Source organism: Urocitellus parryii, chromosome 7 (genome assembly GCF_045843805.1).
Source record: "Urocitellus parryii isolate mUroPar1 chromosome 7, mUroPar1.hap1, whole genome shotgun sequence".
Classification (NCBI taxonomy): domain Eukaryota; kingdom Metazoa; phylum Chordata; class Mammalia; order Rodentia; family Sciuridae; genus Urocitellus; species Urocitellus parryii.
This window is the reverse complement of record NC_135537.1, coordinates 179,162,636-179,301,395: the sequence shown is the minus strand read 5'-3', so window position 1 is coordinate 179,301,395 and position 138,760 is coordinate 179,162,636. Positions and strand designations below refer to the sequence as shown.

Sequence of the window (138,760 nt, the reverse complement as noted above, 5' to 3'; positions counted from 1 at the left end):
AAGTGTCCTCCCTGGACATGGCAACCCAAAGGGAAGCTGATTGGGCATCTGTCACTGTGTCATCCCAGCACTGACAACTGTCCCAGTTTGACCAGCCTACCTTAGTACAGCAAGGTAATAAAAGTCCAAATCATGCCGTCATCCTGTGAGCATATATGGATATGCATGGATCTGTAACAACAGATCACATCATTTTGCACGTCTATAAGGCACCAATAAAAAATGTGGAAAGAAAAAAAGAAAGGAAAAGAAAGTGCCTTCTTTACATTGGATCGTAAGTTTTATGAGACAGGTATTAAGAATCCCATTTAATGCATAAGGAAATGGAGGCTCAAGGGTTTGGTGACTTGCCCCCAGCACCTGGCCAGGCAGGATGTATCACGATTTTGTGTTGGAACCTTCAAACAGCTCTCTTTGAGCCCTTTACAATATATATGTCATTGCCAACCAGTGGTCCCATGCTGTGGACACTGGAACTCACTCCTCACTCCTCCTCCTCACTCCTCCCATCTAGTGGCATTTTGGTGTCCATCTCTGGCCATGCTTCCTCCCACTACTGAGCACTACTCTGCTCTCTATGAAATCAGCTTCTGAAGCTTCCCGTGGTGAGAACACGTGTATCTTCCGTGCCTGGCTGATTTCACTTACCTGACACCCAGTGGACGTGGAGCGCAGGTCTCTGATGGCACAGATCTCAGTTCCTTGGGCTGGATTCTATGGTGCGGTATTTGTAGTTGGCTGAGGAGCCTTCAGACGGTTCTCTGTAAAGGGGAATCCGTCCACGCTGCAGGCGGTGATCTTTTGCCTTTTTTATTATAGCCATCCAAACTGGGCTGAGATCACCTCTGTTTTGTTTGCATTCCTCATCATCAATGACATTCAGCAATTTTTCACCTATTTGGCCGTTTGTGTACCTTCTTTTGAGAAATGTCTGTTCAGATCATTTGCTATTTTCAAGTGATGATTCTCATTCTTGCTGCCGTTTGAGTACCTTGTCTTCTTCTGTGGATGTTAATCCCTTGTCAGATGGATAGTTTCCAGTATTTCCTCCCATTCTGTATGTCATCTCTGCGCTCCATTGATGGTTTCCTTTGTGTGCAGAGCATATTTTAATTTTTTTCAGATGTTGACGAACCTTTTATTTTATTCATTTATTTATATGTGGTGCTGAGAGTCGAACACAGTGCCTCATCATGCTAGGAAGCGCTCTGCCACTGAGCCTCAGCCCCAGCCCCCTATATTAAGTTTGATATAATGCCACTTGTCTGTTTGTGTCTTTGTCATCTGTACCTTTGGGGTCTTATCCAAAAAATTAATCGCCCAGAACAATGTCTTAAAACATGTCCCATATGTTTTCTTCCAGCAGCTTCAGGTTTTAGGTCTTTGATCCTTTCCCCTTTTCCCCAGTGCTGGGGGTGGCTCCCAGGGCCCGAGGCACGTTAGGCAGGATTTGTGCCACCGGCTACTTCCATCGATTGGCTGTCAGTTGGCTTGTGTACCTGGTAAGGGAGGAGGGTGGCGTTTCGTTCTTCCCTGTGTGGATATCCAGCTTTCCCAGCACCATGTACTGAAGACCCTGTGTCTGACTCTTGCCCCGTCTCTGCCATTGTTGCTTAAAACTCCTCCTCCCTGGATGGCTTGGTCCCGCCCACCACCACCCCTACTCTGCCTCTTCTCCTAAACTCTCACAATATTCAGGCCTGGGAGTCAGGGGCGAGCCCTGCAGGAGGACAGGAGGTATGTTTTACAGACAGAGGACACCCAACTTCCAAACCAACTCACTGTCATTCTGGCCCCGTGAGTCCAGGGAGGAGACGGGCATCCCAGAGAGCGCCTGGGGAGCCCTAGGCTGGGTGTGCTTCGGGAATGGCTTCCTCATTTTCTCCTCTGAATTTTTTTCTTTTCTTCCTCTTCTGTCCCCATTAGTATCTCCCCTTCTGTAATTGAAGGGTTCATAGCAAACAAAAGTTCCCTCTGGGGTCTGGGGTTGTGGCTCAGCTGTAGAGCGCTCGCCTAGCATGTGCGAGGCACTGGGCTAGAGATCCTCAGCACCACGTAAAAATAAAAGGTATTGTGTCCACTACAACTGAAACAATTTTTATTTTTAAAAAGGTTTCCTCTGAACGTTTCCTCTTCCCCTGGTACATCATCCCCTTAGTAACTCTCCAAATGAACGAGCTCTGACCTGAAAAAGAACACTCAGAATAACAAGACACGGATTTCCAGCAAAGTTTCAACCCACAAAGGTAATGTAGGCAGTTGTACAGCTTTTAGCCATGGAGGCGGCCCACTGAAAAATCATTCAAAACCTCTAAATCATCTAAAACTTTTCAGGATTTCCAGGGAAAATACACTTGCCACTTGGAAAAGCAGAACTGTTTTCATTTCAGATAGGAAAGGAGACCCCAGAGAGCCACCAAACTCCAGGGGGGACTGGGACAGCTACATGGACACAGGGGAGTCTTGGAACCCACAGGTCTGGCTAAGAGAGGGGGCGGGAGCAGCCCCTGGAATAGGGCTGGACAGCAGGAGTCAGGTGACCCAGGAGCAGCCAAGGCGGGTCTGCCTCCCTTCCTGGAGAAACAGCTGGAACTGGAATCACAGGGAGGGACAGAGAGGCAGAGCTGATGACCAGGACTGCCTAGAGAGCCCAGGACTCAAGGATGTGAGGGGACGCCCATTTGTGTGACTGGCCACTCATGACCACAGGCATGGCACCCAGCTGACTGGGACCCCTCCCAGGAGCCCAGGTACAGAACTACTGTGGAAATCACAAGTCTTTTGACCACTTTCCTATGCTCCAGAAGTAATCCACTCCTGCCACCATCAGAGGTGACCACTGACCAGGGTAGTATTCTCAAACTTCAGTTCAGACAGCCTCTGGCACAGCCTCGGATCCCATCCTGCATTGTCTGTAGGCTGTAATCTTGGAAAACCTTGCTGGGTTGCCAAGTTGCTTTATGACTTCAGGCATAAATGAACTTTGAACCTGTTGCCATTTCTTTGCCTCCAAGCTCCCCGTGGTGATGTTTTTACCAATAGAGAGGAGACTGCAGTGAAACATTCTTCTATGTGCTACTTTTATCAAATAGAGCTGCATGAGCCTCATGATGATTAAAGGCAATATTTTTTCTTACCTCCCCAGTAGATTAGAATTATGAAATTATTATTATGATTATTTTTTTTTTGCTTAAGTGTGGTCCATAATTATTTCCCCTGTCCTTCTGGACTAGATGCCCTTAATAGAAAAGTGCTCTCCTGCCCCAGCCCTGCCCATGGCTCAGGATCTGAGCAAATGAAAACAGGATACTCAGCTTCTGTACACCACTTTAGCATTCAGTAAATCCATGTCTAACAATAAGGAAATGATTGTATAAATACCTGTGAACCTAACAATCATAGGTGTGTTTAATTATTGATAATTGAAACTTAAATCACATAATTATGTCACTCCCTGGATTACTGCTGTGACTTCCTGCACAATGTCAACGAGTTTTCAAGCAACCGGAGCATTTGCAGACAGAACTGTCTTCTCTGGGCGTCCCTGGGCCACTCCTGCCTCCAGACCGATTCTAGAGAGGGACGCTGTGTCTCTTCAGGGGCCGTGTGACCGCTACGCAGAGGGCCAGCTGTCCGTGCTGCAGTCTGCGGTGCGGAAGACCACCCGCCTCATCCTCTCCCCAGCCGCTGCCTGTTAGGTACCCTTGGCCAGACAGCAACATCCAGGAAAATGTTCAGGCTGGGAAAACGTTATTCACCAGAGTTCCTCAAGAAGGGTGCTAAGACCTCTAGGGGAGGAGAAAGCCGCAGGGTTAGGGTGAGTCCACCAAGGGCCTCACTGGTTGCCAGAGCCGCCTGATGAACCAAGCCAACAGCTGGGGCTGGAGCTTGTGCTGAACTGTCAGAGCCCAGACAGTGGGTGAGTGTCAGCTCCATCCTGCAGCTCTCGACCCTCCCACTCCATCAACCAAGTGAGTCACCAAGGAAACAGCCTGACCAGCTGGGTCTTCCGGGGTGTCCTGAGTGGTATTCTCTCATAATGGATACTTCGGGGGTGTCTGCCCAGCCTATACCCCCTCTTCCTCTTGAAATGGTCATCCTCTTGTGCAGAGGGTGGACCCTAGGATGTCACATACTGTGTGACCCAGACCAGTGGGTAGGAAATGGAACCCAAGTCCTTCTACCAAGATTAAAAATCTGGGAGCAAAGAGTCAAGCCCCTAGGACGGGGGTTACCAGGTGGCTACATTCATCCATCCTGCGGGCTGAAGAGGGGAGACTCAGCGCTGACTCGATGGACAGAGAGAGAAACCAACGCAGAGGGGGCAGGAGTGAGAACAGAGCCAGAGGGAGACTCGGGTTCCAGTCTCCTGGGGGAGCAACCAGTCTTGCTTTTTTTTTTTAAAAAAAAAAAAAACCCTTTGTTTATTTTCGTGTGGTGATGAGGACAGAACCCAGGGCTTCGAATGTGCTAGGCGGGTGCTCTACCACTGCTCTACCACTGCGCCACAACCCCCGCCCCCACTTCTTGCTCTTGATTCCTTGAGACACTGACCTTGGAATAAGTTTCCCTTTTGCTTTTCTTTCTTTTTTTTTTTTAATATATTTTTTAGTTGTAAATGCAGCTTTTATTTATTTTTATGTGGTGCTGAGGATTGAACCCAGGACCTCACGTGCCAGGCAAGTGCTCTACCACGAGCCACAACTCCAGCCCCATTTTTGCTTTTCTTTTCCTTTTTTTTTTTTTTTTTGTGCTGGGGATTGAACCCAGGGCCAGAAAATGAGAAATGAAAAAGAATCGGGACTGAAGCCTATTAGCCTTTCCATCAACCCTGCCCCAGGGCCTCTCCCTCCTGGGCTGAACTACCCAACGTTTGAAAGAATCCTCTGGGCCACACCACAAAGGAAGAGGCACCTTCTACAAGGGCATATTCAAAGTGCAGGGGTGCCAAGGAGGCAGGACCCCTGGAGTGAGGAGGCCAGGCCAGCCTTTGATGGTGCCCTGAAGGGATTTAGGCCTCAGTTGAGTTTCAAAGTCAGGACCCAGAGTGTCCCTCCAGGAAGACCAGACAAATGCAGAGGTGAGTCTTCCTGGCTGAGAAAGGCAGGCGGGGAACCCAGGAGGGCTGGCTGGCCTGGAGGGAGGCCTTGGGAGGAAAGGTTAGCTCAGGTCATCTGCTTGCCTCACCTGTTGTCTCGAACCAGGCCCTGTATTTCTCCAAGAATAAGGATGCCTTTGTCTTCTGCCTCTGATAACAATTACTGGACATTTCATGGGTCCAAGGTCCACCATGCCTTATTTGGTCTGTGCTCCTGGTAACTACACAGCACTTTGCACAGAACAGACATTCGGTAAACGCTTGCTGAGTGAGAGTTCTCTCGTGTCCTGTGTACATATTTCATATTCTATTATGCTTTTGTTTAAATCCACTTCCTTTTGGATTCAGAAGGCCTTTCATAAGCCCTGATGTGGCATGATGTGGCACTATGACAGCATGATGTGAGGGCTGCCAGGGTGACTTCTGCCGCCTCAGTGTTTGTAACAGAATAAAAAAGATGGCATTGAGAGATGGCATTTCCCTGAACACACAAGCACCTCAAAATGTGACAGAATCAACACCTGTTCGGCTTCAGTATCAACATTATTGCAGGAAGTAGAGCTGGAGTCCAGCGATGTCCAGGGCACCCCCCAAGTTCCTGGCTCTCCTAGCACAGCTCCTAATTACAATTTGATCCTTATTTGTGTGACTATCTGTCATTTCCCCTTTATATCTCAGGCTCCATGGGGAAGGTTGGGTTTGGCTGAGCACATCGCTGAGGCCCCAGTAGCTTGTGCAGTGCTCAATAAATATCTGCTGAATCAAACAATGAATGCATGACTGTTGGACTGGGTGGGGGAGTTGAGGAACCAGAAACCAGGCAAGCAAACTCCTAGCTGTGCTTGCTGAACTGGGACCCACTACAAACCTGACCTTGAATCTCCTGAGGGGAAGAAGGGAGGGAACTTGTATCTGTTGGGCTGCATCCTCTGCCAGGTGCCTTTCCATGCTGTCAGTTCATGCTCCCCAAAGCCTTTTCCCAGCAGTGCATTTTACAGATAGGAAAACCAGGAGTCCAGGAAGTTCGGGAGAGTTCTCCAGTCTTGTGAGCTAATAGACCCAGTGTTCACACCCTTGCTCAGGCCTGCAGGGCTGCAGGCTTCATGCTCCTCCTTTTTTCCTCCAGGTAGCCTTGGTAAGTCTGTTAACAAAACGTAGCTCAGAAGAACACTTCCAGAAGGAGGAGGGAGCCTGGGAAAGGACTAGTGGGGAGGCCTGAAAGTCAGCCACAGAGCACAGCAGCAGGAACTGAGGACCTGGAAATCCTCCTGGGCCATGGCTCTTCCCAAGGCTCCCAGGAACCCTTGCACACATCTGGGTCGTGCAGGGGCCCCTCAAGTCAGAGACCCAGGTTTCTCCCAGGACACCTGAACCAAGTTACCTGTACGTGGCTGACACCTCTCACAGTCTCACGTAGAAGTCAAAAACAGAAAGGAAACATGATTCCTGGAGCTAAACCCTTGCATGCCAGAAGTCAGACCAGGCATCCTGAATATGTTTCCTTTTTTATTTTTTAAAATTATTTAATACATGTTTTAGTTGTTGATGGACCTTTATTTTATTATTTTTGGGGATAAGGGTACCAGGGCTTGAACTCAGGGGCACACAACCACTGAGCCCCAGCCCCAGCCCCATTTTGTACTTTATTTAGGGAGAGGGTCTCACTTGCTTAGGGCCTTGCTAAGTTGCTGAGGCTGGCTTTGAACTCTTTAAAAAAAAAGAGAGAGAGAGACAGAGAGAGAGAGAGAAATTTTTTTAATATTTATTTTTCAGTTTTCGGTGAATACAACATCTTTATTTTATTTTTATGTGGTGCTGAGGATCGAACCCAGTGCCCCATGCATGCCAGGTGAGTGTGTTACCGCTTGAGCCACATCCCCAGCCCTGGCTTTGAACTTTTGATCCTCCTTCCTCAGTCTCCTGAGCAGCTGGGATTATAGGCATGTGCTACTGCACCCAGCTTATTCATTTATTTATAAGCGGTGCTGAGGATTGAACCCAGTGCTTCACACGTACTAGGCAAGCGCTTTACCACTGAGCCACAACGCTAGCCCCCACCACCAGAAACGGCCTTTGGAATGGAACTTGGATTGCGCCGTCCTCCTTCAGCACCCTCTCTACCTCCCATCTGGAAGTCTTCGATAGCTCCTCCTGCACGAGTGGACAAATGGCAAATTCCAAATCCAGGATCCCACACACCACGCCAGTGGCTCTCCATCCCTGCCCCCACTCTGCCCTGTAGCAGCCAACCAGCGGTCCCATGCTCCCCGGGGCAGCCTTCCCAAGGGCTCCATCAGCCCCCACACCCAGGCAGGAGTCTCCTACCTGGCTCTTACTAGGCTTTCTCTTGCTCACAGCTGGGACAGGCCTTCCACCTGCAATCGCCAACATCTAATGTGAGATGTGGCATGAAGAGTGGGCTTTTGACAAATACGCATTGAGAATATATTTTTTTCCCTAATGATGCCAACAAGCAAAAGTTTGTTTTTAAGGGTTTGGCTCTCAGTAATATTTGAAGTTAGTCTGTAAGGCAAACCTTTCAAAGTTGGGCTGGGGTTCAGGTTGGGGATGGAGCAGAGCGCTTCCCTGGCATGCATAAGACCCTGGGTTCCACCCCAGCATCTCAAAAGAAAGAAAGAAGACGTGAAGGCTGGCAGCTCTGGTCTGTGTGTGATGTGCCTCTCCCACTTCCTTGTGAGTGATGTTATGTAACTTATTTACCTATGCTTCATTTTTTAAAAAGGAAGTTAATCAAATGACACAAATATTAGGTGACAGAACCATTCCATTCTTGCAACTCACAGCCAGAATGGCAGTCTTCTCTGGGGCCCAGGTGTAGGTGCAGGAAGGGCGGTCCAGCCTGGGAGCCAGCACCCCAAATGCTTGCTGTTGCCAAGGTCTCTCTCCTGACCACAGGTCAATCTCCAGGTGCACTGCCAAAGCGCGCAGTGTGATCTCTGCGGATGGCCACACCGTCCCCTTCATCTCCTGTGGAGACTAGTTTGAAGTCGGCCTGAGGCACGATCGTAATCACTAGTCATGCTTCTGAACTGTTTCTACTCTTTGCTGAAAGTTCTCTCTTCCACAGGTATCAGTATATACAGAGCACTCAACAAAGGTTTCGGGATTTGATACAAAAGACCATCATGGGATGGGGGACGAGCACCCCTGCAAAGTCAGCGAAGGAGACCCGTGCCCCAGACACACACCCCCGGCCCACAGCCCGCAGCGCCACAGAAAGCAGGAGGACAGAGGCCCACCGGGCACCTGGCACCGCCTCACCTACAAGCCAGGAAGAAGAGACAGCCAAGGTGGACACACTGCCACCAAGAGGTCAGGACAAGGACAGGGCCTCGACCAGGACAGAGGCACTAGCCCTGCAAAGTGAGGACAAGAAGACAGCTGGAGGAAGAGAGGCCCAGAAGGGGAAGCTGACCTTGGCAAGGACAGGGACGCCCCAGAGCAAAGTGGCAACTAGAGCCCAGAGGCTCAGTCCAGGAATCGGGGAGAAAAAGTTGACCACCGCAGGAGCAGCACCACCGAGGACGAGACCCAGAGCCACCACGAGACCCAGAGCCACCACGAGACCCAGACCAAGGCCGACGGTGAGACCGAGAGCCACCACGAGACGGAGGGTGACGACGACACCCAGGGCCATGAGGAGACCGAGCGTGACCACAGGATCAAGGGCGAGGACGACAGCAGCTGTCCAGGCCAAGAAGAAGCCCACCCTGGCCGCCCCGCCTGCCCCTTCCCCAAGCCCCACCGCGCCAAGAAGCCAGAGACTCAAGGCCGCCAACTTCAAGTCGGAGCCTCGGTGGGATTTTGAGGAAAAATACAGCCTGGACACGGGGAGCCTGCAGACGGTGAGTCCCAGCCCCCGGCTCCCGCTCTGGAGCCCCTGCCGGGCAGCACCCACCCACTTCGCCTTGCCCACCTCCTGCTCCCTCCTATGACAGCCAACATGGGGGAGGAGGGACGGCAGGCCCCAGAGTCCTGCTCCCCCGGCACCAGGAGTGTGAGTGACGAAGGGCCCTCCCTGCAGGTCCCGAAGGCGGCTGGAGGGTGGTCAGGCAGGAGGGGAGACAGCACCAAGTCTCACCTCTGCCTGGTCTTCCCAGCCAAGCTGCCTCTTCGGCCACCCCCACCTCTATCCTCCCTCGCCCGGGCACCAGGGGCAGCATTCAGATGTGTCCGCTCACACACAGAGTTGAACCCTGCACCACGGCACACCGGACACAGGCCACACGATTCCTTTCCCACTCACCAAGGTGCCTCTGCCTTGAGGGCAGAGGATGCCCATTCCCTAGGTCCCCTCAGGGCCCCAGTGGGCCCAGACCAGGGACAGGAAGGTCAGCAGAGCCTGGGACTGGAAGAGGGGACAGAGGCAGCGCCTTCCCCACCGAGGCCCTCCCCAGCCTCTGCTTCCTGACCTCTGTGTCCTGCTGCACACAGACCTGCCCTGACTCTCTGAAGACCAGAGCCGCCAATTCATCGTGGCTCCAGAACCTCTTTCTGCCCAACCTCACTCTCTTCCTGGACTCCAGGCACTTCAACCAGAGCGAGTGGAACCGCCTGGAGCACTTTGCACCGCCCTTTGGCTTCATGGAGCTCAATCACTCCTGTGAGTCCTCACCCCCAGGGAGGCTGGGGCCAGCAGACCTGGGAGGACCGGGCTCTGAAGGCACCCCTCCTCGTTCCAGTGGTGCAGAAGGTGGTGTCAAGGTTCCCTCCCGTGCCCCAGCAGCAGCTGCTCCTGGCCGGCCTCCCCACCGGGAGCACGCGGTGCGTCACTTGTGCCGTGGTGGGCAACGGGGGCATCCTGAACAACTCCCACGTGGGCCAGGAGATAGACAGCCATGACTATGTGTTCCGGTAAGGCGTCCCACCCCGGCTCAGACATGGGCTGCTCCGAGGGACCTGACAGGGTGTCCCATGCCTCTGTCTGGACAAGGTGGAACCCGGGGCTCTCCAGTATATAGCCACTGCCTCCCCCATTCTCCCTTTCCTGGGCCCCCGTCCCCCCACACCAACTGCCTGCACCTCCCTTCTCTGCTCACAGTGCTTTCTCATTTTGTCTTTCTGTACAGATTGAGTGGAGCTGTCATCAAAGGCTATGAACAGGACGTGGGGACCCGCACGTCCTTCTACGGCTTCACCGCCTTCTCCCTGACCCAGTCCCTTCTCATACTGGGCAGTCGGGGTTTCCGGCACGTGCCTGTAGGGGAGGTGAGCAGAGAGCAAGGAACTGGCCTGGCCACAGACTCTGGATAGGGGACTCGTGGGTGAGAGGGGAGATGAGCGTCTCGGGTCTGGACAGAGCCTGCGGTTGGTTCTGTTCACATGAAGGACAAGGGCAGAGAGGACATCCACACCAGGTCAGCAGAGAGCAAGAGGGCACTCTGGTGTGAAAGCCAGGCTGCCCAGCCCACGGTCCTCAAGCAGTACCCCAGGGTCACTCGCTGTCCTTGCTCTCTAGGACATCCGCTATCTGCACTTCCTAGAGGGCACCCGGGACTACGAGTGGCTGGAAGCCCTGCTCCTGAACCAGACTCTGCAGAGACAGAGCCTCTTCTGGTTCAGGTACCCACTTCCCTCCTCCTGTCCCTCACCACCCCCCCCAGGCTGAACCATGAGGTGAATGGCTACAAAGGGGTGGGCAGGTGGGGACAGCCTTGGCTGCCACCTGGAGATGGGCACCAGCCATGCCCGTGACCCTGACTCGGCCCCCACTGAGCCAGTAACTGAGCCTGATGGATCATCCCTGACCACAGGCACAGGCCCCAGGAAGCTTTCCGGGAAGCCTTGCAATTGGACAGATACCTACTGCTGCATCCAGACTTTCTCCGGTACATGAAGAACAGGTGAGAGCAGAGAGTAAGCAAAGGGGCTTCTCGTCCGTGCAGCCTCCTGACAGTTGGGGATCTGGGGTATTTTACAGGTTTCTGAGGTCGAAGACCCTGGACGGTTCCCACTGGAGAATATACCGCCCCACCACCGGTGCCCTCCTGCTGCTCACTGCCCTGCACCTCTGTGACAAGGTAAGGCTCCACTTCAGGAACAGGAGTAACTGGAGTATAGCTCTGGGCTAGTTCTAGGCCTGCTCAGCACAGGACAGGGGCCGGTCCGGGTGCACATCTCTGTCCAGGACGGGCAGCGAGCACGACTGTATGTGTGCATCCAAAGCACCTGCACCCAGGCCCCCGGGCAGAGAATCAGGATAATCCCCCCCACAGAGTCGGCCCACGTGAAGGAGCCTGGGTGACAGCCACCACAGATCCTATTTCTCCTCCGACCTTTACCTAGGTGAGTGCCTATGGCTTCATCACTGAGGGCCACGAGCGTTTCTCTGATCACTACTATGACAAAACATGGAAACGAGTGGTCTTCTACATAAACCATGACTTCAAGTTAGAGAGAGCTGTCTGGAAGCGCCTACATGACGAAGGTATCATCTGGCTGTACCAGCGTCCCCAAACAGCAAAGAACTGACCAGAGCCTGGGCCCCAGCAGTCTCTTCACCCACTCCAGAACCCAGGGCGGGCGGGGGTCTTGTGACTCTCCTGCCACTTCCCCAGGGCTGGGACCAGGCTCCAAGCCCTAAGACTTCCAAGAACACCAGCACAGAGGAGAAAACTCCCTCAACACCACAAATGATGGGTGGAAGTTTTGGAATCTTTCACCAGGTTGCTGCAGGGTCCAAAGGAAATGCCCGAGGCCAAGGACTTTTTTAATTAAATGGAAGAGTAAGTGGTCAATACCACCCATTGCTGAAAAACACTCGTCACTGTCCAGGAGTGCTGGGCACAGAAAAAGGGGCTGGAACTCACAGAGATGCATAGATCTGGTGTGAATTGCAGATCTTCTACTTAGCAACTGTAAAATGTTTAATTTAACCAGAGGTTGTCTGGAGGCCCTTTCCAGGGGTTATCTGATTATTGAAGGGTCTGTACATGTCCTGTCTCTGAGCCACTTGACAACTCTGTGTTGTAGGAAACTGACAGTGACATAAATGATTCATCTCCATGGAGATGCAAGTAAACTTTGCACAGTGAGGGTGCACTTGTTACCTCGTGGATACTCACCAGATTGGTACCTACTGACAACTTCGTTTTCACATTTCTGAGTGCCCAAATTTGTATCCGATCCTTGGATTCACCTTTGAACCAGTTTTTACATCTTACTGGCTCCTTCGTTAATCAATGAGTAAATGAAATCTTTGACATGTTTATTTTCCAATTGTGTGAGAATTATGATCTCAACCTTTAAAAATTCACCCTTTAACTTTTCCATCTAAAGTTCATTAGATTAAAACTTCATTCTAAAGAATTCGTTTTCCTTTCCCTTTATCCTCTGTCCTCCCACCACCTGCTTTCTCACTCAGCCCCCAGGCTGAGAGCTGAACGCAGCCAGAGACATTTCAGTTCCCCAGATCTCTGGAGCCCGGTCTCGAGGATCTGGAGCCCAGAGGAATTCTAAAGATCCCTCAAAGACTAAGGTGCTGGTTAAAGGCAGAGGACTCGGTACCGGTACCGACGGGGCGGGATCTGCGGTGCTCTAACGGTGCAGTGCCAGTCCCGCGCGGCAGGCGGCGGCAGCGGGCGCCCTGGTGCCCGCGTTCCCTGCGGCGCCGGCCTCTGCTTCCCGGCTCCCACGCAGGTGGTAGGAGGTGACACGCCTGGGGCACACCGCCGCTGAGGTTTAGGGTGGACACAGCCGATCTGGGCAGGGCCGGGCCTGGGCAGGCGTTTGGGGAAATGGGGGAGAAGAACCCGTCGCGCTGCCGCAGCAGTGACTCCACGTTGACCCCTCCAGGGACAACCTGTGCAGGTGGCAGGACCTGCGGCCCAAGCACGGGGCCGGCGGGGCCGCGAGGGTGCACATGGCGAAGGCGCCCAGCGCAGCGCGGTCCTCGGACCTCCCCGGCCCGCTGGGCGCAGGCCTGCACGGGGATCACGCACCCGGGCACCGGTCCGAAGGGGACCCCGAGAGAGGTGGCCTGGGGGAAGCTCCGCCCAGGTCGCCCTGCCTGGTGGGGGCGCCTGCAGCTCCCTGCAGCACCCCTGGCCTGGAGAGCAATAGGTGCTTTCCCCTCACACCGCTTGGGGCCACCAAAGCTTGGGGCCAGGACGCAGCTAGTCAACGCGGGAGTGCAATGAGTAGCCCAGAGCACCCCATCTCTTCCCCAAATTAATGTTTCATGTACAACCTATACACATAACATGAAGGCCATTTTATAGAAAGGAAGGGCGGAGCCTCACCTGGCTGGCCCTGTGACTCTGGGCCCAGCCTACGTGACAGGAGCATCCTGGACTCTCCAGAGCTCGGGGTAGAGCTCTGGTCCAGCGCCCAAGGCCCCCAAAAGGAGAGAAATCAATTCAAATAGAACAGCAACACTGTTTTTATGTGAGATGTTAGAGTAGAATGTGACAGAATATACTCTGTATTACACATGTGGTAATGTAACAGGACATAAGATTGACCTACAGAAACCAACAGCCTTCAATGACGTAACAACCAGGTAGGGGATATAAGGTGCAACAAGCCCATTTCCAATAGCAACAAAGAAGATAATAATACTTAGTCATAAATTTGGTAGGAAATGTTCAAAATCTGTATGAAGAAAACGTCAAAATACTCCTGAAAGACACAAAAGCAGATTTGAACAGTCATCTTTGGTTCTTGGAAAAGATGACTCAATATGATAAATCTGTCAGTTGTCTCCATGTTAATTTATGAATTGAATGCAATTTCAATAAAAATGTCAAAATATTTTTTTTTTCCTAGAGCCTAAACTGGCACTAAAATTCACACAGAATAAATACACGTAAGAATAGTTAGGAATACCTGAAAAAGAGAAGCTAACCAGGAGGTCTGACTCTACCAACTATTACCCTAAAACCTTTACTGTTAAAACAGTGTGAGACCTAGATGGGGAAAGTAGGTCACCAGAAGTGGACCCTGGGAGGGTTCATCTCACCCCCTGGCCCCTTCCTCACTCTCTACTTTGTGGCTGCCTTGGGCTGAGCAGCTGTCCTCTACCATGCCCTTCTGCCATGATATTCTGTCTTGGAGCCAGATGACCATAGACTGAAACTTCTGAAACTATGAGCTTATTTATTTTTCATTTATTTATTAGTACAAGAGATTGAGCCCAGGGGCGCTTAACCATTGAGCCACATCCCCAACCCTTTTAAAAAATATTTTATTTAGAGATAGGGCATCTTGCTAAATTGCTGAGGCTGCCTATGAACTCTCCATCCTCCTGTCTCAGCCTCCTGAGCCACTGGGATTACAGGCATGTGCCACCATGCCTAGCTGAAACTGTGAGACTAAATGAATCTTTCCTCCCAGGCATGGTGGTGCATGCCTGTAATCCAGCATCTGGGAAACTGGGGCAAGAGGATCAAGAGTTCAAAGCCAGCCTCAGCAACTAAGTGAAGACCTAAACAATTCAGCAAGACCCTGTCTCCCCAAAAAAGACTGGAGATGCTCAGTAGTTAAGAGCCCTTGGGTTCAATCCCCAGTACAAATAAATAAATGAATAAATAAATCCTTTCTCTCTTAAGTTGTTTTTCTCAGGTATATGTCACAGCTACAAAAAGCTGACTAACACAATGCACAAGATTATTCACTGTAATAATGCTTTGGAATTGCAAAATATTGGAAACTACCAAAATGCCTATAAAATAGGAGATGTAAACATGAAGAATGTCACATGGGTACAATGGAGTACTGTACAGCTGGGAAAAAGATGGGCAGTTCGTGTAACTGACCAGCACAATGGCTAGATATATCATTAAGGGGAAGTTCGTGTAACTGACCAGCACAATGGCTAGATAAATCATTAAATTTTTTAAAAAAGCAAAGATAACAAAAATTTTTACAGCACAGGAAGAGTATCCCTTTTCCAAAATGTTTGGAATCAGAAATGTTTCAGATTTTGGATTTATTTGGACATTGGAATATTGGGAAAGAAACCCTAGTCTAAACATGAAATTGATCTGTTTCCTGTATACCCTATACACATAACCTGAAGGTCATTTTATAGAATTTTTTAGCATACCTGTTTTGACTGTGACCCTTCATGATGTCAGGTGTGGCATTTTCTCCTTGTGACGTAGTGTTGGCTCAAAAAGTTACACATTTTGCAGCACTGGAGCATTTGGGATTTTACACCTTGTACTTGAAAAAAGAAATAAGAATAATATACAGGTGTCTGGTTATCTTAGCAAAAAGAAATACAAAGAAAAGATACACCAAAACCTAGTGAGACTGGTTACCCAAGGAAGAGAAATAGGAATAAAAAGGGATTGGAAAGGTTGGAGGAGGACCACACTACCCTGAGTGGCCTTTTCTCCCAGTTTTGCCTTTGTTCTGTAAATGACCCCAAAATAACAATGAAATCTACATTATCAGACTTGAAAACACAATACGAAGAGAAAAAATGAACCTAGCAAAATTCAAAATATTGTTCACAATCCCATAGAAACGGCAAAACTATATTTCAACTACATAGCCTCCAAATAAAGACAAAAAGAATGGCAAATATGGACCTCTAGTTAGTAGGTAGGTTTGTTTTTTACAAAAATGAAAACACTCTCAATGTGTTATAACAAAAATAAATATGGACTGTCGGAAAAGAAAGTCACAAATATGGAAAAAGGCAATAAACCCTACAGTGTTGGATGAGAACTAGAGATCAGTAGGAACTTGAGATTTTTTTAATAGAATTATATGTATGGGGCAGTTTATATGTGTGAATATATGCAAGTATATAATTCCCTAGGTTTATCATCTGGTAGAGTCTGAGGTCAATGACATGCCAATGACAATGAGCACACTGATCACCAGCTGTTGAGCTCCTAAACACCATTCTCTACTACAAAAAAAGCAGCACGTTTTGGAGAAATGGCTGATTCTAGTGCTGGAGTAGGGAAGGTCCAAGCTTCCTTACTGGAAGGTTTATTGTTCCGGAAACCTCCGAAGTGCTGAAAGACTAGGATATGTCCAAAGAACACAGGAGGCAACCTGAAGGAATTCCCACCGATTGAGAATGAAAGTAAACGACGACAGTGGTGCAGGGTTCCTTATGTTTGTGATATAAAGGAGGAAAGCTTCTTCTTATAGAAGGCCAACAAATCATTAAGGATAAAGCCGCTGGAAAATCAGTATGTGACAAACACCAAACTTGGAGTCCAGCTGTCATTAACCGGTGCTAACGCTAGTAGATGTCAGCTTAATGGAGAGTAAAATGCCTACCTAATCCCGGCCTCCCACAGCACACTTCCTAATGACTGTGACTTGAAGAAAAGCCCAACCTCCCAGAAAGGTCCCTAGAGGGTAACTGGGCCCAATCTCAGAAGGGAGGCTGAGCGTGGGGACAGCGGGGGTTCACGTGCGTATTCCGTCCTCCTGGGAGAACCACAACTCAACTCTGCTGCCCTTGCCTGGGAATATGCCTGTTTCAACTGCCAAGATAATCAGCCTCTAGAAAGTACCATTTTGCCACTGGACCTGACCAATCGCGGTGACCCACGATCTACTGACCAAAACTGAGCCCTGTCAGAGCTGACTACTGGACTATGACTTAAAATCAGCCAATCAGGACTGAGCACTTCCAGGCCTGGTCAATCAATGAGCTGTGACCTGCAATCGACCAATGAGGACTGAGCACTTCCCACAAGCATGCCAAGCGCCCCTGGGTGGGAAAGTGGGTCAGAACTTTATATAAGCCAGCGCCTGTCTGGTTTGTAGCTGGTTATTGAAATAGAGTTCATCTTTTTATCTTAAATTTCTTTCTAACGGATTTTATTGACGTTACAAAAAGCAAACTAATAACTTTACAATGGAGAAACCTGATAATCACCGCCTTAACCAAGTGATCAAAGTTAATATCACTAGCAAAGAAACAAACCAGAAGAAGGAGATATCACTTCGTGGTGTTCTTACTGAATAGGCATAATAACTTCAATCTAATCATAAGGAAACACAAAACAAGTCCAAACTGCAGAATAGTCTACAAAATAATTGTCCTATCTATTTATTCTCTTTTAAAAGTCCAGAAGTCATTAAAAAAAAAAAAAAAAAAAAAAGCCCAGACCAATAAAATACAAAATAGAGCTGGGGATGGTTGTGTGTCCCTGAATTCAGTCCCAAGTGGGGAAAAAAAAAATCACATGGATTCAGCTAAGAAACCACATAATCTATCTGATTGTTTAGGGAGAAATTCAATGAATGTTAAGAGTCAATTATATAGTTAGGAAAAGAGAAAAATCAGTAAACAGAGATCTGAAAAAATTCCCAGTATAGATAAAAGATATAAGGATTTTAAAATTAAAAATGTATAAAATATAGAGGGTGGAGTGAAAAGATCTTAGAGGATCCAAAGCAGAGTTCCCAAGAGACAATAAAAAAGCAAGGAGTCAAAATAATATCAGAACTAATAAAGGTCACAATTCTCCACATGTGATGAATTCCACAGTCCAGAGAGCACAACATATACTTAGCAGGATAAATAAAATAGAAAGACACTGTGCTGAACTGCACAACACCAAAGGCAAAGAGAAGATCTTAAAAGCAGTCTCAAAGAAAAATAATCCAGATCGCAAGGTCAGCCAAAGACATTGCAAGCTAAACAGAAACCTTTAGATAAATAACCTTCAAGAACATAAGCTCCAAATTTTTAAAATATTAGCAAGTCAAACCCAGCAATGTGAAAATAACACAGGAAACTTACCATAGGAATCTTGAGTTTGCCTAACATTTGAAAAATGTGGCTTAGTGGTGGAGCATTTGCCTGGCATGTGCAAAGCTCCAGTTTCAATTCCCAGCACTGCAAAAAAAAAAAAAAAAAAAAACAGAAAAAGAATCCAACATGCTAACAGAATAACAGAATGCAAAAGAAAAAAATATGTACTTATTTCATGTTGGAAAATTTAAACAAATGTCAGTGAGATGGGAAAAACCAAAAGCCAAAAGAATGCAACTCCCTAGAAGTTAAACACAGGAAATCTTTTGAGAAGCGGAGAGTAGTCAATGGAGTCCGATGAAGCTGAGGGGTTAAGCAAGACGAAGATTGAGAATTGACCCCTGGATTTGGCTAGATGAGAGGCACTGGTGAAGTCTTCAAAGTGATTTCAGTGAAACTTAAAACCTCAAGGCTACAGGGAGATAAGGAAGTAGAGATACGGTGAACAAAGAAGTCTTGGGTTCTTAAAAAGCAAGATTTTCAGCATAAAAGAAAAAATATAAAATAAGTTAGGGTAAAATTCTATAATCTTTCATTTGAATTGGAAGTAACGATATATTTTTCTCTTCATAAAAATTCGTGCTGAAGAGGGTCCAAAAAGTGTGGCCCATCCAGTAACAAAGAGCACCATGGCCCCCAAATTATGGTTTCTAAGAATCATTTACCATAAAATGGAATCAAAGGCTAGTTTCAGATCTTTTTTACTTTTTCTGTAAAAAATTGGTCTGGAACTTCCTATTACATTAGAAACCAAGGGCATCATAAAAAAAAAAAAAAAAGCAACCAAGGCCGTGTCAAAAGGAGAGAGGTCAACTTCAAGGGCTAACTCTTAATGCCAAATACAGGAAAGAGAATTTGAGCATCAAGAATAATAATGACCACGGTATGTTGGAACACATCAGTTAAAATTCCAAAAACTCAAGATGAAACTAAGAAAACAAAGTTCAAGAACAAAAACCACAATAACAACAAGAACCCATTTTGCTAGTAGGAAAATGGATCTATATAATGAGCATTAAAAGATGCTAAAAACTGGGGCTGGGATTGTGGCTCAGCAGACAGCGCTCGCCTCACACGTGCAAGGTCCTGGGTTCAATCCTCAACAGCACATTAAAAATAAGTAAATAAGTAAACAAATAAAGTTAAAAAAAAAGGAAAAAAAATTTAAATAAAGCTGCTAAAACTACCTAGAATAGAGAAATACAGAGAGACAGGAAGTAATACAGAATTACCAGGGTGGGAGTAGGCGGGACCATGAGCTTATGGGAATGGGCACAGGGTTTCTGGTTGGGCCGATGAGAAAGCTCTTGACATGGTTCCATAGCCTTGTGAATGCACTTAATGCAGCTGAATTGCCTAATTAAAATGGTTAAGTATAATTTTAATGATAGGCACCTTTTATCACAACAAAAAGCTTTAAAAAAATGCTTAAAAAAAATTAAGTGAAAGGAATCTAACAAAGGATGAGTCAGGCTGACAAAACCTGAACCTAAGGATTAAGTTTAATACCAAAGTGAAAGACAACCAGATATTAGGGATCTATGGACAGATGCTGTGAGTACCATATGGCTGTACCTCTTGTTAACACAAGATCAAAACTGGATCTGATCAAGCTGCTTAGTCAGCATTCAGTCAGGAGAGGGTAGAACAAACACCAGTTCAAAACATAAAAGATTCTCCAAGACATGATTCAGCTTGTTTTACTTCTACAAATAAGGGAATCATCCTACAGATAAAAAGAGAAAGGTAAAATTGGCTTATATTAAAAGAGACTCAAATGCAATGTGTTGATCTTGATCAGACCCTAATTTGAACAGAATGGCTATAAAAAGACATTGATGTGCCAGATGCAGAGGCTGGTGCCTGTAATCCCAGTGATCCAGGAGGCTGAGGTAGCAAGGTGAACTCATTCACTATAGCTACCCTGGGAAGGCAGGGACCAGGCATCTCAGCCCTGTCTTTGGGGGCACTGACATGAGCGTTAGGTTTAAGTAGAGGAAGGATTGGGGCGGGGGCAGGGGGGGGGAGATGTCTGCATAATTAAGCAGTCTTGGTCAGACTTTCAGTCTTGGTCAGACTTTGGTCTGGTGGATCCTTAAAGCAGCTCTGGTCTGTGAGGTGGCTCTGGAAAAGTCATTATTGTTTGAGGGGGCCCTCTGGTTCCCATAGATGACTGCCCTGCTCAGGTGGACAACCTCGGCTCCGGTCAGGGAGTAACTGCTCTCATGTAAGGGTGTGGTCTCACCCTGAGGGATCAGTCTGTGAGGCTCTGCGGAAGCTAAGGGGGTTACAGGTTTAAGGAAATGACTGGGGACTTCTAGGTGCTGCTCCAGGGGCCTGGAATGGACAGTTGAGGGTCTCTGCAAACCTTGAAAATACCCTGGTTACCCCAGGCTTGAAGGTCATTTAGGTAAAGGTAGGGCTAATCATCTTGTATTACCAGTTTTTCTTTTTAAGACAGACACTCTTTTTTTTTTTTGGTGGACAATAATATCTTTTTATTTCAAGTTCTTTTAATTTTCTTTCCTCTTCTTTTAATTTGAAAGTTTATTTATTTTTTATTATTAGTTGTTCAAAACATTACAAAGCTCTTGACATATCGTATTTCATACATTTGATTCAAGTGGGTTATGAACTCCCATTTTTTCCCGAGTATACAGATTGCAGAATCACATCGGTTACACATCCACGTTTTTACATACTGCCATACTAGTGACTGTTGTATTCTGCTGCCCTTCCTATCCTCTACTATCCCCTGTCCCCACCCCTCCCCTCCCATCTTCTCTCTCTACCCCATCTACTGTAATTCATTTCTCTCTCTTTTTTTCCCTTTCCCCTCAAAAATTACACTCTTATATGTAATTTTGTATAACAATGAGGGTCTCCTTCCATTTCCATGCAATTTCCCTTCTCTCCCACTTTCCCTCCCACCTCTTGTCCCTGTTTAATGGTAATCTTCTTCTCATGCTCTTCCTCCCTGCTCTGTTCTTAGTTGCCCTCCTTATATCAAAGAAGACATTTGGCATTTGTTTTTTAGGGATTGGCTAGCTTCACTTAGCATAATCTGCTCTAATGCCATCCATTTCCCTGCAAATGCCATGATTTTGTCATTTTTTAGTGCTGAGTAATACTCCATTGTGTATAAATGCCACATTTTTTTAATCCCTTCATCTATTGAAGGGCATCTAAAGACAGACACTCCTTAAGAGATTAGCATTCCTTTGTGCAGGGCTGAGCAGGAATCTGACCCAAAGTGTAAGGTAAAAAAGGAGACAAATGCAAAATGAAGGCAGAAATTCCTAGTCCTTACCCTACTTTCAGAGACTCACTGGACATCCAAAGGCCCAGTGAAGAGTCAGTGGTTCTAGCCAAAGCAGCCTGGAATCCCCTGCTGTACTAGAGCATGGGCTACGACAGTGGCAAAGGCACTTAGAAGCTGATGCACCCCAAGAAATATGGTATGGGAGCCAGAATGTGCCACCCCACACAGAAGGACTGCGGAACTGAAGGCAGTTCAGAGTCCACCCTCCCTCTGTTGGCCTAAAGGCAGGACACAAATATGCAAAGACAGAAGAAGCTCTGCCCTCCACCAGGGAGCACCAAGGCTGGCCACCAAGATGCTCAGACCCTCCCCTCGAGCTGCACCAGGGGAAGGCTGGGCCGGCTGCACTGAAGCCAGGCTCACCAGCCTCTGTCCCCCAGGAATCTGCCTTCCCCGAGTCGTCCCCTGAGGGACTCAAAGTCCTTGTCCTCAGTCTCATCATTCCTCTGAAAACCCAGTGCTCTTTGTGGACAATGCTACAGAAGCCGGAATCCAAAGCCACTTCTGGACTGTGTTTCCTGGTGTCTCCCACGTTCACAAGAAACATACAGGTGGATGAACTTCTGTTGGTTGTTCTTTTAGTCTATGTTTTGTTACGGGGCTGTCTCCTAAGAACGCATGGGCACGGAGGGGAAAATGATTCTTCTTCCTTTACAGGAGATAGGTTGAAATCCATCATAGTAGACAGAAACCACTTTCTGGGGAGGGAAATGTAACATTCGGAAGGTCATACAAAACCACAGCCAGTGCCAGTTCAAAGCCAGCCTCAGCAACTTAGTGAGGCCCTAAGCAACTCAATGAGATCCTGTCTCTAAATAAAACAAAAGGTGTGTGTGGGGGGGGGAGGCTGGGGATGGGCTCAGTGGTTAAGCACCTCTGGATTCAGTCCCCTGTGCCAGGCACACTCTCAGCCCAAACAAAAGAACAACAACGGAAGAAAGGAAGGGAGGAAGGAAGGAAGGAAGGAAGGAAGGAAGGAAGGAAGGAAGGAAGGAAGGAAGGAAAACACCTAAGCATGACAGGTCTCTTCTGGGTTTTTCCATTCATATTCTTGTACCACTTGGTTCATCGATTGTGTCCTGGAAGCCATCGAGGTGGCTTTTGTGTAAGAGGAAATACATAAGAGTAAGAAGATTAAATCAACAAAATTCCCCCTCTACCCCGGCAAAGTCTTCATCACCATCTACGGGGACCATGATGTGACTGGCAGCCACCAACTTGCCAGATCCTATCTGGGGCAGGCCCGGAGCTGGGGCAGGCGCTGGACGTCTCTCGACCCTGCGAGATGCGCAAGCCCACGTCCCTGCCAGTCCCTGCCAGTCAGTCCCTGCCAGCTGTCCACTGGTGTGAACAGGGCTGAGTGAGGAGAGCGCCCGGCGCCGGGACACCCCAGACACGGGTCGGGTAGCCCCCTCCCCAACACCGGGCACACCCAGCTGCCCAGAACGGGAAATCAAGACCCAGACCCGGGGTCCAGCCCCGTCCGGGTATAAAATCTCCCACGGTGGCCGGAAAAGCCCAAGTCCTCTCCCTCGACCACCGGGGATCAGGAAGCCCAGCGCGAGCTCCGGGGACCTCCGCACGCCCCCCTGTGATTGACAGGTGAAGGGGGCGGGCCTGTCCAATGAGAAGCGTGCGCTGCAGCCCGGGCGCTCCCTCCTGGCCTCGGACGTCTATTGCGGGAACTGTCCCCTGGCCACACTTCTCCAGTGCCACTGTCTGCCCAGAAGTCCGTTCTTTTTTTTTTTTTTTTTTTTTTTGGAGGCCCAGTCCCTGGGTGTGTGTGGGGTGTGTCCCCATTTCCCTCTTGCTATAAGGACTCCACATATTAGATTAGCACCCCAACAAATCTATTATGACCTGATTTTAATTTGATTCTATCTGCAAAGACCCTGTTTCCAAATAAGGCCACAGTCACAGGTTCTGAGCAGACATCAGCTTGCGGCAGCACCTGATTCAACCTGGCACCGCCGCGGAGACCTGCCTGCCCTGCCCTTCTTTACTCATTCACTCATCAGACTTTTTTATTCAGTGCCGCGGGGCAAAGTGCTGGGAAACGTAAAGAGGGTGAGCACACACCCCCTCCCCCGTCCCAGAAGCTTACAATCCCAGGGAAGAAGGAGAAACTGGAGTGTGGTTCTAGTTTCAAAACTTTGGGAGTATGTGGAATAATCCACTGAAGTACACATCTTAAGATTGTACCAAAATGCTTTTATCCTCCTGGAGAATTAAGGCTCTTTACTTCATAAGATCCATCCTAATAAAGATGCAAAGAATGGAACCACACCTGTCACACATCACTACACACCTCCTCAAGTCTAGCTTACATTTTAGGGGGGCGGATTTTTTTAAAATTTTCATTTAGTATTGACAAGTGACAGGCATCTTTGTTACTTGGGCTTCAGAGGCTTACCAAAGCCATTGCCAGAGAAGAGCTGGTGGCAGAAGTGGGAGAGAACATGGAGCAAAGGCAGCTGCCCCCAGGACACCGTCCAAAGAGCCCTGGGTGAGAAGGGGAGGCCTGAATGAAGCACGTGCTTCCAAGGCAGATAAATGCCTTGAGCCAGAGAGATGCAGTCTCTTCAGCCCTTCCGAGGTGACAGAGGAGTACCTTCCCATACACTGTCAGAAGCAGGGCTCAGGTGTGATGGGAATACCAACTATTGCAGGAAATTCACTCACACCCCTTCGTCAGCCAGTGCCACCCTGTCTAGGTGACTGGTTGACACCTGTGACCTCTGGAGGAGTCCTCCTACCTGATGGAGCCCTTTGCCAGACACTCTTGGGACATGCCACCCTGCCTGCCCCTTCTCCTGGGATGCTGATGTGTCACCAAAGGGGTACAAAAGCCTGCCCACCTCTGAAGTCAGGGCGGTATCTCTTCTCAGTATCCCTTCCCTCTACCTGAGGGCTGTCTCCCGAGATCCCCCTCCATATACCACACGCCTCCAAATCCCTGGCTCAGGCTCTAATTCTGGGGAAGGCAACCTCTGAAGGAGTCCTTAAGAGGGGTTTTTAATTCAGGCAGCCGACTCCAGTTCTGAGGATAAACCTGACACCTAACGAGTCACTCATTTCTTATACTTGGTCTCATGATATTATCCTGTCATTCTTTTCTGCCATTAAAAGTCTCCACCAGAAATAAATTTTGAACTGGCTTTCTTGGAAGTCCAGTCCAAGATTAAATTTAAAATAAAATAAAATTTTATTTTAAATTTGTAAATTTAAAATAAAATTTTGATAAGAACACACAATCAGTTCAATGGGAGAAGCTGTGTTGGTCAGCTTTCCATTACTGTAATGAATACCTTAGATAATAAAGAAAAAAGATTTATTTTGGTTCCCAGTTTTAGATGTTTCTCTTCATGATCCATTGGTCCTTTTGCTTTCAGCCCAAGATGGCACATCTTGACAGGAGCGTATGGGAGAGAAAAACTACTCACTCCCTGGCTAGAAAGCAAAAGAGACAAAGAGGAAGAGACTGGGGTCCCACAAACTCCATTGAGGCATGCCCCCATTGACCTAATGACCTTCCAATAGGCTCCACCTCTTAAAGTTTCCACCACCTCCCAATAGTGCCAAGCTGAGGAACAAAGCTTTGTCACATGGACCCTGGGGGACACTTAAGATCCCAGCCACAGCAGAAATGGTCATAATAAACAGCTTAGATGAAGAACCATAACTGCAAGCTCAAGTTTCCAAACCGTAAGGCCCCCACGCTGTTCTCTTCCCACCAGGAGTGAACTCTAGGGATTCAAATCGCGTCTGCGCAAGGCTGGGCCACCCTGTCTGTTAACTGCCTCCATCTCTCCCCCCCTCCCTCCCTTCAGGAGTCACCGATGCGGGTCCTGGCTCAGTTACTCACTCTCCCTCCTCCCTCACGCTCCTGGGGCTTGCCTAACTAACCCAACTGCTTTGGTGGACCTCAAAGGTCACAGTCCAGCTCCCAACTCTAGGTTCTGTCTCCCTCTGCTCCACTCTGTTGCTTCTGGGTCAGCAGTTTCTGTTCTTGCTGTTTTTCATTCCTCATTTAGAGGAACTGTTCAGAGATTTTTTTTTTTAAGTTTATGAAAATGAGAGTAAAAGGGAACAAACGTTGTCTCTGGGTCCAGAGTGCATGAGAGGAGCTGGGGTGAGGTGGTGCATGCCTGTAGTCCCAGAGGTTTGGGAGACTGAGGCAGGAGGATTGCAAATTTGAGGCCAGCCTCAGCAATTTAGCAAGGCCCAAGCAATTTAGTAAGACCCTATCTCAAAATAAAAAATAGGAAAGGCCGGGGATGTGGCTCAGTGGCTAAGCACCCCTGGATTCAATCCCTAGTGCCAAAAAGAAAAGAGAGAGAGAGATTAAGAGAGAGGGAAGAGAGAGAGAGTGCACCGTATGAAGAAGTGTAGATGTTTGCATTAGGGACGGAAGGTCCGGCTTGGGCTTGGAGGGATGGTGGTGTGTCCCCCCTTCTCACTGCATCCTGTTGCCTAGGATACAAAGGAGACGTCAAACTCAAATGCTTGTGTTCACTGAGGAAGAAAAGTTCACCTTACCAAGCTTGAGGATTTATACTTGTCCTTAAACAAAAGTGTTTGCAAATCAGATTAAACAAAAACACGTCGTTCTCTGGATTATCACTTCCTGGGTGAGCACAAAGACCAAGCGCGCTGCCTTGGCCCCTGGGAACTCACCCCTGAGTTCAGTCCTTTTCTCTCCTGCTCCTTCCAGCTCCCTCTGTATTGCAACACCGGGAGCACACCCAGTCGACGCCCAAGAGATCCCCACCCTGCAGAGCTTGCAGGCTGCGGGCCTGTTCCTGCAGGCCCTCCCCCCACACTTCTGCAGTGCGCAGATGAAGTCTGGGCATAGCAGACCCGGGTCCGGGAGGGGGTTACTCCCCAGCTGCCCCGGTCTCCAGCCAGGCCAGAAGAACCGGGCCAAGTGGTACAACTTGGGTCCAAAAGAAATGTCTGGCCTAAGAGTCGGTGCGTTCCTGACTTAGACGTGGTTGGACAACCCCCCCCTCCTGGACCGCAGTTGGGGGGGGGGGCAGACACACTCCCCCCTGGGGGAGACTCTGAATTTACAAGTGCACGTGTGAATACTTACAAACCGCAGGGTTTTCTTGAAGCGTTCATCAGTTCTTAATTGGAAATTGTGATAGGTTTTGCTTAAACAAGATTTTTGTTGCCTCAGTTTTATTTCCTAAGGGAACTATTTAAAAGTTTGAAATCTTTGATACGCCTGACCAACTCAAAGTCAAATTCTAAAACTAAATCTTGCAGATTTTCAGAGAGCCCCTGGAAGATCTAAAAACACGTGTTAGACATAATTATATAAAGTCACTTTTAATATATGTTCCAAAATTATACGGGATTCCTAGAAATCTGGTATCTCCTAATAACTGTTATCAGACAGTTACCAGAGGCTTGGGAGTCTGATGCCAAACTCTCATACACTTCAGAAATAAACACATTTCTTTGTCATCATGAGTGGTCATCTTTACCCAGGCTACTTTTTAAAAAACTTTTAATTTGTTCTTTTTAGTTATATATGACAGTAGAATGTATTTTGACATATCATCCATATGGGCTACTTTAAGTCTTGTCTTTATTCTTGTGGGTTTCTGAAAGGTTTTGCAAGCAACTGTAATTCCAAAGTGCTATGTCTTCAAGAAAATTCATGGAAGGGATGATGAGGACTCTGACACGTACAGATTTCCAGCAAGTTGGAGAGGGTGAAAACGTTCAAAAACTCTAATGAAAAGGCCGATGGGCTGGGTATGGTGGCCCCAGCCTACTATCCCAGAGGCTCAGGAGGCTGAGATAGGAGGATCATAAGTTTGAGGCCAGCCTCAGCAACTTAGCAAGGAAGTAAGCCACTTAGTAAGACTCTGTTTTCCAATAAAAAGGGCTGAGGATGTGGCTCAGTGGTTAAGCACCCCTGGGTTCAGTCCTGGGGAAAGAAATAAAGAAGGAAAGAAAAGAAATAACTTCATGTGTTCCTAAAACTGCAAAACCAGACAGAACAGAAATTAACTTGAGACTGAATTCACTGATGAGAAAGAGTTATGGGTTTCCATGACCTTCTGTTTCAGCCTAAACCCACTGCCTCAAACTCCCAAAGCTGACCGGACTTTCAACTCAGGAAACAAAGAGGCTGCCCCGGCCCTGCCCCGTTCCTGAGGTGCCTTGAGAGGGATCTGATTGCTAGGGACCTGATTTCCCAGTAGGCTTCTGACATGGGGCTGACTTAACCCTCCACCATGCCTCTCTTACCAATTACGCCACCGACTCCTGTGGTCAGGGTTTCAGATTCTTTCCTTGGTTATCATTGCCATTCTGTTTTGCTTTGTTTAAATTGCTTGTCTTTTGTGGATCTTAGTGTCTTGGAACTGTGACTAAAACCAAAACTGTAGTTAGCCCCATACCTAGAAAATATTCCCCAAGCTGGGCGCGGTGGTGCATGCCTGGAGACAGGAGACAGGAGGATCGAAAGTTCCAAACCAACCTCGGCAAAAGCAAGGCACTAAGCAACTCAGTGAGACCCTGTCTCTAAAGAAAATACAAAGTAGGGCTGGGGATGTGGCTCAGTGGTAAGTGTCCCTGAGTTCAATCCCTTGTATCAAATAAATAAATAATAAAAAGGGCTGGGTATTGTGGCTCAGGGTTAAGCAACCCTGAGTTCAGTGCCCAGTCCAAATAATAATAATAATAATAATAATAATAATAATAATAATAATAATTTTTTAAAAAAAAAGAGGCCAGATGTAGTGGCACACGCCTGTAATCCAGCGGCTCTGGAGGCCGAGACAGGGAGATCGGGGAATTCAAAGCCAGCCTCAGCAACAGTGAGGCGATGTCTCTAATAAAAATGCAAAATTGGGCTGGGATTGTGGCTCAGTGGTTGAGTGCCCCTGAGTTAAATCCCAGGAACCCCCCCACTTCGCAAAAAAAAAAAAAAAAATATATATATATATATATATATATATATATATATATATATATTCCCCAAGCCTTGGCCCCTGCCAGCCTCTACAGAAACGTTCACCTTTTTTTAAGGGTTTTTTAATTGACATATATGATAGCAGAATGGATTTCAATTCCTACTACACATATAGAGCACAATTTTTCATATCTCTGGTTGTACACAAAGTAGAGTCGCACTGTTGGTGTCTTTGTGCATGTACTTAGGGTGATGATGTTGAAACATTCATCTTGGACCTGCCTGAGATTAATTTCCAGTTGCGTTCTTGTTGCCGGAATTTGTTCTCATAAGCTCCCAAACTTGCTTCCTGACCACAGCTGCCAAATACACTTTGTGATGAGGGATGTGACTTCCTGGGACAGCTCCTGCTCAGAGACTTGAAACCTCTTATTCTTAGGTGGCCTTCCAGGGGACAGATTTTGATCCAAGGGGAGAAATGCCAAGGGAGAATCAAAACGGAGTAGCATTGGTTCACGGGACTAATAGAGTCAGGAGGCCTCTGTTAATCAGATCTGAGACACCACCACAGCTGAACCGTTAGATCCGGCTGCAGACATGCCCACCCAGAGCTGACCGTTAACCTCTGCCAATCTTCCGTACCACTGACCCCTTCCTCCAGACGACCCAGAGACTGAGAATGCACCAGCCCTTCTCCCAAGACTGCCTCACTTTCCCCAGCACCACTGGTAATTCCTAACAGGGGATGTGATTTCCAGTACCTTGTGGTTTAAGTCTATAACTGTAGCTGACATTTGGTAAAACCTCTGAGCACATTTTTGAGACTGCTTGAATCTCAGGTTGCAATTCTAAATAGCCCCAAGTAAATTTTCTTTGTTCTCAACGAGGCTAATTTGATTCTTGGTCAACAACAGGAACCTCTTTTCCCTGCCTGTTGTCTTCCGGCCTCTCTGTTAGGTGAATTCTCTGTCCCTTCAAAGCAACCTGCTTTTGCTATTGAAAGTTTGGGTGTCCTCTTTCTCCTTGGAATTCAGAAGTCTTGGCAGGATTGGCCCTTATCTCTTCAGAGGTTATCCTACCTGGGTTTCCCCCAGTCTTTAGAAAAGTCTTCATCATCGTTCTGTTAAAGCACCTGTTTTCTCCACCTTCCTGTGTTCCCTTTCACCTTGGACTCGGTCCTCCAGGTCCATTCTCTGGTTTAGGATTTACATTTTTTCAGCTCTGCCCCCCACATACACACCCCCGTATTCCAATTATGAGATTTCAATAGAGATCACTCTCTTTTTCCAAGCTGTCTGATGAGTTTTCAAATTTGAAAAACCATGGGCCTTGGTTGGGGACCCAGAGTACCAATTTTTAAACATCTGAATAGAATCTCTTTGAAAGGACTCTTGCTATTGTTTCCTAAACGTCCCCATCTGGTCCCTCCCTCACTCTTGTGAGTGACAGCCCTGGTTTCCCTTCCTGGGCCTGTGCTCTTTGCCCTCTTACAGCTTCCCCTGTCCTCAGGAGCCAGGTCAGGTGTCTCCAGTCTCTCAAGAAGTTACATAAGAAATAAGTTTCCATTGGGTTGGGGTTATGGCTCAGTGGTAGAGCGCTCTCCTCACACGTGCAAGGCCCTGATCCTCAGCACCACACAAAAATAAATAAATGGGATAAAAATTATAAAAAAAAAGAGTATAAAAAAAAAAAGAAAGAAGTTTCTGCCAGGTGCAGTAATTAATGCATGCCTGTAATTCCAGCAGTTCAGGAGGCTGAGGCAGGAGGATCGCAAGTTCAAGGCCAGCCTCAGTAGTTTAGTAAGGCCCTAAGCAACTTAGTGAAACCCTGTCTCAAAATAAAAAACAAAAGGGCTGAGGATGCAGCTCAGTAGTGCCCTTGAACCCACTCCCCAGGACCACACAGAAAACAGAAACAATTTCTACATCTGTGGTTAAGGGATGAGCACTCAGCACATCATGACGTGTCTGTGGAAGCTCAGGAAGGACGCGTCACTTTCTCTAGCGCTACCTACATACAGGCAGCAATTATAGCCTAGAGTCAGGGCTCGAGAACACCTGAGTTACCTGTGAAGCTGCCCTCCAGGTCCTCCAAAATCTAAGGGCTTAAAAAAAACAGCCATGCATTTTCTCATAATTTTATGGATCAGCCATTTGGACAAGATCAGCTTCCTCCTGCTCTGGCTTGAGACTTGCAAGGCAGCTGCAGGGACCTAGTGGCTGGACAGGAGCTGGATTGACCAGATGGCCTACTCTTCTGAGAGTTCCTGCCAGCTCTCAGCTGGGTACCTGGATCTCCTCCACATAATCCCTCCTCCTGTAGGTGAGGCGGACTCCTTGACAGGCTGCCAGAGGGTCCTAAGAACCCAAGAGCAGAAACAGCGAGGCCACTCGAGGCCAAGCCTTGAAAGGCACACAACATAAGCTCTGTCGTGTTCTGTTGGCCAGAGAAAGTCATAAAACCAGTCCAAACTCAAGGGTGGGTCAACAGGAGCGACCTCTTGCTGCCAGGAGGACAAAACCGCCTTGCAAAGGGTTAGGCCTTCGGGGACGGGAGGAGTTTCTGAAGTCAGCTTTGTCAGCAGGCCAACTCTGGTGACCCTGGGCTGGCCTGCCGTCCAGTGCCTGGCAGTGCGGCAGATACAGGCCTTCACCAAAAACGAGCCCTGTCTTTCTCCAGATCTGGGGTCTGACCCCAAACCATCACTTTTCAGTCTGCCCAGAGCCCCCAGGGCAACATTCATACAGTGCTTCCTGTGTTTCCACAATCGTCACCGGCCTGTGTAACGGGCATGGCAATCCTTTCAAAGTCGGGACTGTTATCATTCCCCGGTCCAAAGAGGAAACTGAGGCAGAAAGTCACTTGGCTCGGCTCACCCAGAAAGTCGGGGGATTGAGCCCGGGCTTTGGGATCCACCCGCGTGGGCAGTCTGCTGGCTCCACGGGTCTCCTGGGAGGGCTGTGGTGTCCCCTTCTTTGCCATCCTGCCTTCCTTTTCTCATGCAAGGAGGCCAAGCTAAGGGACTCCAGGGGCGTGGTGACTGGAGCAGACACCAGATCTCTCTCCACCAATGTCTCTCAGGGAGCGAGTGGGCAGAGCCTGGCAAGACATCTGAGATCCCGGGCTCCCTGGGGAAAAGAGCAGGTGAGGACTGTCTGGGTGCCTAGGCAGGGCATTGTCACTAGGAGCAAGCAGCCAAGAGGAGAGCGTGTCTGGTCTTGCTTCCTGGGAGAAAGGGTAGCATGTGGGCCTTGTCTAGGAGAGATGGTGGAGGAGAAGGAGTGGAGGAGATGGAGTGGAGGAGATGGAGTGGAGGAGAAGGAGTGGAGGAGATGGAGTGGGGCTCAACTCCCAAAGCTACACTCCATGTCTCCCCACAGTTACAGTTTCCATATGTTCTCTTTCTGTGAGTCCAGCTCTCAGACAGCTCTCCTATAAGGTAAAAAGTTAGATCCAGATAAGTGCCACGTGACCAGGCAGCCCACACTACATCCAAGGTGTTGGGACTGGAGCTGTCCATTTGAGATGACACCCTTATGTCACTGCCTTTAAATAAGACTTTTTTTCACTCTGTGTTAATCCAATAGATTTGTTTTTGTGTTAAGAAAATTGGGGGGCTGGGGATGTGGCTCAAGCGGTAGCGCGCTCGCCTGGCATGCGTGCAGCCCAGGTTCAATCCTCGGCACCACATACAAACAAAGATGTTGTGTCCACCAATAACTAAAAATAAATAATATTAAAAAAAAGAAAAGAAAATTGGTTTCAGATTTGTTAATTTGAAATGTAACGGACACTTTTAATAATAACCTAATTTTCTAAAAATGGGTGGGTTTGTGGACTTGTGAAGGCCACTTTCAGCCAATGGACCTAGATTTATGTCACTATCACGTTCAACTAAGTGCAAATATAGAAAACCATAAAGAAGAAGGGACAAGATCCCCCACCCCTGCTCTTATGGGATGGTTTGCATTATATCTTCCATTCAGACAGATAAACATGAAATTCTCACCTGCAACCCAAGTGAGAATTCTCTAGTGCATTACTCCATATTGAACAACAAGCAGCACATGACAAATCTGAATTCAGCCAGATTTACAGAATGCTGGAGCCCGTAGGACACAGACTGAACTCTGCAGAGTCTGCTGTTGACCAGAAGCCTTACCAGTAACATAAACAGGCTAAAATACATAGTCTGTTTGTTGTATGTGTTATATGCAGTGGGAAGTGTGCAAGAAGTTACTCTTCAGTGCAGTCTGCCAGTTATTGGAGCAATAACTGCTGGTGTGGAGAGGATGAGCCTCACATACATTTTTTGGTATCAGAGATTGAACCCAGGGTGTTTAACCACTGAGACACATCCTCAGCCCTATCTATCTGTCTGTCTGTCTTTCTATCTATTTTGAGACAGGATCTTGCTAAGTTGCTTAGGGCCTCACTAAATTGCGGAAGCTGGCTTTGAACTTGTGATCCTCCTGCCCCAGCCTCCAGAGCTGCTGGGATTACCAGCATGCGCCACTGTTATGTTTTAAGCAGATATTTGCAACACTTGAGCTTACAACATAGCAACAGGAAGAGGCTGTGAAATCACTGTGCTAGCACAGTCTGTACTGACTTCCTGCAGTTAGGATTTAGTATTGTTTGTTTGCATCTCTCTCAGCTGCAAAGGGCACCGTGAGCATCTGTGTTTGAGTGCATACATTTTGCTAAATTTTAACTCTTTATAATAGATTTGTACACATTCATGGTAGTGAATAATAGATTATTAGCAGTAAATAGACTTTTGGTAGCCAATAGTAGACTATCCTCTTCATATATTTTTTGTATCTATGACATACATTTTAAATTTTTTTTAGGCTATGTGGCTCACCTGCAGGTTTTTTCAAATTGCCATTAATAGCTCAACAACAAAAATTCACAAGTAAATGGACCCATGTCATTCAAGGGACAACTGTATATCTAATAACAACTTCAAACGACACTGTGGTGGTTTGGCCCTGGAGTGTCCCCTGTAAGCTGAAGTGTGAGAATCCGCAGGAATACTCAGAAGGGAACAGATTAGATCACATGAGCTTAATCGGCGGATTGATCCATCTGGTGGACGGATAATCTGAAAGGACTGCGGACAGGGAGGGTGTGGCTGAAGGGGGACTGCTTGAGCCCAGGAGTCCAGGCTCAGCCTGGGTTCACAGCAGGGCCACTCAGGGGCGCCTTTGGGTCTGTAGTCCACTGGCCCTCTCCTCCCTGGCTGCCCTGGCAGGCATTTTTCTTCTGTCAAGTGCATGTTCTGCTTCATCTCAGGCCCAGAGCAATGGAGTCCGCCGCCCTTGGACTGAGACCTCAGAAACGCTGAGCCTAAAGTAGTGACAAAAAGCTGAGTAACAGACACATGAAGCAAGAACCAGCAAAACGAAAGGAAGAAGTCGACAAATCCAAACTTGTCTTGGAATCAGTTAGGTATTTTCTTCTCAAGTGAAACACAGCACCTTCCTTACACCACGCAGAGTGTCCACCAAGAGAAACAAACCCCTGCACGTGAGAAAGTCTGCATCACAGTGTTCAGAAGAGACTCATTCATCCCGAGAGCCAGGAACTGGAAACCATGCAAATATCCCAAAATGAGAGAAGAGATGAAGATTTAGGTCGTATTCATCCAATGGAATAATAAACAGATCAAAAAGGAACACACCACTGACACACGCGTTCACAAATACCCACAGTGAGATCACATTTTTATGAAGTTTGAGAATAGTCAAAACCAACTTACACTGAAAGACATCAGAACAGTGTTTATCAACTGGGACAGTCACAGGGAATGGAAACATCTACATTTTGATGGGGTTTGTTTTGGGGCATATGCAATTATCAGACTACATGAACTGCATGCTAACGTGTATGTTTCAGTGCATGTGAATTTTTCCTCAATTTAAAAATATGGGATGGCAAAAAGGAATCAATATAATCCACATTAATACAAGAGAAAGAAAAATTAATATGCTTATCTCAATTAATTCCAGAAAATACATGTGACAAGTTCAATACACATTCATGATTTTTTTTTTTCATTATGGAGGATTGAACCCTCCATAATGTAGTAGAGGGGCACTCTACTACTGAGCAGTATATCCAGCTCTTTTGACTTTTAATTTGGAGACTAAGTCTCACCAAGTTGCCCAGGCTGGCCTTGAATTTGTGATCCTCCTGCCTCAGCCTCTTCAGGAGCTAGAATTAAAGACACACACCACTACATCCAGCACTATTCACGATTTTAAAAGTTTTAGCAAAGTAGAAATAGAAGTGAGCCTCTTTAATCCAATAATACATCTATAAAAAAATAAAGGCAGCACAAATATCACTCAGAATAATAGAATATTAAAAACATTCTCCAGAGAGGGGGGAAAAAGACAAAGATAACAGCTATTACTGCTACTATTCAACATTCAATTGGACACTCTAGCCACTGCAATAAGGCAGGAAAAAAGACATAAAATGAGTAATGATTGGAAAGTCATTATTGTCTTAATGCACGATTGTACTCATGGAAAATCCAAAATAATCTATAAACTATTATAATACTTTAGCAGGATATGGTGGCACACACCTTAGCCCCAGCTACTTGGGAAGCTGAAGCAGGAGGATTGCTTGAGCCCAGGAGTTCAGGTCAGCGTGGGTATCATAGCAAGACCCTGTGTGTTTCCAGGGATCCAACCCAGGCTCTTGTGTATGGTAAACTGATAGTTAATTGTGGGAGACCACCTTACACATGACTGGGTTACACTCCCCGGCTGGGTGCTGAGGCGCTCAGTCGCAGAAATGTGGCAGAGCTTTCCCCACCCTTTTTGGGTTCGAGGGGCAGTGTCTCCTCATGGTTGTGTCTTGCTACAGCCCCATGGGTGGAGCTACGCTCACCTGTTCCTTTGTAATATAGCCCCTTGCTCTGTTTAGGATAGAATCTTCCATGGAAGTGCCCTGTGTGTGTCCCCTTCTCTTACTGTGCCCTTGGGTGTGGCCTACCCAGGTGTCAGTCAACCTGCTGGCAGTGGACATCATGAAGACAGACTCAGCCCCCTGAAACCTGACCCCTTGCCTCATTTGAATAGCTTCTCCTCCATAAAAGGGGTCAGCGTGTGCTCTAGCTCTCTCTTTTTGCAGACCCTTAAGGTCAGAGGAGAATATTAAAAACAATCACAGCGACCCCAAAGAAAAAGGTATTTGTGTCTCTTGTGTGGCTATTTTGCGCAGCCCAGTCAGCCCAGTTCAACTAGAGTGACCCCTGAGCCTTTAAGTCTCGAGAACAGAAACCCAGCAGTTAATAAGTGAATTTAGCGAGATCTCTAAATATCAGGTCAAATAAACAAACCATTATGTTTCTATGTCAGCAACTAACGGGTAAGAAGTGGTTTTTCAATATGAGATCTTACTATGTTGCCCAGTCTGGTCTTGAGAGTAGAAGATTGAAACGTGTCAGGTAGACAGAGTTAAGGACACCCCCTCCCCATGTTGACAAATGGGGCAGACAGCTTGCGACCTGAGAGTCCACTGGAGGCTGAAGCTATGCACTTGGAACCCTGAACCAGTCCCCGAGGTGAAGTGAGGCGTGACCAACAACCTGACTGGACAGGGGCACATGAACAGCAGGTGCCCTGGTGTGGCCAGACTCAAAGACCCACTTCTTTAAAATCTCTAGCCTGTGGCCTGCAGGGTTACCAACTCTCTCTACACCTACCACATAAACCTCTAGATAACAGCGGCACGTCGGCAACCCTCATAGGGACCCTTCCCCCCACAAGAGCTCTGTTTTTCTGTTAATAAATCCTGTTGCCTTTGCTCTCACCTTCATGACCATGAATCTCATGCTGCAAATCTGTGAGACAAAGAACCTACCGATCCATCCTGCCTTCTCAGTCTCAGACTCATAAACTCAAGTGATTTTTCCTTTCTTCAGCCTCCCCAGGAGCTGGGACTACAGGCATGTCCTGCCATACCTGGTTTAAGATATGGAATTTTTAAAAATATTTATTTCTTTCAGTTACACACAATGCCTTTATTTTTATTTATTTATTTTTATGTGGTGCTGAGGATCGAACCCAGGGCCTCGCTCATGCCAGGCAAATGCTTTACTGCTGAGCCACAACCCCAGCCCTAAGATATGGAATTTTAAAACAACATTGTTTACAATAACATCAAAAAGGCTCAGATGGGCTGGGGCTGTCGCTCAGTGGCAGGCACTGGATTTGATCCTTAGCACCACATAAAAATAAACAAAGCATGCTGGCCATCTACAATCATCCTCCCCCTCCACCCGCCCCCCAAAAAGGCCCAGACATCCAGGAATAAATCTAAGAAAAAATGTGCATGACTCTACACTGAAAACTATAAAACATCTTTGAGAAATTTAAAAAAACAAAGTACATGGAATTATATACAATGGTCATGAGCTGGATGATTCCTTACAATGAAAATATCACATCTACCCAAATTCAACCATAGACTTAATGGGATCTTAATAGAAGCCCAACAAGTGTCTTGTAGAAATCAACAAGCTGGAGTGTGAGCAAAGGCAGCCCTGACGGAGCCACCCGGTGGTGGGCCGCCTCGAAGGTGCCCCAGGATCAAGCAGGAGGCGGTCAACCCCTAGAGGCCCACCTGGGCGCTGGACCCCCGCTCAGCAATAGGCACCGACCTAGCGCGCACAACTTCTCCCTGGGGCTGCAGCTCCCCAGCAGGACTACCCGACCCTGGGTCCCCAGGGACTGTCACCCTGCCTTGCCGCTTCCCCCAGGATTCCATCCCCATGGGGACCCGCCTGCCAGAGGGACCCAAGCCCAAGAGGGGAAAGGTCTGGGCCCGGAAAGGGACCGCCACTCCCACTTGCGATCATGCCAGTTCTCACCTAAGGCCCCCCTGCGAGCCCCCACAAGTGAGAAACCTTACCACGTGACTGGGATGGCTGCGAGTGTCCGCTCGGATGAGCTGACCAGCACTACCGCCAACACACGGGCACCGCCCGTTCCAGGGCCCTTTCCCAGGTCGGGCCACCTGGCCTTACACATGGAGAGGCACATCCAATAGTGGATACATCCCAAATAGTGGATACGACCCACACTGCCAGGGAGAATTCCGGGTTTTTTTTGTTGTTGTTGTTGTTTTAACCTTTCACACCGTCTTCCCACGGGGCAGGAGCCCAGCTGGCCAGCCCTAGAATCATGGTCAAGTTCCCAAGGGGTCAGCTTGTGAAGGGCCGGTGATCAGTAGAAAGGAGAAGTGAAAAAGACAAAGAACAGACGGCGTCTGTGACTGGATCTTCTGTCATTCCAATTCTCAGTCCAACCTGAACACGCCTGCTCTTACAAAATGCCAAGGGTGACTGGAAGTTTGGGTATCAGGGTATAGACTAGATCCGAGAGTTGGGGGTGGGGGGAGGGAAGACCAGAATTCCCTTGAACTGTGTTTCCATGCAATATTAAGCATAAAGATCACCTTGTATTCTCTTTGCCTTCTAAAAGCCATTATTATGAGGTTAGAAGAAGAGGAAGAAATTTAGGTACAGAAAATGTGTTTTTTAATAGCCTACTCGATGGTGCTTGGTGGGTCTTGGTTCTAAAGGTAACAAATGAGAAAGCCAAAAGTTCTTAAACTACTGCATACTTTGACAGGGAAAATCTATTTTTGTCTTCTGATCTACATGTATGACCTAAGTCAGGTGAATACGCCTGGTTTACTTCTTTTACATTTTTTATGCAGACAGTCTGTTATGCACTGTGGTTTCAGATGTGCAATAATTTGTACAACGGTTTATTCCCAAGTATGCCTTAAGCAGAAAAAATGTGTTTTTTTTCTATATAGTTCCTTGCCTTATTAAATATGTAATATAAATTTTAAAAAAAGAAATCAACAAGCTGATTCTAATTGCATGTGAAAATACTAAAGGCCAAGAATACGGAGGCAGTGCTGGAGAAACACGGAAAGCTGGGGCCTCCACTACCAGATGTTTCCATAGCTACAAGTTAAGGCACCAGGCTAGACTGGACAAAGGCACAGAGACCAGACAAGATGAATAAAATGGAATGTCCTTAACAGAACCATCTAAAAGAATCACTGAAGAAAGTTTTCCAAACAAAAAGGACGTGGTAAAAGAAGGGAATGTGGGGCATCAGGAATGAAGAAAGAACAATGGAGAGAGTCAAAATCTAGGTGAATGTAATAGACTGTCATTCTCGGCTTAAGTTTTGTAACTTACATTGATGACTAAAGGGAAAATTGTAACATTGTTTGAAGTGGTTTTAAATAGACTTAAAGAAAACATTTAAGACAATTGTATTATGGAGGAAGGTCAAGAAACCTAAATAGAGCTAAAGTTTATAGACATTCACTCAGACTGGTAAAATGTGAGAAGCAGAGTGCTTTAACGGGTTCCAAATGTACAACGCAATATCTCGAGGAAAATAATATCTAGAGCAACCTCCTAAAAAGCTGTACAAGAGACCTTCTCAAGAAGACTATAGATAAACCAAAATGGAATGCTAAAAAAGAAAGCAACTTGCAGGAAGCCAAAGGTAAAGGGTAGTGAGAAAAAACAGCAAGCCAGGCAAAAAGTGGGGTGGAAAAAGGGCATCAGTGTGAAATCAACCTGCGCATGTGGGACCTCCCAGGAGGTAGGTGATGCTGTCAGAGAAAATATTACATGAGCAGTAGGCAAGGTCCAAATCACAGGTGGCCTTGAAGGAGAGACAGCAGAACTTGGACCTGTTCTCTAGGCCCTGGGCCCGAGGACAAAGTTCAGATTGCGAGTGCCCTCTAAGAATTTTACTTTTCAAAATTAGTAGTTACCAACCATTTTCCTCCTACTCTTCCCTTTTCCCCAAAGTCAACAACTTTCAGATCTTCCAACTGAGCCTTTTGGTATTTAGTGAATCTTCTAAATCACATTACATACCATGCTTGCACTGGCTCTTTTTATGTTTAAGATTTAAGGCCTAAATACTGATGTTTCGCATAGAAGATGCAGATTTAGCTCCCTACCCTGCCTCTCACCCCACACACCCATGCACATTTCCTACCTCTGAACTTTCATATAATTTTGGTTGGTCTAGAATTCAGTGTTCGAATTATTATACTTATGTAAATGCCATCCACAACGGGACCCTGTAGTTAACTAAAATTGCTTTCCTTTTCTTATGCCACTTTGCCCCTGCTGACATTGGAACTTGCTGTGTTTGGGGATTTGCTTTGTTTTCTATACAGTCATCAGTCATTTCATCCCAGATTTTCTTTCGGTTGTCTAAATATCCACTCAAACAGCTCATTCACACCAAGGACTTTATGAATTTCATTATTTTTAGGAAGAAATTTGTCCCTGAGCTTCTGACCTTCTGCAGGCTTGTCCTCGTTGCCTGGCCCATGTTTTCACTGTCACCCTGGGTTGAATCTCCTTTCTGTACCCATGTCCTGTCCTCTTCCTACTTTACATTCTCACTTTGTTTAAGCAAGTCCTCTGGCAACTTCCTTTTGAAAAGGAGTAGAGTGCAGAAAAGTTTTGCAGACGTTAATTCTGGAAACGCCTGCTCCGCTATTGCCTTGACAGTTTGGCTAGCTGTAGAATTCTAGGTTGGAACGTTTTTTTCATGGTTTTCAAGCCTTTGTTCCGTTGTTTTCTAACCTCTACGTTGAAAACCCCAAAGTCGTTCTTGAACCTTTATCATGAATCCTAATAATTTCTCTCTGGGTAGCGGGGACCCATTCACTCTAGACACTCATATCTTTCAATTCTACAAAAAAAAAATTATTAAAGAATTAATCTTAGGGCCAAACATGATGGCGCCCACCTGTAATCCCAATGACTCAGGAGACTGAGGCAGGAGGATCACAGGTTTAAGGCTAAAGCAGGCATGATTTTGCACACCTCTGGAGGCAGACGCAAGAGGATCACAAGTTTGAGAGCAGCCTCAGTAACATAACAAGGCCCAACTTGGTGAGACCTTGTTTCAAAATAAAAACAAAAGAGTTGGGGTTATAGCTCAATGATAAAATATGCCTGGGTTCAAGCACAAGTATCATAAAAAATATTTTTTTTTCCTGGAACTTCTATTATTTGGGCATCAGGCCTCCTCTGTGTATCCTTGTGCACCATCCAAATAGCTTATTCTTTTCTACTTTTCTCCATCCATTCATCATATTTGTCTTCCTTTCTGAAAACTTCGAGTATCCATATAATCCTGTAATATGTTCCACTCCATTAACATTCCACATCTTCCACTGGGCCGACTGTCCTCCAGATCAAGATCTAACTTTGCAGAGGAAAACACCTTTGGTCTTTTGCCAGATGCTACCGTTTGGATATGGTTTGTCCTCCTAAAGTTCATGGACTGGCGGCTTGGTCCCCGATTTAATGGTATTGAGATGAGTGAATCTTTTAAGAGTCATGGCCTAGTGGTTGGTGACTCGATCTTGGGGGCACCGCCCTTGGGAAGGGATTAATGTAGGTCTTGCTTCTGAGACAGTGGGTTATTATCCCAGCAGCCTGGCACCTCCCCTCGGGTCCTTGCTTCCTGAATCACCATGTAATCTCTTCCTCTCATGCTCCCACCATTGTGATGCCATCTGCCATGAGGCCCTCACCGGAGCCAAAGCGGGCTCAGCAGCTTGCTCTTAAATCTCCAGAACCATGAGCTAACCCTCTTTACTTTGAGTTATCAAGCCTCAGGTATTTTTATAGCAACACAAAACAGACTAAGACACAGGGTTGGGAAGGGCAATCTAGTGGGCAAATAGGGTACAAAATGGAATCTTGTTAAATAGATTTCTCCCAATCTTCACCCCTTCATCCTGTTTCCAGAGGTGCAGGGTGTCAACTCCTGTTTGGAAGCTTCTAGAGCATAACTTGGTGTGGTTTTGCTCTTCACTAATAGTTTAGTACTCAGCTAACTAGAGATGTAAAATTAGTTACCATTTACCCTTCTGTTTCAATTTCCAGAACTTGTTGTTGTGCTCCACAATCTTGCTTCTTCAAGCTTCCCAGCTTGTGCCTCCCGCACCCCTGTACTGGGGATTGAACCCCAGGGTGTTTACCACATCCCTAGCTCTTATTATTTTTGAAACAGGGTCTTTCTAAGTTGTTGAGGCTGGCCTCAAACTTGCAATTCTCCTATCTCAGCCCCCTGACTAGCTCTTTACACCATCCAAAGAGCTTGGCTTGTGTTTTTAAAACTCTGTTCATTATCATTTTAGTGGTATTTCAGGAGGGAACATAATTAAATACATGAATTTAACCTGTCCTTGTTACATAAAGATCTAAGAAGAATGTTTAGTCAGGTGTTTTATTTTCATATTCTTTTAAATGTTCAATATACGCCTTTTTTTGTAGTAGTGCATGTTAATTGTATGTTGGGTTTCATTCTGGTGTATTCATGTATATATAAAAACATAATTTGAGCCAGGCATGGTGGCACACTCCTGTAATCCCAGCAGTTTGGGAGGCTGAGGCAGAAGGATCACAAGTTTGAGGCCAGCCTCAGCAATTATGAGGTGCTAAGCAACTCAGTGAGACCCTGTCTCTAAAGAAAATACAAAACAGGACAGGGAATGTGGCTCAGTAACGGCTGAGTACCCCTGAGTTTAATCCCCAGTATCAAAAAAAAAGAGAGAGATAAAAATATTTTTTTTTTGCCTTATGCCTTTGTGTTCAGTGTGGCTGGTTTTTTAAATTTATTTTTAATTGCTTTTATGTTTTAAATACATGACAGCAGAATGCATCGCAATTCTTATTACAATAGAACACAATTTTTCATATCTATTTGTATATAAAGTGTGTACACACCAATTCATGTCTTCATACATGTACTTTGGATAATGATGTCCATCACATTCCACCATCATTGCTAACCCCCTGCCCCCTCCCTTCCTGTCCCACCCCTCTGCCCTATCTAGAGCTCATCTATTCCTCCCATGCTCCCTCTCCCTACCCCACTATAAGTCAGCCTCCTTATATCAGAGAAAACATTTGCCATTTGTTTTTTTGGGATTGGCTAACTTGACTTAGCATTATCTTCTCCAATGCCAGCCATTTACCTGCAAAGGCCATGATTTTCGAGACAAATTCTTTAAATGGGCCCACTGTGCTGACTCCCACATGCCTCCTCTTTTAAAAAGCAGTTAACTTGCAGCCCTGCCTAGCTTCAGTCGACAGACTATGTTACTACCTGTTACCTGCACGAGAAACGCAGGCCCCCAAATGCCAATAAGAAGAGGGGGTCTATTGTGACCGACCTTACACAGATCAGATACCAGAACTCAGGGAGATGGGGATAATCTGTAAGAACAGGTTCCAATTAGAACCAGTCATCGTGGGCCCAAGTGACCTAGAGTTGACATGCACAATGGGGACTTGAAAGTCTGATGTCATCCTGCTGTCAAAAGTCGAGAGGTGGGCCTGGGCCGGGCTCTCTGGAAACTTCCCTAGAACCCCCCCCAATAAAACCGGAGGACAGGAGAGCATGCTCTCTTTCTCCTCTCTGAGAGGGCCTACTGTGTCCTTGGAGAGGGTCCCCTTTTCGCCTTCCCCATCTCTTTTAATGAACTCATGAACTGAGCGACACATCTGAGGTATTCCTGACTTGATGGCAAGGATCAGGGTTTGAAGGAGGGTCTTGGCATTGTCCCCAGCACCGTAACAGTTTCATATGTAGTTATGGTTGCTAGCAGTCTTCCTCCACACAGGAAAGCTCGTCACTGCTAACTCACCTGAGAGTGTCTCAAACTCTCGGATGGGGCTTCTCCAGGTATCTGTGCTCAAGACTGAGAAACTGCCGTCAGTGGTTTGGCACACTGAACACTAAGCCAAAGAGAGATGGTCAGTTCTGCGTTTTGCATGAACCACACAGGTGGCCGGCGGAGTAGAAGGTGAATTTGGAAGGACAAGCTGGAAGTCAGGGAGGTGAGTTAGAAGACAGCTGCTGCCCAAGTGGGCTCTGGGAGTTGGGTGGAGAGATTGAGGTGACGTAGGTATTCAACTTGGATTTCAAACTAATGAAAAAAATCACCGTGAGTAATTTTAATAGAACTTCATAGATAGAAAAAGAGTAAGTCAAAAAAGGATAAATTACTGATTTATTTGGAAACAGTGAATGAGTTATGATATAGGCAATGTTATAGCATCACAATTGAGATGAAAGACAGAATAGTTTTGTTTCATACTTTCAACACTTTTGTTTCCTTTTGTTATCAAGACCAATTATAATTATGCAAATTTTGACTATTTCTCTGTGCAAATACAAACAGGCAAATCAATTATCTACTGTCAAAGTAAATTTCCATTTACAGCAAAATAAATGGAAATTAAGTCGCCATTTTTAAGAAGTGTAGGGGGGAAATCTTCCCATTAATAGGTCTATAGAAAAAAACATATAAAAGGAACTTTTTAAATCCTGAAAGACATTAGGCTGTAATTGTATGACTCACAAGTGCTAATCCACTTTCTGATGGATTCCGAACATCCTGGCTCCTAGTCAAAAGGCGCCATCAACTGTACTTTGTCTTGCAAGCTCAGTTTCCACTCAACTTCAATGCAGGGCATAAATTTGCCTTGTTATAAATTCCTGACATACAACAGAAGCAATTTTCATCATCGCTTTTTGTTCATAAAATCATTAATCGTCTAAAAATGATTTGATTGAAATGACAGAAGCTTCTGATGCACAATGAGAACTTGTAATAAATTTTGATTGGGGACTTGATTGAAATTCATGCCATTTCAGATACTGAGAAAATAATTTGATTTTAGTGAAAATGTGTTTGTGCAGAGCTGCTTCCACGTGATTGTTTCAGAACACAGAGCACTTGAAGTTTTGAACTTTCTGGGCTTTCTGTTTGTTTTTCGCTCCTATGGCAGCTGGGGGCAGGGGTTGCCGGGAATTGAAGCTAGGTCCTCCAGTAGGCTAGGCAAGTGCGCTACCCCGAGCTACGTCCCCAGATTAATCTCTTGGTTTTATAAAACCCTAACCCATACTCCATCACAAGTGAAAACTGCTCAGGCTGGCCTCCAACCTGGGATCCTCTTGCCTTAGCCTCTGATTAGCAGGGATTACAGGCTTGCACCCCTGTGTCAGGCATCCATGTGTATTTCTAACAGATAAGAACTCTTTTAAAGAATAATTACAATGCTATTATCACACCTTCAAAAAAAAAGTTAACAACTCCTTAAATTCACTCCTATGGTTTGGATCTGAGGTGTCCTCCAAATTAACCCAGGAATATTCAGAGTTGATTGGATTAGGAGCCCTGGAACCTGATCCGTCCATCCTAGTTTGAATGTGCTCACTGGGTGGTAACTGCAGGCAGGGGGGCGGGGCTGGAGGAGGGAGTCACTGGGGGCTGCCCTGGGAGGGTGCACCTTCTCTGCAGCCCCTTCCCCGCTCTGCTTCCTGCTGCAGGGAGAGAAGCAGTTTCCCTCTGCCAACCCCTCCTTCCCCATGTTCTGCCTCACCTTAGGCCCGGAGTAGTGGAGTCAGCTGACCATGGACTGAACCTCTGAAACTGTGAGCCATAATCAACTGTTCCTCCTCTAAGTGGTTCTTGTTGTGTATTTTGGTCACAGTGATAGAATCCTGACTGACACAGTCCCCTCAAAGGCCCATGTTTGAAAGCTTATTCCTCACCCATGGCTCCATGGGAAGGTGGAGGGACCTTCAAGAGACAGAGTCCAGTGGGAGGTCTTCCAGGCATTGGGAGGTGTGGCTTGGAAGAGGAAATGGGACCCCCAGCCCCTTCCTCTTTCTCTGCTTTGAGCCCTGGCCATGAGGTGAGCAGCTTGGCTCCACCACAGGCTTCTGCCATGGTGGGCTGCCAGGTCACAAAACCTAAAGCCCTGGGGTCATGACTTCAGTCATGACCATGGACTGAAACCTCCAAAACTGTGGACCAAAATAAACCTTCCACTCTTTGTAAATTGGTCAACTCAGGTGTTTTGTTATAGGAATAGAAAGGTAACTAACACATTCACCAGATGCCCAATTTATATGCAAAGATCCCTTAAAATAGGATTTTAAGATGATAAATCATCAGTGAAACCAACAGTAAATTGAAAACCACTGTAAGAGATTGACTTCCAGCACAAGGAACTCACAGACCCACTCCCCAGTGAAACCAATGAACAGACAGCCATTTGAAGTATCAGAAAATGACCTTAGGGTACTCAGCAAACAAAGAAGTATCTGTGCAAGAAAATCTATTAAACTATGATAAGAGTCTGTGGTATGTGAACCAAACACCAACCTTGAACTGCCCTCTCTCTCCCTGCTCCCAGCTCTGTGAGATGGAAACTCTGCTCCAGATTGGAACAACCAAAGACAAGAGGCCCCCTCTCCCCTCTCCCCAGGTCCCAGTCGGAGGACTTTCTTCCTGGGAGGGGCAGGACTTCAGCATTTCTCATGCTGCTCCCGGTTACCTGTTGCTGAGGCTAAGTCAAGGGCAAGGACTTAGGACTGGCCAAGAGGTAAGGACTCTCCTCTTCTTCGGCCCAGCCCCTACTCACTGAATGGAGACGCTGGGGCATGAGATCACAGAGGATACCATTATAAGGTCATGGTTCCATCCCAAGAGAGGACAGCTGAGAACTCCTGTTTCCTTTCCACCTCGCATTCCAATCCTAAAACAGGACTGTTGCTCAGATAAAAGCACAAACCCTAGCTCAGAAATTTTGCCTGGGGAAAGAAGCAATCTACAAAACAGAAAGGCCCTAATCTCTTCCCAAAGGAACTGACCGGTGACGGTAGAGGGCTTGGGAAGCCAAAGACAACAGAAGTGAGAACTTGAGGTGGATGGACAGGAAGCTTTGGTCTGAGGGGGTACTGCTGTTGGGGGTTGAAGGTAGACCCCAGTCATTAACACAGACGGGGGATCAACCGCACATGGAGGAAAGCACCACCTTCCTTTATGCAGGAAAAGTCTAGATGGCGTTTGTGGGTTTGAAGATGGAAAGCTGAAGAAACAGTGATTCCTCTTTTCTTTATGAAGTAGGTGGTGAGCCTCTTAATGAGAGGGAGGAGAAAGAGAGGTCTGATTCTTATTAAGCACAGAGGAAATGGGAGCATGCTGTGACTGAGAGATGAATAATATACGCACAGGGATATGGACACATAAAGACCATGGAGGTGGAAATGAAAGACTGGAATCCATGAATTCCAAGCAGTGCCCACCCATCAGCAGGGGAGTAGAAGCGCCTCACTCTGCTCAGCAGCCTTAGGATAAGAGAAAAGCCTGGCTGTGCGTGATCACCAGACCTACTGACCACCGACAAGGAGGGCTCTGCTTCCAGAGCTCAAGGTGCCCTTCCAGGTGGTGCTGGAGCCCAGCTGGACCTCTACGCTGCCAAGCTCTCCAGTTTGGTTTCCCTTTGTAAAAGGAACGCAGTGCGCTCAGGGGCCTGACTTATCTGGATAGTCACCAAATATGAGGATGACGGTTCCACCAACCCCACACACCTCCACCACCATGTATCCCCCTCAGCGGGCTCCCTCCCTCCCTCTCCACCTCCAACCCAGTCTAGCTGTGGGGGTTTCTTCTCCAATCCCCCCTCCCCTCTCCAGCTCCTTTGGTGAACTGGATCCTCCCTGTAGTTCTAGGAGGACATGAGGCGCCAGGATCCAAATCCACGTGTCTGGTGGTCCTACCAAAGAGAGGCCAGAAGGTGCTTCCCCGGCTGCCTTCCAATCGCCTCTGGCATCAAGAAGCCTGGAGCCAGAGCCAGGGTCTCCCAGCGCGCAGTGCGCAGCCAAACCACAGGAGGCGACGTGTCCCTTCACCCCAACTGCCCACGGCACAAGGCTCTCCAGCTCTTGTCCAGGAGGGGGAAGAGCCCTGTGTGACCCCGCTAGGTGGGTCCACGGTGAGGGGGGTGTCAGTTGTCCATCTCCCGGAGGCAGAGGGCAGCCCTGGAGGGGAGCGCGCGACTCAGCGCCGGTGGCGACATTCCAGCCTCCCGGGACCAGCACCGTAGCCCAGTCCCCAAGAGTGCGGCGACCTCCTCCGGCGGCCTGGCTGGGGAACAGGGGAGCTTCTGGGCGGGGAGGCGCGGCGGCCGCACCGGGTGGGCAGGGCGGGGAGAGGCGGGGCGGTCGCCTCCGCGAGTCCGGCCCGGCCCACCCCGGCCTCTCCGCTGGGCACGGGACAGCGGCAGGCCGGAGCGCGGAGGGCCGAGGACTCGGCGCCCACCAGGCGGGGCTGCATGAGGCCCCCGCGCGGCCAGCCCTTCTGGCTGCTGCTCCTGCTCGCAGCCGCCTGCGCGGGGATCCTCCTCGTCCTGTACTCCTGGCCGGTGGAGCGGTTCCCGGGGTCCCAGTCCCGAGCCAGGTAGGGCTGCCGGCTGACCCAGGGGCGCAGGGGGCGAGCAGGGAGCGGGAGGGCGCCCCGCACAGGGCTCTCCGGCCGCCCGCAGCCTTCAACCCGTCCTCCGCGTCTACCCCGCGGGGTGGCTCACGGCGGGGACTCCGCCTCGCCCCTTTGTCCCCAGAGCCTCCATCCAGAGCTAACCTCGCGCTGCCTCGACCCCGCGGCCTCTGCCGGGGTCTGAAAGTCACGGACGACCGTTCCTGCACTCTGGGTTGATTCCCTCTGTGCCCGATTTAAAACACTTTATTGTCTAAGTTTGGCTGAAACACCCGAGTCTGAGAAAAAGAGTTTCTTATGTGTAGGCAACTCTCCGAAACGTCACCCATTTTCAGACTCCACTTCTGAGGCCGGAACCCAGCTCTCCTGGCTTCCACCTTTGCCGGGATCCTCAGGCAGGTCGACTGTTGGTTCTGGTCTCTACTCTGCTGGCGCCAGGCGCCCCTCCCTCCCGGCCTGGCTGCGCGGCTGTTTATTTCTGGATAAGCGGCACCTGGACTCCCCCGGGAACAAAGGCCGCTTCTGGGTGCATCTGAATCCCCACCTGCGCCTCCTCCTGCGCGGGTCCCCCTCCTGCTTGCCCAGGCACCTTTCATTTCATTTGCGCCCCACGAGGAGAAACCTGAGAGTCTGCCATTAGCAGGACCGGGTTCCAGTTACTAGAGAAGTCTCAAAAGGATTTAGTTTTACTTCTGGTGGGCAGACCAAGCCGCAGTGGAGTCTGGGTTTGGGAGGCCAAAGAGCACCGGAGCCTCACCTAGAGGCTTTGGCAGGCTTTCCATTTCAGTGCATCGGCACTCCTCAGCACACCTTACTGCAGGCACAGTGAGATGGAAACAAAATATCTGCTTCCAGGGGACAAGGTCAAAGGACACATCCAAGTTCCAAATAATATGAAGCACTCTTGCGAATTATTACGAGTCCACCCCTCTTAGATGGAAGGGTGCTCTAGTGGGACCTGAGGTCACTAACATCCTTTAAAAGCACCCAATATATCTTTAAATATGAGTTTTATTGTATCTCCATTATGCTTCAATAAAGCCCCTTTTAAATTCTTTGTTTTAAGATTATTCTCCTTGCCAAGCACTGTGGTGCAGGCTTGTAATCCCAAGGCTCCAGAGGCTGAGGCAGGAGGATCACAATTTTGAGGCCAGCCCGGGCAACTTAGTGACACCCTGTCTCAAAATAAAAATAAAAAGGGCTGGTGGCAAAGCTCCACTGAGTCCAACCCCCAGCAGCGCACACACACGTTCTTCCTTTCAAAATCTACAATCTAGTATGACTCAAAAACCTGCCCATTCTTTGCTTCTTGGTGATGGATGTGTTGTAACAAATCCCAGGGGACTGGTCAGGACTCATTCTCATGGAGGTGGTGGATATTTTAGCCCAAGGGGGAAGCAGCATGGGAGGGGGACAGCCAGTGAGCTGTGTGACCTTCTGCAACTAGGACTGCGGTGGGACTTTCCTGGCTACAGGGGACAGTCCAGGAAGATTGACTGGGACAGGGTCTCTGGAATGAAGGAGGGAGCTCTGAGTGCATCTTGAGAGGAATGCAGCTGGGAAGAATCTAGTTCAGTGGTTCCCAGGCATGAGGATTTCTAGGCCTGTTTTATATATATATATATATATATATATATATATATATATATATATATATATATATATATTTATGAAGGAGGGGGTGAGGATCTACACAGGATTTCCAGTTACCATCTATTGTCAACATTATTTTGCAAAAGAAAGGACATTTTAGGGCCCCCCCGATTAATAGCAATATGACCTAAGTTGAGTAAATTTAGTTTTTTGAAAAACAGGCTACAATGAGCCGGGTGCAGTGGCACATGCCTGTAATCCCAGCAGCTGAGAAGGCTGAGGCAGGAGGATTGCAAGTTCAAAGCCAGCCTCAGCAATTTAGCCAGACTTATCTCAAAATAAAAACAAAAAGGACTTGGGGTGTGGTTCAGTGGTTAAGCACCCCGGGGTTCAATCTCTGGTACAAAACAACAACAACAACAACAACAATAACAAAAAAACCCATTGACCTTATTTCTCTTTCAGCTGGTAAAACTTCCCAGAGGGGCATGAGTGGCTCATCCCCTTTCCCTTTCCCTTCCAGGCAGCCCAGGCAGGCAGCTGGAAGCACTTGGATTCCTGAGCGGGAGGAGTAGAACAGAGGCTGGGAGAGTTCAGGGCAGCAAAACTGAATGGAGGTGGGGGGATCCCCATGTTCACCAGTCCCCCCACCCTAGCACCTCTCTCCCACCTGTCTCAAGTCTGCCCTGTTCAGCAGTATCTCCATCTGGTTCTCAAAACTGGAGGCACATTAGAGTCACCTGGAATGTGGGTGCAATCAATCAGATCAGAATTTGGGGACTGGGCTCCCTAGGCAGCCCCGGTTGAGCACTGTATCCTGGCCCTTTCTCAAAGGGGTCACCTTATTCATGTGGCTGAACAGGGGACCAGTTCCAGGGGGAAAAGGGACAGCAGAGGGGGGAATCATCTCTGCCTTTTCTGAGCTGTCACTCGAGGGTCTTTCAGGAAACCTGGGAAACCAAAGGGAGGCAGATCCCAGATTCCGGAGTGGTCGGCTGTCTCAGCACCTACAAGAGGTTTTTCGATTTTCCCCTTGCACACTGCCAATCCCAAGTCCTCTGCCACCTGCTCTTTTCTGGTTGCTGGGGGCAGGGGTAGCATGACCACCCTTTTGAATGGGCTTATGGTGGACCCTATTCCTTCCTTCCAGTTTTCCCTCTGCCCTGCTATTGGGGCCACCTCATGCCTGGGAATTGGGAGTAACATCAGCTCCTTTCCTCTCTCCAGAAGGGACACTAAGAGAGAGGCTGGCACAAGGTCCTTTAGGTAACAATGGCTGGTATTTAGAAGGCATTTTTCATATGTGATAACCTAGACTTTCTTTGGACCCAACAATCAGATGAGCTCAACGTGATCCTCCTTGTTGCACAGATATGAAGACAGGTTCCAAGACGTTCAGTAACTGCCTGAGACTGCAAGTGGTAGAGCAGGATACAACCTGGGAGGTCAGGCTTCTGAGTCCGGCACTTCACCAGGACAGTGCTACAGAAGGTTGAAGGGATCCCATCATCTTAGACCTACTGCCCGCCTCCCGGGCTTTGGCAGGGGACCCCTCAGATGGTCCCAATTCTAGAGACAATCTTTCCTATTTTCTATTTTCATACTTTAACCACCATCTCACTGTTCCTATAGACCCCACATTTTTGCCATTCACTGAGGGACCTAATTTCTGGGTTTATGTAGCTAGGCAGAACACAATCAAGTGACAGTATTTTGTGTGCCCAAAGAGGGAGATATGAGCAAGAATGAGAGTGTGGGAAAAGGGTGAAAAGAATATACTTTTTGGACCCTGACACTCTGTCAGGAATCCATCTGGAAGCTTTCAAGGGGTAGGTCAGATCTGATGCCACGGCTGACCTGGGCCTCTGCTTTACTTCTGCCCTCTCCCACAGGGACATCCTGCCTCACCAAGCATTCTTCCAATCCAAGGCAAGGCGTTCTGGGAACACAAAGGTACAGTGATCACCTCCCCAGGGGCACTTTTAAGCATTCTCAGGTTCTCAGGGAGGAGGGGAAAGAAGAACAAACTAGAACATTCTCAGGAGATTCCTGGGCCTGGCTCTCTGGCTCTCCACCAGCACAAAGCTGAGCATCCACCCATTGGGGTGTCTGTAACCTAACCAGTAGGGTGTCCTGTACCCCAGCAACAGAAAAGGGTGAATAAATAAGCGCGCTTGGGGTGTATCCAGATGAAAAGTTCTTAGGAATCTTAAAATGTCACCATAAAACTTCAGGTGGATTTTACACTGATCCTGGAAATACCTACTGACTTTAAGTCACATCTAAACTATTCACCATGGAGTCAACTCCAAGCTCTGAGAAGATGTTCATGCTCGGTAGAGGATCTGAGAACTTAGAGGGCCCTGCTCCATAGTCCTAAGTAATGGCCACCATGGACCACAGGTCCCCATGAGCTGCTTGGCACGTTACCTGCCTCCTCTGACTTAAACCTCTCGGCAACCCTGGAAGGTAACTCTCCCAGGTGAGCAGACTGTGGCACAGAGAAGTTAAGTGGCTTGCTCAGGATCCCTCAGGGGGCAAGAGGTGGTACTGGGACCAAGTCCAGATCTGACCCCAGAAGCTGGCCCTGTTCCACCCTGCCACCCAGGGCTGGTTGTGGCAGTTGATCTGGGAGGTTTCTATCTGTGAAGTTCTCAGTGGTAGAGTGCCCACCTAGCATGAGTGAGGCACTGTAAAGTTGTTTTCAGTGCCCGGGAGACTGATTGAGGAGGCCACAGGGAAAGAGACTTCCCGGCATACAAGAGGTAAGTGACAGCCAAGATGTTCAGAGACAGAGCAAGTGGTCCTGGGCAGCTGACTGGGAGGGGGGCATTAAGAACAGAGGCCAATGGCCATGTGACCATCAGGTGAAGAGAGACCCTACATATTGTATGAGTACTTGAACTAGGTTGTCTTTAAATTTTCCAAAGTCCTTTCTACCTGGAATTACATGATGCTAATTAATACATGTCCCCACCTGGTTTAAAACAAAGGGTTTGAGGTGGTTTCTGAATACATATAACAAGGTGTTCCAGAAAAAAATGGGTCCTACTGTTTGAGGACCCCAAAGGGCCATGAAACCAAAAAGAGGCAGACAGATCCAGGATTCCACAGAATGCAGTTTATCAGGGTGTGGTCCTGTGCAGCAGCAAGACCTGCATATGACCCTGAAATTTGAGTCCAGAAAGACAGGCATATTTCTGGGTTAGACCAAAAGTGACTTTATCCAGCTGGAACGGATCTGGTTTATCTTGAGATAATTTCAAATAGTCAAGTGCATCCCTGGAGCCAGGGTCCACGTTATAAAGCTCCACATACAATTCCAGTGTTATTATCTGCTTAGGGTCTGCTGGGAAATAATGCAGGAAAAACTAGGGCTATTCAGGGGCAATAATGGCAGTTCCATCCCAAGATGGCTGCAGTCATGGCAAGCTGAATCCATGTCTGAGACAAAAACAAAATCAAATAAAATGAGGAGAAGCCCAAAGGAAAAGTAAATGTAGAAAAATAAGGCAATGCTACAAGGTGGGAGAGACGGGCCAGGTACCTGGCTCTGAGCTTTCTGGTGGCCAGAGCTAAGAAGACCTTGCCACCACGTCCGAGGGGTAAAAGTGAGCCAGCTACCCAAGGGAACCCAGGCTTTGCTGATGTAGAGACCCGAAAACTCTCCTCTGGGGCTGTAAAGAGGGCCCCTATGAAACAAAGGGTGGCACACCCCTGCCATCCCAGGAGCTTGGAAGGCTGAGGCAACAGGATCATAAATTTGAGTCCAAACTGGGCAACTTTGTGAGACCTTGTCTCAAAAAAACCAGAGATGTGGTGAGGCTGGTGTAGCTCGTGGTAGAGCAGCCCTGGGTTCAACCCCCAGTGCCACAAAAAAGAGAGGCCCCCCAAAACACCTTTATGACAAATTAGATTGTGAAATTATTATAGTCAGTTCTGCTATAATGCCTCTTTGAAAATGTGAAGTTGTGCCAACAAGATGGATATGTTAGCTATTGTGGTAATGCACTCGTAGAATCCCAGGGACTTGGGAGGCTGAAGTAGGGGGAATGCCGGTTCCAGGGCAGCCTCAGCAATTTAGCAAATCCCTAATGAGATCCTGTCTCCAAAAAAAGAAAGAAAGAAAGAAAGAAAGAGTGCTGAGGATGTGGTTCAATGGTAAAGTACTGCTGGGTTCAATACCTGGTACAAAAAAAAAAAAAAAAAAGAAAAGAAAAAGAAAAAAGAAAGGATTGGATTGCATATAGACAACAACTTGAGCATCACACAAATTTTGCATTTGCTTATGAGTAATTTTGCCAGTGAGAACACTAAGTAGAAAATCACACCCAACTGAACCAGGCCACACAAAGACACACAAAAAGTGCACCCACACTCACCCTTGAGCTATCTGTCAGCTTCCTGTCATGTGTTATGGGCTGACCCCACACACGGTATTACAACTTCCCTTCCAATTTCAGATAACCCCCCCTCCCTCCATTTCACACCCACAAGCTGCTACCCTTCGGACACCACTTCCACAAGCAAACCTCAAGTCTGTTTCAAGGAAAAGTGCCATTTTGGGTTCGTAGTTATGTGTCACTCAACAATGCAGGCTCCTGTCTTTCTCGGGTCCCTGTCTTTGGTTTCATGTCAATGGCGTGTCCAAGTATTGGGCCGCTCACTCCATCTCCCTAAGCACTGTGGTTCAGTTGCACAGTTTCGTAAGACGTGGTTAAGAGTTGCTGCACTGCGGTAGCAGTGGGGTGACAGTGCAGCTACCTCTTGCCGTCCTCCCATCAGGGAGCCCCATTAACGCAGCCCAGCCCAGCCACAGCTCCTGGATCCCAATGCTGTGGACAGGCTTCCACACTCTCCCTTAGAGGTGTTGTGTTCATTTCCTGTTACTGTCGGGGACAAGTGACAACAGACTGGGTGGCTTCAAACAACAGAAATTGATTCTCCAAGAGGTCTGGAGGCCAGAAATCCAAATCAAAGTCTTAGCAGGGCCATGCTACCCCGAAGGCTCTAAGGCAAGCTCCCCGGGCTCTCCCGCTCTGGTGGTCCGGGAGCTGCACCTTCCACCCGCTGTCATGACATGTTGTTCCCGTGTCTTCACAGGCCTCCTTATGAGGAGGCTCACTGTTGGATTCAGAGCCCAACAAATCACATATTGGCCTCAGTTTTGTTTTTGTTTTTGTTTTGTTTTGCGGGGGTGGGGATGGTCCTGGGGATTGAACTCTGGGCCTAAAGCACGTTAGGCAAATGCTCTACCCCTGAACAACATCCCCAGCCCTAGATGGCCTCGTCTTTAATGACACCTTTGATTACCTAGTTCCAAATAAGGGCACATATTAAGGTTCTAGATGGACATGAACTATGGGGGGGGGGCGGTAAATGAGTGGAACATAAACACCAATGGGAAGAAAGGTAGTTACAAATCTCCCCTTTCACACAAGAGTCCTACAGGGAGTCCTGCCAGAGACAGGATTTGGACCAGGCTGATGGATTCCAAAGCCGGGGCCCAACTCCTCCACTGAAGGGGCAGGTCATACTGTCAGGGCACTGGAAAGTGCCCAATGTTTGCCCAGGTCTGGGGCGAAGGAGTGGGAGGCCAGACCCGGCAGAGCATGGAGATGTGGTGTCTGGGAGAGGAAGGGGTGGCAGGCTAAATCCAGAATTTTCTCTGACCCTCACCAGGCGGCTGGACCAGAGGCCATTTCAATGAGCAGATCCGGGTGGCCCCAGTCTGGAGGGGAAGGGCGCTCATCCCTGCAGCTCTCCTGGAGGCCACCCACCCACCCAGGCCCCTTCCTCCTGGGGCTCAGCCTTCTTATCTTCTCACCCACAGAGCCGGCCCTGCCCACACCCGCTTGACCTGGCCATTCTGAGGCACCAACGCTTCCGGAAACTGTTTGATCTCTCCACTCCAGTGCTGCTGTGGGGGGGCCTCTTCACCCCAGAGCTCTGGGACAACCTGAGTCAGCAGAAGGGCCCCTATGGCTGGCAGGGACTCTCACACCAAAGTACCTGCTACCGCCTGCCTCTTCCCTGCCTCCCCTGCTTCCTCCTGCTGGCCCTGGGGTGGGCCAGGCCCCACTCCCTCAGTGATCTGCGTTCTCCCCTGAGACCCCAGCTGTGTGACACCGACCTCATCTCCTTCCTTCCTCCAAGCACCCAGGGCTCAGCAGAGGGCTGGAGTGCCCCGCCTGGCAGTCCTCGCCACCCTGGGCTCTCCCTGGCACCAAGTATTCGGGTCCAACAGAGGTTGAGGACAGAGGCCAAAGGGGCCCCATCAGCCCACTCAGGGTTGCTGCTCAGAAACCACTTCCCTCAGGCCCCGAGCCCCTCCACATCAGAGCTGCCCCCAGTCCACTTCAGATTCACTTGCTCTTGAGGCCACTGAAGGCCCAGCAGAGCCTCCTTCCCTTCACCCTTCTCTTAGTTCTCTCCCTCACTGACCCCCCCCCCATTCTCCGCCCACCCTTTGTGCCTCTGGGGAGGGGCTGGGGCCAGGCCTCTGGGGAGCAAGGCCAGGAGAGGCCCCCATGACTCCATGGCTCCCCCTTGTCTTCATGCACAGCCATCGCCTCTACCCTGAGCCTTCTGAACAGCTCAGAGAACGAAAGACTGTTTGCCGCCTCGGGGGGCCCCTCCCCAGACTGCATTCGCTGTGCCGTGGTGGGTAATGGAGGCATTCTGAACGGGTCCCGTCAGGGTCTGCAAATTGATGCCCATGACTACGTGTTCAGGTATGAGGGCAGGGGCCTGGAAGGGCTGGGACAGCAGAGCTGGGTGGAGAGCCCAGGCAGCACCCCCGAGACAGCTCGGCAGTGATGATGGGTAGACAGGCACAGACCCCACAGACCTGAAGACAGAGCGTGGGTACGCTGTCCAGGAGGACCTGGGAGCCAGGGGCCACCAGGCCAGTGTGCCCGCTCCCAGGACCCCTGCACACAGATGTTGCCCTGGGCAAAGGGAGTGTCTACACAGAAGTAGGGGGAGAGGATAGGGGAGGCAGAGCTGGAAGGAAAGCAGATAGCATGGTGTGACCACGATGACACTGATGTCCTCCGTTCTGGCCAGACTCAATGGAGCAGTGATCAAAGGCTTTGAGCAAGATGTGGGCACCAAGACTTCCTTCTATGGTTTCACTGTGAACACCATGAAGAACTCCCTCATCTCCTACCAGAACCTGGGCTTCACTTCTGTGCCACAAGGACAGGTGAGGCCTCTGATGGCCATGCCGTGAGATGAACAGTGGGTGCCATGTTCCTGGGCCTGTTGGTGGGATGGGACTAAGGACTTTCAGACCCCAGTCCAGTGGCTGGAGAGGTAGTGCCAGGATCTTGGCTGCCCAAGGTGTAGCCATTAAAGGTCAAGGCAGATCTGGTCAGACTAATATTTACTGAAGGCCGATGATGTGCCAGGCAGTTGACAGATACCACATCAACTTTTACACTGCCTCACTTTACTGGTGAGAAAATTGAGACTTGGTTTCCTTTCATTCAGCAAGTGGGCAGTAGGCCAGAATTCAAATCCAGACTGCCCACCCCAGAACTCATATCTTCTGGGGGGATCACCACGTCATGGCGCGGTCCAGTAGAAGAGTATCTATTGAACACCTCTTTGGCGCCCAGGACATAGACACAGACGTCATTGCAGCCTCAAGTGGGATCATCATACCTATTTCCAAATGGCAAAACTCAGACTCTGAGTTTCAGGAACATGTCCACTGTCACCCAGCTAGAATTATCAAAACCTAGGCCTCTTGGACTACAGGACTAGGATTGTTTCCACGTCCCCATAGGACCCACCAAAAGAATGACAATGTGACCTCTCAAATTCTCACAACAGCTCTGTGTAGGAAACCGAGGTTCAGAGAGACCAAGAAACATGCCCCAGGTCACAGGTCACAGCTAGTGACAGCATCCAGATTGTCTCAGCCACACTCAGGTGTCCTGACTTTATGCGTCCTGCCTCAGACAATCTGGGTGCCACATGCAGATCCCAGGAAAGAGGTTCTGTATTGCAGAAGCTGGTCACTGGGTGAAGGGCAACAGGGAAATCCCAAGAACTCAACAATCCTCAGACACTGAATATGACTCAGAGTTGAGGAACTGCGTTGACTACCTGCTGGACACCCACGTGACCCTATGGGTCTCCTACTGGCTCCAGGGGCAGTTTCTCTGAAACTGGTTTCCAGAACCTTCTCTGACTAAAGCATTCAGGAGGGTCCTTCCCATACTATGGATGCACTGAATTCCCCTAATAGAACCTTTCATTGCTAATAACGGAAAAAATGGGGCAGATTTCTGGTATGGCCATAATACCTGCATCAGTTATTTATTGCTGTATAATGAATGACACCAACACCTTAAACAACATTTATTATCTCACTGTTTCAATGGGTGGGGAATCTGAGAGTGGCTTATTAGAGCGGTTCTGGCTCAGTCTTTCAGGCAATGGGTTGTTGTCATCTTATGGCTTGACTGGGGCTGGAGTCAGGATGGTTCTTCCCTCAAAGGTCCTTGAGACTTGCACCCCTCTATAAGCCACTCAAGAGTTCCCATGACCTAGCAGCTAATTTCCCTCAGAGTATCATCTAAAAGAGAGCAAGGAGCCCCAGCACCTTTATGACCTAGTCTTCAAAGTCATATATTATCATATTCCACTTTCCATTTAACAGCAAAATTCTGTACACTAGTCCCTAAGTCCAGCCCCTACTCCAGGGAGCTGGGTGCAGAGGTGCACACCCACAATCCCAGCTACTTGGGAGGCTGAGGCAGGAGGACAGCAAATTTGAGCCAGCCTGAGCAACATAGACTGTCTCAAAATAAAATTTAACAAGAGCTGGGAGTATAGCTCAGTGGTATTGCAAAAAAAAAAAAAATAGTGTTTGGGGACAACAATTGGTCTTCACCCTTCTAGGGAAGGGTGTCAAAGACCTGAACCTACATTGAAACAACCACAGTCCCTCAGAGTAAGAAGAAAGGCCTGTTAGGAAACTCCTCAGCAGCTCTGGTGGCGAGACTGTGTGGAGGGCAGTTTGGAGGGCAGTTCACTCCAAGCAGAAGCTGAATGTGGCCTTATCCCTGTTGCCCTAATAGGACCTGCGCTATATCTTCATCCCCTCAAGCATCCGTGACTACCTGATGCTGAGATCAGCCATCCTGGGTGTGTCTGTCCCAGAGGGCCCTGACAAAGGGGACAGGTGAGCAGCCACATGGTAGTGGTGTGAGGCTGTGGTGTAGGGGGCGGGTCATGCTGAGTGGTCACTCCATGTTTCTGGGGCCACAGTGGAGCCGGTCACTGGGTGAAGGGCAACAGGGAAATCCCAAGAACTCAACAATCCTCAGACATTGAATGTGATTCAGTGCTGAGGAACTGTGCTGACTACCTGCAGGACACCCAGGTGACCCTATTGGTCTCCTACTGGCTCCAGGGGCAGTTTCTCTGAATGGAGAGAGCAGGCCTGGCTCCTTGCTTTAGGCCATGGTCTCTATCACCAGTCCAGCTGTCAGCTGCTCAAGGCCACAGGCCACAGTGGCAGAGGCCTTTCCTCAGCTGGTTCTGAGGACCCGTTGAGAACACTGTTCTGAAGACTAGGTAGAGGCCATCCTGGTGGGTGGGCACCCTCCCAAGAAGCCCAGAGCACAGGCTCCTCAGGCAGTGTCCTGACAGGTGACAAGCCAGGACACACTGTCTTCCCTCTCCCACCTTCCAAGGCAGTGGGCTGCGCCCAGCTCTTGTGGACCGTGTCCTGGCCCGGGTCAACACCTGCTCCCGGCACTGCCCAGTGTCTTCTCCTGAAATCAGTTGCTTAGAAACCTGTGCTACCACTGAGACATGAGCAGTCCCCTCTCACAGTGCCCTCTGGACATTTCACCCACTCCCCAAAGAGCACATTTTGAGGGGCCTTTCTGGGTCAAATCACAAGGGCCAGTCTGGCATCTGTCGGGGTCCTGTGTCCAGGCCCTCCCCCACCCCCTTGTGTTACCCAACAATTGCTCCCCCTGTTGCTATTGGCCACCAGGATGGGCTCTGTGACACCAACGGGACTGGGCTCTTTGGGGGGGCTGCCCCAGGGACATCAGGTGGACATAAGCCTCCCCAACACCAATGAGCTCCCCCTCCCACACCCCCAATCCATCCCCAACCCAATCCCCCTCCCAGTCCCGCTCCAACCACATTGTCCTCCCTTCCAGTCAGCAGCCCTACCCCAGCCCGGCAGGCTCACTCCCCCCTGCCTCCCCCACCCGGGGGTCTTCCTCCCGCCCACCCTCTCACCCTGCCACCCCAAACACCTCTCAGCCCTCTTCCCGGACTTCCTCCCTGACCCCGAGTCCTCACATCCAACATGTGGTCCGGACTCCACCGGCCTCCAAATCCCCCTCCCTGTCTGGCTTTAAGTCCCTCTCTAGAAACCCTTCCCTGACCCCCTCGGTGCCGGTGGGCAAGTCCCCCTACCAAAGCCCGGTGCCCTCGTCCTCCTACATCGGGCCCTCGGCCCCGAGCATCCCGTCCTGCATCGCTCCCTACGTGCCCCGCTTCCTCAACGAGGCCTCCTTCTTCCAGCCGCCGACATCACCGCTCCCCCAGAACCAGTGCTTCCCCTGCACCTTCCCCTGCACCCAGGCCCGGGAGCCCCCGCCCATGCCCGACTCCTTCTACCTGCCGCTGCTGCCGCCGCCCCCGCTCCCGCCGCAGACCACCTGCACCTACCCCACGCCGCCCTCGCTCTTCATCCCGCCCAGCTCGCTCTCCTACTCCCCGCCCACCGAGGTGCTGCTGCGAGGGAAGCCGCACGTGGTGCCCACCGTGCTGCCCGCCACCTTCTACACCCCCTTCTCGCGCTACTACTCGCAGCCCCGGCCCTACTACCGCTCCCAGCGCCGGAACCTCAGCTCCACCTTCTTCCCCTCGCTCTCCCCCTTGCCCTTCGACGGTTCCGGGCGCTCTGTCCACTTCTATCGTGGGTCCTAGGCCTCACACCTATTTTGGACCGGAAGCCTCTGCCAGTAAATTCAAACTACTGCACCCAGAATTCATCAGCTACCTGACAAAGAGGTACGGGGATGGGGGGACGGGCGGAACACCAGCTCCATTTCCTCGGCCACACCTACCTCGGGTGAGGGGTCCAGGCAGTCGGTGCTCCCCAACTCCCCCGCAGAGTGCTGAGGGCCCCGCAGTGCCAAGCACTTTGCCACGGCACTAGTCCTTTGCTTGCTACCTTGATGGAGCAGTCAGTCGACAGGCAATGGCAGAAAACTCAGGATAAGCCCAGGAAGTTTATTTCCCAGGGACCCTCACACAAAGGCACAGGCCCTATACCCAGGAGCCAGCTGTGCAGAGGTAGGGGGTATTAGAAACAGTGCCATCACTTCTAGCCCCAAACCCAGCCAGCTGAAAGCCACCACTGGAGGAATCTGGGGAAGAAAGGGCCTGATCTCCTTCTGTCCCTCTCTCCTCCCAGTAGTTCTCAACAGAGGGTGGGGTAGGGTGAGTACTTGGTCCTGTCTGAAGACATTCTTGTCTATCACAGGAGGGGGGTCAGGTGAGTGCCATTAGTGGGTAGAGGCCAGGGCTGCTGCTGAACAGGAGGTGCACAGAATGGCCCCTGCAACAAGAACTACCCAGCCAGGCAGGCTGGTGCACTGCCTGTGATCCCAGCGTCTCCCAAGGCTGAGGGAGGGTGAAGCAGGAGGATGGCAAGTTCAGTGAGCCTTAGCAACTTCTCAAAATAAAATAAAAGGCTGGGTGCGGGTAACTCAGTGATTAAGCACCCCTGGGTTCAATTCCCAGTACCCAGAGCAGGAGGTGGTGGGACTATGCCATAAATGTCAATGGTGCCATAGTTGAGAAACCCTGAAGTAGCCCAGAGGCAAGCATCCCAGGACAGAGTGGAGAAGGGTAGCCAAGTGCATCTGGGGAGCCCCACAGAAACCACAGCAGTTATATGCCCATTCTGCAGGTCATATGAGTGTGGGCACCAGCACACCAGTGAGTCCAGACCCAGGATCTGAGCTCCCACCTCACTCATTCCTGAGTGATCAAGATGTGGGGTAGAGAAAGGGCTCACACTAAATGAATAGGCTGCTAAAGTCCTAGGCTTTGTGGTTACCTAACAATAGGAGTGGAAATAAGGTGTTGCCAGTGGAGAAAGGCGGAAATATCCTACCTGAGTTTCCTTTCTCATCTTCCCAACTCCTGCCATGAGATCCTTGAATTTTGGAATTTACTTGGCTTTTTCCCCAAATGGGGAACTGATTGGGTAGAAGGACCATATGTTGTTTACTTGTTTGAATGGGTAGCTGTGCAGTATAGTTAGTGGTGCAATCTGAAGCTAACAGACAAACAGTTGAATGTTTCTCGGGTTTTAATACCTTTTTGTTTGCAGGTTTTTGAAATCAAAATTGATTAACACAAACTTCGGAGACCTATATATGCCCAGTACTGGGGCCCTCATGCTGCTGACAGCTTTGCATACTTGTGACCAGGTAAGGAGCCTGAGGCCACAGAGCAGAGATTTGAGCAGAACTCAGTATTGACTCCCAATAGTCCTTCCCTGAGACCTGACCACCTAGATAGGGACTCCAGGCCGCCATCCCACAGTGAAAGGATTCCCCAGTGCAGGAGTGGCACGATCAACCTGCTTGCACACCTGCTCCCCAGGGTCCTCCCCAGGAAGGGCCTGAGCCAGCTTTGCCTTGAACCGTGCAGCCACCTGCCCCAGCACTTCTTTCACATTAAATCACGCTGCTCTTCTGAAAGCAGAATCTTCTCAACCAGGAGGTCCTCTTGTGGGGACATGCTGGAACTGACATGGGACAGGTGAGCAGGCTCAGTGTCCCACACATAAACATACTGAAGTCATGGAGTAAATGTTCCTGATGAGATGTCGTTGGAACGGCAGAGGCTGAGCAGTTTTCAAGACCCTGGTAAAGCCAGTACAAAGGCTAGAGGCCAAACTCCACTCTGGTCCCACATATTTTCCCTATTTTAATATAGAAGTCTCTTGATTGCAGTCACTATTAATTCCTGAATCAGCCTGAACTTGAAGATCATGGCTTTAGTCACACCAAAGTTTCAAACCCAGCTTTGCCTTAAGTGAGTGGAGGGAGACATGTCTCCACTTCCTTGCTTGTTCAGGGGGATAACTTATCTTGAGGTGTTAATGCTGGGGTTAGAATGTGTAAGAAAAAAGTGCCCCTGTGAGCTGTATTTACTTGCATCTGCACCTATGCACCTGTGTGGGCACAGAGCAGACCTTTCTGAGTTCATACACCTCCAAGCATCAACAAATACTAACTCAATAATGGTTTTATCCAGGTCAGTGCCTATGGATTCATCACAAAGAACTACCAGAAATATTCTGACCACTATTTCGAACGAGTAAAGAAGCCACTGATATTCTATGCAAACCATGATCTGCCCCTGGAAGCCGTTCTGTGGAGAGACCTACATAAGGCTGGCATCCTTTGGCTGTACCAGCGCTGATCCCAAAGCACAAAGTCTTCTGCTTCTTGCAGGGCTGTGACCCTGGTACCCACAAGTGGCCAAAAGCCCTCCCCCCTTTTTTTCAACCTTTGAGAAGGGGGTTCACTCCCCCCTGATCCTCTACTTCCCAACAGAAGATACTGAGGTGAACTCATGACTGTTACTAAAAGGGAGGGCACCCTATCTTACCATCTAAAGGAAAACCCTCTGGGTCTTACACATCCCAGTTTGGTTAAAGGAAAGCAGACTGCTTTGCTGGATTTATTTCAAAATTGAAGACAACATTCCCAACATCAGTGACCCTTACCAGCAAGAGGCAGGCACACCTTGGAGCTAAGCAAGAGCCAACAGACTTAGATCAATGATGCCATTCAGGATCCATCAGTAACCAAGATCAAGCCAGACAAGCGGGCAAACACACAATCCCAGCCCCAACTCACCCCTAATGGCATGTCATACCCAAACACCAAAGTCACTCAACTGAGGACATCTCAAGCACCTGAGACCATGATTTTTCTGCCCCCTGATAAAGTATAAGAGCAAAAGGCAAAAGTAAAACTCAAGACTAGGTTAACTGCATAAATGACCATTTTGTCTTGTGCTGGGGGTTGGTAGAGAAAGTACAGAAGATGCTGGTGTTCAGCACGAAGTTTACCAGAGTCCAAGAACAGGAGATACTGGTGTTTGATGGGGGTCAACTGCACAGAAGCCTGCCTGCCACCGCCACCAATGCTGAGGATCCTGTCACCAACAGGATGACACTACTGGTGATGAAACCTCATCCTCACATCATGGCTTCAATAAATTTGAACCTATCTAGCTCATAGGCAGTTTCATAATTTTATGGGCATTTAAGTGATTTTAAGTCTCACCCAATAGCCCCTAACCAAGCCCTGATACTGGACACAAACTAGTGGCTTTAGATCAGTAGGCTGCGCTGCACATGGAGCAAGAGCTGTTGCCAGCAAATGCTGGCAACTTCCCAAGGTAGCCACTGCCTACACTGGCCAATCCACCAAGGCCAGGTTTCTACGGTTTTGGGAGCTTGATTTTATTCTCTCAAGAGGGATGAAGAACTCGGTCACCACACACAATAGCATTCAGTAATGCAGACATCTGATCAACACAATTGACAGGTGGTGGGCTTTAGTTACAAGGCAGCTACCACTGTTTGGAGCCCAGGACTTAGACTAGAGGGAAACAACGTTTCAGTTACTGGGATCAGGACAAAGCCTCCTGGGTGACCTTACCTCCAGGAGAGTGGTATGATCCTTTGACAGAATACTTGGTTTGGAAGGAAGTCAAACGGGGGAATATATAAGGTACCCTGACAGTCACAATCCATTCTGGTGTCTTACAGTGACCTAGTGATGATCACTACCACTAATCTGATTAGCTTGGTAACCTAGCACTGCCCTGACACCCAAGATTATAGTACTTTCCCCGTGCCCACCGACCCTCTCTAGATGCCAGTAATACCTTTATCAGTGCTTTATTAGATTTAAGGTAAAAGAAAGCAATGTTTGTGGGTAGCAATACAAGCAGTATATCATCACTTTAGCAGGTACAAATATAGAAAAAAAAGATCAAATTCTTATTCTGTGAAACTCCTAAGAATGTTCTCTTGAATCATAGAACAAATAATGTTCTTTGTGTCTCAATCTGAAATCCACATTGCTAGTGAATAAAAAATACAACAAAACAGAACCTTTAATTGTGCTTCAAAAGTTTAAATAAAACAATGACTTCACAAGAAATCCACTAAGAAATGCTTTTTGAGGACAAGCATTGTTTCCCTTAGCTTCCTACAACAATGTATGCACATTAACAATTTCAGTTTACAATCACCGAAGTACCACCTATACATGAGACTATACTCAGACCACCTAAACTAAAGTTCAGATATTTTTATAGTTATACCCCAACTTCACTAGCTGCTAAAAGTGGTGATGGTGATCTCAGTCACTCAAATTCCTTGGCTATTTTTGAGGATGAAATCCAAAAAAATTCTTATGATTCTAGTTGGGTGGGATTAACTCAGGCATTAGCAGAAGCAGGGCTGTGCAGATCCCATCTGGCACCACCGGGAGATAACCTGTAAAACAGAACAATTTCCAGTAAACAGCCAACTAAGTGCGTCACAACCAAACATTAAAAGCAAAAGGCAAACAGTCTAAGAGGATTTGTTCTAGCCATTATGTATTGGGCATATGTATACTGGGGGAGCAGGCTGGTGAGATTCTAAAGGACTCATTTTAAGGAGCCAGTATCTAAGGGGGGTGGCCAGAAAAGACTCCCACTAAACAGCAGGGATATTTGCATCCAACTCCCTCTGAATCTCAAGGTTTACCCAGGTTGGTTGAGCGAGCCACCTGGAAGCAGATGATAACAATGTGGATCTTCCCACCTGCTGACCCACTCCTTCACTTTACTTGGCAGGCTGTAAGCAGCTGGGGCCAGTTTTCAGGCTTGTTAAATCTCACCCCAATCAAGACTGCCCTGGTAACTAAACAAAAATGTGACCTTAAAGATCAGCTCTCCAGTTTCAACAGAAGAGAAAATCTGGGTCCACTTCAAGCCTGGCATTTAAAAGGAAACAAAGAATCACCCCCACAGTTCCACTTTGCTTTTTTCTTGCTCATGTGCCAACCTCTGCTGCCCAAGCAGTGGCCCAGTGCCAGCCATGCCATCCAGACAGAATCTCAGCTACAGGAAGAAGGGCTCCCTGGTGGTGTTAACAAAGCAAAGGAAACCAACAGTTCTGCCAGGGCCATGGCACTCTTCTTTCCTAAATGTCAGGACACTGCTACAGAGGCAAGGTCAGTAATTAAGCATTCTCACTGCCACAAGCTGGCATATATTTTACATTCCAGTTTCAGTTTCAAAGGGCACATTCATTTCCTTGAAATATGTGGTAGGCACTCTTCTCCTTCACAGTAAGTCCTTGCCCATTTCTGTAGTCTCACAGAGCCTGTGCCTTCAGAGCTATCACTGAAAGGGACAGACATTAACAGGGCAACTAGACCTTTAGTCTGAACATCTGATCTGTAGACTGGAGTCTCAGCAGGGCACACATAACACCCTGCACTGTCCACTTGATTTGATCCTTGTAAAGCCTGAACTACTACTGGAACATGGAGCCACACCTTAAGCCTCAGAATAGATTATTTTCCCTCAATTGAGATTTTCAGACAGGGATAACTAACCATCATAGGCTTGTGAGGCTTCTTAGGAACACATAAGATAAATAATTTACAAACAGGAGAAGAACTGTTTTACTTGCCTTCTGGTAAAGCAGTTTACAGTTAGTAACCTTGCTGAGTAGACACCTAGCAATGAAAACAAAAGTATGTTAAAGACTCCCTGCTACTTAGCACCTTCCCAAGTCCAGGGCAGGGGAGACAAAAAGAGCTAACCCTTCACCCAAGCATGTGCAGCAGGACTTCTCTGCTTACATGAGAGATTCCACTTGAGGTTCAGGTCCATGGTGCCTGCCACAATGTGGCTGCTAGAGGGTCCTTTTCCAACGGAAGCAGAGATTGCACCTGGTGAGGAAGAGAAACTGGAAAAAATGAAAAAAAAAAAAGAAAAAGAAAACTACTGAAGAAGATATAAACAGAGTACCTCTAAAGTAGTTCTCTTTAAAATCACGAACTTCTCATAAGGCAAACTTGCAAAGCTGAGTTTCAGATATCCACATTCCACACAGAAAGGCCTTTCCTTGCCTTCAGACAGGGATAACTTGACATCATCATGAACTCAGCTCACCAATCTGCTAGCCCACAGTACTGCCCACCAGAGCACACGTCAATGATTTCTTATTAAGTCGTGCTTTACTTCCCTCATGAGAGCTATCCATCAATTTTGTCTACTTTATTAGAGTATGCTTTCCTTCCATGGCAAAAATTTTTAGTATTTGGTGTCTGGATGCAGCCAGTGTCCTAGACCTGGCTCAATGACAACTCCTAGCCTTATAAAAAGACTTAAGCAGAGTGCTTCACAGCTGAACAAGAGGCAACATTCAATTGTCTCTCTAGGACATCAGTAAAATGCCTAGTAGGTGCAGATCACTCATCCTTTCAACTAGCCTATTGAGGACCAGTTGCATAAACAGCACCTACTGCCACGAGATGACAATACTACACAAGGTCATTTCTCCTTCATCCATCTGCATGTACAAAACTATCCTGCAGAACAAGCATGTGGCTTTCAGTTTTTTAAGATAGAGGATTAGACATCTGCCCCACAAGCTACTTAAAAATAGCCATCACTATAATCTTGCTGTAATAAAATCCTTGAGCTCAAAGCAGATCAGAGCATCTAACTGTTCCTACACACCTGCTCTGGGACTGGCTACATATGACTCTTGGGACACCCTCTAGAGTCATTCTCATCCATGGCTGGTGTGGGGCCCAGATGTGTACATTCTAACACTATGTAGGTGGTTTTGACATACAACCAGGTTTGAAAACCATTAACCCCGTTTTAAAAGAAGCGCCATAGTGCTTTTATTTGGTATCAAGCCAAGACTGGAGCCCAGACCTCTAGTTAATCTAACAGTTTCTCAATCTTAACTCTACTGACATTTCAGGTGGAAGTTCTTATAGGTGCTGTCTATGCTTTGTAGGACAGTTAGCAGCATCCACCAGACACTTGGTTCACCCTCCATCCTCAGTTGAGAGTCCAAGATACAACTAACTCAAAAAATAGTTATGGGGCTGGGGTTTTAGCTCAGTGGTAGAGCGCTTGCTAGCACGTGTGAGACACTGGGTTCAATTCTCAGCACCACATATAAATAAATGAAATGGTTTTTAACTTTGGACAGAACTCCCTAAGCCTGTTTATTTACTCAGCAGCAGATTGTGTTATGGAGGAGTCTACCTCATACAGGTTGTTAATACAAATACCATTTCTGAGAATTTTAGGCAATAATAATAATCATCATCATCATCATCAAGCAGAAAGAATTTCATACTATTTCCCTTGTCTGGGCAACTACAATCCTGGAAGACTCCCACATCCCCAAATCCAAAAGGCCAGTAAGTACTTAAAGGGGACCATAACCTGTGCAATTCTATCAAAGCTAAAATCTTACCATTTACAGAAATTTCATCACAAAAATTCTTAAGGTCAATATTTTAAGATGATGGGTTTCACAAGTCCACAGCCAATACCATGGATCTAAAAGAGAAATAAGGATGTCATAGTTCATTCTAACAGAAACTACCTTCAGGCATTTATTTTCAAAAAGCTGAGCCTCAGTTAAGTCAGAACTCTTCACAAAAGATGTCACTTCAGCCAGGGATAACTTATGTCCTCCTCAGCTCAACCAGTAACAGATTCCTAAATCCCAGCAACCAAAACTTATTTTCCAAGTCTGTTTCATCCCCATACACAATGCCATCCATGTTGCCTTCAAACAGTGACACCTAGTGGCCTCATATTACAGTAGCACAGACCCTCCCCATTTCTACTGTAAAGGGACTTTAATCACCCTGTACTCACATTCAACTTAACTTGGAACAACTTATGAGGTGGATGTGCCGGAACATCACGCCATCTCTGCTTTCTGGTGACCACCCCCAGGACCTGCTTGCATCCATCTTTTCTCATTTTGCGGTTCCGTTACTTTTAAACTGCAACCTGCAGCTCTGCTTCTCATCTCCCCAGAAGCTAGAGAAAGGCTTTCAGAAATGGAAACAAAGTTTCCTTATCAAAACTAGATTTCCAGCCAGGCGCGATGGCGCACAACCCTAATCCCAGCGAAGGAGGCGGGTGGGGCGGTGTTAAGGCAGTAGGATGGCAAATTCGGGTCAGTTTCTGCGACTTGGCAAGATCCCGTCTCAAAATTTGAAAACGAGTGAATAAAAAAAGCTAGAATAATGTAGCTCAATAGTAAATCCCTCTGGGTTCAATCCCTGGTACTGGTAAGAAAAAAATAGTATTACCAGATTTCCAAAGTCTACAATCCCTTTCACTACCATTAGTAAATAAAAACGACTGCCTGGGTGTTCTCAAGGCTTTCACGCCAAGGGTGCATTCCCGCGCTCACACTCCCGAGGCCGAATACTGCAGTGCCACGCGCCTAGCCTGGCCCCGGGCCTAACCTGTCCACAGGTGGACAGCGAGCCCGACAGGCCCAGGGCCCCCGGGCGCGCGTGCTCAGCACGAAAGTGGACGCACGGGGTCGCGCAAACTGCAAGGACCTCCCTCTCCCAGGAGGAACCCTGCGACGCCAAAAACGGGGTTCAGCTCTCTTCTTTCCCAATTTCTCGCCGTTTGGGAAGCATTTCCTCGTACAGAACCTCAACCCTACCACCACTCTGTGAGAGGGAGGCCGGGCTGATGGTCGCCACTTCGCCTCTCAGTGCTACCCCCATGTTGAAGAAAGCCCCGTTTTCCCACCTCGGCAACCATACCATCACCCAAAGCCTGTAAGGCTGCTCAGCGGTGCTGCACCCCACCGTGGCGCCATGCTTCCCAGACACGCGGCCGATCGCTGAAAGAACGCGAGACCGCGCCTGCGCGCAACTCTCCCCGGCGGTCTCGCCGGAGCTCTCGCGAGATTAAGGGAGGCGGATGGGAAATGTCGTTCTCGCGTCGCCGACCGAGCCGCGGTAAGACGGAGGCCGCCACGAGGGGCAGCAGAGGGCGCTGGCTAGGAAGCCTGGTCCCTGGCGGGCCCCGCGGTCGGGTGGCAAAGGTGGAGGTTGCTGAGCTGTGCCGTGCACTAGCGGTCCCGGGCCGAGGCTGGGGAGGCGCCGGAAGTTCGAGGGCAGGACCGAGAAGGACGACGAGGCCCGGCCGCATTGCATTTCTCCTGGCGCCGCGGACTGTGTCGTGGGGCGGAGGGGGGGCGTTTAGGGTGGTCCGTGGGGCGAGGCCTGGCGCGGGGGATGGCCTGGACTCCGCGAGGGGAGACGGAAAGCCTCAGATTACTATGAAAAGAGCATAACGTCGTAACACCCTCTGGTCTGGTGTCCTTTTCAGTCAACCACCCTGGCTTTTTCTAAATCTTGGAACAGGGGCTTGCTAAGTTGTCCAGGCTGCGATCCTTCTGCCTCAGCCTCCTGAGTCGGGGCCCTCTGCGCCTGGCACGCGGTTTCATGTTTGACTAGGGCAGATGGAGCCCTGGAGTTAGGGCCAGAATTTATGCCTATTTGGAAATGAGTTTGAATTTGCAAGACCCCAGAAATCTTTATGCATTTTCCTCATCCCGTTCTTATGGACCTGTTAGCAATCATCTCTATAGCATTTAGCCTTGACTATTTTGTTCTGTAGGTGGTAATTTTCAAATTACAGTATGTATTTGTCTACCTCTGTTATTTGATTCTAAGTTCTTAAAGGGAGGGAGAAGTATCTTTTAATTTTTTTTTCATTTTTTTTTTCAGGCGGTGGGGGTGGGCAGCGGTACTAGGAATTGAACCCAGGGGTGCTTTACCACTGAGCTACCTCCCTAGTCATCATCTTCATCATCCTCTTTCTCCTCTTACATCCTCCTCCTCCTTCTAGTTGTTTGAGACAATGTCTAAGTTGCTGAGCCTCTCCTTAAATTGCTGAGGCTGGCCTGGAACTTGCAATCTTCCCGTCTCAGCCTCCCAAATTGCTGAAATTACAGGTGTGTGTTACCTCGCCTGGCTAATCTTTTTTTTTTTTTTTCTTTTTAATTTCCTCACAATACTGGCTAATCTTTTTTTTTCTTTTTTAATTTCCTCATAATACTGAATACAGTGTTCAGTTGCTCTTGCTCATACTAACAAACAATGATTTTTAACTCATCCTGGCAGAAATTTTGGCCTTTTGGTTTCTCCATCTTACCCTTGAAGACAAATTATTTTGTTTATTACTGAAAGGAAGAATGTGTTCTCTCCCTGCAAACTAAGTTCCTTTCATGTGAAACTTGCAGGGAGAATCGTTTTTGCCAAAAGCTGCTTGTGAAACTAGTGGTCAAGTGATCTGCCTCAGGCAATACTGGTAGTTGTTTTTTTTTTTTTAAAGAGAGAGAATTTTTAATATTTATTGTTTAGTTTTCAGCAGACACACATCTTTTTTATTTGTATGTGGTGCTGAGGATCGAACCCAGCCCCGCGCTCATGCCAGACAGGCACGCTACCACTTGAGCCACATCCCTAGCTGCAATACTGGTAGTTTTGAAACTTTATAGTGTTTACTGGATGCATTCACTACATCAAGGTCTTTATGTGTACTAACTCATTTAATCCTTACAGTTGCACTGTGAAATACTTCTCACTATCCTGTTGTACAGATGAGGAAACAGAAGCATGAGGTAACTTGCCCCAAATTCACACTACTAACTGGAAGAGTCAAGAGTCCCAGCTGTTCTGCACCATGAATGTGTTGACCTAACATATAAGAACTTTTCATTTGGGGAGCCAAAGGGAAGAGAAGAAAAATTTGTTTGTGTTTGCAGGAATGGTTGGGGACAAATCAAAATGTTGAAAAGAGGATGCTGGACACCTGCTTTATTGTTTTGAGCCACTTGGTGGCACAAAGTGTGAGAATAAGAATCCACAGGAACTAGTTGTGAAAGACTGTGAGGCTCTGGGCTCTGGCAGGGCTGTCTTTGTCCCCAGGCTAGTTGCCACTCAGTATGCAGTGAGGACTGGTCTTGAAAGCACTTCACTCTGCCAAAGGTCAATGTGTAGCTTTCACACCTGAGAGGGCGCAGCTTCTCCTGCAGAGCACGGTTGTGCTTAGTGGAACAGCAGCAGGCTCAAAACCAAATGGCACAGACAGTAACTAAGAGGCTGGAGCAAAATACAAGAGCCCTGGTGCCTGAGCATGTGTGAGGCACAACTTTATAGGCAGTGCGGGAATAACTGGGGAAACTTCAAAGACAGCATCAGAATCCCTGAATGAGCAGCCAAGGGCAGAGCTGCTGAGACTGGAGTGTTAATGCTACTGTGATCTCATTTGCACTCTTTGCTGGTGAGATCTGGTACATTTGAGTTTTACAGTCAGTGGAATTGTTATACAGCCATTATACCAGACTAGGGTAGATCTATATTTATTGGCATGGAAAGAGATGCAGTCTGGTGACAAGTGACAGAAGTAGATCAAGTAGACACGCTGAACAGGGCAGGAGTCCCCAGTGCTGTTGAAGCTCTGAACGCAAAGGGAAAATCTAGTCAGCTGGCCTGCTGTGCTATGGTGACACTGATGGGATTTAAGATGAGGTATCGGAAACCCACAGTAATAAAAAACAGAGTCTTTACAACATCAAGATTGACTTCTTAATCAGGAAAGGAATCTTTAATTTTATGAATAAGAACATGAAGGAGGATAGGTGGAATCCCAAACAGATGGCTGCTTACACTTGGAGCAGTTGCACTGGCAATTTCATAGGAAGTACACCTGGACACTGGCACTATCAGGAGCCGTCTGGAAGCTGTTCTTCCTCCATCAATTGCAGTGCAATTCTGGTCAAGTTGGGAAAGTATTGTTTTTAAAAACGGTAGCTTCTCTTCTGGCTTTGGGACATAGTAAAGATGTGATGCTGAGTATTTCTGCAGACATCTTGCATCCATGAGGCTTCTTCAAAGTAAGAGTCAAAGGCCTGTGGAAAAGAGAGAGTGGAAAGATGCCATTGAACTGCTGAAATAGACAGTCCTTAAACCCCTGACCTTCAGATCTCCTGTTTTGATTCAGAGACACATTTTTACATTTTAATACTTCTGAATGTAGGATGTGTCTTCTGAGCAATTACATCTTAGATTTGGTGAAATTCAGAATGTGAGATTTTAAAAGGAAATTTTGTTTAAGTCATTTTAAGTTGGGTATCTGTTAGAGTCAAAATCATCCTAAATGATATTGATATTTCCCATATCTTCTTTATATATACAATGATAGTTCCCTGGAAGAGTGGATCATGACAAAATACATAAAACAATTTGACATGTGCAAGTTGCCATCCTGAAGCAGCAATAGCTCACATACGTGAGGTGTTTACTCTGTGCCAGGGATGCGTGGCACCTTTCATATGCTGCCTTATTTGAGTCTCGCACAGCCTGTCACTACCCCCTCACCACTTTGCAGCTGAGGAAGCCAAAGTGCAAAACGGTTAAAGGAATTTTTAAGTGAAAGCATTGAGATCTGAACACAATCTGACCGAAAGCTGATGGTCTCAATCACTACTATGGTTTGAATGCTGAATATCCCCCAAAGGCCCATATGTTAAGGCTGGGTCCTGAGGTGGCTCTATTGGGAGGTGGTGGGACCTTAGGATGTGGGACCTTGTGGGAGGTCCTGAAGTCCCTGGAGGCCTGCTCATGAAAGCAATTGTGGGACCCAAGCCTCTTCCCCTTTCTCTTTGCTTCATGGCTCATGCAGTTTGCTTCACCTTGCACCTCCATAAGGCGCTGCATTAATTAAGTTTTGCCTGTCCCTAGAATTCCAAAGCGAAGGGTGCTCCTGATCTTGGACTAGATCTTCCAGAGCCACGAACCAAAATAAAATTGTGTTGTGTGTGTGTGTGTGTGTGTGTGTGTGTGGCTGGGGTTTGAACCCAGGACCTTGCAAATGAGAGGTCAGTGCCCTACCACTGAACTACTTCCAGCTGCTTTTCTCTTATATGTTAACTATCTCAAGTATTTTGTTATAGTAAAGCTAACAACCACCAGGCTGTGTTTCCTAAAAAAATTATGCTATGACAATGGAATTTTTTTGCCTAACTGCTGTGATTTCAATTTATCCACTTGGAAAGCCCATCATAAAAACAGAGGATTTTTTTCCCAAGAACCATGAAATATTGCCACAAATCCTGCTCAGCAAAAATCCTGTAACATTGAATGTAGCTTTAAGTTTCTGGAGGAAGAGAAATATAACAACATGTGCCCCATTTATTGAGAATAGACAACCTTGGATTTGTGGATTATTTCTTTGTGTTCATGAACAGTTCAGAAAGAAAAGTAGTTCATTTCACCTGCCTGCTCTGCACAGCCATTGCCTTTAATAAATGTGTTACTTTAAAAATGGATTTAAAAAATAAAAATAAATTTGAAGAGTCTGTAATATTCTCCGGATCTCATCTGCTGTTCTCTGGACATGTCTCTCCATTCCCGGAAACCTCTGCCTTTTCACAACTTTTGCATAACCTTTGCTGATGGTGAAGTTTGTTTCCTTCGCCTTGAAATTCCCTTCCCCTCATCCTCTTCTCTGTGTGGTAGATTCCAACTCAGACTTAAATTCCTCCTCTGCATAGTCGTGGCTGCGATGCTGCAGCAATCCCCAAGCTGCTTCCTCATGGTGATACCTTTCTTGTCGCAGGTGGTTGAGTACAGACTCTGTAATCAGGCCAACCGGGAGGAAAGTCCCAGCTCAATAATTCTAGCTGAGTGGCCTTGGACACATTACTTTATCTGTCTCTAAGTCTCTTTTCTCCCATATAATGTGAGGGGGATGATCATCCGAACCTTAAGGCTGTTTTAAGACTGCATCCAGAGCACTGGCACAGGCCTGCACAAGGTGAGGCAGCTCACCTTGAACAGGGCAGTTCCTGTTGGGGTGTACTTCCTCTAACACTGACCCTGCCATTGATGATTGTTTGTTTTCATGTCTGGCATTTCTACTAGACCGTAGGCAAGACAAGAATCTGGTCTTCATTCTTGTTTTGTGTTTAACTAAGTCATCTTTATTGAGGCATAACGTACACATAATGAAATGCATCTGTTCAAAGTGTACGTTAAAGTCCAATAAGCATGCATCCATGTAACCACAGCCGCAATCAAGATTTAGAGCATATTTGGCACCCTTTTACAGCCCTGGCCTGAGTCAGCCAGTGCTCTGCATTCTGTCACTATCAATTAGTTCTGCCTGTCTTAGAATTCCATAAATACAATCATATGAGAGGCATTCTTCTGCGTCTGGCTTCTCAATTTACCCATGTTGTTGCTTACATCCGTCGTTCATTTCCTTATTATTGCTGAGTATTAGTCCATTCTATTAACATACCTCAATTTATCCATTCCATGTTGGAGGGTATTTGGGTTGTTTCCAGCCTGTAGCTACTATTAATAAACTTGATGTGAACATTTTTGTAAAATTTGTTTGTGGAGGTGAGTTTTCCTCTTGGGTTAGTTTATAAGAAACCGCCACACTGTTTCCCCCAGGATATTATAAGATTACAGTTGCTCCGCATCTTGGCCTGTGGTCAGCCTTCAGTTGTGCTTTTGATCTGCATTCTCTTAATGATTTAGATGCTGATCTTATGTTTATTGATCTTGATTTATTGGCCAATATTTTTTAATGTAGTGGCCATTAAAACCTTCCCCTTTCCCATTTAAAAAAAAATTGTGTCATTATTATCAAATTGTAAAAGTTCTTTATATATTCTGGATGCAAGTCTGTTTGCAAATATTTGTTTGGCATATATTTTCTCACAGTCTTTCCAAGAGCAGAAGTTTAATTTTTATAAAGTCCAACTAATTGGTTTTTCTTTTATGGTTAGTGCTTTCTGTATCCTTTGCTTTCTTCTTTGGATCACCTTTCTTGCTTCTGTTTTTGGATTCCATTGATGTATGCATATGTCCTTATGAATATCACACATCTTGACCTCTGATCTAGCCTGTCCCCTACTTGAGTTTCCTGTCCCAGAGCCATAGTCAGGAAATTCTCTGAGCAGGGGCTAATGTGCGTGTGGGTTCACTGTCTGGTGCTGCCTGTTGTCACATGTCTGTTTCTTATATTTTGCCCAGTTTTCTGGCTGTTTGTGGCAGGAGGTCTTGATTCATCTTCTTATCTAAGTTCCTGGCACACAGGCACTCCATATTTGTCACATGGGCAAGTCTGCACTTCCAGATGCTGTCCATTATTATTGCTCTCTATGGGGAGAATCTGTGGGGCCCCCATCAGCTGTTCCATCCCCTTCATTTGACTACATGGTTCCCTTCCTGAGGTGGCCATCAGTCCTCTGCCTCTCAGCACCAGCCCGCCTGGGTTCAACACAAGTCACATGAGCAGAAGGACTGAACTAGCAGAACAAGGCGACCTAGGCTAGGATGTCTCTGGTCCAAGTGGCAGAGCAGGGACTGCCTCTTTCATTCCTTTGACACTCCCATTTCATGACACACTGACCATGCTTTGTAAATAAGCTGTCAAATGGATACATTTAGTTTAATGATTATTTCATATAGCTCCTCCTTCTGGATATTCTGATATTAAGTGTGTGGTTCACACAAGGGCAGGACTGGCACCTCCTGCCAGGCTCATAGGCTCAGAGTCTCAGGAAATCTTCTTTTGTTTTGTTTTGTTGTTTTCGTATCCACCCTCTAGTCTTTTTTTTTTTTTTTAAGAGAGAGAGAGAGGGAGAATTTCAATATTTATTTTTCAGTTTTTGGCAGACACAACATCTTTGTCTGTATGTGGTGCTGAGGATCGCACCCGGGCCGCACGCATGCCAGGCGAGCACGCTACCGCTTGAGCCACATCCCCAGCCCCCACCCTCTAGTCTTAAGCCTCACCAGAGGGAACATGTATCTCATAGACGGTCTGGGGTCCTTAGGTACAAAGACTTGTTTCCAGTTTGTCTCTGGTGAGGACACCTCCTTTATCTCTGTGCCTCACACCCTCTGCCCCAAACACAAATCAAAACAACCTTCCTTCTCAAGCTCCCTCCTCTCCAGCTGGCCTGTGACTTCAGTGCTGTCCTCTTCCCAGGTCCTGCCCCTGGCTGAAGGAGGCAACAGAGTGGCAGTCACTGTGAGTGATGGTCTGGCTATCTGTCATCCCTGCCAGGGGCCACTGCCTCCTCCTGGAAGGGCACCTGGAGGCCAGCTCTCTTCACTCCTCTCAGCTGGCAAGCAAGGCCTAGCTTTGCAGGATCCAGATCTGATCTGCCCTTGACTGTTGTGCCTCTGAAGAAGGCAGTGGGAATAATCTGGCAGCACCAGCAAGCTTGCCCAGGTGCGGCCAGGAAAGCCCACGGCTCCAACCCGTGTGCCCTTGTAGGTCAGACAGGAATTTCCTCATAGCCTGGCTCCAGACTCAGGTCCTCCTTGCCCCAAGCTTTGGCATCAGATTCCCCGGGCTTCAATGCTAGCTATAAGTGACCTTGAACAAGTTCTGTGAACTTCATTTTCCTTTTTGGGTAAATGAGGACAGCAGCAGTTTCTGCCTCATAAATGAGACAGTGCTTGTAAACAAAGCACTCGGCACAGTGCCTAGTATGTACATAATAAGTGTTTGAAACTTGTTAGCCATTATTAATAGTATTATTAGTGTCGTTACCATTATATTAATGTCAGCCTCAGTGTAAGCCACTTTGCCATTCTCCCTGTTTTGTGGCTCACAAAGAGGCATTACTTTCCTCTAATTCAGGGGTTTAAGCTTTTTCCTAACAGTGAGGCCCCTGCAGAGGCCCTGGGTCCCTGTGGGACCAATGGGGTTCACTGCTCTTATACCACCATGCCTGTGACAAATTGGGCACCAGGCCTTCCCCATCTGGTCCAGGGCCAGGACCCCTGCTGCATGCCCTTCTCAGGGCTGTTGTGCTCACACAGACATGCATCACCATTTGGGATGGGTGGGTAGTCCTCCAAAGCCACATCTGTACCCCAGGTGACACCAGGTAACAGCTGATGCTGCAGCCTACTTCCTTGTTCCTCCATGCCACTTCATTAGTTCTCTGGTCATGTTCCAATCTCCAGAGAGACTGGCAGCAACTCTGAATGTCAGCCATAGAAGTAGCAGACAACAGCACCTCCCTGCTCCTGCTCTGGCTGCTGCCCTTGGCCACCCTGCAGCTCAGAGCAGCCTTTCCCTGTCACTCAGGCTCTCACCAGCAGAGAGATTAGCATTCAGATGAGCAAGGAAAAGCATCAGGGCAACCAGCTCCTGTCTTCCTCAGAATCTGAGATTTATTTGGGAAGCAGAGCCCCAGAGAGGTTGAGACAGTTCTGGATGCACAGAGGACAAGGTGGTCCTCTCTGGTCCAGGCTTACTAGGTGCTCCACCCACCCCAACAGTCCCACCCTCTGTCCTCCTCTATTTCGTTTCGAACTTGCCCATTGCCCAGTACTGCGTATGTGGAGAGACAGGGAAGGAAGAGCCATGGGGTGAGGAGGGGAGGAACCCGGACTGCTCTGAATCTACCATGTGCGGTGGTTTACAGTTCACAACCACACCAGCTTATGTACATGGAACACAAGTGTGCTAAGCACTTCACACACATTGTCTAACTAACCCTCACAATAACTCTCAGAGGCAGGTACTACTATCTTTATCTTATAGATGAGGAAACTGAGGCAGAGAGTCCTGCTGTAACCTTCCCGAGGCCACAGAGGGAGGAAGAGCATCAGAGTCAAGGTTCAGAACCAGGGGCTCAGATCTGGACTTCTTGCTCCCAGATCTTTTCTTATTACTTGGTCAGGGCCAGCACCTGGCTCTTCACCTCAGCTGTCTCTAGTTGCTTGGAGCTCCCTCTCTAAACATTCCTACTCCCACTTCCAAGCAGAGGCTCTTTTCAAGGGAATGGGACTTGGCCTCTGTGGGGACAGCATCATGGTCAGGATTTAAAAGGTCCAGCCTCAACCCAAGCTTCACACTCAGTCTAGGATGGGAGCCAGTTGTATGAGGAGCAGTGCCTGGTCCCGGGAGCCTCCTGTAGAGGAGTCCTAGGCTGAGGGAGGCAACTTTCTGCAGCAGGAGCTGCAAATGTGCAGATTGTGCAGACAGCCAGGGGCGGGAGAGGCCCCGGGAATAAGAGGCGAGCGTGGGCTGGGTGTGCGGGGAAGGTGTAAACACAATCTGCTCCCACCAAAGCCAGCCTGCTCCCTGGGGGAGAGAGCCCCTCCTTCCCAGCCCACATGGCACCCCAGCTGCCAGGCCCAGGCAACCTCCAAGCCCAGGCATTCACCTCGCCCATTCTGCCAGCAGCCCCTTCCTCTCTTTCCCACCCTTAATCTGGAATGGATCCTTGGAGGAACCACCATCTACTCCACAGGCTCATAGACAGTACTGCAAAGGGGTACTGCCCTGTGGGAATATGTCTGGGCCTGGAGCCAGCCCTGGTGCTACTCCATGACCTTGGCTTGACAATTCTTCAGACTACTGGAAAGAGGCAGGCAATATGGAAATGGCAGAGCACAGGGAAGAACAAGGTGACAGGAACATGGCAGAAAGATTAGAGAATGAATGCAAAAGATGAGATCAGGGAACACAGACGGGTCCTGGGAACTGCGCCCTCTGGCCCTCAGCCTGGCAGTCCTGTCACCAGGAAGACTCATGCCTCCCAGAAGAAAGGCAGGCTGACAGGAGCTGAGACAGGTGGCCCAGAGCTCAAGGCCTGGGTCAGACGGGCACTCTGGCTCTGGCAGCCTCCTTCCCCTGGTGTGACCTTCCTCTGCCTCCTGCCTGCCCTACTTTGAGAGGCTCCCATGGAACCTCTTGCGCACACCCCAGCCAGGCTCCCTGCAGCATCAGCAGGCCGCCCCAGCAGGCGGCAGCCTCCTCCTCCAGCACCTCAGAGTGGCTTCCCTTTCAGCAGCAGCATCTCTCACCCTCTCCCTTTGCCTTAGATGTGAAGCCTCCTCCTGAAAGCCAAGGGCAGGGCTCAGCCAGGCATGGCTTCTGGACCAGCAGTGGGGGACTGGCTGGGGAGAAGATGCTTGCATTGGGTTGAGGGGGTGCTTTTGAAGATTAACTGCTGTGAGACAGTTGGGAGCAGCTGCCTGCAGGGTCTGCGCCTGGATCTGGGAGCAGAAGCGGAAATCTGCTTTTATCTCTGCTCCGGATCAGGCAGGGCTGTAAAGAGGGAGAAATGGCAGAGCAGCTGGGGGCAAAGGAGGCCGCACCATTACTGAGCAGTCAGCACATTGACGAAAACAAGCATCATGCTTTCTGCCTTCCCACATGCTAGTGCCTATTTGGAACACATGCGCGCGTGCGCGCGCGCGCACACACACACACACACACACACACACACACACACACGACACATTCAGAAGACAAGCTGGTAGCTGCCCCCATCCAGCTGCAGGCAGACATGCCATGGAGCCAACCAGCCTTGCTAATTGATCATTTCAGCAGAGCAGCCCATGACAGGGTGAACTCTGGGGACTGGGAAGAGGCAGACGCCATGGGAAGTAAGTGCCACCATGACAGACTGACACCAGCACAGCCCTAGACCACAAGTCCGTTAACAGAATAGCTCCTGAGCTGGCAGAGGCAGACAGCTGGACCAAAAGAACCCTGCTTTGGCCAAGCAGCTATGAACTAAAAGGTTCTGTGGCCTTGAGGTGATTCTTGAGTCCCCTGTTTTAACATCTAGGCAATGTTAGGCAAATTATTTAACCTGTGTGTTTCCTCATTTATAAAATATGGAAAGAGGGGCTGGGGTTGTGGCCCAGAGGTAGAGCACTGGCCTATTATGCATGAGGCACTGGTTTTGATCCTCAGCAGCACATAAAAATAAAATAGAGATATTGTGTCCACCTATAACTAAAAATAAATATTTAAAAAATATGGAAAGAAAGAAAACAGTATCCATGGGTTATGGTGAGGATTGAATTAGCAAATGAACGGAAGCCCTTGATGTGTGAATACAAGCTATCAGCCGTTCCTTGATTCTAGAGTGGATCTCCACTTGTCCCTTCCTCTTGCCTGGGCTGTTGGACTGCCCTAGAATTAACCTGGTAGACGCCAGCAAGCCTCCCTCTCTGGGGCTTTTCAGGCTCCACAGTTCTCAGAGGACACTCAGGAACTCAGCAGGAAGGGAAGCCAAGAGCAGGGAGCATCTCCATTCTTTCTGCCAGCCTCATCAGGCCTTGCTCAGGAGGCCCACAGCCAGGCCCCATCAGGGGCTCAAGGCAAGAACTTACCTTCTCCATCACTGCTTCTGCCATCTCTCCCTTGCTGCTGCTTCTGAGCCCGCAGCATCCTTCATGGCTAGGGGCCGAACCAGGACTTGAGCTGCAACAAAAGCCAAAGCCAATCTGCACTTTCTGCCGTACTTAGAGACAGGACTTGTATTTCAGTGTGGACATCCCAGAGCATGGTCTTTCCCTTAGAAAGCATGACCCCCACCTCATCCCCAGGCCTAGAAAATGAGTCAGAACCATGGCCAGTTCTCTTCAACTTTTGCCCCATGTCTGGAAGGGAACAGGTTCAAGAGGGGATTTGAATGAAGGAGCTCAGCCTCCTTCTGGGACCTCAGAGCTGGAAACGGCCTGCTGTGCTCCCACAGGGCCCACCCTTGCATATTTCTTCTTCCTTGTCCCCAGCCCTGCCCTCTGCCCTCCAGACCTCCGGACTCTGCCCTACCTGCCTGTGCCAGGTGATCCCACTTCCTGGAGCAGAGCCCCAACTGATGAGGGGAGGGATTAATTCAGATTCTCCTTCTCCCTGAACAGAGGAAAGCACTAGAGTCAGAGTATCGAAAGGGATGAACTTCCTATGTTTCTGGTTCCCTTTTCCTCCTACTTCCATGCCCAGCATTAAGGGACAGTAGCATCTGAAAAACAACTTGGGATTTATGAGTGTGGAATTAGAAGATGGACTTCACCCCTGTGCCACTCCCAGCCAGCCCTTTGCGGCAGCCATCATCAGCAAGTGGTTCCTCTATGTCAGTCTGATCTTCCCAGGTAACTAGGTCCCAACGAGTTAATAGGCAACTGCTTCCTTCTGCCTGAGTCACACGTACACCAGGCTAGCCAGGCCAGATGGTCCTCAGATTTGGCCTTTCCTAGCCTGCCAGGAGGTCCAGGCCCATTTCATGTGGAAGAGACAGACTGCCTGGAAGTCAGGGGCCGGATGGTCCCCAATCAGTTACAAATTAGATAGACAATCTTGAGCAAGTTCTTCAGATTTTGCTCAGTTTCCTCAACCATTAACAAGAGATTTTTAAAACATGTCCTGCCAACCCTCTGACCAGTGTTGGGATTACTGAGACTTCTAAGTGAGGGACTATGTGAAACAAAAACTTCACAACCAGTGTGATTAACCCTAGTTTACAAGAAATAAAGTGATTATATAACTTGTCCAAAGTCTCTTAGGTAGTAAGAAGGGAGCCAGGACTTTAAATCCTGCTGCCCAAAACTCCACACCATAAACTCAGCAAGAGGCTTAGTCAGCATCTGAGTGCCTCCTTCAAGTGAGACCTGGTGATGCACTCTATGTGTATCAGCCCAGTTAACTGCAGTATTGACCAGGCACCATTATGATCTCAGCTAGCTGTGAGCCAGGAAGGGTGTTACAGAAATGGCTATTTCTCATATGTGTCAGGGCCTCCCATGGGCTTTCTGACTCCAAATATGGGAGAATCCTATGACTGAGATGACAGAGAGAGAGCCATTGAGGACCACTGGCAGGCCACCTGATATACATGGAGGATCACTGGCAGATACCCTCCTACCAGTGGGCTCTGGCACCCAAGTACTTGATAGGATCTTTTGTGCCCTTTGTTTTACTAGAAGTGAGAGAATCACTCTTTAGAGAGGTCTCCCATGCTGGGCAGGGGTGGAGTGGGAGTGGGGAGTGGTTCAAAGGTAGATAATCTCTTATACATGGATACATTAAGTTACTAGTTGACCTTTTTTTTTTTTTTTTTTTTTTTTTTTTTTAGTGTTTTCTTTATCACAGGAGCCCCTGTCATCAAAAGACACTGGTCATCCAGGGAAGGAAAAGTCTAGAAGTGCCCACAACCTTGCCCCCTAAAGGCCACAAGGATTCAGTCCAGGGAAGAGTTAACTTTCTGGCCACTGGAGACAGCGTCCTGCCCGAAGGGGCTGTCCAACCAATGGCACTCAATGCTGATGATGTCATGCTCCTTCTGCGCCTTCTATTGGGGACTGGACAGCGAATCCTGCTGGAGGTTCAGGCTGTGGAGCTACTGAGGAGGGTGGGCGGGGGCAGAGGGAGACAGAGGGGGAGGGAAGGGCAAGGCTAGGCTGCAAAGCTACACGGAGCGGCTTCGGCCTCCTCCCTCTCCCCACTTCCCTGAGCCTTCCTTGAAGGTGCTCCTGGGCACTGCCCTGGTTAGCACTAACACTGGGAGAAGCAAAGCAGCAGTTTGGTCCAGAAGAGGGGGCTGGGGGCTCCCACTGCTACCTGGTGAAATAGGGAACAGGTGACCAAGGTGAAGGCCAGAATTACTAAAGTGTGAGCACGAACGTGTGCACCCACACACACTCACTCACAGCCGCAGGCACACACAGCAAAAGCTTCTTTGGGTAGCACCCTCCCTCCTCTACCCTTGACTCCCTTCTGCTTCACCTGCCCGAGGACTGGAGGTCTGTGTCCCTGCTGCTTCCCATAACAGTCCCATCCACTCTGCTGGAGTCTCTGTGGGAGGGAAGAGCAGACAGGAAGAGCTGTGAGCTGTGCCCAGCCCCCTGCTCTGAGTGACTCTCAGATTCCCTGCCCAACCTGCTGGAGGTCACTTTCAGCCCCTGCCCACCTTCAGCTTGGCTGTGGCCCAGGCCAGCAACCACCACCACCACCACCACCCCTCCCCCTCGTCCCAAGGCACACCCCAACCCACAGCCCAATCAGTTTCTCACGGTTGGACCCGGTTGGCAAATCGTCGGCGCCAGAGCATAGCCAAGGTGCTGAGCAGGAGGAGAGTGGTGCACATGGTTCAGCTGCCCCATCCCCCCAGACGGAGGCTGCAGAAGAAGGCCACAGGCAAGGGACCACAGTGGCCCTGGCCAGTTCTCACAAACTGCTGCCCTCTGTCCTGAGGCTCCTGCTGGGGATGGATTAGAAGGATCAAGCTGATTAGTGGAGTCAGCAGCCCCGACCTTGTGAAGACTGATTAACCTCACTGGACCCAAGATCTCCCCTTCAGTGATAGGGCAAGTCCACCTTCTTGGAAATGTGTACAGTGGCACTGAACACCTATCTGGAATGTAGGTTCCATATACCTGGGCCTCACCCTCAGGGGCTGATGGTCTAGACAGATGTGCTGTCCAGTTAAGCAGCTGGCTGCAACACAGTGACTTAGGCACGATGAAATATGGCTACAGAGCACTCTGGGAGTTGCGGGTACCAGGAAAGCTTCAGAGAGGAGCCGGAGGATCTGAAGTCGGAGGATCTGAAGTCGCAGGTGCTCAGGAAGGACCTCAGAAGTCTCTGCCCAGACTGCTGACAAGAAAGTAGCAGCATCTTCCAGGAGATGAAGTGGAGCACAGAGGAGGCACCAGGAGAAGAGAAGAATATTTAAATGACGCTAGAAAGACCAGGCAAAGCAGAGAGGAAAGGGCTGGCTCAGCCCCACCCTCCAGATAACCTTCTCCGAACTTTTCTGATTATACACCCTCCTCAGAAAAAGGCAGAATTTAAGATACAGATTATAAATTCTATCTTATATAACTACCTTATATAATTTAGATATAAATTTTAAACTTATAAATTACATACTACTGCACAAATGCATTCCTACACCTTAAGACATATATAGAATTTGTGAAGGATGAAATGAAAATCAATAAGACTCCTCTTAAAGTCTGTCCTCCTTGGGGAGCTGCTTGGGAAAGGCTCCACACCAACTGAGGGTACAGTCAAGGGAGTTTGGTGTGTGTCCTTCATGGAGCAAGTCATGGCAGGGCTGGGACATAGTATGAGAGTAAGGTGAGGACCTGACCACCCACCCCACTTCACCTCATCCAAGATGGCAGAAAGCATGAGATTTTCCTTCCCTTAACTGAGGTGGGGGTAGTGTCAGCCTACTCCTGCCCAGGGGTCCCATCAAACACCTGAACCCTGGATCCCAAGGAGGAGTCAGGCTGGCCCTCAGCCTGCCTAGGTTACTGCTTCCCTTAGTTCTGGACTTTGAAATTGGATTTTTAAAAATTAAGTCAGGAATCAAAAGTTGAAGAGGAGAGCTACCCCCGGCCATGCTTGGGCAATGAAACACCAATATTTGAACACAGCAAGGATGACCAGGGAGATTAAGGAAAACTGGACATATTCCACATGTAGTGTGACATTTGTAGACAATTGCAAGCCCTGTGTGGCCTCAGGCTTCCACTGAGAGTCAGAGGTGAGGCATGCTATCCCCAAGACTGAACAACTGCTGGACAGGGCTTTGGGTCTCAGGAGCACAGTGCCCACCTCTGGCCCAATCTCACACTTCCCTGAGCAGTCCAACAGGGTGAAGGGTTTGTCTCCCCAACCTCCAGAACTGGGACCTTGGTGATCCTGAGATATCTTCAGTGGCCTGGACCTTTCTCAAGACTTTTTTTTTTTTTTTAATAGTTGTAGATGGACAGCATGCCTTTATTTGTTTAGTTTTTATGCTGTGCTATAGATCGAACCCAGTTAGCCCCAGCCCTCTCAAGACTTTTTGACCCCTATGTCCCCTCTGCCATACCTGGCTGCTTCTTCCACAGACTTCACTCCGACACGGCCAGGGCTAGAATTCAAGGCAGAGCCTGGTTCTTTCCTACCAGTATCATTAATAAGCCAACCACCTACTTCTTTCAGCCACGTGCGCGCGTGCACCAAGGGAGATGGGGTTTCAACCAGAAGAAAGAGGGGCGCAGGCCTTTGGGATCCAAGACTGGAGGTGTGCTCAAGTTCCCGGAGGCGGCAGATCTATGGGGCTTCGACCCTGTTCTAAACCTGCCAGAGTGGAGACTCGGGAGCCTACAGCGCCAGCGGGAGCGAGTCTGCCCGCGATAGGGCTCGCGTTCGCCCCCTCGGACCGGCGACAGGCAGCCACTCCGCAAATCCCTGGGAGTGTTTGACTTTGAGACAGTTCCCCGCCACGTGAAAGGTGTTGGTACGCACTCGTCCCGTCATCGCGCGCGGTGGGAGCCGGAGCACAGTGTACCCGGTCCGGCACCCGCCGGGGCGCACTCCTGTGCGGCCCGCGCAGCCCAGCGCCGCGTGATCGCCAGATCCTCCCGAGACCCCTCGGCACGTCGGCCACACCTACTTCTTGCCCCGCCCGGTGGGGACCGGCGGGGACCGCCGTGGCCTTGCGGGTGAGTGGGCGAACGGCGCTAGCCGCGTTGCCCGCACCCCGCCCAACCTTCACCTTGCCAGAATTGGCTCACCGACACAGGACTGGGGCTTCGGAGAAGATTTGTTTTTTTAAACATTTTTCCAGCAGACCACATCCCCGCCCCCCGCTCGCGGTCCCCCGCCCCCCGCACATATACCCTGCACACACACGCGCGCGCACACACACACACACACACACACACAGCGCACACAGGCACACACGCTCCCTCCCTCCGGCGCTCTACCCCTCGCTCGCCCGCCCGCCCGCCCGCCGCGCACGCAGCGGGCCCCGGCTCCCCGCGCCCAGCGCCCCGCGCCCTGCAGCCGCCGAGCGAAACCGGGCTGGGCTAGGAGCTGCTCATGGAGAAAGTGCCTGGCGAGATGGAGATTGAGCGCAGGGAGCGCAACGAGGAGCTGTCCGAGGCGGAAAGGAAGGCGGTACAGGCTACGTGGGCCCGGCTGTATGCCAACTGCGAGGACGTGGGGGTGGCCATCCTGGTGAGGTAGGTGTCGCCCCGGCCCGGCCGGGCCCTGGGCAGGGAGGGCGGCAGTGGCGCCGGCAGAGGCAGGCTCGACCGGTCCGAGCTCCAGCGCCACCTCCCCAGCTGCGATGGGGGCCAGTGGGGGGCGGGCAGCGTGCAGCGCCCTGGGATGATCAAAACCGGGCTGAGCTGTTCCTGCAATTAGGAACCAGACGCAGGAGGGCACTTCAGTCCCCTTCCTCTCCCTGGCCTCAGCACTCCTGGCTCCACCGGTTTTCCTCCCCAGGGACCCCAGCCACCCAGACAACTATATGCACACACAAATGCCAGCCTCTCAAAGGGACAGCAGGGAAACTGAGGCTTAGCCAAGAGGGTTTCAGAGAGGAGAAGACCTCTCTCTGCAGCTCAGCCCCTCGGAGGAACCGAACCCAGAGCTGGAGAGTAGAGGTCAGAAGGAGTCCAAGACTGAGCTTCAGTTTTCTCAGCTGCTTGCTTCCTGCCCCAAGGGGAAGGACCAGCAGAGAGCTAAAGTGAGGCTCAGGTGAGTGGGAAGTCACCAGTCCCCTAGAGTGCAGCCCCTGCTGAGTTTGGTACTTAAAAAGAGAAGCTGCAGGAGACAGGGCCCCGCCCTGGAATCCCACAGCTAGGGAGGACATGGAGTGTCTGTGGGCTCAGGGTTCATTCATTCAGGCACCATGCCCCTGAGGGACCCCTCTACTCCCAGAGTGGCGCTACATTCTCACACCCATACAGGGGTGCACACACACCATTCCTTTAGAGTTGATGTCCCCAAGCTCCACAAGCTGAACACTGACCATAGCTACAGATCTAGACTCTATCCGCACATGCTGGTCCCTGGGGTGCAGGCAGAGAGGCCCAGACCACTCTTCTCAGCCTCCTGTCCTTGGCAGAAGAAAAGTTGTCAAATCTAGGACAGAGTACACAGCCTTGTTACATGAAGCTGGGGCCAGACCTCACTCTGGAAGGAGAGCGCTAATGCATGTCTCTCCCAGTCCTGGCCCTGTCTCGGGCTCCTCTTCTCCCTCCTCTCTCTCCCTTCTGCCTCCCTCAAGCGGGGGACCTACCAACCTTCATATTGTATACCCTGATTCCAACTTGGAAACAGATTTTGGAGGAAAAGAGCAAGAAACACTTCGGGGAAGTTGGAGATTCCTGAGGAAGGGGCTATTCCTCAGCTCCCAAGCCCAGGAGCCCAGCTGTGGTGGTGAGAAGTAAAGAGGAGGTTTGGGATCCTGAAGCCTCAGACACTCTGAGAGGAGCCACAGATTGGCATGTGCCAGCACCCACACAGCACACAGTGGGGAGCCGAGTCGCAGATGCGCCAGACTGTATCTCAGGAGGGCTGCTCTCCGCCATGTGTTGGCACACATAGCCCTCCGGGCCGCCAATGCATCTGGATGCTCACATGGGTCACCCAGAGGAAACTAGGCAGGGCCCACAGGACTATGGAGGTTTTCTGTTCCAGGCCCTGCCATTGACCAGTGAGGGACTCCCCAGGAATGGGGAGCAAGCGGAGAAAGGAACTGGGCCCAGAGGGCTCATGTTCTGGGTCATGTGAGCCCTTAGCATGGTGATTATTTCTCTCTGTACCCCCCTCTGGGTGCCCATTCCTCACACTCAGGGGACTGGCCCAGCTGGGGGAGGTATTTATCAATATGTTCAGAGCCCAGACAGATGCCCAGACTGATTGGAGAAGGCCTGAGGTGGCTGTGAGTTTTGGCTTCCTGGTGCCAGGGCCACACTCTGAGCCCACCCTGTGCTGTTGAATGGAGATGGGCCTGGACAGCCAGCCATTTTCTGCCAGCTCCAAGTCCCATCAGCCTTCCTCTCCTTGTCTTCCTCCTGTTGCTGTTACCCCAGGGTCTGGCCAGTGGGGAGGAGCAGAAAGAGAGCAAGGACAAGTCCCATTCGCTTCTCAGGTTCCTGGAGCCCCTGCTCAGATCCTGCCCGTGACCATCTTCACACACACAACACGTAAATCCACAGGAGTGGCTTCAGTGAGAGCCCTGGACGCTGACCCTCTGCTCTGGCCAGCACTCTTACCTCCTCCCCTGCTGCCCATGGCCCATCTGCCCCTTGAGAAGGTGGCTGGAGGGTTGGTGATGGAGGAAGAGCTGACTTGGGGCCTGAGGCAGACACACTTCCACTCCCTGCAAGGGGAAGGGACCAGAGGGAACACCCACCGTCCCTCCTGGTTGTAACGCTGACACCTTCCCCCTCACACTCCAAGGAGCCTATTTCAGGCTCTGGAAGCCCAGATGCCTCTGTAGCTGAGAAACTCCCCAAGGCTGGTTGTGAGGCTTCTCCCTGGCAGCGCAGGCCAATCTGGGAGGGTCAGAAGGAAACACGGGGTCTGGAGAGTGAAGCTGGGAATCAGGAGCAGAGTTGGCATCCCCGGACTCTCCTGGCCCAGAGCCCTGCTTCTGGGGGACTGTTGTTCCTCAAAACCACAACACAGCCCCATGTTAGACAGGAGATTCTTCTGGTCCCAGGCCAAGAGCCCCCCATCCAGCAGTGTCCCCAGGCACTCTGCAGAAGCCAGAAAAATCTAGCTCCTTCCTGGTCCCACCACCCACCTTATTGGGCAGCCTTGGGCATCGATCCCTAGCCCATCAGACAGGGATAAAAATAGTGCCAACCTCAGGAGGGAACTGCAAGAATTTGAGCCCATATAGAAAGTGCTCAATGAATGTTCCCTGTTATTTTTTTTTTTTAAAGAGAGAGTGAGAGAGAGAATTTTTTAATATTTATTTTTTAGTTCTTGGCGGACACAACATCTTTGTTGGTATGTGGTGCTGAGGATCGAACCCGGGCCGCTCGCATGCAAGGCGAGCGCGCTACCGCTTGAGCCACATCCCCAGCCCTCCCTGTTATTTTTCTCAGCAGCAAAATGGATAAAACACCTGCTTAGTTGTGGCTGTTAAATACAATATGATAGGTGAAAGAACACCAGGCAATACAAACATCATTATTTTTATTGCAGTTGTAGAAGTCCCACAGTCTGAGATGCTCACTGAAGTCCAGACTGGCTTTCCACTTTGTCCCTCATTATAGTACTTCTCCAGAAAAATCCAGTGTATTTGCAGACCCATCACCTCATTTGCCTTACCCGTGTTATCTTCAAAGAAGCAAGCGGGAGGATGGCCCACAACTTCTGCAGAGTAGGAAGTCCTGAAGTGCTCTCCCAAGGTCACGCTCAGCTTCAAGAGAGGCCCTCCGGGCTCCACATGGACTGTGCCCTGGTCACTGTCTGAACCTCCCCCACCAAAAGCAGATGCTTGCCCTGCCTCTGATCCAGCTCTCACATTGAGACTTGACCCCTAGCCAGACAGCAAATTGGCAAATTATTAGCTCTCCCTGATCATGAAGGGGGACATACCAAGGGGACAAACACCTGAAAAAACATTGTCCCACTCTCTGAGGATTCGTTAAGCCATGCACGTTCTGCCCAGGTCCCAGCATGTGTGTCTCATGACGCCCAGCCCCTGTTGGGAGAGGAAGTACCAATGTCATTGTCGCGCTGCATGTTGCAGGGCCCTGGCCCTGGGTGTGTGAGATCCAGCTTCTGCCTGACTGTGACAGTGGCAAGGAAGGTCATTTGAGTGGCACTAATGGCTGTGAGAGAAAGTGGTAGCTGTGGCCAGCCTGGGAGCTCAGGGAGAGGCAGGTCAGATGTGGGCTGAGTTGAGGAGGCGATGCACTCTGTGGAAAGCAGGAATTTCTTACCCTTGTAAGTACAGCTGTTGGACTGGACAGAGATGGCTCAAGGGGAGGGGAGAAGGTGGATATTTGGAGATGTGGCAGTGGACAGTTTGTAAGAAGCCTCCGTGTCCAGTTAAGGAGTTTTGACTTTGTCTGGGAGGTAGATGGGAGCCGTTGGAAGTTTCTGATCATGCGAGTGACTTAGTGAAAGCACTATGGGCACTGTGTTGGGGCAAGTAGACAATTGTAAACAAACCGGAGAGGATCACCTGGGATCTGCTCCAAGAAGTTTAGGGGCTTGTTGGGAAGGTAAGATTTACAGATTCATTTCAATAAATAAGTTCAGAACCATACCAGGTGGGTAAAATCAATTGCCGTTTTTAATTAAATCAGTTAATCAATACTGCAGGCTGAGGAGGGAGGCAGGTAACAAGAAGGGAAGAGGCTGAGTTGGGAGGAGGTCGGAGGCTCCCAGTTTCTTCTCTTCACTGCTCAGTGGCCTTGGACCTTACTTGGTTCCTAAAGAACTCTACCTTTACCATAACGAAGGCCGGTATTTACTGAGCCCCTGTGTGCCCGTCAGTCACTGTGGAGAGGACAAGCCATTACTCATTTCATCCTTAAGGCAACCCGTGAGACAGAACAATAATGCCCATTTTAGGGATGGGAATCTGAGTCTCAGGAAAGATGAACAACAATCTGGGTACAGAGGCTAGAGCCTGGGGTCCCAGGTACTTGGGAGGTTGAGATGGGAGGATCACTTGAATACAGGAATCGGAGGCCAGCCTGGAGGGCTCCCAGGGCAGCAGAGGTGACCACTGGGCAGCCCAGCCTCGTCCCTGGGTATTAGGGTGAGACCCCATCTGAGAAAAAAAAAAAAAGTTGTATAACTAACCTGGATTCCAGAACCCAAGGGCCAGAGCAGGCCTTGAGGAGGGTGGGGTCAGAAAGCAGTGGGGGAGCCAGGAAGGTGGGGGCTGGGAGAGGAAGCTGCCTGCCAGAGGGAGCCCCCGCTCTGCTGCTGCAGGGACCACTGCTCCAGCCCCCACCTCCGTGGTTCCCCCCTTCCCCTCCCTCCTCCCTCCCCTTGCTTCAGCACCACTTCCTCCCACCTGCCAGGTTCTTCGTGAACTTTCCCTCCGCCAAGCAGTACTTCAGCCAGTTCAAACACATGGAGGAGCCCCTGGAAATGGAGCGGAGCCCCCAGCTGCGGAAGCACGCCTGCAGGGTCATGGGGGCCCTCAACACTGTGGTGGAGAACCTGCACGACCCCGACAAGGTGTCCTCTGTGCTGGCCCTCGTGGGCAAAGCCCATGCCCTGAAGCACAAAGTGGAGCCAGTGTACTTCAAGGTACGCCCTGGACGGTGCTGCCCCCAGCAACCTGCTCTGCTCCAGAGCTCTCAGGCCCATGCACCATGGCCACCTGCAGCCCGCAGGCTCTGGGAGAGCTCCCAGGGCAGCAGAGGTGACCACTGGGCAGCCCAGCCTCGTCCCTTGTGACCTGGAGAGCAGAGTCTAGCAGCAGGATGGGCCACAGGGAAGTCCTGGTCTTGAGAGTGACCAGCTTCTACAGCGAGCAGGCCCTGGGGTTAGGAACGATCCCCGATCCCCGTGGCCAACTTGGGACAGGAGGGTCGTGCGGGAGGCAAGGCATCAGATGTTCACTCCCCCTTCCTCCCTTTGCCCCCAGATCCTCTCTGGGGTCATTCTGGAGGTCATCGCTGAGGAGTTTGCCAATGACTTCCCACCTGAGACGCAGAGAGCCTGGGCCAAGCTGCGTGGCCTCATCTACAGCCACGTGACCGCTGCCTACAAGGAAGTGGGCTGGGTACAGCAGGTCCCCAACGCCACCACGTGAGGAGGGGGTGAGGGTGGGCTGGGCAGCCTCCCTGCTGTGTCCTCTCCAGTTTTCTAGATCTTCCATCTCTCCTGTGGCCTGGGGCTGACCCTGGGGCAGGAACCCTTTGGGCAGGCCAGCTCATTTAAGAGCAGGCACAGTAGAAAAGGGTCACAAGACAGGGCCCCTCTGACCGTGGGTTGGCTCCTACCCAGCACCTACCCTGCCCAGAGGCGTGAGCCTAGTAAACTTTCCTTGGGCAGAGCCGTCCTCTTCCCTAGAGCAAGGAAGCCCTTGGAGCACCCAAGGCCCAGAGACAGAAAGTCCCCAGTGAGGTTTGGCTTCTCAGGCTCAGAGGCAGCCCCGCCAGCTCTGGCCACTTCCTCCCTGGGTACCAGTCACATGCTTTTTCATCCAACACTGACCAAGGCTCCCATCCACCCTCTGCCTCAACAGGGGTCAGAGCCAGGAGGATCACGAGGACGGGTGTGCACACACACATGCCTGGGGCCCATGTGGGACCTACATGGGTGTCGCCTGCACGCTACCCGGGGATGTTTACGTCCAGGCTGACCCTGAGGCTAGCTCCCAGTCCTGGGCTCTAGGAGAGTGGCCGGCCCCATGTGACGGCTGGGAACACTCTGGCCTCCCTGGGCCTCTGAGGGGCGGCTGACTCTGGGAGCTGAATGGAAGGGCGGACACAGGGCTCCAGTAGGAAGGAGAAAGAGGAGCGGAGGCGGGAATGGGAAGCAGGGGTCAGCCAGCGGCTCAGGACACGCGTTGTAGAGAAACATTCCCAGCAGTTTCCCATGGAAAAGCCAGCGTCCCCTCCCCAACTCTGTGCGGCCCCCAAGCCTGCCGGACCTCTTGCTCACAGTCCTCCTGGCCCAGCTCCACAAGGGATGTCCCCTGAGGGCAGTGGGGGAGGCCAGGCCTGCTGCCCTTCCTGCCGCTGACCAACAGCTTGTGTGGCTCCCCTCCCCCGTGTCGGCAGCACCCCAGGAGAAGGGAACTCTCAGGAACTGTCGGCTTCTCCAGGCCAACTCCAGATGTGCACAGCTGGGCCCCGGCCTGCCCAGACCCCAGGCAGCAGGAGACTTCTACCTGCCAGAGCAGGGCATGAGCAGAGCTGGGGAGCTGGGGTTCCCCCCTTCCCCTCCCTCCCCACCCAATGTAACCCTGAGGAGCCAGGGAGGAGCCAGTGGGAAGGCAGTCACCGAGGGGCTCACCCTTCTCCCTCCCACTTGTGTCCCCAGGCAGGCTCTGCCGCCCAGGATGAGTTTGTTTACAGCCAGGAGACAAGACTTCCTGCTTTTCCAGAAAAGCGCTTTTTTACAGGGGCCTGGAGGGACCGCAGAGCTGGCAGTTGAGCCCCAGTGAATCAAAAACACAGGGCCTGCGCCCTACTTCCCCTGCCCATTTGGGCCCCAGGGACTCAGATCTCGCCAAACCCCAAACATTAAGAAACTATCGCAGTTGCCTCATCTGCCTGTCTCTGCTCCCTGTGGACTGAATGGAGATGGGCTGTACTTGGGACTGGCCAGGGCCCAGCCGCCTCCCACCTGGGATGAGGAACCCACAGTCAGATTCCCCTCATCTGTCACATCACAGGATTTTTCCCGCATCCCTTTACAGCCTCCACCCCTGCCCCAGTCTCCTGGGTGCATGGGTGTGGGCCCCCAAGAAGACATGTCATCCTGGTCCCCAGCCTGCAGGCCCAACCTACTGCCAGGTCCTGCTGGGGTAGAGTTAGAGCTGACTTCTAGAAGGCCCCTGTCCAACTTCTCTTATCAGGGCAGCAGTGGTGGGCCAGACGCCACTGTTTATTGAACTGTCTCTGCTTCAGGGTGTGTGTGCCTCTGTGTGGGCGGAGGGGCGGTGGGGGGTGTGGCAGTCGGAGACCGCAGGGACTGCAGTACAGGGAACAGGGCTGGCTGGCTGGGGAGGTCCAAGGCAGGCCAGACAGAGGGCACCCTGTCGCAGAATGAGCAGAGGAAGGGCTCATGGGTGGTGCTTTGCAGTTTACAAAACACTGTTTTACACTGTCAATGTCACCCAATTCCCATACAGGCAGGCAAGGCAGGCATTCACATTTTAGGGGAAAAGATCTGGGTTGCTCTTGGGGCACCCGACATGCCCAAGGTCACCCAGCAGGATAGGATCATGGCAGAAGGGGAACTAAGACTCGGGTCTGAAGATGGCCTTCAACTGCACTGTGCCAGGTCTGTCAGCAGGAAGTACCATGCCTTGCCACCTCCAGCCACCCCCAGGTTCCCTGTCTCCCTCCCTGACCCTGATAACCTATTACCTCCGTCTCCTATCTCATCCACAGCCCACCCACCACGCTGCCCTCTTCGGGGCCGTAGGACCCCTCCCAGCTCCCCCCTCCCTGGCAGCACCTTGAGCAGAAGGCCGAGTTCTGAAGACGCTCCTTGACCCTCCATTTCTGGGTGCCAAGGAAGCTGGAGGAACCCCCGACTGTCTTCCCGAAGGAGGCCTCCACCGTGGCCGCAGTCCCCCGAGCTGCCGGGAGGCAGCGCTGGCTGCCTGGATGCTGACTCCAGCCCAGCGGCAGGCGGGGACCCCTCCGCCTTGCAGATCGGGGCCCACTCTTCTTAGCTTTTCTACTCACTGTTAAAGAGGGACCTAGCTGAGTGGCTGGCGGGAAGCAGGGACAGGTTTGAGTCACTCGAGAATGAAGCAGCCCTGTTTGGTTCTGCCGACCAGCATGCGGGTCTCCACCTCACCATCTAGAGTACTGCGCACACACGTCTACCGTATACACAGATATATTCTCTCTACAGTCTCTATATAAATATATATACATATAGACACACCTACATATCTATCATGTTACCTGCGGGCCCAGTCCTGCCCACCGGTGGGTGGGACCAGAAGGATCCTGGTGGCACAGGCCTCTGGGCAGACAGCAGTGTGCCCTGGCCCTGGTATCCCACAGCAGATCAGAGAATGGGGCCTGGATGGGTAGGGCTGGGGGGGCCCAGCTTGGTGGCAAAGCCCAGCCCACTCTGACCAGCTCCCCACATTCTTGCTTCCCACTTCCAGGCAAAAAGGACCTGGCTCCCTCCCTCTCCTCCACAGAGGGTCAGTTCACTGATGTGCCCTGGAACTGGCTGGGGCAAGGGCAGACCCAGGGGCCCAGACAGGATGACAGCTAGGGGTGGGGCCTCAGTGAAGAGACCTGGCGTGCCAGCCCCACCTGCCGGCCGCTGAGCCAGCCTTGGGAATCCAGGCTGCTGGGCAGCAGGACAGGCACCTCAGGCTCACCCCTCAGGCTCTGAGGGCTGAGGGCCCTGCCCCGCTCCTGGCTGCCAGTCGGTCCACCCCCCCTCTGTGTCAGCCTCGCTGGGGCCCCCCACGTGTGTCCCTTAGTCTCGTGTATCATCCTGAAGGATGGTCTGCTGCCGTGGCTACTGTGCCTGTGTCCCCCCTCGTGCGGTCATCCTGTAACTGCCTGTCCTCCTTTTGTAGTTTCTGATGTTTGTTACCAGACCCAGCTGTGGCATTAAACAGACCTGCTCTTCCTGAATCCGCATTTGCTCATCTGCTCCGCCTCCTGCCTGCCGCTGTCTCCCCTCCCTAGTTCTAGGTCCAGGAGCGGGGGCACCCTGACCTGTGCCTCAGCCTCGGCTGCCTGTGTGACCCTCTCTAAGTTGGGCCTTAAGACTGCTGTGGGCCCCTCGCCTGTTTCACCAGGAACATGGGTTGGGGGGACTAGAAACTGGGCTTTGTGGGAACCAGGAGGGTGTCTGTCCTGATCAAAAAGTCAGGGGCTTTTAAGATTTTGTTCTGGAAATCTCCTCCTGGCAAGGGTGGGATGACCGAGGGGAAGTCATGGGAGAGATGTCCAGCAGCAGGGCCCTGTTAGTCTGAGGCTCCAGGGATAGAGGCAAGGATTGACCCTGACCTTCTAGGCCAAACCCAGCTCCACACAGAGAGCTGAGTGCAGGGCTGGATTAGCCCTGGGTGTCTGAGAAAGGAAGCCTGCTGGGATCAGCCCGAACCCCCTTTCCTGAGCTCTCAGCTCCAGACCCTTCCCAAGCCCTGCTGCACCAGGCCTGCCCAGCCCCCACTCCCCAAAGGAGGCAACAGCCAGCAGCATCAACTCCCCCAGGAGGGAGGAGGAGGTCACCACACTGGGGGGGGGGGGCAGGGGAAGCAGGAAACAGCCTCTGCCCCTTGGGAGGGCTTGGGGCTGTCTGGGAGGACTCAGCTGACACACAGGAAAAATCTTGTCTCCCAGACCATGAACTTGAATACAGGCTGCACCTTCATCTCTTGGGCCTGGCACAGTGGAGTACTCCACGGAAATCCAAAGAATAAATAAATATCACTCTTAGAAAGCAAGACGAGTACATGGGCCAAGAGTGAGCTATGTGAGCTGAAAGAGGGTGCAGGGTGGCCGGAGGAGGCCAGGCCAGGCCAGGCCTTTCCAGAAGGCAGCAAGCAAGATGAGGCATGGCTCCAGGTTCAGACCCAGTCTCTTAGTGCTGTGTGATGGGAGAAAATCCCTCAACCTTTCTGAGCTACAGTCACCTCTAATCTAAAAGAGGAGGGAACAAGTAGCCTGCCTTGTGAAGCAGGGACCAGGAGGAAAAGGATGTACACGATGCTTCACACAGGCTAAAGGGACAAGGGATTTGTCCTGGACACTGATGTCCACCCCACCGGAACCCTAGAACCAAGGGAGGTGGGCAGCTGGACTGGGCCCTGACAGGAATCCTGAAAGAGCAGGGGCAGAGACAAAAGGGAGGAAGGAGGTGGATGGACCAGGGCGACACCAAGAGGCTAAGGGCCCAGAAGAGAGGTAGAAGCAGCCCTGGAGACCTTCCAACTCCCCGGCCTCGTGGCCACTGGGGTGCTCACCCAAGCCAGAGCCGAGCCTTTGGTGGCCATGCAACCCCAGGGGAGGAGGCATTTGAAATGGGAGTGGGGTGACCCTCCCCATTTCACCTCACTTCACTTCAGTTGGCTTGAGAAAAGTGAAGAGGCTTCTAAAGCTGTTGAAACTGGGATCATCCTGGAATGTGGCCCTAGAGAAAGAATATCCCTCTCTCTACCCGCCAAGAGGTCCCTGGCTCTCTCCCCAGACCAGGGATAGGTGTCCAAGGGCTGCAGTTTAGGCGCCTGGGCAGTGCCTGGGGTGTCATTCCGCGCTCTACCCTCAGAGCTGCAGCCAAAGAGCTGAGCAACTGTATCAGCTCCCCCTAGTGGGCTGCCCCATGGGGCGTCAGAAATGGGGGTGCAAGGAGGCTGCAGAGGCCCCAGCGGCACAATTCCATGGTGACCCCTTCTGGCCAGAGAGGGAACTTCACCTAGGAAGGGATTTGCAACCTTCCCAATCTGGGAGTCCCACTTTGTTCACCTCAAAGGAGCCACAGCCCTCTAGGAGCCTGGGACAAAAGGAAAAGTGCCCAGCCTACACACGTGGGTGGGAACATACTTCCACAGTTTGAACCAAGTGGAAAAAGTTAACACTCGAATTTTGGGGTTTTTTTTTTGGACCAGGGGCTGAACCCAGGGGTGCTTAGCTGTTGCGCCTCATCCCCAGCCACATCCCCAGCCCTATTTATTTTTTATTTTGAGACAGGGTCTCATTAAGTTGCTTAGGGCCTCACTAAGTTGCTGAGGCTGGCTTTGAACTTGCAATCCTCCTTCCTCAGCCTCCTGAGCCACTGGAATGACAGGTGTAAGGAGGTGCATACCTGAAATCCCAGCTACTCAAGAGTCCGAGGCAGGGGGACTGAGCTCAGGAGCGCAGGACCAGCCTGGGCAGCACAGAGACTCCACCTCAAAACAACAATAAAAGCCTATCTTTGTTTAAAATTTTGAGTTTTTCTTCCTCATTGATGTTTTTGTTCTAATATCGATTTTTAAAAATAGCGTAAGCAGATATTGTTTTTCTGGATTACCATCCCCCTTAAATGTTGGGTCCCATTTCCTGGCCCGTCTCAGTGCGTTGTTTGAGGGAGCCTGGCTGAAGAGCTCCCCTCTTTTACCTCAAGCAGGCCTCCCCTCTACCCACAGGTACTCACTAGACCCCTTTGGTAAGAGAATTTATTTCAGCAAGGTAAGACGCCCGGCTTTGGCACTTCCTTAGGGCCAGAGACACTGAGTCGGGAGTTTCGGCAGCCGGAAGAGAGGTCTCCCCAGGCTCTCAAAGTGAGGAAGCCTGTCCTTAAGGACAGTCGTGGAAAAAGGGAATCAGATTTCTGGGGATTGGGGAAAAACCACATGATCCAACCTTTCTGGAAAGAGGAAACCGAACAGCTGCCCAGGAAAATGAACAGGACGGGGAGAGTGGAGCTCTGGGCCTGGGCTGCCCGCCACGTAGCCTGAGGTCTCTGGGTCTCCACTCCCCTCAGGTGGGCTCCTGGACTTCCCTTTCCTCTCACCATTGAGAAACCAGCTGTCAGTCTCCACAGCAGAAAGGTGCTGTTCCAGACGACCTTTCTTGTCATCTGTGGGTGGACCAAATCCAGCTCCAGCCATGTGCTGCACAACCTGGCTACTGCTACGGTCCCAGCACCAAGGGCTCACCTGGCAAAGGACAGAGACACCATCCCAGACGGCTTCCTGTTGGTGTCTTTTCTTTTTCTTTTTTCGTATTGGGGATTGAACTCAGGGTCACTCGGTCACTGAGCCACATCCCCAGCCTTATTTTTTATTTTATTTTTTTTTTTTGAGAGAGAGAGAGAATTTTTAATATTTATTTTTTAGTTCTTGGCGGACACAACATCTTTGTTGGTATGTGGTGCTGAGGATCGAACCCGGGCCGCACACATGCCAGGCGAGCGCTCTACCGCTTGAGCCACACCCCCAGCCCCTTATTTTGCATTTTGTTTAGAGACAGGGTCTCACAGAGTTGTTTAGCGCCTCACTTTTGCTGAGGCTGGCTTTGAACTTGCAATTCTCTTGTCTCAGCCTCCCGAGACGCTGGGATTATAGGCATGCACCACTGCACCCAGCTTCCTGTTGGCTTTAACTCCTGGGTCACAGGTGTTTTCTGTCCCCTGGCCCACAGCATCTAGCCCTCAGGCCCCATGGCCCCCTCCCATGCCTGTGACCGTCTGCCCTTCCCGGCGTGGCCCTGGCTATTTCAGGCTTCACCCAGGTGTATCCTCCTTACCTTCTGCCACACAGCTGCCAGCTGCATCTGACGCTGTTCCTGTTCAAGAGTCTCCAGTGGCTCTCACACCGTCCCAGCACCTCAGCCATTGAAGCCCCACAGCCTGGCACCAGCCTGCTTCCCTGGCCTGAGCTGGCAGAGCCAACTCGGCCACTCTCCTTCACACGTTGGACTTCATCCAGCTGTGGGTCCTTCTCACTCACCTCCCCCAGCAGGAAAACCATCAGGACGGGGAGAGTGGAGATCTGGGCCTCAGCTGCCCCCACATGACCTGAAGTCTCTCCACCCATGGCCGTGGCGCCTGTCCTTGCCAGAACCTTCCCTGACCACCCTCCTGGCAGGGCCCCTCCTTTGGTGCTGTGAGTACCTCCCTCCCTGTGAGCACTGCAGTGTCCCTGCCTGTGTGGCCTCTGCCCCTTGGGGAGGTCTGAGAGGAGGTCAGTCGGGTGTGATCCACTGTGGATGGGACTTGGGGGGGGGGGCAGGACAGCTGAGGATGGCTCCAGGTTTGGGGATGTGTTACACAGAGTCACCCTGGTCTGAGGGGGGCACCCTGTGGGCGGGAGTTCTGCCCCGTGCACAGGAAACATGGGGCGTCCGGGAGGCAGAGGGCCACTCCAGCTGGATGCATGGCGGAGTCGTCAGGGCTGGGATTCAAATCTGGGATCGATGAGGTCACCGAGGAGAGAGTGTGGGAAGAGAAGAGGGCCTGGCCCTGAGGTCGGGTACAGGGAGGGACAGTGAGGAGGAGGAGGGGGCAGGAAGCTGGCCCTGGCCAGTTGGTGATGCTGCTGAGGGATCCAGAGCCTCAGGACAGATGGCAGGGCAGTGCCTGGGGACCTGATGAGGACCAGGGCAGCTGGAAGGCAGGGAAGGCCTCCTGGGAGGGGGTGGAGGCGGGGGCCAGGCGGGGACAGAAGTGCAGGAGCTCACAGTCAGGAGAGAGGCTCCAGCCTGCATGGGCTGACCCCTGACGACAGAGGGAGAGACAGAGGCAATGGTGAGTGGGGGGCCTCAGGGGGACCGTCAAGACAGAACAGGCGGCGTCTTCATTCATCTGGAAAGCTGGAGGCTGGTGGCTGATGAACCGTAAAACTCCTTTCTCACGGTTTGGGAGAGGGGAAGTCTAGGCTCAGTGTCTGGAGGGCCTGCTTCCTCGCTCATAGATGGCCCCTTCCCACTGTGTCCTCAAGGAGTGGAAGGGGAGGGGAGGGGTCTCTCTGGCGTCTTTTATAAGGACACCGATCCCATTCCCAGGGGCCCCATCTCCTGACACCAGGACCTTGGGGGTTAGATGCGGCATGTGGACTTGGGTGGGATGAGCATTCAGCCATAGCAGGACGTGCCTGGGAAGGGGGAGTTGGGCTCTGTCCAGGCTGGAGGGCCCACGGGAGGCCTGGCTAATGCTCCTCAGTGACGTGTGCGTCCAGCTCACTTCCTGAGCCACTGCAGATGCGGGCTGGCCAGGGAATTTGAGGAGGAAACAAATTCACTATGGAAAGCAGCAGACCATCTAGGTCACTGCTGATGGCCACCAAGAGGCGTGCCACGAATTGGAGGCAGGAACCGCCAATACTGGGACACTTTCCTCCTGGGCAGCAGCGAGTTTCTGAGGGTCAGGGACACCCTGAAGAGCTGAGCCTCACAAGTTGGGGGAATGAATGGGTCGCGTGGCTGGGACGAGGGCTCCCAACCCAAGCACAGAGAGCCCGTGTGAGTCACCACCTCCTGGTCTGTCTTATGGTGCTGGGACGGAACCCAGGGCCTCAGACACGCCAGACAAGCGACTCTGTCCTGAGCTACCCTACTCTGAGGGAAAATAGACCCAAATCCCAACCAGGGACTGGAGGAACCCATCCACCCAGCTCTGCCGCCCCCTTTCCTCCCAGGGAAGAGGAGCAGAGTGGTGGGTGGAGGGGAGATGCTCTCCAGGGTGTGTGTGTGTGTGTGTGTGTGTGTGTGGAGGGTCCTTGACCTTGTTCAAGTCCAGAGACAGGACATTCATTGTTCATTGTTAAAAGGAAAAATTGGGCTGGGGACATAGCTCAGTTGGTAGAGTGTTTTCCTCGCATAGGCCCTGGGTTCAACCCCTAGCACCACAAAAAAAAAAAAAAAAAAAAAGAATCTGGGAGTGTTCTTCTGTGGCGGAGCCTGGTGGAGCCCCAGCTGTCCCTGTGAAGTTACAATCTAGTTATATGCAACAACTAACTTTTTTTCTTTTCTTTTTTCTACCCAAGTGCAGTGGTGTGCACCTGTAATCCCAGCTACTCAGAAGGCTGGGGGAGGATTGCAAGTTCAAGACCAGCCTGGGCCACTGAGTTATTTATTTCAAAATAAAAAAGGGCTGGAGGTGGAGCTCTTGCTGAGTATCCATGAGGGCCTGGGTTTCAGCACCCCAAACGTGCTTGTCTTTCCACTTCCTTTTCTACACAATGTATGTGCGCGCGCGCACACACACACACACACACACACACACACACCATCTCTCTCTCTTTTAAATGGACCATTTTTCAAGCATAGGTTTTATCTTCAAATCCGCGTGGGAGAGCTTTCCTTGTCAGAGGGTGCAGGTTGGACACATTTTCTAACCCTAACCCTAACCCTGCTGTGTCGCCTAGGCTGGGCCTGACCCTGGGCTCAAGAACACTCCTGCTCAGCCCCCTGAGTAGCTGGGACTTCAGGTACCTGGCTCATCACATTCTTCAATACCTGGTAGTTGGGTACTCTGCCCGATGCACATGAGTGTTTTTATTTAAACTGTCCCTGTCCATAGACATTTACATTCCCGATGTTTCCCTCTTAAGAACGTGGCAGTGGGGCTGGGGCTGGGGCTCAGCGGTAGGTAGACCACTCACCTAGCACGCATGAGGCTCTGGGTTCGATTCTCAGATAAATGTCCATTGAAAACTAGAAACCAGGGCTGGGGATGTGGCTCAAGTGGTAGCGCGCTCGCCTGGCATGCATGCGGCCCGGGTTCGATCCTCAGCACCACATACCAACAAAGATGTTGTGTCTGCCGAAAACTAAAAAATAAATATTAAAAATTCTCTCTCTCTTTTAAAAAATAAATAAATAAATAAATAAATAAATAAATAAATAAATAATAAAAATAAATAAAAAATAGGGCTGGGGATGTGGCTCGAGTGTGGTTGAGTGTCCCTGAATTCAATCCCTGGTAACAACAACAACAACAACAACAACAATAACAAAGCATACAGTGTAAAAATATGACATTATAGGTTTTTAAAACAATTAAGGAGCCAGGCTCAATGGCATATGCATATGATCCCAGCAGCTTGGGAGGCTGAGGAAGGAGGATTCCAAGTTCAAAGCCAGCCTCAGCAACTTAGTGAGGCCCTGTCATAAAATAAAATACAAAAAGGGCTAGCATGTGGCTCAATCGTTGGTACCAAAAACAAACAACAATTAAGGGACTTTTTAGTGCCATTTTGGATTTAAAAAATACATTCGAAGCACTTACGATCTCCATGGTTTCCCTTCTGTTAACATCTTGCAGGAGGTCACTTATCTGTCACCATTTGTGACATGAGATTCATGGCTCATCATTAACCTCAGACTCAGCTTGTGTTAGAGTTCGTTGTCTATCGTCGCTGTCTCTGGCTTGGCTTTGTTTTGCTGTGGTGCCAGGAATGGAGCCCAGGGGTGCTCTACCAATGAGCCACATCCACAGCCCTTTTTATTTTATTTTTATCCTGAGATGGGGCCTTCCTACATTGCTGAGGCTGGCCTCAAATTTGTGATCCTCTTGCCTCTGCCTCCCGATTAGCTGGGATTACAAGTATGTGCCACCACACTTGGCTCCTTCTTTGGGTTTTTTTTTTTTTTTCCTCTATGGGTTTAGATAAATGCTGAGTATCATGTATCTGTTGTGACAGGACTATATACAGTTGTTTCACAGTCCCCAAAATGCCCAACATTCCATCTATTCATCCGTCCCCCTTCTCCCCTCCCCAGACCCTGGCAAACATGATTGTTTTTTTTACTGTCTGCGTAATCTTGCCTTTTCCAGAATGTCCCATAGTTGGAATCATAAGGAATTTAGCCTTTTCAGACTGTCTTTTTCCACTAGTAATATTTATTTAAATTTTCTCCATGTCTTTTGATGCCTTGAAAACTCCTTTCTCTTTATTGCTAAAAAATATTTCATTGTCCAGATAAACCACATTCTCCTATTAAAGGCTTATCACAATTTTTAATAATTTTAATGTATCTTTTAAAAGATGCAATTATTTTTCTATAGGGTTCAAGTAACATGTTCACAGTTAATTCAAATAAATAGCATCCCTTGGTGTCACCTCGCATCCCTTTTAACATTTGTGAAAATGTGTTGCTGGGATCTCACGGCTGGGTCCACTTGCTTGTTTAGGCTGGGTCTTTTTGGTCTTATTCCTCTATCCCTGGGATCTCCTGTAAACTGGAGGCTAGAACTCAAGTCTGAGTCCATTCAAACAGCATTGGCCAGAAGTCAGCAAAAGGGAAGCCATGTGCCTCCTACTACCACCCAGCAGGGGACACAAAGGACCTCGTGTTCCACCATGAGAAATACTATGGTTGACCCCTGGAACAGGCTGATGACAGCCTGATCCTCCCACACAGACCCAGAAAGGCATCTTTGTGGCTTTGCTTTGTCGTCAAATAAACGTCGACTTCCCGATCCATGTGATGATCTGGATGCATATGACACTCGTTGCCTGACTCTGTGATGCAAATGACAGTTTTCTATGCTCACTACTCCTCCTACAGGTACAGATTGGTGCTGCAGGCAGATGATAAGGTGACCCCACTGATTCCCACCTCCTGGAATCCAGGCCTGTATCACTTAGCTAAGAGTACTGCCACCGTGTAATGTCATGTGTAGCTAAAAAAAAAAAAAAAAAGAGTACTACCACCAAATGCCACAAACCCCGTGACTTAAGCCACAGAAATTCCTGGTCTCAGTCTGGAGGCCATGGGTCTCAGATCAAGGTGTCCATGGGCTGTGTTCCCTCTGAAGACGCAGGGGAGGGCTCTGTCTGGTTGTTCCTCGGCTGTGGCAGCAGAACCCCCACCTTCACTTGGTGGCCTTCCTGTGGGCCTCTGTCTCTGCCTCCAGATTTTCCCAAGGACATCAGTCATTGGATCAGGGGCCACCCTACTCCAGGATGACTTCTCCTTAACTGATGACATCTGCAAAAACCCTATTCCCAAACAAAACCTCACTTGCTGTTCAGGGGTTAGGACTTCAGACTATGAATTTGGGGAACACAACTCAACCCACACACCAACCTAGTGATTTTTCTTTTAGTGAGTTAAGTTGACAAAATGTAACATGAGCCATCTTAAACAAATAATCCAGGGATGTGTGGCAGACTCACAGTGGTGCACAACACTGGGACACTGAGAGTCTAATCCAGGGCCTCATGCATGCTCGGCGAGGGCACTACCACTGCACACTACGTCCCCAGCCTGATAAGTTAACATTTCATTTGAAAATAAATGATATTTATAAATGATATTAGGTAGAAAGTAGAAAACCCCATAAGTCAAACGGGACCACAGAAGAAAGGAAAAGCGATTACAAATGTAAGGACTCATGTGTATAATCAGCAAAATTACTCAGTTTGTATTTAGTAGCTTGTACATTGCAATTACAGGTGTGTGCCACCAAACCTTATCAGCCAGGTTTGGTGGCACACACCTGTAATCCCAGCAGCTCAGGAGTCTGAGGTGATGGATTGCAAGTTTCAGGTCAACCTTGGCAACTTAATGAGATCCTCAGCAACTTCGAGAAACATTATTTCAAAATAAAAAATGAAAAGATCTGGGGATGTGGCTCAGTGGTTCAGCGCCCCTGGGTTCAATCCCTAGTACTGCAAAACACACACACACACACACACACACACACACACACACACACACACACATGCACATACTCACGGAACAATGAAACACTACACAAAACCAACTCAACTGGTTTTATTTCACCTTATTTATTTATTTATTCTTTTTTGGTACTGCAGATGGAACCCAGGGGCCCCGTGCGTGGTAGGTAAACATTCCACCCCTGAACTATATCTCCAGCCCTTTTTCAAATTTAATTTAATTTTTTTTTTTTTTTTTTTTTTTTGGTACTGGGGATTGAACCCGGAGGTACATTGCAACTGAATTACAACTCCAGTCCTTTGAAAAAAAAATTCTTTTTTGAGACAGGGTCTTGCTGAATTGCTCAGGGTCTCGCTAAGTTGCACAGGCTGGCCTTGGACTTAGGATCCTCCTGCCTCAGCCTCCTGGTAGCTGGAATCACAGGTGCATCCTGCTGGACGGGTTTCACCTGTTGATTCTACAACATTCTAGAGAAGCAGTGGCTTCCTGAACCCACCCACTTTGGACGCGGCTGGAATCCTACTGGAGTCCCACGTGACGTGGGTCTACCAGACTACTGCGCTCCTGGGCCACCTCGAAGGCTTTCTGAGGACGGGTGACCAGGAGTGTGGGGGACATTATGGCATGTATCTCCTTTGTTCACAGTGTCCTGCTGGATGACATTCACAAAACACGAGTTCAAAGAGGAAACTAAACTCAAGACAGAGAATGGAACCAGCACAGAGCCCTTCTGAGCACAGGCCTTGGCCACTGCCCAGGTGACACACCCACAAAGCAGGGCCTGTCTCTGGAAAAGAGCTGGTGGGAAACTGAATTCTGCCATCATGTCTGTGAGCCTAGAAGTGGACTGTCCCCAGCTGAGCCTTGAGATGATCGCAGGCTCAGGCAACACTTCTATCACAGCCCATGAGAGACCCTGAGCCACAGGACCCCCAGAGATAGTCATCAATTCTCAAAGGATGACATCGATTTAATAAACGCCTAATATGTACAATCACTACGTGTCAATTAGAAATAAAAAACAAATGAGAACGACATTGAAAATGTGAATAAAATTAAAATCCAGCTTTAAAAATGCCTCAGTGGGGGGCTGGGGATGTGGCCTGGCATGCTTGCGGCCCGGGTTCGATCCTCAGCACCACATACCAACAAAGATGTGGTGTCCGCCAATAACTAAAAAATAAAATATTAAAAATTCTCTCTCTCTATCTCTCTCTATCTCTCTCGCTCTCTCTTTAAAAAAAAAAAAGCCTCAGTGGTCCCAGTGGCTCCAGGGGCTGAGGTAGAAGGATCAAGAGTTCAAAGCCAGCCTCAGCAACAGCGAGGCGCTAAGCAACTCAGTGAGACCCTGTGCCTAAATACAAAATTGGGCTGGGGATGTGGTATGATGATTGAGTGCCCCTGAGTTTAATCCCTAGCACCAAAAATAAAAAAATAAAAATAAAAAATAAATAAAGGCCTCAGGGGGTCCCAAGAATTCCTTTGGAGTTCTCGAGTTTGAGTTTCTCAGGAATGCTTACATGAATTGTCATCCGTTCAAGGTATCTCAGCCACCTACCATCAATTTTCTTTTTGATGTGCAAATTGTTACAAGTTGGCCAGTGGAGCTCCTTCCAGCAAATTCCTGTGTCCTTGTGGCCTGACCCCATTAACCTTTGAAAGCTTCCTTGCTTTTTGCTACAAGCTTGCTGTCCCAAGCTCCCCTTGTGTGCCCTACCCCAGGCCTGGAGTGCCAGTTCCTGCGGGGACATCTGCTCTTTCCACGCAGAGATTTAGATTTGGATGCAAGGGGTCATCACAGTTCTAACTGGCATTTCTCTCATGACTAGGGAGGCTGGACATTTTCTCATATGTTCATTGACTTTTTTATCCTTTCTAGAAATTTCTACTAGATTACTTTGTAATTTTTTCTTCAGCCCCCCCCCCTCCCCAAATAGCTGGGATTAAAGGCATGCACCAGTGCATTCTGCTTACTTTGTAATTTTTAAATGGTGGAGCCTATTTTTAATTACAAATTACTTTGTAATTTTTAAATGGTGGAGCCTATTTTTAATTTCTGGATTGGCCCTTGATCAGTTACTACTCTCTCACCCTTGATTAGCAGTTCTTTTTGTTTGCTTGTTTTAAACTGGGTTTTGAACCCAAGGGTACTCACCACAGAGATACAGCCTCCTCGGCTGCCCTGTTTGTTTGTTTATTTATTTATAGGGAGGATTCTGTTAGGCTGGGCTCAAATTTATAATCCGCCTGCCTCAGCCTTCTGAGTTACTGGGATTACAGTCTGTGCCCATGCCCAGCTTGCTTGGCTTTTAACTTGCTTTACCATGCCTTTTGTGGCATAGAAGTTTGAAGTTTTCACATTGTCAAATCTATCGATTTTCATTTATTTTATTTTTGTACCAGGAATTGAGCCCAGGGGTGCTTACCCACTGAGCATAACCCCAGGCTCCCACCACCGTTTTTTTTTTTTTTTTTTTTTTTTTTTTTTTGGTGCTGGGTATTGAACCCATGGCCTTGTGCATGGATTCAAAGCACTCTACCAACTGAGCTATATCACCAGCCCCCCAGCCCTTTTAAAATTTTATTTAGAGACAGGGTCTCGCTGAGTTGCTTAGGGCCTTGCTCAGTTGCTGAGGCTAGTCTCAAACTTGTGATCCTCCTACTTCAGCCTCCCAAGCCGCTGGGATTACAGGCACGCTCCACCATGCCTGATACATCTGTCAATCTTTTGCTTTGTGGTTTCCGGATGGCATGTCCTTCTGGGAAGGCCTGGCCACTCCAAGGTAAGGCAACTTGCCTGATATCACGTGCTAGTTGGTGGAGAGCTGGGTATACCTGAGCATTTGAGTGCCCTTTCCCCCAGGCCACACTGCCCTCCTGGGTGACGGCTGCCTTCAAGTTGGGGGCAGGGAGGGAGAGGGAGCTCTGATCTGGGGTCTGAAGGTGAGTGCCACTGGGATGCAGGCTCTGGAATAGTGTCCAAGGTGCATCCCCAAAGGCTGTCGGAATGGCCAGCCTTGGCTGAAAGTAGGGGACCTATGGAGGGTTGATAAGGGGCGGAGCAGCCCAGTTGAGAGCAGGCTGCTGAGAAGGTGTGAAGACAGACTTCAAGGCTGCCTTACGGGAGGGGACGGCACCAGGACCAGGGGATGAAAAGTTTCCCAGGGCCCTTGGAACTGACCATGTCAGCCTCCTCCCCTGCTCCCGGGACCCTGGGCACCCTGCTTTTCCCTTGGGTGGCAGACAGCTCTCAGGGTGCCCAGGGTCTTGAAGTACACGAAGCACTATGTCCTGAAAGGCAGGCAGGTGGCTAAGAGAGGATATGTAGGGCTTGGCCTTTACTGATCACCAAGAAGCCTCCTTCAGGGAAAGCTTGGGCCCTACGACCTTAGCTTTGAGACCAGATTGTCCTGTTTTCTGGTGAGAAAGCCGGGAGGTTCGCTAACAGGTGGGGTTCCTCCGTGTAGTACCCGTATTGCCACTAGATGGCGACGCTGCACCATCAATGTATAAATCCTGGCTGCTGGTTCTCGGACGTTCCTCAGCTCTCTGGGGCCGGATTTCTCGGTGACTTTGCCTCCCTGAGGAGGCCCGTGAGGGCGAGGGCAAGACCTTGTCTCAAAATTAAAAATGAAAAGGGTTGGAGACATAGCTCAGTGATAGAGCAGTCCTGGGTTCAATCCCCAGTACTGCACCCAAACAAAGATTTTACAAGGTGAAATAGTATCTGCGAATGCACTTTTCAGAGGGCCCCAGGAGTATAAGATATTGGGCTGCAATTTCCTACTCCCCAGGCTTATGCTTGGGAGGAAGCAAGAACCCTTATCCAGATCACAGCCTTACTTCCCACCATCCTCTAGTGCATCCTGCAGAGCAGGAAACCAGGGAACAAGGATTTACCTTGCTGTGTCTTCCTTCTCCTTCCTCCTCATCCCACCCTGTCAAGGTCTCCCACACCCTCAGGTCCATTAAAACATGAAAAGTTTAGACTGCTTTTTTCTTTCTTTCTTTCCTTCTTTCTTTCTTTCTTTCTTTTTTTTTTTTTTTTTTTTTTTGTACCAGGAATTGAACCCAGGGTCACTCAGTGCCCTATTTTGTATTTTATTTAGAGACAGGGTCTCACTGAGTTGCTTAATGCCTCGCTGTTGCTGAGGCTGGCTTTGAACTTGCAATCCTCCTGCCTCAGCCTCCCGAGCCACTGAGATCATAGGCATGTGCCAGTGTGCCTGGCCCTGCTTTTCTTGAAGTTATAAAATATAAGCTATGGAATGAAAATCAAGTTTCTCCTCTTTATATTCTTTCCCCCCACTACACAAATATATGCCCAGAAAATGTTTGTGAATCTACCCACATATACATGTATGTTTGATTTAAATGTACATAAATGGCACTATACTAAACATTATTAAATGCACAAGATTTATTTTTTATTTTTTGGTACTGGGGATTGAACCTAATTGTGCCCACATCCCCAGCCCTTTTCATTTTTTATTTTTAGACAGGGTCTTGCTAAGTCCCTTAGGGCCTTGCTAAATTGCTGAGGCTAGCCTCAAACTTGTGATCCTCTTGCCCGAGCCTCCTGAGCCCCTGAGATTACAGGTGTGGCTGCCACACCCATCTGCACCTTGCTTTTTCTCCTTTAACACGTCTTGGAGATAATTCCTTATCAGCACACAGAGAGCTGATCGTTCTTTTTAACAGCTGTGTGACATGACCACAATTACAGTCCAGCTCTATTTAACACCTTCCCGCCTAGCCCGACAGGTGCTTTTGTGACAGCCAAGGCAGTGGCCAGCATTCCTGCACCCACAGCACTGGGCACATGTCATGTGTCATGGCACAAATCCCTGGCATCAGCTTAATAATCGCCATAAGTACCTCCCCTTCTGGGGGCTCCAGTGGAACTTTCCCTGGAGCCACCGGGGTGCGGATACAGCACAGGTGTGGTAGCAGCGCCTTGTTGGTGTCTGAAGTCAGACTGTGCCTGGGCGCGACCCTGTGGATGCACCTGCTTCTCCCTCCACCTCCGGTTCCTCGCCCACAGTGGGGATGGTGATCACGGTACTCACTTCGTGGAATGGTGACCAGGTTTCAGTGAGATGACAGATTAGAGGGCTAGGATGGAAGGACCAAAGAGGCTAGCTGCCCTTCCCCTTCCTGTGACAGCAGACACTGTGTCCTTCCCTCCACAGTGCCGGCTTTGCTCCCCCCACAGAATCCCAGAATGTGCTGGGTGCACAGGAAAGAGCCCCTGCATTTGTTGTGGCCCAGCAAGCCTCCAGCTGTGGCCCACACCTCCTCCCAGAAAGGGCCCTTCCAAGGTGGGGTGCGGTGGGGAGAGTGGGGATGAGTCACTCTGGATAATGCCCAGGAGCTTCGTCCCCCCTTTTCTTAGCTCCCCACCCCACTAGCACCAGTGATGAACATCAGGGTGCTGGGTAGGAGAGAAGGGGAGCTCCAGAGCCCTCTGAGGGGCCAGGGTCTTGGCTTGAGACCAGCACCACAGCATCTCTCCAGGCCTGAGTCTTTCTTCCAAGCCTGCTCCTCTTGGCTGAGCCAGATCTACAGAGGGAAAAGGGTAGGACCTTGGAGTATGGGTCCCAGCTTCCCTTTCAACCTGTCCCCACCAAGTTGTGTTCATCTAGTCTAAAGGAAGAGACTAGGCCTTGCAGTCTGGTGAAGGGATAAGGAGCCACCAGGCCAGACAGGCCTGGACCAAGGGGCTGAATGTGGCTGGTGGCACTCCTCCCACTTTCTCCTGCCTGCGTAGGAGCTGGTGGGTCCTTGATAGAGGGGAGGAGGTGCCACTAAAGTTGGCCCTAGCACCAGGCACTGGGGGTAGATCCCTAAAGGATGGGCATCTGGAGGCAGACAGGAGCAATGCAGTGTCCCAACCCCAAGGGTACAGCAGAGCTAGGGGCTTCAGGATCCAAGGGGTAGACAAGGTATCAGAGTGCAGCTTCTCTGGGCCCAGTGCACCTAGAGATAAGGATGTGTGGCAAAGGACTTTGGTTCACCATGGAGGGGAGGTTGACTCTTCCAGGGATAAGACTGACAATAATAATAACAGCAGCTGCTAGTTATGAGCACATGCCACATGCCCCTCCAGAGGCTTCTTACAAAAGCCAACCGGGAGCTGGGCAGGATGGCAGAGGCCTGTAATCTCAGGTCCTTGGATGCTGAGGAGGATCTCAGACTTGAGGCGAGCCTGGACAACTTGGCAATACCCTGTCTCAAAATAAAAAATGAAAAAGCGTTGGCGATACAGCTCAGTGATAGAGCACTCCTGGCTTCAATCCCCAGCACTTAGGGTTAGGATGGGATGGGGTGAGATGGAGTGGGGTGGCATAGGGCCGTGAGTAAGAAGAAGAAAAAAAAGGCCTGAAGATAGAGCCTATTAGTACCATCACCACCCCATTACAGAGGAGAGAGGAGGAAGCCCAGGGAGGTTGAGGGATTTGTCCAAGGCCACACAGGTGGTAATTGGTAGGGCTGGGGTTTGACCCCCCCCCCACTGCCTGATGATACTCCCTAAGCCCACACGGTTTTATGGGTGCTTCTTATGGTATTAACACATCAACCATGTGAGAAAGCTGGCAGATATTATTATTACTTGGAAAATTAAGAACAGGCCAGAGAGACTAGGGTTTGGGCTGAGGCCACTCACTGCGGGGAAGGTGGACTCTGCAGCACAGCCTCCAGCCTCAGCACCAGCCTCAGCACCAGCCTCAGCACCAGCCTCAGCACCAGCCTCAGCACCAGCCTGTGCCTAGGCTGTAGCTGTAGGTTGCCTGAGGTCAAGAAGGTTCTGTCCTGGAGCCACAGGCAAAGAGTATTTGTGTGTGTGTGTGTGTGTGTGTGTGTGTGTGTGTGTGTGGTGGTGGTGCTGGGGATCGAACCCAGGGCCTTGTGCATGCAAGGCAAGCACTCTACCAACTGAGCTACATCCCCAGCCCCCAAAGTGGGTTTTGATTTTACTCGGTCTGCCCCCATGGAACATTGCTAGGAAGCCCCCAGTGACTCCACAGCCAGTATGGAGCCACCCATCATTGGCTTCCTCCCAGTAGCAAACCCTCCGCACCTTGTCATCAGGCTGCCGGCTGCAGTCCTAGTGCCAAGAGAGAGAGAATGTAAGACCCAGCCTCAGCCTAGGAAGGAGCCCGAGGGGGACCCCCGCTGCCATAGAGCAGAGCCACGGTGGCCCGGGGATCAGAGAGGGAGCTGCAGGATTTGGAGGAGCTGTTCCAAATGTGTTTCAAGGTGCAGGCGGACAGAAGCTCCTGAACCCAAAGGTCCAAGGGAACAGGCTCACTTGGCCGGAGGACGAGGGCGCTGGAGGGAGAGGAAGGAAGATTGCATGGCTGTTCTGGAGGAGGGGGCTTGAGTGATGATGGCAGTTCAGACCTAAGTTACGCGCTTGGTCCGGGGAGAGGCGAGGATGGCGCAGTGAAGAGAAGCCCTCCAGGGAGAGCTAGGCTCTGGCCAGGTTGGGCAGAGCTATAAGACCGGCGAGCCGGAGGGGGCGGGCGCTGCGCGTGAGACCCCGCCCCTCCGGAGCCCCGCCCCGCAGCCCGGCCCCGCCCCCGGCCGCAGGTAGGGAAGAGGCGGAGCGCCGACGCCCCGCCCCAGAGGGCCACCGCCCAGCCGCTCGCCGGCTCGGATCGGAGCTGCGTCCCGGGACGTGGGGCCGCGGGAGGTGAGCGCGGGGTGAGTGGCGGGGCGGGACGCAGGCGCCCGAGGGTGGCGGGGTCGGGCCGGATCCGCCTTGGGCGGCGGTGCGCGGCTGTGCGGTGGGGTGTCCGTCCTGCAGGGCGCCGGAGGCCACGTGGGCCTCCCGGAGGCTGGGGCTGCACTCGGAGGAGGAGCCGGCGGGGCCGCTAGACCTTGGGCTCCGGACGCCTAAGTACCGGGTCCTGGGTCCCCCTCACCGGGTGTGGGGCACGTCGATTGGTCAGAAGTTTAAGTGCCCCAGGAGGAAGGGGACTGCCCGCGACGGGGACCGCGCAGCCCCGCCTGGGACCCAGAAGTGCCTGCAATTCAGACTCTCCTCTCCTCTCCCGGGTTTCGCGGGTGAGCATCGATCCCGAGGCCCGGGGTCCATGTTTGTGCGAGGACCCGCGCTTAGGTGGAAACAGGTGGGGAACGGGCCGGGCTCCCACCGCCAGCTGGTTCTGGAATGAGGGGCTTGGGAAGGTAGGCCCTCGGCTTGCCTTTTACTTGTTGAGCCCCATCTGATGTTTCTGCAGGGCATTGGGTTAGAGGTTAGGGAGGAAATCCAGGTCTCAATCCCTGCCCAACGCTATGAAGAACTAAAGGAGAAAGCTCTCCCGTTGGCGCTCTGAGAGCAGGAGGCGGTGAGTGTGTCTGAGGAATTGGCCCCCACGTGTGGAGTGGCTGCTGTTTCCCAAATGGCTAGATAGGACCCCAGTGTGTGCGACATTTGGTAGTAACATAACGAACCCAGCGTCCTTGTTACATTTTTGAGCCTCCCTGTGGGGCGGGAGTGGGAGTGAAGCTTGTTTTAGAGCAATTACTTCTCAGCTGAAGGGGGCACTTTGCCTTCCAGGGATATTTGGCGGTGTCTGGAGATACTGTGGTTGTCACACACTCTGGAGGGGAGTGAGTGACATTATCCCTGGCATGCAGTGGGTAAGGGCTAGGGATTCTGCTAAACATCCTAGGAGGCACAGGAAGGACAGCCCCATAACAAAGAATTGTCCCGCCCAAGGAGTCAGCCCTGTGCGGAGGCTGGGAAACTCTGCTGTAGCACCTGGTCCATCCAGATACTTATGGATTTCTTCTCCCTACCTCAATTTCCCCAGTGGTTAGGGAAGGAACTTGGGATTAGTGTAAATGAGAAGTAAGGGGTAGGAGGGCAGTTATTCCTCTAAGAAGTGTCCTGCTTTGGTGCCAGAGTCTGCCTTTTCCCTGCTCATCAGGGGACCCACAGGGAGCAGTTCTGGGTGTTGTGGAGGAGGCCTGAAAACAGGGGCCCTCTCAGAGCCTGGGCCTGGAGTGCTTCACCCCAGGGCAGCCTCCCACGGAGGGTGAGCCAGGGCAGCTCTTGAGCTCAAATGTCTCTGGGGATGGAGGAGGGGCAGAGTGAGCTCTGTTCCCATAGATCTTCCCAAAACTACGTAATGGTTGCCATGCGAGGTGACCTGCTGGAATTTTCTCTTTGAACACACACCTAACTCCTCCAGCGATTCACACCAGGAGAGTAACGTTCAAGGAATGACAGGGCTCCTAACTTTTGTTGTCTCCCCAGACTTCCCTCCTGCAGTAGCCAGGTACAGTGGTGCACACCAGGAATCCCAGCTACTCAGGAGGCTGAGACAGGGGAATCATGAATTCGAGAACTACCTGAGTCACTTAGCAAGACTCTGTCTCAAGAAAATAAAAATTCCCCTGTGGTGGGAACCCTAGGTTGTTTGAGGGGCCAGGCAGACTCAGCTGCTGGTGGAGGAGGCACCCTGCCCGCAGCATCGACTGAGCAGTGGTGAGAGATGGAGGACATCAGAACTCTGGCCCACCCGGCCCCAACTCCAGTCTGTTGAGTGGGACTCGTGATGTATTCCCAGCTTCCTGGGAAAGAGGAGGAGTGAAACAGGATCAGATGAGGCAGCCATATCCCTGTGCAGGAGCTCAGGCCAGCCCACAATCCTTCCCATTGCCTCCATCCTGCCAACTTCTGTACCAGCTGACTCGCCTGGGGACCCTGGTGGAACAAGAGAGTGGAGGTTTCTGGTTGGTTTTGGTCTCCTTTCTGTAAGAGACTGAAGTGAGACTCCCACCTTTTCAGATGAACAGAAAGCAGTGATAGCGTCCCCCACGGCATGTGCCTCTGGAGGCCCGAGACTGAGCACCCAGACCTGTACAAAGTGGTTGACCCCAGGCCTTCCCCCAGAGCCTGGGGAATAGACCACCCAGGAACTGCCACCTGGCTGGCTCATTCCTGAGCCACTGCTGCACCTGGTGTCTGTCTGTCTCTCAAAGATACACACACACCCTCTCTTTCTCGAGCCCAGAGAGGAGACTTTTGTTCCTGTAAGAGGAGGAATAAGTCACACTACGAAGGCACTGGATGGCCCTGGGGTCCCAGTTCTGCTCTGAGCTCTGTGACAGTGTTTTTCCTGTGGCCTCTGCCAGGATCCTGTCCTACTTGTATCAACTCTGCCCCAGACAGATACCAGTTGAGAGCAGGAAGAGGTCAGGGCATTGGTTCCAGCCACCTGCACTAGCCACCTGGGCTTCCCTTTGGGCCTGCCCTTCCCGACCCCTGTGTGGGGTAGGTATGTGCTTGTCCCCCCTGCCCATCCCCTAGGGTCTGTGGGCCACACACTCTGGAGCCGGCGAGGTGTTGCCCCACTGCCCCAGGGGATTTCCAGAGTGAGCTCATGCCCTCTGCTGTCGGAAGTGACTCCCGGTTTCCTTTCCTATCCAGTCTGGCCAGGCTGGGGGAGGAGGGGCGGGACATCAGTGCCTGCTGAGCACAGCTGACCTTGAGTAGCTCCCTGGCTGGTAAGGGGACACTGCCAGGCCGGGACAGGTGTCCTCACAGGAAGAGCTGCTGCCTGCCCCACCGCTGGGAAGAGCAAGCACAGGGGCTTCCCCGACTGCCCCTCAAGTCACCCTGGCCTGGCCGGGAGTCGGCGGGTAGAGAAGGCTCAGCTTTCCTTCTCACCTCCTGGGAGGTTCGGGGAGCCACCTTCAGTAGGTTTACCCAGAGTCCCATACACCAGAGTTGTGTGGTTCAGAAGGCTCTGGGTGGAAGTTTCAGCCACAGTGCTGCCCTGGGCCCTCTAGGAGAGTGGTCTGAGCCAGGTGGGTAGTGCAGAAGGCCCCCACAGAGCCACTGATCAGTCATGGAGTGGGTGATGACAAGCCCGGGGGCCCAAGAGAGAAGGTCTGGGGACTTCCAGGCTCAGTGGTCTACTGGAGTGTGCTCGGGAGGGTGGGAGTCACTTGACCAGTCGGCCTGGGTTTCTCCCGCTGTGCAGTGGGACCCACGGAGAGCCTTCAGCCAGCATGTGGCCGTGTGGGGATGGTCTTGGCCTCTGTTGCATGGCAGCCAAACCTGGCAGACCTAGCATGGCAAAGGCCAGCACTCACCCAGAGTGGCCACACCGTTAGCGTTCTGTAGAAATAGCTGGGTCTGGGGCAGGGGACCTCGGTGCCTTTGGGGCCATGGGAAATGAGGGATGGGTTTCCATCTGGGCCTGACCTGCCATCCCCTTGCCCCCACCAGAGGTCTTTCTGTCTGCCAGTCTGTGTGCCCCTGATGGCCTGGGGGGTCACAGAGGCGATGCCCTCAGCTGGGCTCCCCCCTGGCGGAGGCTCCTGGGCAGGAGTGGGGTACACTGCCAGGCCTCTGCCTCCCAAAGGTGGTGCGTCCCTGTACCCGCAGCATCACACAGGTGGTGCAGGGCGGGCTTCTTGCCCCTGGTCCCTAGCAAGGGGTACCTTTTTCTCCCTTGGTGGGCCTCCCTGAGTCTTTGCCTCTGTGTGGCAACCAGGAGGCCTGGAAGAGAAGGGTGGGGAACCCAGCCCCAGCCCCTGGGACCTTATCAGTCAGGGAGCATAATGAGGGCTCAGCCTCAATTAAATGATAATGTTTGTAAAGGCCCTTTGATAACTGAGAAGTGCCGCCCAAGCTCAGATGTTGTCACTTTTGCCTGGAGGGCTGCAGGGGCTCCTGAGCCAACAGCCTTTGCACCCACACTACTCTGCACTGCCCCCAGGTGTGTCCTTGTGCCCCTTGGGCTCCCCAGGTGCAGGCGCCACAGAACATGGGGGTCAATACAGGACCCTCGCTAGGCTGCAGCCTGCCACTCCCTGACTGTAGGACTTTGACCAGGTGACTGCGCCCCTCTGAGCCTCAGCTTCCCCATCGGTCAGGTAGAGTCCCTTACCTCTGAGGCCCTGGCTCAGAGTCAGAGGCCGTGTCAGCAGTGGTGGCAGAGCCTAGCAGGAAGGACAGAAGTCAGCAGTTGGCCACTGATTGTGTGCCAGGTACTGTACACTCAGGTCTGTCACCTTTGCTGGCTCCCTCCACGGTGGGGCAGGCTCAGCAGTGGATATGTGCCCAACATCTCCCTACAGTGAGGTGACCAGGCCGGGTTTGAGCCCTGTCTCTGGACCCAGGTCCCCCTCATTCCTCAACGAGAGAACCCTACATTGCCCCACAGTAGTGTGTGTGGGGGGGTGATGGGCAGGTGTTTCTAGAAGCCCATCTTGTGTGGGCACAGCCTAGTGCATCCAGGTGCCTCTGAGCCCTGATAGCCCCTGGGGCGGGGGCCAGCTTCTTCCAGGGAAGAGGGGCGCCCGGGGGCAGGGTTCTGGGTAATCAGGTTTATTAGCTCCTTAATGACTGTTTACAAGCCGAAAAGTGTCTGCCTGGCATATTCCCTCTCTGCCGAGGGGCTCCACATGGACAGGAGTATAACTGGGCCTCCAGAGTGAGGCTGCGCAGCATCCTCTCCTGTCCAGGGGAGGGGCCTGGGGAGCCTGCAGCGCCCTGGAGTTCTGGGTGCTCACACCCAGTCAGCAGGGTCAGTTTCTGGCTGAGCGATACTTGGCAGGGTGCTTTACCTCTCTGTGAGACAGGGTGAGACTTTGTCCCTCAGCTGAGCATGCTCCTGGGGTGAGCTGTGGTTAATGGTGATAAAAGCCACCTAGATCTCAGACCACCGGCAGGCTACTTAGCATCATACGCATAAAAACAGGCTCAGAGTCCTTAAGTGGCTTAAAATCACACAGGGGTTGGGGCTGGGCCCTATCTCCTCAGCCACTGTCAAGAGCCAGACCCAGGAAGAGGCAGGTGGAAGCTGGGTGGACTCTGAACTTGTAAGTACAGGACCGAGCCCAGCTGTGTGGGGGGTGATGCGGACCTGTGCTGCTTCTGAGGCTCCGTGGGAACCTAACTCCCATGGCCCCTGTTCCAAGAGAAGCAAACCTTCAAGACTGTAGCAAAACACAGCTCACGCCAACCTGTGTGGCACCCAGTATGCTCTGGGTCCTGGAGCTCTTCCATGTCCTGGTGTCTGGGCCCCCAAGGAGGGGCAGCAGAACTGAGGTCTCCCCAGAGGAGGCCAGGCTGCGGGGTGAGCATCCCAGGCCACACACTCAGTCCCTTTCCATTGCCCTCCAAAACTTCAGTCCACCCCCCAGACTCTGGAACTGCTGCTGTTTGCCTGGTGTCTGGAAGGGCACTGTCACAGATTCTGTCCAGGGCATCTACATTCCTGCTCAGCTGCCGTCTACTTGGCCCACCTCCACCAGCAACATCTAGAGTCCAGAGATTTCCAGAAGGACCTCTGGGGGTGCCGAGTGGGGAGGCCTGGTCACATTCCTACTTCCTCTGGCACCTGCCCCAGATATCACCAGCAACTGCTATATTTTGGGCTTTGAGGATGCAAGGCTCAGGCACCCCCAGCTCAGCCCACTTCCTGGATGGGGACTCAGTGGAGGAGGAAGGCATCTCCGTCTCTACCAGACCTGCTGGTGAGTGGTCCTGAGAAGGGCCAGGTGGATGGAACCGAGAGCATCGGGCTGCCTGGTGAGGACAGGGCTTTCTCCCAGCCCCTGCACTGCACACACAGGCTCACCCCCACACCCTGCACTGGTGGCTCCCTGGAGCCTAGCACCCACTTCCCGGGTGTGTGGTGTGGTAGGCAGCGAAGCCCAGGCCAATCTAACTGGGTCAAGGGGAGCCCAGGCCCTGTATCTGGTGTGGAAGAGCCCAGAGAAGCCCGCAGCTCGCCAGCCCCTGCACCTGCCCCTTCAGTTCTTCTGAACTGAGTTGAGGTCAAGTCCTGGAAGAGGGAAGGAAGAAGGAACCGGGGGCTTTCTGGGGAAGGGCCGGCTTCGTGTAGGCTCTCTGGAGGGTGTCAACCCACAGGCCGTTTCAGGTTCTTTCAGTGGGTGTCTGTGGGGTGAACCTCACCTACCCGCGGCTTGCGCTGACTTTGTGTCTGGGCCGCCAGCCCCCGGCTTTCCCTCCCGCGCCCCTGCCCCGCCCGCTGCCCTTCACAGCCGCCCTCCACGGCCTGTGGGCGGCTCTGCCTCTTTGCATCTCTGTGGCCAAGTCCTGGCCCCAGACCCCGGGCCAGTCTTTTTACTCTCCTGCCCTGGACTCCATTCTGCTGTTGCTGGGACCAGGAGGCCAGCCTGGGGGCGACACCACTAGGCAGGGTCAGCTGGGGGGCAAGTGCAAGGAGACAGGGGTGACAGTTCTCCCATGAGCTGTCCCTTGGCCTTTGGAGGGGAGGGGCCAGACAACTCCCTGAGGTCAGCAGAACCTGGGGCTTTGCCGGGGCTTGCACAGCCGTGGGGGCCCAGCTTCCTCTCTGCAGCTTTCTAAAAATGCCCCAGTTCCCAGTAGGGCCACGGGAGGGCGGGGGTTTTGGTTTCTGTGGTCAGGGAAGCCCGGGAGACCAGAGTGTCCTCAGCCCCGGCCCTGGGGGCATCCTGTGATTCAGCCTCTGCCGCCCCCTCCCTCCGAGCCTCCTGTTCTTTGGGACCCAGAGGACTCACCCACGGCTCCAGAGCTGGAAGTGGCTTCTGGGCCAGGTTGTGGTTTCTTCACTTCCTTTGTTCAGGTGACTCGTGCCCCATCCCCACGGGAGGGCCCCTGTGCTTCCTGGTCATGTCCAGTGGACGGGTCGGAGCAGCTCACTCCTGGTCCAAGTGCCTCCCCCTCCCTTCTGTCCCCATTCCTGGCCACACAAGGTTCAGCCCTTGCATCAGGCTGGTGTCTGCCTGATGGGCTGTGGCTGCTACTCCCTGCCCTGGCTGAGGAAGGAGCTGGGCTCCTAGGCCACTCACTTCTGTGCAAGTTGGGGGCAAGTGGTCTTGGGCAGGCCTTCTGCCGCCTGGTGGAGAGGCCTGGGTGGTGCAGGAAACAGGGCAGAGCCCAGGGTGTGGGGAATCCATCCACCACCAGGGGAAACACAGGAGCCCCCAACAGCTGCCAGTGTGGGGGTGTAGGTGGCCAACAGGTGGAGAAAGGGAGGGGGACTCTTGGACACAGGTGACACTGTACCCGGGGTAAGCTGGGAGGGGACGGGGGGCCAGCTCTCATGGAGTTGGCCAAGAAGCAGGTCCCTCTAGCCCCCTGCCTGGGCGGGCCACCAAGTAGTGTTTTCTGGGGCCTTCCTGGGGATGGCCTAGCTGACATTGGCCGGGGCTTGGTTGGGAGTGCCCAGCCCCACCCTTGTGGGGAAACCGGATTCTCTGGGCGGCAGTGGCAGAGGTTTCTGAGTCTGCATTTCTGTGTGTGCCTGATCCCCGCTGCTGCTGACTGGGCGGTGCTATCTGGAAGGCTCCCTGGAGAGCGGTGCTGACCCCTGGCCACAGAGGCCTCCACCTGTGGGGACCGCAGGGGTCTGAACGCCACGCTTCACTTTTCCTCTGGATCTGGCCCACCTGCCCCTGCCCTCCCCACACTGGCCACCATCCTGAGGGAAGAGGAAATGGAGTCTGACCAACCCTCAGCCCTGGTCTCTCTACCCAGGACACTTGGGTGTTTCCCAGCTCCTCGGAAGCTCAGGCTCAAGGCCCTCCCCAGAATCCAGGCCAAGATCCAGCTTGGGCAGGTGGCCATGGCTAGTGCTTTCAGACCTCCCAGCCACAGGCCAGCTGTGAGGCTGACCCAGGGGTCTTAGAGAGAGCAGCGGATGCAACTGCAGGCAGGAGGAAGCCTGGTCCCAGGATGTCACAATTTCCTCTGCAGTGAGCAAGCACTTTTGGGGGCGGGAGATAAGTGGCAGGCCCCACGGCTCCAGGGCTCTTATGCCTGGACTCTGCCGTCTGCCCTGTAAGTGAGTCACGCAGGAGCCCAGAGTGGGTCTGACAAGGCCCACCCCTGCCCCGGGCATCTGCCTTCCCTCCCAGGTCCCTGAGGAAGGAGCTGGGCTCCTAGTCCACTCACTTCTGTGCAGGTGGGGAGCAAGTGGTCTTGGGCAGGCCTTCTGCTGCATGGTGGAGAGGCCCTGGGTGGTGCAGGAAACAGAGTATGGGCTTCCTGCAGGCAGTCAAGCTGGCCATGACCTTGTCCAACCCCCCCCCCCCCACACACACACACCACAAACACTGTTAACAGAAGGAGGCACAGGATGGAGCTGCTTATGGACCATCACCCAGGACCTTGTGCCGCCCTGTGCTGGTGTGGAAGGAGGGTGTCGCCCACCTGCCCCTCCTGGGGGCAGACTGCTTCTCTTTGGTGCCCCCAGGATTATCCTGGAGCTGGTCCAGGCTCCCCTGTCCACAGTCTGAGGTTATATCTGCCCTTCCCACCAGGAGGTCAGCACATAGGCCAGTAGCACAGAGGGTGTCATGGGTCGGGGGGGTCCCAGCTGGCTGATCAGTTCCTCAGAGCCAAAAGGAGGGCCTGCAGTCAGCCGTGGAGCAGGAGGTGGGGTCCACTGCAGGCTTCTTCAGACCCTGCAGTCAGCAGAGGGGCAGGGGCTTGTGGGTGTCACTCAGGAACTCTCTAGAGGGGGCTGCTTCCTGAGCTGGCTGCAAGATGGGGAGATGGTTTCCGAACAGGGACTGTGTGGACTGACCACCCACAGCCATGCAGGCTCCCACCAGACCCCCATCTCCATTGATGGTGGCCAGCTGGGTGCAGGGCACTGTGCTGCCCTGACTTGGGTGGGGAATACTGACACCTGGGCAGGTCTGTGGGATGCTGTGAGGGGGGGTGACAGGGCAGGCTTCCTGGAGGAGGTGGCTTTCCTGAAGGGAACAGTGTGAGATGGCCAGGCCGACAGGTGGGTCCTGGTGTGTCCAGTGCAGGGCCTCAGAGGAGTGGAAGCCCGCGCCTGGGGAGCCGCAGGGGGCCAGCATCTGTCTGGTGGCTGTGGGCAGGCCTGAACTCTGACTCTGGGAGGGGAGGCTCCTGCCTGCCTGGAGACGGCAGCTGAGCTGGACTTGGTGGCCTCCTCCCACCCCCGCCATCCTCTGCCTGCCCCCCTCCCTTGGTGCCAGTTTCCCCGGGCAGTGTCCACCAGATGCCCGCTCTTTGCACCCTGGTCCCACAGGATGCCAAGCGGAATCTTTCCTAGCGGAGGCCCCAAGTGACACTGTTGCCTTGGAGCTGTCCCCAAGCAGCTTCCTCATGTGGCTGCCCAGCCTCCTCAGAGCCGGCCTGCCCAGCCCCTTGGGTTGTCTGCCTCTGATCTCAGAGGGGTGTGAGGTCAAGACTTCTGCTGAAGCAGAGGCTGGTGTCCTGCTTAGAGAAGTGGAGAGGCACTGGCCTCCAGCTCTGCTCAGGGGCCCAGGAGGACATCCTCCTCGCCTGTGACTGGGGGCTCTGGTGACCAAGGGCTGGCACCATATGCAAAGCACAAAGAGGCCATGCCAATAGACTCGGAGGGGTGTGGCTCTACCCCAGCCCAGTCACCCCTCGGACTCTGCTGGGCGGTCCCAGGCCAAGGCTTTGAAAAACACCAGAATGCTCTGGCTCCTCCAGAGGGGTCTTGCAGCCCCAAGTGTACACCAACTATAGGGAAGAAGGGTCCCTGTCCCTTAAGGAGACCTCCGTCCTGGAGCCCAATGTCTTGAGTTCCAGCTGCACCCTTTCCTGGCTGTGTGAGATTGGGCAAGTTAGTGAACCTCTCTGAACCGCCATTCCCTAACTACAAAATGGAAGCAGTGATAATGTGTATCTCAAAGGGTGTTTTAAGAACAAAGAGGAACAATGCCGGTAAAGGGCTGAGCAAGGGCCTGCCGGTGCCATAGAACAACATAGCATAAGCCCTGTGCAGGACTTCCTAGAAGCCACAGGAATGCCACCATGCTGCTCCCTTTAAAATGGTTAGTTTTATTTTATGTGGATTTTATCTCAATCAATTATTAATAAAAACCACACAGCACCTCCCTGTGGTTTCTGTGCTGCCTTGAATATCTGGCTGACTCTAATGGAAGAGAACGCCGAACCAGGAGGCAGCCACCACTCCCTGGACTTGAGTTAAATGTTTCTCTTAAAACTGAAACAATAAAGAACAGGGACCTTCTGACTGCAGCAAGGGGTTCCAGCCAGCGCCCTCTGTAGGCGGTAGGAGGTACACTCGCTGAGCCCCAGCTCAGCCCCCAGGGGCCCTTCCTGCACATCTCCGTCCATCCTTCCCTGGGGAGCAGGTGGGATCGGTCCCACTTTATGAGTGGGGAGACTGAGGTCAGGAAGATGAAGGACCCTGAGGAAGGCGTGACCCTCCAACCTCCTGCCTTTCTTTCAGGCCGAGAGTACAGAGAAAGCTGCCCTGCTTCACCTGGGCCGTCTGTCCACCTGTGCACAGAGCGGAGGCTTCACCCCTGTGCCTCTGTACAGCGAGGAGCGGGCAGGAACATGCTCTAGGAACCTTCCAGTGAGCTGCAGAAAGCCGAGGGCCCAGCCCAGATCTGAAGGTAGAAGCCGGGGGGTCAGGTGGGCCGGGCCAGGTGGTCGGGGCCAAGTGCTGGCCGCCTTGCCCATTCGGTTGTTTTTTAACAAATGTGTTCTGTGGGGCCTGCAGGCTTCTGGCAGCACAGGTGGAAAGGGCAGGAGGCCGCAGTGGACTGGGGTCAGTTCACAGAGCTGTGGGCACTCTCAGGGGCTGCGGGTGGTCAAGGGGCTGCTGGGCGGCCAGCCAGGGCCCCTCTCAGCATGTGGTGGCCAAGGGGGCAGAACTGTCCGTCAGCTTATGAGGAGCACCAGCACCCTGTGTGGTGCACCTGCCCGAGGTGGCGTCACTGTGGCTTTGCTGAGGTATAGTTCACGCAGCATCCAGTTCACCACCTCAGGCAGGCCATTCGGTGGCCTTGGGTGCAATCAGAGATGTGGGACCATCACCACAGTCTGAGTCGGACAAGAACAAAGTATGTCAGTGGTTATTCCCACCCCGATCAGTGAGGCCAACCCACCATCCACACAGCTGCTTCTGAAGGTTTTCATTCAAACAGCGGCGTGAAGAATCCTAATGATGGCTGTCGCTATTCGTTTTACAAACTCAAGACAATGCACTTCAGCCAGTATTTCTAATCAGCTCTCAACCCTCCTACTGAGGCTCGCTCTTTAAAATGGCTGATTTTATGATATGTGGGATTCACCTCAATAAATTATTAATAAAAACATCAAAACACAAAGAAACATCAATAACAATAGGACTCGCCCCGTTTCACTTCTGAGTCCCCGAAGTCACTCAAGTTATTCCACTTACATCATGTTATATTCTTTTAACACGACAGAAGGTTGCACCGATCTCAGTAATGGTTTAAATAGCACCATCAGTTCACCTCTCGCTAACAATAACAGTGGCATCTGTATTGATTACGTTTGGAGGCTGAGGAGCACGGAATCAAACTCAGCTATGGAAAACCCTAGCCGGCGTGCCGATGGCCCCCGGTTTTAGTTAGGTTTTCACTGCTGGGACCGTATGACCCAACAAGAACAACGGTGGAGGAGGAGGAGTTTATTTGGGGGCTCATGGTTTCAGAGGTCTCAGTCCATAGACAGCAGACCCATCTCAGCCCATAGACCATTCTTCAGGGTTCAAGGCAGAACATCATGGCAGAAGAGTGTGACAGAGGGAAGCGGCTCACATGATGATCAGGAAGCCCCAAGACGGTACAGATCAGATACAAAATGTATACCTCAAAGTCACGCCCGCAGTGCCCACCTCACCTGCCTCCAACCACCACCCAGTTAATCCATCATAGGGATTGATTCATTGATTGGGTGAAGGCTCTCATAACCCAACCATCTCTCCCTCATAGGTGGAATCTAATAATCATCGCCTATAATTCCACACTAACAACTGTCAATCAACAGTTTACATCTTACTCAAATTAATATATTATGTAACTTCAACTAAAAAAACCCTACCACACTGTCACATCTAACACATGAAATAAAACCCCACTGTTAATTTCTTTTTAAAAACAATTTATTCCCAGTGTTAACTTCAACAGTACTTACGACACTTTTGTCCCTAGGAGGTCTTCCCTCAACTAACTAGATTTGTCCCCAAGTGAATGATTATCAGAGAACGAGTTATAAACAACAGCATTATTACTCCAACATCCATAGCCATTGTAGCAGGATTAAGCTTGTATTTCTCTGTGACTTGTTTACTCAATATCACTAATACTATTCCCAACATCCAACAACACAAAGATGAAATGACAATTTGAAAAAACAAAACTAGCTCCTCTTTTACCAATCCTAATAACTTTATCATCCACTCTTTCCTTACCATTAACACTGACACTATCAACTTTAAACTAGGAATTTGGGTTAAGTAGACCATAGCCTTCAAAGCCCTGAGCAAATAACACCAATATTTAATTCCTTACATTCTCTCCTACATCAGTTGAATGCAAATCAACCACTTCAATTAAGCTAAAGCCTTACAAATAATTTATATCCTAGATTGATGGGATTTAAACCCACAAAAATTTAGTTAACAGCTATTCATGCAAGGTGACACATACCTGTAATCCCAGCAGCTCAGGAGGCTGAGGCATGAGGATTATGAGTTCAAAGCCAGCCTCAGTAACTTAGCTAGCCCCTGAAGAACTTAGCAAGACCCTGTCTCTAAATAAAATATTTTTTTAAAAAGGGCTGGGATGCAGCTTAGTAGTTGAGCACCCCTGGGTGTAAAAAAAAAAAAAAAAAGTTATCAGCTAAATTCCCTAATCAACTGGCTTCAATCTACTTCTCCCTCCATGTAGGGGAAAAAAGGCAGGAGAAGCCCTAGCAGGGTTGAAGCGGCTATTTTGAATTTGCAATTCAGTCTGATAATTCATCTCAGAACTTGGTAGAAAGAGGGTTCCACCTCTGTCTTTAGATTTTGTGGGGGTACCGGTGATTGAGCTTGGGTACTGCATCACTGAGCCACATCCCCTGCCCTGTTTTGTATTTTATTTAGAGACAGGGTCTCACTGAGTTGCTTAGCACCTCACTTTTGCTGAGGCTGCCTTTGAACTCATGATTCTCCTGCCTCAGCCTCCTGAGCTGCTGGGATTACAGGCGTGGGCTGCTGTGCCCAGCTTTGTCCCCAGATTTACAGTCTAATGCTTGCTCAGCCATCTTACCACCTCCTTCCATCCACCAATTGCTGATCATTCTCAACAAATCACAAAGACATGGGAACATTATATCTCCTGTTCCCTGCCTGAGCCTATATTCAAGCTGAGTGAGGCCGACCTGGAGCCCTGCTGGGAGATAGTCGATCCACAATGTCATTATTACTGCCATACACTGGTGATAAGTCTCTTTATAGTTACAGCAACCATACGTGGAGGATTCAGAAACTGACTACTCCCTCTAATAATTGGAGCCCTTGGTATGGAACTCCCTTGAATAAATAACATAAGCTTTGGCCTCCATCATTTCTACGATGACTTTCCTCATTTATAATTGAGGCAGGAGCTGACTAGTTTATCCTCTCTTGGCTGGAAACCTAACACAAGCTGGAGCTTCCGTAGACCTAACTACTTTTTCACTGCGTTTAACAGGTGTGTCTGTGCTGGGAGCCGTTAATCTCGTCACCACTGTGATTAATGTAAAGCCCCTGCTCTATCTCACAGCAGTGTTATTACGGCTCTCACTTCTGTGCTCGCAGCCTGTATGACCACACTCCCTGCCTGCCGAAGCCTCAGCACAACTTTCTTAGACCCAGCTGGAGGTGGAGATCCCATCCTCTATCAACATTTTTTTTCCTGGTTCATTATACACCCACAAGTATATATTCTTTTTTTTTTTTTTAATATTTATTTTTTAGTTCTCGGCGGACACAACATCTTTGTTCGTATGTGGTGCTGAGGATCGAACCCGGGCCGCACGCGTGCCAGGCGAGCGCGCTACCGCTGAGCCACATCTCCAGCCCTATATATTCTTATTTTACCTGGATTTGACATTATTTCACACACTGTTACTTATTATTCAGGTAAAAAAAGAACCCTTTCGGGACTGGGGATGTGGCTCAAGTGGTAGCGTGCTCACCTAGCATTCGTGAGGCACTGGGTTCGATTTTAAGCACCACATAAAAATAAAATAAAGATTGTGGCCACCTAAAACTAAAAAATATATATATTTTTTTTTTTAAAAAAAGAAGGCTTTGGTTATACAGGAATAGTATGAGCTATGATATCCATCTGTTGCTTAGGGCTTATGGGGTCTGAGCTCACCACATCTTGACACAGGAATAGACGTTGATAGTCAAGCCCATTTCACATCAGCAGCTGTGAGTACTGCAATTCCAACACAAGTCTTCAGCCGCCTGGCCACTCTATGTGGAGGGAGCCTCAAATGATCCCCTGCGATACGGTGAGCTGAGCCCTAGGATTTGTTTTTCTATTTACCTTTGGAGGTCTAACAGGAATCGTCTTAGCCAACTCATCATTGGACACCTCTTATGTAGCCCACCACCCTCATCCCCAGATCCAGACATAAGCAGGCCCTAGTCTACTTCTGTCTATAGAGACCCCGTTTTTTTGCCTTTGCATGGATGGGGTCCCACAGCAGGTGGATGACATCAAGGTTATAGGCTGCTTCGGAACTTCAGGCCTTCCTGTGGCTGAGTTATATTCAGGATCAGGGATGGCACGATCTGCCCCAGCTTGCTTATCCATCTGTCCATCGACGGGTATTTGAGTGGCTGCCACCTTTGGGCTCTGTGGACAGCCCTGCTGGAGCATCCCCGCCTCCCTGGTGTGGTGGGGACATGGGGCCACAGTGCTTGTCATGCACTCTCCTGTGGATCTGTGAGTGCTTCCCAAGGGAGGACCTGTAGTCTCCCTGGGGTACGGGTGAGGACTTGGGTGTCAAGTGGCTCCAGTGACTCTTCCATGTCGGGGGCAGAGCATCAGCAAGGTCCACTAAAATTCGAGGTGCTCTTGCCATGGTCCAGCCGCCCGCTTCTAGAACTTTGCCTTGCGGTGCTTGAGCAAGCGCATGGCAGAGGGCAGGGTGTCGTGACAATAGACAACAAAACACCCTAAGTGACCGCCCACTGGGATGTAAGTCAACCCTAGCACGTTCCACTCCATGGGCTTGTGGCTGTCGTCAAAGCAGGTGGGTCCTCTGTATGAACTGATGGGGACACACGTCCATGCTAGGGATCAGGAGGTGTGAGGTTTCCAACTCCGTGCTGCTTCCCACAGAGGGATGAGGCCTGGAGAACCGGGCTTCAGAGTTCTGCGTCTTATTTCTTAGAGAGCAGGTATCACTTTTATTAAAATATCTCACCATTGTGAAAAGAAAAAAATCCAAACAGGTGGCAGTTTCAGTTATCTTTTTTTTTTTTTTTTTAAGAGACAGGGTTTCCCTTTGTCACCCAGGCTGGCCTCAAACTGCTGGGCTCAAGTGATCCTCCTGCCTCGGCCTCCAGGTAGCTGGGATTAGAGGCATGAACCACTACTTTGGCTTTCAGTTCTCTTTGAAAAAGGAGCTGGACAGCCCTGGGGGACAGGGTGCCCAGCATGGTGGGTTTCTCTTCCCTCTGGGGACTATGCTAACCACCACTTCCTGCAGTGCCTCGCAGGGACCCTTCCTCCCAGAAGCACCTGTGTCCTCCACGTCCCCCCACTTGCCACCGCAGTCTCCTGCCCAGCACAGCTGTGAGCACCCTATTGGTGGCTCAGTGCACCAGATGGTCCTGGAGCCTTCTCTGTGTCCTCCCCTGAGCCCTGTCCCAGAGACGAAGGCAGAGCCCTCTGGCCAGGAAGCTGCCTCACTGCAGCTTGCAATGCCTTCTTGTCATGCTCCTTTCCTGGTTTGGTTTTGCTGAAAGCAGAGAGACCAGAAATAGAATGAGGTAGAAAGTTGGGGACCTCCTGACCCCCACCCAGGTAGAATGCAAATGAAGGTCAGAAATAGACCTTCTCACCACACCACACCCAGCCTAGGTGCAGTCTGGCTGGGGTCCAGGCTTCGGTACAGCCAACGTGGGGCAGGTTGGTTCTGGACCTAGGCTGCCTCCCTGATGCCAGGGTCCTAACACCTCTGGGGTTCTGCTGCCTGTGTCCACGTGCCCACACCCTCTCTCTGTCTCAGTTCTAGCCACCTGCCCACCATGGCCTCCGCTGACAAGAATGGAGGGGATCTCTCCTCTGCGTCTGGTAGCCGCCTGCAGAGCCGGAAGCCACCCAACCTGTCCATTACCATCCCACCGCCTGAGGCCCAGGCCCCCGGCGAGCAGGACAGCATGCTGCCTGAGGTGAGGGCACGGCCGGGGGCTCACTGCCCTGCCGTGGGCAACAGGTGTGCCCATGTGACACCTTTTGGACTGTTGCTCGAGGACCCCAGAGGGTCCTCCTTCCTGAGCCACAGCCTCCCTCCTTCCTGGATCATAAAATATCTAAGGAGCGGGGCCCTGAGATCGGCAGTGCCATCTCCGAGGGCACTGGGGAACGGGGAGCCTTGTTGGCAAGCCGGCACACTGAGTGCTCCCGCCCAGGCTCTCAGTGCCTCTTCTGAGGGCGGTGAAGGGCTGAGCGAGCCCAGTCCTGCGGCTCCGGCAGCCCACCTCTGCAGCCCTGGATCCTGCAAAGGGTGGACATGGATCAACACTGCATGTGGACTCTTGCCACATAAAGAGCTCATTGAGAGATGGCCCCAAACAGCGTGGGCTCCCACACAGCCTGGAACATAAAGGGGAGCTATGTTAACTCCGCCTGCTCACCCCAAGAGCTCTGTAGAACACATGAAAGGGGGAAGACCATCCTGGGTATGGGAAGGCTCTGGACCGGGAGTGCATGCTCTGGTTCCCTGGAAAACATTAGAAAATGATGATTTTAAATCTGAAAGGTTGGGGCTGTGGTAGAGTTCTTGCCTAGCACGTATGAAGCCCTGGGTGCCTGATCCCCAGCAATGCAAGAAAAGAAAAGAAAAGAAGAAAAAAAAAGTTAAGTCTGGAATGAAGCGTTGGAGTTGTGGTAGAGCCCTTGTCCAGCCTGCACGAGATCCCGGTTCAGTGCTGCAAAAGATAAATAAGTCAATGAATAAACTCAGCACAAGAGCAGCCAGGCTGTGGAGGGGGCTGGGCTTGCACAGAAGCCAGCCTGTAATTGAGGCCACACATGTCACCACCTGTCCTCCCTTCCATCCCACAGAGGCCCAAGAACCCAGCCTACTTGAAGAGCGTCAGCCTTCAGGAGCCCCGGGGACGATGGCAGGACAGCACGGAGAAGCGCCCTGGCTTCCGCCGCCAGGCCTCCCTGTCCCAGAGCATCCGCAAGTGAGCACCCCTGCCCCACGTGGCCACCTCAGCCGGCTGTAGGTTCTGGGCCCCCGAGTTGGCTGGGCCTGGCTCTTGCAGCCCCTCTCCAGAGGAGTCGGCAGGCTCCCTGCAGAGGTGGGACGTGAGAATCTCATGTCATGGTCTAGATGGCAAAACTGAGAGCCAGAGATATGTGCCTCAGGAAAACTCACTGAGGCTGAGATGGTTCCGGGAGCTGGGAGGACCTCTGCCCTGTTCCTCCTGTCGAAGCCCCTGCTCCACCCCTGGGGGCCAGATTTCAGCCAGGGGCTCAGGGAGGGCTGACCCCCTCCCGTGAAGCACAAGGATACAAGTCAGGCCCACGGGTACACACATGCTGTCGGCCCCTCCCCGTCACCTCCCTGTACCAACGTGCACTGTCACCCTCACTCTGCACACACGCTCCTGTGCTCCGAGTGTGTGTGCACCAACCACACCCTGCTGCTCCTGCAGGGGCACAGCCCAGTGGTTCGGGGTCAGTGGCGACTGGGAGGGCAAGCGGCAGCACTGGCAGCGCCGCAGCCTGCACCACTGCAGCGTGCGCTACGGCCGGCTCAAGGCCTCATGCCAGAGGGACCTGGAGCTGCCCAGCCAGGAGGTGCCATCCTTCCAGGGCACCGAGTCACCAAAACCCTGCAAGATGCCCAAGGTGAGCGGATGGCCGAGGGGCAGCTGGACGGCTTTCCCCAGTAGCTGGGTCAGCTCTGCTCACCTTCCATCCCTTCCAGATCGTGGACCCGCTGGCCCGGGGCCGGGCCTTCCGCCACCCAGATGAGGTGGATCGGCCCCACGCACCCCACCCACCACTGACCCCGGGAGTCCTGTCCCTCACCTCCTTCACCAGCGTGCGCTCTGGCCACTCCCACCTGCCCCGCCGCAAGAGGGTGTCTGTGGCCCACATGGGCTTCCAGGCTGCTGCAGCCCTCCTCAAGGTGAGGCCTCCTGCAGGCTGCGTCTCTCCACTGCCCTCTCCCCACCCAGAGATGTCCAGAGCTCGCCAGGTGTGTGGCTCCTCTGCAAGGGCAGTGGGTGCACTGGGCCTCTTGGGCAGAGGAGGACCCCGAAGCCCAGAGCCAAGCTGGGTCCTTCAGGCCCCACTTCCATGCGAGCCCCTCTCTGCTCCCCTAGTTTTGGGAGTGGGATTCTGTGCCCGCTTGTAGAGTGAGGAAGTAGAAAGTGTACGCGCCACTCACCCGCCTGTGTTGACTGAGCCCCCGAGATGTGCTGGGCATTGGGGGGTGCCGGGTGAGGGAGATGTCACCATCAGGGTGGTAGACTCAGGGGGGGCTGGTGTCAAGAAAGGCCTTGGGCTGGTCCCAGAACGGTAGGGGAACATCAGGGAAGGGAGGGAGGGAGCAGCCTTCTCAGCCAGGGAGTGGCCTTGCCAAGGCCCGGAGGCAGGAGGGAGACCACGGGTACTTTGGGGCACAGCAGTGTGATGCAGGAGTGAGGGTATAGGGTGCTGAGGGCAGGATTGCCAGAGAGGAGCTAAGTCCGCACCGGGGAGAGAGTGATGTGTTCAGGGCTGGAGGTGGCTGGTGCCCCGTCCTGCCTTCCACTCTTGGAGCCACTGTCAGATGCTTTGGGCAAGATCCCCCTCCCAAGGGGCTGTGCCCAAGAGTATAACTTGGCAATCCCTTGGGGGCTGGAGATCCAGGTGACTGGGCTCTGGTCCTGATGCCCAGGCCTCTGCTACATGCCCAGGGGCGCTCGGTGCTGGATGCCACTGGACAGCGGTGCCGTGTGATCAAACGCAGCTTTGCCTACCCCAGCTTCATGGAGGAAGACGCAGTCGATGGGGCAGACACCTTCGACTCCTCCTTTTTTAGTAAGGCAAGCATGGGGTCCAGGCCCTCAGGGACAGGGGATGGGATAGCCTGGGAGCTGGGAGAAGTGACCTTGGCCTTGGCATGTCCTGCCTGGAGCCCCTGAAAGAGTCAGAGGCCCCTGGGGCCATTGGTGTAATGGAGCGGGCCCTGCATGGAGCTGGCTGTTGGGCCCCACTTTCTGTTGGGCCAAGCAGGGACCTGGGTGGTGACGGGGCCCACTGGGAAAGTCCCTGTTAGGACTGACAGGCACGTGGCTTCCTCTGCCATCCTGAAGAGCCTGTCTGTCCAGCCTTGTTCTGCCCTGGAATTGGCATGTGGGGGGATGGTAGTAGGGACAGTAACTACTTACACTGTCTTTTTGTGCCACCCACCCCAGGAAGAAATGAGCTCCATGCCCGATGACGTGTTTGAGTCCCCCCCACTCTCTGCCAGCTACTTCCGAGGAATCCCACAGTCGGCCTCCCCCGTCACCCCCGATGGGGTGCAGATCCCTCTGTGAGTCCCTCCCCCAGCCCAGCTTGGGGCACTCCCGTGCCCTGCCCTGGCCCCTTGGAAGCCCCTAGTGGGGAATGGGGGTGTGGGGATTCAGGCTGAGAGCCACCATCCTCACCAGGAAGGAGTGTGGCCGAGCCCCAGTCACAGCCACCAGGCGCGGTAAGCGCATCGCCTCCACAGTGAAGCACTTTGCCTTTGACCGGAAGAAGCGGCACTACGGCCTGGGCGTGGTGGGCACCTGGCTCAACCGCAGCTATCGCCGCAGTATCAGCAGCACCGTGCAGCGGCAGCTGGAGAGCTTCGACAGCCACCGGTGAGACCCCACCTGCAGCGAGAGTCGGGTGTGGGCAACGGGCAAGGGGAGAGGGATGGAGGTTCCCCTTCCCCAAGCACATCCCTATTCATTCAGCAAGTGCTTTGTGGCATCCTGGGGCCGGGGGTGTGACCAGCGTGGAGATGCACTGTGCTTAGGGAGCATGCATGCAGCCGGGGAGGCCTTCGGCGCTTGCTGCCTCTTCTCCATCTCCTGCTTCCTGGGCCTGCATCCTCAGCCCAGTTCCGGATGGCTGTCCGTCGACAAGTGTTCATTGAGGCCCCAGAACAGAACCCCCAAGAGGAGCATGCAGGGAGGGAAGGATGGGTCGGGGAACTGTTGGAAGCTGGAGCCAAGCTAAGCATGGTGGTGCATACCTTTAATCCCAGCAGCTTGGAGGCCAAGGCAGGAGAATTGCAAGTTCAAAGCCAGCCTCAGCAACTTAGCAAAGCCCTAAGCAACTTAGTGAGACCCTGTCTCAAAACAAAACTAAAAAGGGCTGGAGTGTGGCTTGGTGGTGGAGGACCCCTGGGGTCAATCTAGGGGGCTAGAAGCAGCTGGAGCTGAGAGTGAGGCAGCCAGAGGTGGCCAGGCACAGAGATCCTGAGGGAAGCCAGAGTCTGGGGAAGGTGATTCTCTTAGTGTGTGATTGACAATGTGACCTGATAGACATTGGACTCCAAGTTACAAAAACCAAGCCATGACAGGTATGTGAGTGTCCTGGAGAAAGACAGAGAGTCGAGGTGGACAGCTGGTGGGGAGGACTGCTGTCAGCATGAAGACAGTAAAGACAAATGGGAAGATCCTCCCAGGTAGCATAAAGGTCATGTGCAAAGGCCCTGGGAGTGCTGAGATCAGGGCGTGTTCCTGGAGCTGTAAGAGGGGTGTAGAAAGGAGAGGTGGGCCGGCAGGACAGGGCGTCATAGTCAGCAGTGGGCTGATTTGGCTGTCATCCCAAAGGCAGTGGGATGCCATCAAAAGTTTTAAGGTGGAAATGGATCTTACAAGCTGCTTTGGGAAGGGTGAATAGGTGAACTGGTGAATCAAGTGGAGAGCCCAGGAGAGCCCAGTGGTGGCCCTGCCCAGGCAGAGTGTGGGCTGGCTGGGTTGACCTGGCCTCTGCCCACAGGCCCTACTTCACCTACTGGCTGACCTTCGTCCACATCATCATCACGCTGCTGGTGATTTGCACCTACGGCATTGCGCCCGTGGGCTTTGCCCAACACGTCACCACCCAGCTGGTGAGTCGGGCTCCTCCCTGGGGTCCCAGCTTTCCTGAGGCTTCAGCGCAGCGGGCACCAAATCTGTCCTTCCAGAAGATGCCGGCCCAGGCAGGAGGTGCTCAGGCTCACCAGAGCTTGGCCCCTTCCCAGAGGCTGGACCCTGGGGACACTGTCCCACTCCTCACCCTTCCTGCCAGCCCGGAGCTCTTGCTCTTCTGAGGACCCCCCACCCTGCGCTTCTACAACAGGTGCTGAGGAACAAAGGTGTGTACGAGAGCGTGAAATACATCCAGCAGGAGAACTTCTGGGTCGGGCCCAGCTCGGTGAGTCCAGGCTGGGGTGGGGCCATCTGAGTAGGAAGCCCTGTGTCCTGCCACCCCCAGGTGCTCACCCACCTCGTGGGCCCCTCATCAGGGGAGACTCTGAACGGGGTGGTGGTGCAGTGACAGGCCCCTCTTCTGGGGCCCATGTCACCAGCCGCCCTTCTCCACCTACAGATTGACCTGATTCACCTGGGAGCCAAGTTCTCGCCCTGCATCCGGAAGGACCGGCAGATTGAGCAGCTGGTGCTGCGGGAGCGAGACCTGGAGCGGGACTCGGGCTGCTGTGTCCAGAACGACCATTCGGGCTGCATCCAGACCCAGAGGAAGGACTGCTCGGTGGGACAGCCCTCTGACCCCTGCCAGCCCCACTGTGGTTCTGTACCACTCTGCTCACCCTGGCCTGGGGCAGTGACCGCATTCCATCCTTCCTCTCCTCCACCCTCACCAGTCCTGTACCCCGCAAGCACTCTGCCAGCACAGAGGCACCCCAGCCTGAGAGGCGAAGCCAGATCTCAGGAGGGTTGGCAGGGGTGGGGTCTGGGAGGTGTGCCTGAGCCCTGGGGAAATGGAAAAGCCCCTGTTCTGGAAGGTTCCCTGTGCACACCAATGGGGTGACCTTGGCAGCATCATGACCAGATCTCCACCCTCCAGGAGACTTTGGCCACTTTTGTCAAGTGGCAGGATGATACTGGGCCCCCCATGGACAAGTCTGATCTGGACCAGAACCGGACGTCAGGAGCCGTATGCCACCAGGACCCCAGGTACAGCCTGGAACCACCCACAGGTCCAGAGAGGCCCACAGCTAGGCTGTCTGAGCTTCCTGCTGGGACGCTGGTTAGTGGACCTGCCTGGTTCCCCAGCCCCTCATCCTGCCCAATCTGGCCTCTGCTTCCAGGACCTGTGAGGAGCCAGCCTCCAGTGGTGCCCACATCTGGCCTGATGACATCACCTTGTGGCCAGTGAGCATCGCTGGGCAGCAGGGGGTCTGGGAAGGGCTGGGGTGGGCGCCTGTCGCTCAGCCCGCACCCTGTTGGTCCTGCTTTGCAGATCTGCACTGAGCAGGCCAGGAGCAACCACACGGGCTTCCCGCACATAGACTGCCAGATCAAGGGCCGCCCCTGCTGCATCGGCACCAAGGGCAGGTGAGCCGCCTGCCTGGAGGAAGGGGAGATGCTCCAGGGCTGAGTCCCCACTCCCTGCCTGCTGTGGCCAGCGCTGGGGTCCTGCAGGAACCCCAGATATCCTGATATCCTGCTCTTTTCTTCCTGTCCCCACAGCTGTGAGATCACTACTCGCGAGTACTGTGAGTTCATGCACGGCTATTTTCATGAAGAGGCAACACTCTGTTCCCAGGTGGAGTGAGGCTTTGCAGGGAGGCCCTGGACTGGGAACAAGGGCTGGGCTCACGTGCTCCTTCCTGTACGGGGGCCTCAGACTCAGCCTGACCCTCATGCGCCCCCACCCCAGGTGCACTGCTTGGACAAGGTGTGCGGGCTGCTGCCCTTCCTCAACCCTGAGGTCCCAGATCAGTTCTACAGGCTCTGGCTGTCTCTGTTCCTACACGCTGGGTAAGAGGTTCCTGCCCGTCCCAACCACGACCTCTGTGAGGGCCACCCGCCTGCCCCCCAGGGAAAGGGCTCGGGAGCCAGGGCACAGCCAGCCCAGCCTGTCGGAGCCACTGCTCCTGAAGCGTAAGGCAGCTGTGGCCGACGTGGAATGCTGATGCCTGGTGTGTCCCCGCCCCCAGGGTGGTGCACTGCCTCGTGTCTGTGATCTTCCAAATGACCATCCTGCGGGACCTGGAGAAGCTGGCTGGCTGGCACCGCATCTCCATCATCTTCATCCTCAGCGGCATCACGGGCAACCTCGCCAGCGCCATCTTCCTCCCGTACCGGGCAGAGGTGGGGGCTCGGAGGACAAGGACAGGGAGGGTGGGATAAGGTCCCTTTCTAGAGCCCAAAGCTCTGTGGCATGTGGCAGCCAGCCCTGCTGCTCTCTGCCCCACCCACCTGGGATCTGCTGGAGGGACACAGGGTTCCTCCTGTGCCAGGCTCAACAGCAGATGGACAGCTAAGCTGGGGGCTTATTGACGGTCCCTTAATCCAGGAGAGGGAACTGTGATACCCTTGAGTCACCAGGTACCCCAGCCCCTCCCTGCTCAGCTGTCGCCTCCAGAAAGGCCTTCCTGAGCTGCCGTCCTCCACCCGCTCCCTCTTCTCCGATTCATTTCCCTTCTACCCTCCTGCTGGCTGGTGTTCGGAGGACCCCCAGACCGAGCCGTTGGAGATCTCCACGGTGGCTGCTCTTGGCCTGCAGACCTGGCAGCCTCTTGATCTCTCAGGCCTGACTGTTCACTCTTCTGTCACCTCCCCATGGCCTGTCCCTCCCCACTGTGTGCAGGCTTGTCGGGCTCACTGCACAGGTCCACACCTGGCAGGAACACAGTAAGCGCCCAGTGTTTGCTAAAAGGTGAAAGTGGCCCATCAGCTCCAGCCGTGCCCCTGCCTGGGAGGTGGGTCCCAGGGCTGCGCTCCCTGCCTGGCACCAGGGTGACTGTCCTGCTCCCTGCCCCAGGTGGGTCCGGCTGGGTCACAGTTCGGCCTCCTCGCCTGCCTCTTCGTGGAGCTCTTCCAGAGCTGGCAGCTGCTGGAGCGGCCCTGGAAGGCCTTCCTCAACCTGTCGGCCATTGTGCTCTTCCTGTTCGTCTGCGGCCTCCTGCCCTGGATCGACAACATCGCCCACATCTTCGGCTTCCTCAGCGGCATGCTGCTGGCCTTTGCCTTCCTGCCCTACATCACCTTCGGCACCAGCGACAAGTACCGCAAGCGGGCGCTCATCCTGGTCTCGCTGCTGGTCTTCGCCGGCCTCTTCGCCTCCCTGGTGCTCTGGCTCTACATCTACCCCATCAACTGGCCCTGGATCGAGCACCTCACCTGCTTCCCCTTCACCAGCCGCTTCTGTGAGAAGTACGAGCTGGACCAGGTGCTGCACTGACCCCAGCCCAGCAGGCCTGTGCACCTGCCACCCTCTGGGCACTGACAACAAGGGGCTATGCCCGCGGAGCATTGGGGTCACAAGGGGCTGGGCCCCTGCCTGCGGAGCATTGGGGTCACTGGGCCCGGGGCCCACTCCACCTGTCAAGGTGACTCTGTGACGTTCGGCAAAGGTGAGCTCCCCGGGAGGGAGACCCTCATTTCTCAGGCCTGTGTTCTTGGTCAGGGGTTAGGGACGCCCAGGACACCTGTTTCTCTGAGGCTCGGGCCCTGGCCTCCTCCCCCTCCCTGCTGTAGGGACCACCTACATGCTTCTCCCGGGGCCCAGGGCCTTCTCCCCGTAGTCAGTGTGAGCGCGCCCTCCCTGGACACAAGGCTGCTCCCTGTCGTCCCCAGGGCTGGGGACCCACCACAGCCCCCCTTCCTGTTTCTCCTCCCCTCTGTGCCCTGAGCCCACTGAGCCTGGCATAGGCTCCCGGGGAGGGAGGGTCTGTTGGGTGGGGCAGAGAACCAGAAGCAGACACCAGGAGAGGGCCCGGAGCCTTGGCTTGTCTTCCGCCACCCCCACTCCAGCATCCTGCCCTGCAGTTGGCTCTGCGCCTCTGCCTCACTCCTGGTGGGGGCTGAGCCGCCACAAAGTCTTCCTCCCGGGGAGGGTGGGGGCGCCTGGGCTTGCTCAGGCCTGTTTTTTGTTGTTTGTTTGTTTTGTTTTGTTTTTTACCAGTTTTATTATGGTCCTAATTTTAAAAAGTAACGCTAACTTTGGATGATGTCTCAAATGTATTAAATGGAACTCTTTATGGAAGTATTTTCCTAACTGAGACCTCAGGGAGAATGAAACCTGGGACTTGGGGGTGAGAGCATCAGCCATGAGCTGTGCAGAGCAGTGGCTTGACCCAAGGGACACTCGTGGGACGTCTCAGGATTTAGTTACCAAAATCCAGATTAGGGTCACACAGAAGGCCTTGGTGGGGCCCCCCGTGAGGACGGGATTGCATCCTGAGACCCCAGGGGTCCCCACACCAGCCTGCTCTGCCTCTGATCCAGGGTAGTGAGGGACTTTCTGTGCTGAGGGTGGCTTGCTCTGGCAGAAGCAGCCCTGGGAGATGGCCAGACACTTGTTCATCACTCCAAGCAGGGGACAGGTCCATTCACTGTGCCTGTGCCACAGCCACCGCCTGCACACCACACCAAAAAGCCACCGGGGAGGCAGGGGACATAATTGCTTTATTACGAGGGGCAGAGGAGCCAGTGCAGGGGCTGGTGGGTGGCTAAGGAGAGGAGAGAAGCCTGGGGAAGAAGTTGGGGCACAGGGTGCCCAAGGACTGGGTGGGCCGTGGTCCCTGTGGGCTTTACTTCTAGCTACCCCTACTCCAGGGGTGGAGGGCAAGGAGGGGTATCCACGAGGCTGGGGAGAATAAGGACCCCAAGCATCAGGGTGCCTCACCGAGACAGGAAATGTGGCTGGGACCCCAGAACACCTCCCAGCATTCTCATTTACCAGCCCACTCTCATCTTGAGTCTTGGGCACAGGTTTGGAATGCAAAAGTTCTGGAGGGTCTCATGAGGACACAGCATTCCCTGCTCTGAGCAGCTGGGACCAGGGTGAATCCATCTCCGCTCCTCTGGCCTCTCCCCTGCACGCTGAGTTTGGGAATCACAGTCTCCCTTTATACTCGGTCAGCCTGGGATGGGCCCCAGGCAGAGAAGGGGACCCGGGGACTGAGTGAGCGCCCCCAACCTGCTCCCACCTC

General features: G+C 51.3%; 6 protein-coding genes, 1 long non-coding RNA gene and 4 other non-coding genes across 16 annotated transcripts in view; 5 read left to right on the top strand and 6 right to left on the bottom strand.

Annotated features, from left to right (window-relative positions):
- Positions 1–12,180, top strand: part of St6galnac1 (ST6 N-acetylgalactosaminide alpha-2,6-sialyltransferase 1) — a 19,598-nt gene extending 7,418 nt beyond the window's left edge. Inside the window, exons 2-9 of the mRNA XM_026404850.2 lie at positions 8,187–8,964; positions 9,554–9,722; positions 9,802–9,973; positions 10,189–10,327; positions 10,578–10,681; positions 10,873–10,962; positions 11,040–11,139; positions 11,405–12,180. Of these exons, the coding sequence (XP_026260635.2) occupies positions 8,187–8,964; positions 9,554–9,722; positions 9,802–9,973; positions 10,189–10,327; positions 10,578–10,681; positions 10,873–10,962; positions 11,040–11,139; positions 11,405–11,590 (1,738 nt within the window). The 3' untranslated portion in view covers positions 11,591–12,180. The remainder of the gene's footprint in view (positions 1–8,186; positions 8,965–9,553; positions 9,723–9,801; positions 9,974–10,188; positions 10,328–10,577; positions 10,682–10,872; positions 10,963–11,039; positions 11,140–11,404) is intronic.
- A 35,063-nt stretch (positions 12,181–47,243) lies between these two features.
- On the top strand, positions 47,244–64,160 carry St6galnac2 (ST6 N-acetylgalactosaminide alpha-2,6-sialyltransferase 2). The gene is made up of 9 exons (XM_026404845.2): positions 47,244–47,443; positions 50,965–51,025; positions 54,906–55,080; positions 55,638–55,806; positions 56,141–56,279; positions 58,165–58,268; positions 60,041–60,124; positions 61,455–61,554; positions 62,387–64,160. The coding sequence occupies exons 1-9, from the start codon at positions 47,319–47,321 to the stop codon at positions 62,552–62,554; spliced, it is 1,125 nt and encodes a 374-aa protein (XP_026260630.1). The 5' UTR covers positions 47,244–47,318; the 3' UTR covers positions 62,555–64,160.
- Positions 59,177–60,040, top strand: LOC144255833 (testis-specific serine/proline-rich protein). Its single transcript, XM_077800812.1, has one exon. It carries the CDS (start codon positions 59,177–59,179, stop codon positions 60,038–60,040), a length of 864 nt encoding a protein of 287 aa, XP_077656938.1.
- Positions 64,161–64,241: 81 nt separating the features above from the next.
- On the bottom strand, positions 64,242–69,060 carry LOC113193970 (uncharacterized). 3 transcript variants are annotated; one of them, XR_003302210.2, is made up of 6 exons: positions 68,974–69,060; positions 68,060–68,238; positions 67,650–67,735; positions 66,010–66,116; positions 65,838–65,883; positions 64,242–64,649 (listed from the first exon to the last, which is right to left on the bottom strand). It is a non-coding gene; the product is annotated as an uncharacterized LOC113193970 (long non-coding RNA). The 3 variants fall into 3 exon arrangements; XR_003302209.2 differs by having other exon boundaries at positions 66,010–66,099; XR_003302211.2 differs by having other exon boundaries at positions 66,010–66,099; positions 68,960–69,048.
- Positions 65,702–65,774, bottom strand: LOC113194008 (small nucleolar RNA R38). Its single transcript, XR_003302220.1, has one exon. It is a non-coding gene; the product is annotated as a small nucleolar RNA R38 (small nucleolar RNA).
- Positions 66,234–66,317, bottom strand: LOC113194009 (small nucleolar RNA R38). Its single transcript, XR_003302221.1, has one exon. It is a non-coding gene; the product is annotated as a small nucleolar RNA R38 (small nucleolar RNA).
- LOC113194010 (small nucleolar RNA R38) lies at positions 67,806–67,883 on the bottom strand. The gene has a single exon (XR_003302222.1). It is a non-coding gene; the product is annotated as a small nucleolar RNA R38 (small nucleolar RNA).
- A 2,795-nt stretch (positions 69,061–71,855) lies between the features above and the next one.
- Prcd (photoreceptor disc component) lies at positions 71,856–84,956 on the bottom strand. 3 transcript variants are annotated; one of them, XM_077800555.1, is made up of 6 exons: positions 84,879–84,956; positions 83,442–83,671; positions 83,068–83,255; positions 82,781–82,849; positions 80,389–80,479; positions 71,856–72,131 (listed from the first exon to the last, which is right to left on the bottom strand). In XM_077800555.1, exons 3-6 carry the CDS (start codon positions 83,139–83,141, stop codon positions 72,021–72,023), a joined length of 345 nt encoding a protein of 114 aa, XP_077656681.1. In that variant the 5' UTR covers positions 83,142–83,255; positions 83,442–83,671; positions 84,879–84,956; the 3' UTR covers positions 71,856–72,020. The 3 variants fall into 3 exon arrangements, with proteins under 3 accessions (XP_077656681.1, XP_026260653.1, XP_026260655.1); XM_026404868.2 differs by lacking the exon at positions 84,879–84,956 and having other exon boundaries at positions 83,431–83,939; XM_026404870.2 differs by lacking the exon at positions 84,879–84,956 and having other exon boundaries at positions 83,068–83,252; positions 83,431–83,447.
- An 827-nt stretch (positions 84,957–85,783) lies between these two features.
- On the top strand, positions 85,784–95,106 carry Cygb (cytoglobin). Its single transcript, XM_026404867.2, has 4 exons — positions 85,784–86,016; positions 90,838–91,069; positions 91,410–91,573; positions 93,889–95,106. The coding sequence occupies exons 1-4, from the start codon at positions 85,874–85,876 to the stop codon at positions 93,920–93,922; spliced, it is 573 nt and encodes a 190-aa protein (XP_026260652.2). The 5' UTR covers positions 85,784–85,873; the 3' UTR covers positions 93,923–95,106.
- Positions 95,107–111,467: 16,361 nt separating this feature from the next.
- Positions 111,468–111,540, bottom strand: Trnaa-ugc (transfer RNA alanine (anticodon UGC)). The gene has a single exon. It is a non-coding gene; the product is annotated as a tRNA-Ala (tRNA).
- Positions 111,541–112,226: 686 nt separating this feature from the next.
- Positions 112,227–137,086, top strand: Rhbdf2 (rhomboid 5 homolog 2). 2 transcript variants are annotated; one of them, XM_077800514.1, is made up of 19 exons: positions 112,227–112,285; positions 122,829–122,997; positions 128,627–128,789; positions 129,685–129,809; positions 130,284–130,479; positions 130,559–130,762; positions 131,535–131,663; positions 132,036–132,154; positions 132,273–132,467; positions 133,597–133,708; positions 133,939–134,013; positions 134,188–134,349; positions 134,665–134,774; positions 134,909–134,972; positions 135,061–135,155; positions 135,291–135,366; positions 135,481–135,581; positions 135,761–135,914; positions 136,588–137,086. In XM_077800514.1, exons 3-19 carry the CDS (start codon positions 128,646–128,648, stop codon positions 137,005–137,007), a joined length of 2,481 nt encoding a protein of 826 aa, XP_077656640.1. In that variant the 5' UTR covers positions 112,227–112,285; positions 122,829–122,997; positions 128,627–128,645; the 3' UTR covers positions 137,008–137,086. The 2 variants fall into 2 exon arrangements, with proteins under 2 accessions (XP_077656640.1, XP_077656641.1); XM_077800515.1 differs by lacking the exon at positions 112,227–112,285 and adding an exon at positions 112,405–112,659.
- The last annotated feature ends 1,674 nt before the right edge of the window (positions 137,087–138,760 follow it).

What these genes read in the sequence shown, in the direction of transcription:
- Cygb (XM_026404867.2), top strand. Translation starts at nt 85,874, where the DNA reads ATGGAGAAAGTGCCTGGCGAGATGGAGATTGAGCGCAGGGAGCGCAAC. An exon ending in TGGAGCCAGTGTACTTCAAG is followed by an intron (nt 91,070 to 91,409) that starts GTACGCCCTGGA and finishes CTTTGCCCCCAG; the next exon opens with ATCCTCTCTGGGGTCATTCT. An exon ending in CAGGTCCCCAACGCCACCAC is followed by an intron (nt 91,574 to 93,888) that starts GTGAGGAGGGGG and finishes TCTCATCCACAG; the next exon opens with CCCACCCACCACGCTGCCCT.
- Prcd (XM_077800555.1), bottom strand. Translation starts at nt 83,141, where the DNA reads ATGTGCACCACTCTCCTCCTGCTCAGCACCTTGGCTATGCTCTGGCGC. An exon ending in TTTGCCAACCGGGTCCAACC is followed by an intron (nt 82,850 to 83,067) that starts GTGAGAAACTGA and finishes TCCCTCCCACAG; the next exon opens with AGACTCCAGCAGAGTGGATG. An exon ending in CAGAAGCAGTGATGGAGAAG is followed by an intron (nt 72,132 to 80,388) that starts GTAAGTTCTTGC and finishes TCTTTTCCACAG; the next exon opens with GCCTTTGACTCTTACTTTGA.
- LOC144255833 (XM_077800812.1), top strand. Translation starts at nt 59,177, where the DNA reads ATGAGCTCCCCCTCCCACACCCCCAATCCATCCCCAACCCAATCCCCC.
- Rhbdf2 (XM_077800514.1), top strand. Translation starts at nt 128,646, where the DNA reads ATGGCCTCCGCTGACAAGAATGGAGGGGATCTCTCCTCTGCGTCTGGT. An exon ending in GTATGCCACCAGGACCCCAG is followed by an intron (nt 134,775 to 134,908) that starts GTACAGCCTGGA and finishes CTCTGCTTCCAG; the next exon opens with GACCTGTGAGGAGCCAGCCT. An exon ending in ATGACATCACCTTGTGGCCA is followed by an intron (nt 134,973 to 135,060) that starts GTGAGCATCGCT and finishes CCTGCTTTGCAG; the next exon opens with ATCTGCACTGAGCAGGCCAG.
- St6galnac2 (XM_026404845.2), top strand. Translation starts at nt 47,319, where the DNA reads ATGAGGCCCCCGCGCGGCCAGCCCTTCTGGCTGCTGCTCCTGCTCGCA. An exon ending in GCAGGGACTCTCACACCAAA is followed by an intron (nt 55,081 to 55,637) that starts GTACCTGCTACC and finishes CTTCATGCACAG; the next exon opens with CCATCGCCTCTACCCTGAGC. An exon ending in GCCCATGACTACGTGTTCAG is followed by an intron (nt 55,807 to 56,140) that starts GTATGAGGGCAG and finishes CGTTCTGGCCAG; the next exon opens with ACTCAATGGAGCAGTGATCA.